Consider the following 109,106-nt stretch of genomic DNA (forward strand, 5'->3'; position numbering starts at 1 on the left):
AAGGAGAAATCTGACAAGCTAAAAAGTAATATCAGTTAAATGTGCCTTTGTTCATTTCCTTTGGAGACAATTGTGCTTGAAATCTACTCAAGGTCTTTCAATGTTGCTTTCTTTTTGCAGTGCAATATCATATACAAACGAAAATTTGGTGATCAGTTTGACCGGTGCATTTTGAAACAGTTCAGGTAAAAATATTTTTCTAACAGTGGTTTACTGATTTTGCTTTACATCTGGTCTTAAATTGGTATTTTCTAATGTTGATAGTGTCATGTGTGGAAATCACCCATGAAAACCAGCAGAATCGTCTCATATTATTGGTTGACATTTGGTTTTATGACACAGGCCTATTCCACCTCCATCTCGAGTGGATGGAACTCAAGTAGATCTGGATCTTTTGTTTACTCGGACAACTCCCACTGCAAATCTCCCACTGAATAGCGTTGTTGCTCAAACCTTAGTAGAAGCTGTGAATAATTCTACCAATAACTTCAGTGTGAGCATAAATCCCAACACAGTCCAAATACTAGGTAAGTAAACACAACAGAATGTTTCACTCTTATCAGTATGTAAAACATCTGAAATAACATGTGCTACTCATGCTCTGTTTTGAAATAATTATGTTGCTACACAAGAAATGGAAGTATAGACAAGATTCATAAAGACAACATTAATAGTGTTCAATGTTGTACATTTCAGTCCAAATGTTCAACAGTGTGGCAGGATGAGCCATACCTTGTATTCAGTCAGAATTCTAGTTACATAAATAATTTGTTATTAACTGTAAGATTTTTGACATTAGCAACTTCAGAACTAGACAAGATGCTAAAAAGTCTCCAAATCCAATTCTTTCTATACCTTTTATGATAGCCATTAAAAGTCAGCGAAACTGGCACCAAATTCAGTTTTTTCTTCAAACAAGGATAAAGGAATCCTTTTGGCTTGGGCACAAAAACTTATTTATTCTTTTCAAACATTTTTTTACAGCAGGTCCAGTTCCAGATGCATCTACAACTGCTGCACCTACAACTGCTGCACCTGCAACTGCTGCACCTGCAACTGCTGCACCTACAACTGCTGCACCTACAACTGCCGCACCTACAACTGTAGCATTCATAACAACAAGGGTGACTTTCAGATCTCTTCAAAGCACTTTTATAAGTGACTTGCTGAATCCATCATCTGCAGCTTTTAGAAATCGAGCTTCAGTGATAAAGACACAGGTAAGTCTCACCCTAAGAATAACATCTGCTGGTACATCTACTGAATTATTTTATCAGAGAGCTCAAGCCCCTACTTAAAGAACTGAAATGTTATGGTGACACTTACAGTATACAGCCAATACTCTATTTATTATTTACTTCTGTGTTTTTATAGGCTTCGCAAAATATTAGTGTTAACACCATTTTTCCCAAACTTTTGTTTTCCAGTAATTAACCAGTATTCACAAAAATACTATAATATATTTTCTTTTTCTCCAAAGAGCGCAATTGTTAATGTTGTTCCCCATAGTCTTGTTTACAGTTAGTACTTTATTGGTACTTGATTCATTCAACAAAATTACACTGTAAATTGTGTACAGGCTGTATTATAAAGTGTTTCCAATGTTACAATTTGTTTCTGCACTATACAAAGTACAGAAAACACAAGAAAAATAAAAACAGGAAATTAGGAAACACTGATCTTCACGCTTGCTAGACAGTCTACATACTATATATAAAAAGTTCACTTATTCAGATTTACAGAAGGAATTGATGCCAGAGACATCAAGGGGAAAATATCAAGACAAATAAAACTACACCTCCAGCTTGCTGTACAACTTATATCATATACACACAGTTCAGTGTTCTAAGGCAAACACAGAAGTAAAAAGTGTTTAAATACAATTTGTTTTCTTTTTCTGCAGCTTGAACCTATTTTCCAAAGGGCATTCCCTTCCTCATTCAAGTCCTTGGACGTGGTGTCATTCAGGTAATTTCTTAAGACTTATCGTATTACAATTTAAGAGTAGTGGCTTAAATGAGATATCTCAAACAATATCTTTTGTTTCTCCTTCTGCAGAAAAGGATCAGTCATCAACGAAATGAACCTTCGCTTTGCAAGCACAAACGTTCCTAATATCACACCTATTTTGATCAGTGCAGCTTCAAACGTCACTGGCTTCGACATTGACAGCAGCTCCATCAACGTGAATGGCTTATGTAAGCAATATTGTGTGCTACTTCATCAAAAGTTTCAAAAAGTTGAACAACTGTTTATTAAACTAATGTTTTGTTTCCTTTTCTCCTTATTTACAGCTTCAAGTGGAGTAAGCCACAAGATCAGTCTCCTCACTGCATCCTGCCTGGTACTGTTGTCATGGCTACTGTCAAGCCAACAATAGCATCAAGTGCTGATTTCCATTTGAATTGCTATCAGAACATGACTGCCATCACTGGTATGAAAAAGGACTTGAACTGAACACATTTCTGTTTGGGAACGTCCAGGATCCTGGGCCGGGCAGCATGACACAGCCAACTTTAAGCACCTGGTCCATTTAATCATCACTAGAATAATAAGCCAAACAATATAACAGCACTTTGTATTAAGCCCTGGGATGTCAGAAAATAATTGCACTATTTCACTATTAATGTAAAATGTATAAATGCATCTTGCTTCTCTGAGCACTGTGCTACAGCAATATTTAACTGTGTCAATTTCTAATGCTGTCTTCTTTAGTCTTGTTCACCAAACAAGACTCTTACTATTGTCTGAATGCAGTTTATATTTAAACATGCAGATTGAGAAATCTGAATGCTAGATTTCAAACTGGACTGTTTGTAAAGTTAGTCTTCATCAAGATGGGTCAAGATAGGCATAAGCAAATATTATTTACTTTCCAAATGCATGTAAAATTTCACTTGCTATATTGCACTTGGTTTCACTTGCTAACATAGCAGCTTCACAGCTCCACAGAGAGCATATTAGAAAGGGAACAAGTGTTAAATTAAATGAAGGAACACATGCAGCTCATAGTGGGCTGCGCACCTCAACCTTGAACCAATGCAAAATTTTATCAAAGGTCATGGTATACATTATATATATGTCAAAACAATGCACTGTCCATTTTCTTATTTATACAAAGTGTATTTATGTAATTATGCATAGCTGTATTCTGTGAGACTTCTTGTAGTTTGTACAATGTCTGTCAGAAACTTTACAATGATCAGAATACAAAATCTTTTTATATTTAATCTTTAAAATGTCTCTCGTGTGATGTTGTGTATATTTAATGTCAGAAGCTTCTCTGATCATCTCTGATGATGTTTACAGACAATAAAACCCTGCCTATAATTCAATTTCGCAATAGCCTTTGTTGTGTCAGTAAATCAGGTTTGTTCAGAACGAGAGAACTGGCAGTGGTGCATAGTTCACATTGGCTATGAGATTGGTATTTATTCAGATACTGCCAGACAGTCTGAGAGATGTGTTGTTCTTAAATCACCTCAAACTCAGAGTAACCTCAAAACCAGCATCAACCACTGTCAGAGTTCATTTACATATGTTGTGTTTATATATTAGGACATCATCATTGTATTTATTTTAGGACATTTTTTCATTTGTTGTCAGTAAGTTATAATTAGAGAAAGATAATAAAATAACAATAACAATTTCTGGAGTGTTATTTACCTTAAAACTTGACACAAAATGTGATAAACAATTTAATTAAACAATTTAACGTCCATCTTACGGCTTCAGGCTGCTCATCAGAAATGCTGCTGGCCACTTGAGAATGCTGATGCACAAACAGTATGTCAGTGTTTTTTACATTTGGAAGACTGTGCCTCTAATACCTGCTTCCTTTTTTCAAATTTTTTAAACCCTCCTTTACTTTTTGACATTTTCTTGTCCATCCTTCTTGTTGGCCATCTCACTGCTGAGCGCTACTTTTGCAGAATGTGCACCAGAGACTTCCGCCGGCCGAGCCAGCTAACTTCCATGGTCATCATCATATATGTCAGAGATGATGTGTTCTTTCTGTGACCTTTGGTGTCTATAGCTCATGCTGTTTTGGATCTGAGGGTTTTCAAGCAGTGCCTGAATTTGAGGTGCAATTGGTATGTAAGCTTGCACTGTTAAAGGAAGATATTTCAATTGGAGCACTACAGATTTCACACTGTGCAATGTTTTTGTCTTTATGTCTTCTCACGTGCCAATGTATATTTCACAGGGTTGCAGTTGAAGTGGAACTCCATTATGTCCGAGTTGTTTTTAAAGACCTCGTTGAACAAATATTTTGATCTGGGTAACACCTCTTTGCCAAAAGAGAATATTTATGAGCTTTAACAGATTAAACAGACTGACATTAGTACTGAATCCATGTATGAAGACATGTCTGTCTGAATGGATCATCTTCTGAAGATCTTCAATTTCTGAATCAACTCCAGAAATACTGCCTTCAGATGAGGAATCACAATCAAAGTGTTGGGTGATGTCACTTGGGTGCAGCTCAGATGTAAGGAGAAAGTGACCAGATGAAGACATGAGCTGCAAAACAACAAAGAACACACATTCATGAGTGCATGTGTCTACATACAATGACAGTGAACCCAGAAATGTATGACTAACCAGTGTCACACAACTGGCTGTGCGCTGCCCTCACCTCAACATTTGCGCAGCTTGAACCTGGTCTGACTTTACGTCATTTTCTCTGCAGTTGTCAGTAAGAGGCAGTACCTGAAGGCATGGAGAAGCATTTAGAAAACAATTTCAACAAATGCAACAAACTGCATTAAAAAATGAAGGCTCAGAAAAGCAGGACAAGTTGTGAATAAATTGTGAACCAGGATTAAGCTGTTTCATAAAGCTAATTTAGAACTAATACGATCAGGTTAATTCAAGCTTGATTTTAAAAAGGTACCCTGTGAATTTTTTTTACCTCTAGTAACACTATGGGACAATTTTTTTATGAGTGGGTTTTGTTTGTACATGCAGAATGCAATACACAGCCTGTGTATGTGTAATGTCCTCTTTTCAGTCTTGCACGGGTAATTTAACTGTTAGTAATTTGTACTTGCATTTTGACATTCTAAAATTTAAAAAAATGGACATCATTAACAGATTCATGAATAACAGGATGGTGAATATAAACAATAATTGGGTTAAAAGCTGAGCCTCATACAACCACTGACTGTACAAAGTTAACCAGCCATTTACCAACTTGATGACTTGGATTATAGCACTAATACAAAGTGTGTCATACACTCAGTTGCCAGTTTATTAGGTACACTAATGCAGCCTAATACAACAGTCCTGCAATAACCTCTCCCTTCATGAAGGTTATAATACCCAGTTATTGTTGAAACTGCTTTAGAGAGGTGTTGATTCAACTTTATTATCATTTTGAAGGCTGCAGTTTGTGGTGCTGTTCAACTGTATTGTGTTATACAGGAGGTTTTCTGTTATTTAGCCTAAACTGATATACAGTACTAAGAAATAGTAAGTGAACCCCTTAGATTTCCCTGCATTTTTGCTTAATTTATTCATAAAATGTGGTCTGATATTCTTCAGTCACAATAATGGACAATGATAAATATTATTTGAATGGACAACTTCCTTATAAAAGGTTGCAGCTTGTCTGGATCTTGCTCCCAAAGAGTAACACAGGATGACCAAGTTATCGACTTTGGTCGATTAAAGCATTGTCAAATTATCATGAAAAAATGTTGCTTTATGAGGAAAAAGATATGATTGCCATCGTTTTTCAGTGCAATACATAGTTCGATAACACATACAGAAGAATAAAAGCATTTACTTTGATAGATGAGCCATGTGTTAGCCTACTTTGCAAAACCTTGTTGATAAAATAACAATACTAAAACGATAAATTAAACAATAATGTTATATTTTTCATTTACTCAGGCGAAATCGAAGTGTAGTATTGAAGGTCCACCTTCACCAAAGGCATGCGCGCTCCCGCGGCCAGGGCACACTTCCTATCGTGGGTAATTACCTGGCGTGACACCTGTCAACGAGCGATTCTGCTCCTCTGCTCTTTTAAAATCACACAGAGCTGCTTTTTTATAATAACCTCTTGAATTTATAACTTAAAGCTTTGTATGTGTTTCTGCGGGGAGGCCCTTCTTCTGCAACGATGAAGTTAAAAGGATCGCCTTATTCCAAATATGTGGAATAAGTAAGTCAATTAAAAAACACAATCACAAACAGCAGTGATACTGTTTCTAATAAATATAGTGGATGGGCAGATCTTGATATTTCATCGGGGAGGGGGCGGTCACTCCAGGAGAACAGGAGGGAGTGAGGCAGAGAAATCAATCAATCCATGATCATTTATATCATATATATATATATATATATATATATATATATATATATATATCAATTCATATAATTTATAATAGGTTATCAGTGGGTTTTCTCATAGATTCGCTTGCTGCACTGGGAAAAAATAGACCAGTCCACTCCCTCACCCCACCCTCCAAGAGGAAGCCAAGACAAAGAAAATGTACATTTCCAATGTGGCTTATCAACTAACAACTTGATTAATTAATATAAACTATAAAATAAGTGCAACCGGCTTTAATAAAAGCTTAGGGAGATTACTGAAAACTCAGACTCCCAAATAGCATTGCGGTAAGAAACATCCAATCACAGGCTAATGTTATGTCACGTGCACCGCTGATGCCCCGAAGGTAAAGATTATAGGCTACACTATGAGAAAATACATTCAGCTGTAAATAACATTTTCCCACTCAAACAAAATTTACACAGCAAGCAGACATAATACATATTCAGAGGCAGGATGAAATATAGACGTCTGGGGGGATATCACAGCCAAGAAATAAGGCAAATACAACATTGTGTGTGTTTGTGTGTGTATACATAAAAAAAGTGACCGGGAGCTTTTAATTAGGCTACCTCTGCAGATATGTGATGCTTGTTTTCTGATCTACTCCTGTTTGCCCTGTTAAAATTTTATTAGGCTACTGCATGGGTCCAGTGTGTATGATTTAAGGTGATCTATTGGCATACTATGGCAGAAATGGACTAGTATTCATAAATATGTTTTCATTAGTGTATAATCACCTGAAAATAAGAATTGTGCTTTAGTTACCTTAGAATGAGTCTTTTATATCTACAGAGGGAACGAGTCCGCCATGTTGCACCGCCATGTTTTATACAGTAGCCCAGAATGGACAAACCAAACACTGGCTTTAGAGAGGCCCTTTCGCGTTTGGCATTTTTCGCAAGTTTCGCAGCCACCATAGACTCTCCTACACGCTTGGAAGAAAGGCTTTCAAACGTTGTGATAGAGTCTATTTTTACAGTCAGTGATTTTAACCCAAACCATGGTCTTATTCTAAACCTAACCAAGTAGGGGTTTTATTGCCTAAACCTAATCAACTGAAAATAATAATAATTAAAGGAAAAATAACTAAAAATAATAAATCAACATTGACTTTTGGTTTCACACTGGACATAAATCCCATTCTCCTAGGTGAAAGTCCTGAGTTGGACCCATTCATCCACCACAACCTACTCCCAATATGGACTTTGTTGCTCTTTATACTATATACTATATATATACATACTAAGTATATACATACTAAGTATATACATATATATACCCACCGTATATACAGTGTGTGTGTGTGAAAAATAGAAAGATTAAAGTGAAAAATAAAACAAAACACACAGAAGGCTCCAATATCGATAAAACATGTAATCTAGAAACTATTTGTGTACTGCAAAGCCTTATCACATTTCTGACCATACACATGCCCATATCAGACTCCACTCACGGTATTAATCCATCCAATAACCATACATTGCTTTCACATTGCTTTGTTTGTTTGTTTTTCTTTGTATGTGAGTTTTGTATTACACTAATCCCTAATTATGCTTTTATCAATGTTTCCAGACCAGTCAGAAAAAAGCAGCAGAAGAAGCAAAAAACAACAACCTCTTAGCCCTACTACATGAGAGAAAAATAAGGAAGACACAGTCTCCACTCTGCCCAACAGAGCAGCAGTTGAGGCTGAAAATAAGCTGAACATAAAGTTGCAGCAAAATCTGCTGCAGACATTGAACTCCATATCGTTAAGTGCAGTGGTGAGGACAGATTTTTCCCTCATTCTCCCTGACCTCTGATAATGCCATTTAAACAAAAATGGAATTTGTCATGGTTAATTTCTGACAGACTGATAATCGCAAATTTCTTAAGCACATACAATTCTGCTTCTTTCTGCCACCACTTCCTTTATTTTTGTAATTTAGTCACACATTCTCTATGTTCTAATGCTTAGTCCTTGCCCTCTAATGTCTAATTGTCCTCTAGTTTCACAGCTAATGATCAATGATCTATTTTGTACAAACTTTACCCCATAACATGATTTCATAGGCTTGACTACTTTCCTATACCGCGCAGTGCACTGAAATGTACAGATGGGTGAAGAATTAAAGGAAAAAGCAACACGAAGTGGCTTAGTATGGACTCAGGCTACCACGAGCCACCAGAACAGCTTCAGTGCTCCTTGCCAAGTCTGTGGAACTCTGCTGGAGGGATGATGATATTCTCTCATTTATAAACAACCTTTATTTAATCAGGTAATCTCATTGAGATCAAGAGAGACCTGAGTACAGCAGATAGAAAGAAAAACAAACATAAGGACATATAGCATCAGAGACAGTCACATACTGAAGTAAAGCTATCCATCCATTGAGAAATTCTGTAAATCAGACTTGAGGCAGAGCAGCCAGAGGACATCGGAGGAAAAAACAGAAAATAATTTAATCCTAAAATGATTTGATGTTGCAAATGCAGCTGCTGTGATGCAAGAAACATTTCAGACTCGATCTGATAAAGCATCATCCAGTTTCACCAAAATCAGTGAATAGTTATAACGTATTTTTGTACAGTGATCCTTCTTGCCACAAACGGACTACACACATGAGCAAAGCAGCAGATGTTCAAGCAAGTGACATCCTGACTGAAGACCTGCCTTGATGAGAGCACTGACAGATTACATTTACATGTCACCACGCACTTTTGGGGCCAACATGAAAATGTAAAGACTGATCATTGCATATTGCCCACTATACAGCCGTTTACAACTTTGAAAATTTAAAAATCTTTTTCATTAGTTGTAGAACACCCATACAAGTATAGGAAAATTAAAATTGGATTATTGCATTTTCACTCAAACAAGTGTAAAATGATATTGTGGAATTACATTTTCAAGTTTACATCATTTGAATATAGTCCCATACAGTCCAGCCCTGTATGTGAATATATTTTATGTAGACCTACTGTAAGGTCATATTTCAAATTTGCTGCATCTCTTCTGTGGTTATATTTGAGTCACATGATTGCTTTATGTCTTGATTTTGAAAACCTGCAATACAATGACCTTCAAGTGAGGGAGGAGCAAACCCACATTATATAAAAATCTTTTGAGCTGCATCATTGCATCTTCAGCTTTTTTTCCCCCCGTCCAGCAGAATTGATATATAGTTTTAAAAGTACAAGACAAAACTAATCTGCTATGATTTAATTCGCAAGTCAAAAGGATCAACAATGGTTGACAGGTGATCTCTAGGAGGTGCAATGCAAGGTCGTAATGTACGACATTTCGAACCCACAGATGCAGAACACACTAGAAGTCTTTTGGCAACCAATTCACTATTTGAATGTAAGCAGGATTAGTGGGAAGGGGTGTAGTTCTTCGGAGAAAAGCCTTTGGCATCGCACTCGTTAACTCAGGGAAAGTAGCGATGGTTCCGGAGTCGAGACTGAAGCAGCGGTCACCCATCTGACTCGGGTTAGATGCCGAGTGGATCTGAACAGGCAGACTGGTCCGTGAGGTGAGGAGCAGGTGGTGCAGTGTAGACCTGGGCTGGCCGCGAGGTGGAGGTGGCAGTGAGGTGTTGAGACTGACCGTCAGTGGAACCAAGAGCATGGAGCAGGTCAGATCCAAAGTGTCTGGCTTCGTGGTGGAGTTGTTGGAGACAGGCAAGGTGGAGGCTGGAGAGGCAGGTAGACAGGCTGACAGGAATCCAGACAGAGACAGAAAACTGATCACCGGCACAGGATAATCCTGAGGCAGAGCAAAACAGGATCAACAAACGAGGTAGCAAAACACACTAGCGAATAGTACTTAACTTGTGACTTTTAGGAGCTTTGGCATAGTGGTCATGTACAAGGACAATCTGGCATTGATGTTGTGGGAGAGCCTGGTATTTGAGCTGTGGAGACTGATGGTAGATTGGAGACAGGTGTGCCGGTGATCAGCAATAGGCGGGAACCTATGGAGCCAGACCAGAAGGCATACATACACACACACACACACATCAAGAGACTAGTCGGGGACATACAAGACACACCACGGAAGGACAGTACAACACAGAACACAGGGCTGGGGAGGATAGGGTGGCTGACTACCACACACAGGGATAGACCATGTAGGCAAAGACGTAACTGAAACTAAAAGCTATGCATCCTGACAATAAAAACTTAAAAATAGAACAACAGGATTGTCACTGCATATTTATTATGCTGCTAGCTACAGTAGCTAGGAAGCTCACTGACTCATAATGGGTAAGTGTCAAATGACTTTAATAGACTTGAATAAATTCATAATTTTTATTCAGCTTATCCAGGTCCATGTTGCAATTATTTAATAATAATAATAATAAACTTAATAATTGATTTCATTATATCATTAAGAATTATTCTTATATACTGCTGGGAAGTACTAAAAAATGTGATAAAAAAAAAAAACCTTTAAAAATTCTGTATTTTCCACTGACATTGAGGTTGGAAACAAAATACAGGTAGACATTCACCATTTATTAAATATACTGATTTCAAACTGAATCATATTGATGTCATGGATTTGCACTTACTCAGAGGAATATGAGGACATTAAACTGATATGCTTTTCTTTTGCTGTACCCATATAAAGAGCATTGTAGTGTACTTTTTTCTAATGTAGAATATTCTTACAATATGTTTGAATATGCAATTCTGTAATCACATTTTGTTTTCGTTTTCTTGCATTTCTTCCTGCTCTATTACCACCTCACTAGAACTCTCTATTGTCCTAACCTGTCAACTTGTGGAACTTGTTTCAACTATTCCGATAGGTGGAATGCACCAGCAACATGTCTCACAGGACAAAAGAAGGGAGTATGCCATAGTACTGAGCCAAGACAATGACAGATCAGAAATCCTGTGTTTAGTGATTTGGTTTTGTTCATCACTAAGGTGTCACAGCATTTCTGAAAAATGTATCACATACACGTCACATCATTAGCCTTTGTTCTGTTCCGATATATAAAGGCCTTAATAGATGTAGACTGTCACATAAGTTGAAAGATTTACAATATCACATATGAGAACTGGACAAAATTAAAAGACATTGAAATAGTTTTAAACAAACGTCTAAAGCAGATAGAAGGGGGGAATTTATAATATACATCCTTTCATTTTGGGTAAGTACATTTTTAGTCTATATGTATGCTTTTGTACATTATACGTGTGTGTATACTTGTGTATCTGTTTAATAGTTGTGTGTTTAGTTATTTATTGTACCAATAAATTCTATTAATAACCTCTGTCCTAATTTTAGGAAACATTCATGCATTTCTATTTCATTATGAATTGTGTCATTATCACATATTTAAAGTGATAAGTGATTGTCACATAAAGTTAGTAACATTTAGTTAGTAACAGTTTCTTTTGCTGAAGAATTTAAAACACAGTTTAATTTTGTCCCCATCTTTTTCAACCTCTCTTTTCGCAGCATGTTGAAAATGCACTGTTTTCAATGCAAACAGACTAGCATCCTATTATTAAATTCAGATAAATAAATAAAAAAAGTATAACATTTTAGAAAAAATAAGCATGTGATAAAGTATTGGTTCTTATAAGATTCTCTATGAAAATCAGTTAACAAGCGGTTTCCTCACTCAGTACACCTGCCTGTTCAAGTACTCTGCTTGTTGAGGTAGTGCATGTAGACATGTATATTCCATCAGCTCTGACCTGGATAAGAGCTAATGGACAAATGGAGTGTAAAGAAAATAGAAACTTAATACATGAATATGGGAAGCAAACATATTTCTCAGTGAGATGTGAAGACACAGGTGGAATTTGTCAGGCAGGGATTTACTTTTAGCAATAAATTCTGACACCTGACATATTTGTTTTTTTGGTTTGCATTTGCTTTAGGAGACTGAAATTAGGTCTTAAGAGGGAAAGTGGCCTTTTCCCACAAAAAAAATACTCTTTTACTCTCCCCAAGTCATTGGGGAGAGTAAAAGAAATCTAATAATCTTCCAAAAGTTGTAAGGATTCTTTTGAAATAGAGTTGTTGCATGTAGGTTTTATAAGTCCATAGGACATACAATTTTTCTTAATTATCATCAACTTCAGTGTTTTTATTACAATTACTGTATTTTGCCAGAACACCACATTAAATAAGGTGTTGTAAATTATAATAACATAGATTAGTTTCAAAGGAGTGAAAGTTGCATTTTATCACAGTCATTTCACAGAATAAAATATACAGTATATGGTTCAGGATACAGATTATTATGGAGGGGGAAAAATACTGTTTTATAAGCGTTATTTGCATCACACCCTTTGCCTCTGGATGTTTTTTTGTACATTGAGTTATAAAGGCTACTAGTACTCCTGTAATGAATTGAATCTTTTGCAGATTGAATACTGTATACTCATAGGAATTAAGTTCAGGTAAAATTTTGATTGTTGTACATATTGTTTCATCTATTAAAGATTTTTTAATACATTATATTCTCTCAAGGATTTCAACATTAACAACATTGAGAAAGTAATGACTATAGTAGCCAGTAACTGTAGTGAGAAATGTTTACACATGCTGCTTCTGTGAGTAAGTCTCTGTATTGTTTGATTTTATAAATTCAAAGGCAAACAAGATGGGTGTTGGACGAAACATATCAATTTTCCTGATTCTGATAGGTAAGCTAAGTGATGTTAAACCGGATGAGTGACTTGAGTGACTTGATACAACCTGATATCGTACTGTTAAGCAAATGTAATGTACCCTTAGCACTACTGTAGAACAGTAATAAAAAGTTTTAAAACTCATTTAAAGTATAACATTGTGTATTGTAGCAGATGTATAATATTACAAAAGGGTATTCTTACTAGGCCATCAAATAGGAAGTGAAAAATCATTTAAAAAAATTAGATTTAAATGTTCCACTTCTTGTTCGATGACAATAGTTGCTATGGATTCGGCAACGAGACAAGCAGCTGCAAACGCAACTCCCATGTCCGGACTGATGACGACAACTACTAAGGCAACAACAACAACTGCGGCAACAACAACGAAAGCAGTAACAACTACGCCTGCTAAAACAACGACAACTGCTCCGGCAGGGACAACAACTACACGTGCTCCAACAACAACGACTGTAGCAACAACTACACCTGCTACAACAACAACAACTGGGGACACAACTACAACTGCGGCAACAATGACAACTGCTCCAACAACAACAACTACGGCAACAACTACTCTTGCTCAAACAACGACAACAGCAGTAACAACATCATCTGCTCCAACAACAACTACACCTGCTACAACAACAACGACTGGAGCAACAACTACCCCTTCTCCAACAACAACAACTGCTCAAACAACAACAAATGCGGCAAGAACTACAACTGCTCCAACAACAACGACTGCCGCAACTACAACGACAGCTCCAACAACAAAGACTGCAGCAACCACTACACCTGCTACGACAACAAAAACTACAGAAACAAGTACACCTGCTCCAACAACAACAAGTCTGGCAACAACAACGACAGCAGCAACAGCTACGTCTGCTCTGACAAAGACAACGATAGGAACAACAATTACACCTGCTACAACAACAGCAACGGCATCAACAACTACACCTGCTCCGACAACAACGAAAGCAGCAACAACTACACCTGCTCCAACAACAACAGCAGCAACAACAACTACTTCTGCTCTGACAACGACAGCAACAAAAACACCTGCTCCAACAACCACGACTGCGGCAACAACAACACCTGCTCCAACAACAACAGCAGCAACAACAACTACACCTGCTCCAACAACAACAAGTGCAGCAACAACTACACCTGCTCCGACAACAACGACAGCAGCAACTGCAGCAACAACAACAACTGCTCAAACAACAACAACAACAGCAGCAACAACAACTACTTCTGCTCTAACAACAACAACTACAGTAGCAACAACTGCACCTACTCCATCAACGACATCAACAACACCTGCTGGAACAACGACAACTGCAGCAACGACAACTATAGCCACAACGAAACCTGCTCCAACAACAACTACAGCAGCAACCACTACAACTGCTCCAACAACAACAAATACAGCAACAACTACTTCTGCTCTGACAACGACAACGACATCAACAACAACTACACCTGCTCCAACAACAATAACTGCATCAACAACGATACCTGGTCCGACAACAACAGCAGCAAACAACACCCTGCTCCGCAACAACAACAACTACACCTGCTCTCAACAACAACAACAGCAACAACAACACACCTGCTCTGCTAACAACTGAAGCAACAACTACACCTTCTCCAACAACAACAACAACAACAGCAACAACAACTACACCTGCTCCAACAACAACAACAACTGCAACAACAACACACACCTGCTCCAACAACAAGTATGTCAACAACGACAACTACAGCAACAACTACACCTCCTCCAACAACAACAACAACTACACCTGCTCCTACAACGACAGCAGCAACAACTACACCTGCTCTGACAACAACAACTACACCTGCTCCAACAACAACAACAGCAGCAACACCTGCTCCAACAACAACAACTGCTGCAACAACGACACCTGCTCCAACAACAACAACAACTGCAGCAACAACAACACACTGCTCCAACAACAACAACTGCATCAACAACAACAACACCTGCTCCAACAACAACTACAGCAACAACAACACACTGCTCCAACAACAACTGCACTGCGCTCAACAACAACAACAACAGCAGCAACAACTACACCTACTCCGACAACAACAGCAGCAACAACTACACCTGCTCCGACAACAACAACAGCAACAACAACAACAACACCTGCTCCAACAACAACAACACAACAACAACAACAACAACAGCAACAACAAACAACTACACCTGCTCCAACAACGACAGCAGCAACAACTACACCTGCTCCGACAACGACAACTGCGGCAGCAACAACTACACCTGCTCCGACAACGACGTCAACAACAACACCTGCACCAACAACAACGAGAGCAACAACAACAACACCTGCTCCAACAACGACAACAGCAACAACAACACACCTGCTCCAACAACAACACCTACTCAACAACAACACCTGCTCCAACAACAACACCTGCTCAACAACAACTGCTCCTGCTCCAACAACAACAGCAACTACAGCAACAACAACACCTGCTCCAACAACAACACAGCAACAACAACACCTGCTCCAACAACAACACAGCAGCAACAACAACACCTGCTCCGACAACGACAACTGGATCAACGACAACACCTGCTCCAATAACAACAACAACCAACTGCTCAACAACGACACAACAACGCTCTGCTCACAACGACAACTGCAGCAACAACAACACCACCTGCTCCAACAACGACAACTGCTGCAACAACAACACCTGCCTGCTCAACAACAACGACTGCTGCAGCAACAACTACACCTGCTCCAACAACGACAACAACAGCAGCAACAACAACACCTGCTCCAACAACAACAGCAGCAACAACAACAACACCTGCTCCAACAACAACAACAGCAACAACAACTACACCTGCTCCAACAACGACAACTGCATCAACAACAACACCTGCTCAACAACAACAACAGCAGCAACAACTACACCTGCTGCACACACAACAACAGACAACACACCTGCTCCGACAACAACAACAACACAACAACACCAACAACTCCAACAACAACTACACCTGCTCCAACAACAACAGCAACAACAACTACACCTGCGCCGACAACAACAGCAGAAACAACAACTACACCTGCTCCAACATCAACGACAGCAGCAACAACTACACCTGCTCCGACAACAACAACAACAGCAGCAACAACTACACCTGCTCCGACAACGACAACTGCATCAACAACAACACCTGCTCCGACAACAACAGCAGCAACAACAACACCTGCTCCAAACGACAACTGCTCAACAACTACACTGCTCCGACACCTGCTCCACAACAACACCTGCAAACAACAACAACAACACCTACTCCAACAACAACAGCTAGTGCAACTACACCTGCTCCAACAACAACAGCAACAACAACACTACACCTGCTCCAACAACAACAACAAACAACAACTACCAACAACAACAACAACAACAACACCTGCTCCAACAACAACAACTGCAACAACAACAACACCTGCTCCAACAACACACAGCAACAACAACAACAACACCACTGCTCCAACAACAACAATTACAGCAACAACAACACCTGCTCCAACAACAACAACAGCAAACAACAACTACACCTGCTCCAACAACAACAACACAACAACAACAACAACAACTGCTCCAACAACAACAACAACAACAACAACAACAACAACAACAACAACAAACTCAACAACAACTACACCTGCTCCAACAACAACAGCAACAACAACTACACCTGCTCCAACAACGACAACCGCTGCAACAACAACACCTAATCCAACAACGACTGCGCAACAACTACACCTGCTCCAACAACTACACCTGCTGGCAACAACAACACCTGCTCCAACAACAACAACAACAGCAACAACAACTACACCTGCTCCAACAACTAACAACTGCAACAACAACAACAACAACAACACCTGCTCCAACAACAACAACAGCAACAACAACAACTACACCTGCTCCAACAACAACAAACACGCATCAACAACAACACCTGCTCCAACAACAACACCTGCTCCAATAACAACAACTACACCTTCTCCGACATCAACAGCATCAACAACTACACCTGCTCCGACAACAACAACAACAGCAACAACTACACCTGCTCCAACAACAACAAATGCAAAACGACAACTACCCGACAACACAACAACACCTGCACCAACTCTCGACAACAACAACAACAACAACAACACCTGCTGCAACAACAACAACACCAGCTCCAAACAACAACACCTGCTCCAACAACAACAACAACAGCAACAACAACACCTGCTCCAACAACGACAGCAACAACAACAACACCTGCTCCAACAACAACGACAACTGCAACAACTAACACCTGCTCCTGCTCCAACAACAACAACTGCAGCAACAACAACACCTGCTCAACAACAACGACTGCTGCAACAACAACTACACCTTCTTCGACAACAACAACAGCAGAAACAACAGCACCTGCTCCAACATCAACGAGAGCATCAACAACTACACCTGCTCCGACAACAACAGCAGCAACAACACCACCTGCTCCAACATCAACGAGAGCAACAACAACTACACCTGCTCCGACAACAACATCAGCAGCAACAACTACACCTACTCAACAACAACAACAGCAGCAACAACAACAACACCACCTGCTCCAACATCAACGAGAGCAACAACAACTACACCTGCTCCGTCAACGACAACTGGATCAACAACAACACCTGCTCCAATAACAACAACTACACCTACTCCGTGGCAACAACTACACCTGCTCCAACAACAACAACGCGTCAACAACAACAACTGCACCTGCTCCAAACAACAACAGCAGCAACAACAACACCTGCTCCAACAACAACGAGAGCAACAACAACTACACCTGCTCCAACAACGACAACAGCAGCAACAACAACTACCTGCTCCAACAACAACAACAACAGCAACAACAACTACACCTGCTCCAACAACAACAGCAACAACAACAACACCAACAGCAATCAACAACACCTGCCTGACCAACAACAACAACAACAACACACCTGCTCAACAACGACACCTGCTCAACAACAACACCTGCAACAACAACAGCAACAACAACAACACCTGCTCAACAACAACAGCAGCAACAAACAACAACACCTGCTCCAACAACAACAACACTGCAGCAACAACAACACCTGCTCCAACAACAACAACAGCAACAACAACTACACCTGCTCCAAACAACAACAGCAACAACAACACCTGCTCACACAACAACAGCAACAACAACAACACCTGCTCTCAACAACAACAACACACAACAACTCACCTGCTCAACAAATCAACAACAGCAGCAACAACAACTACACCTGCTCCAACATCAACGAGAGCAACAACAACTACACCTGCTCCAACAACAACAGAACAGCAACAACAACACAACTACACCTGCAACAACAACAACAACAACAACTGCTCCAACAACAACAACAACTCCAACAACTAACAACTAAACAGCAACAACAACAACACCTGCTCCAACAACAACAACAGCAACAACAACACCAACAACAACAACAACAACAACAACAACAACTACACCTGCTCCAACAACAACAACAGCAGCAACAACTACACACCTGCTCCAACAACAACAACTGCAGCAACAACTACACCTGCTCCAACAACAACGACAACAGCAACAACAACTACACCTGCTCCAACAACAACACAACAACAACAACAAACAACAACACCTGCTCCGAACAACAACACAACAACAACAACAACAACTACACCTGCTCCGACAACAACAGCAGCAACAACAACTACACCTGCTCCAACAACAACAACAACAACAACTACACCTGCTCCGACAACGACAACTGCCTCAACAACAACACCTGCTCCAACAACAACAACTACACCTGCTCCGACAAAGACAACTGCATCAACAACAACACCTGCTCCAACATCAACGAGAGCAACAACAACTACACCTGCTCCGACAACGACAACACAGCAACAACAACTACACCTGCTCCAAACAACACACAACAACAACAACAACACCTGCAACAACAACAACACCTGCTCCAACAACAACACCAGCAACAACAACAACACCTGCTCCAACAACAACAACTGCAACAACAACTACACCTGCTCCTGCAACAACAACAACAGCAGCAACAACAACACCTGCTCCAACAACAACAACTAACACCTGCTCAACAACAACACTACACCTGCTCCAACAACAACAACAGCAACAACAACTACACTGCTGCTCCAACAACACAACAACAACAACAACAACACCTGCTCAACAACAACAACACCAGCTCAACAACTACACCTGCAACAACAACAACAACAACAGCAACAACAAACACAACTGCACCTGCAACAACAACAACAACAACAACAACAACTGCTCCTGCACCGACAACAACAACAGCAACAACAACAACACCTGCTCCAACAACAACAACTGCTCCAGCAACAACAACAACACAACTACACCTGCTCCAACAACAACAACAGCAACAACAACTACACCTGCTCCAACAACAACAACAACAACACTGCCTGCTCAACAACAACAACAGCAACAACAACACCTGCTCCAACAACAACAACTGCAGCAACAACAACAACTACACCTGCTCCAACAACAACAACTGCCTAACAACTACACCTGCTCCGACAACAACAACAGCAGCAACAACTACACCTTCTTCGACAACAACAACAGCAGCAACAACACCACCTGCTCCAACAACAACGAGAGCAGCAACAACAACAACACCTGCCTCCAACACACAACAGCAACAACAACTACACCTGCTCAACAACAACGACAGCAGCAACAACAACAACAACACCTGCTCCAACAACAACAACAGCAACAACAACACCTGCTCTCACAACAACAACTGCAACAAACAACAACCAACAACACAACTGCAGCAACAACAACAACTGCTCCAACAACAACAACAACAACAACAACAACAACTACACCTGCTCCAACAACGACAACTGCAGCAACAACAACAACACCTGCTCCAAACAAAAACAACAACAACACAGCAACAACAACACCTGCTCCGACAACAACGTCAACAACAACACCTGCACCAACAACAACGAGAGCAACAACAACAACACCTGCTCCAACAACGACAACCGAGTCAACGACAACACTTGCTCCAACAACAACAAAATCAGCAACAACTACTCCTGCTCCGACAACGACAGCAGCAACAACAACACCTGCTCCAACAACGAGAGCAACAACAACTACACACCTGCTCCAACAACAACAACAACAACAACAACAACACCTGCTCCAACAACAACAACAACTGCAGCAACAACAACACCTGCTCCAAACAACAACAGCAGCAACAACACCACCTGCTCCAACATCAACGAGAGCAACAACAACAGCACCTGCTCCAACAACAACAGCAGCACCAACAACAACACCAACTGCAACAACACACCAACAACAACAACTAAACAACAACACCTGCTCCAACAACAACAGCAACAGCAACAACAACACCTGCTCCGACAACAACAACAACAACCACAACAACAACACACCTGCTCAACAACAACAACAGCTGCAACAACAACTACACTGCTCCAACAACACAACAACAGCAACAACAACTACACCTGCTCCGACAACAACAGCAGCAACAACAACTACACCTGCTCCAACATCAACGAGAGCAACAACAACTACACCTGCTCCAACAACAACAACAGCTGCAGCAACAACAACACCTGCTCCTCCGACAACAACAGACAGCAACAACAACTACACCTGCTCACACAACACAAGCAGCAACAACAACACACCTGCTCCAACAACAACTACACCTGCTCAACAACAACTACACCTGCTCCAACAACAACAACACAACAACAACAACACCTGCTCCAACAACAACAGCACAACAACAACACCTGCTCCGACAACAACAGCAGCAACAACTACACCTGCTCCGACAACAACAACAGCAGCAACAACAACTACACCTGCTCCGACAACAACAACAACAGCAACAACAACACAACTGCTCCAACAACAACAACACAGCAGCAACAACTACACACTGCTCCAACAACAACAACAGCAGCAACAACAACACCTGCTCCAACAACAACAACAGCAACAACAACAACAACACACCTGCTCCAACAACAACAGCATCAACAACAACAACACCTGCTCCAACAACAACAACAACAACTAACAAACAACAACTGCAGCAACAACAACAACACCTGCTCCACAACAACAACAAACAACAACACCTGCTCCGACAACAACAACAACAACAACAACACTGCTGCTCCAACAACAACAACAACAACAACAACTACACCTGCAACAACAACAACAGCAACAACAACAACACCTGCTCCAACACACAACAACTGCAGCAACAACAACAACAACACTGCACCAACAACAACAACTGCAGCAACAACAACACCTGCTCCAACAACAACAACACAGCAACAACAACTACACCTGCTCCAACAACAACAACAGCAGCAACAACTACACCTGCTCCAACAACAACAACAACACCTGCTCCAACAACAACAACAGCAACAACAACTACACCTGCTCCGACAACGACAGCAGCAACAACTACACCTGCTCCGACAACGACAACTGCATCAACAACAACACCTGCTCCAACAACAACAACTACACCTGCTCCGACAACAACAGCAGCAACAACAACACCTGCTCCGACAACAACAGCAACAACACCTGCTCCAACAACAACAACTGACAGCAACAACAACTACACCTGCTCCAACAACAACACACAAACACAACCTGCTCCAACAACAACTCACCTGCACCAACAACACACGACAACAACAACAACTAACACCTGCTCCAACAACAACAACAGCAACAACAACAACACCTGCTCCAACAACAACGACAGCAGCAACAACTACCTGCTCCGACAACAACAACTGCACAACAACACACACCTGCACCTGCAACAACAACAGCACAACAACAACAACTACACCTGCTCTGACAACGACAACTGCGTCAACAACTACACCTGCTCCAACAACATCAGCAAAAACTACACCTGCTCCGTCAACGACAACTGCGTCAACAACAACACCTGCTCCAACAACAACAACAACAACACCTCAACAACACAACGACAACTGCTCAACAACAACACCTGCAAACAACTACACCTGCTCAGACAACAACAGCAGCAACAACTACACCTGCTCCGACAACAACAGCAGCAACAACAACACCTGCTCCAACAACAACAGCAACAACAACAACTACACCTGCTCCAACAACAACAACAGCAACAACAACAACACCTGCTCAACAACAACAACAACAGCAACAACAACAACTACACCTGCTCCAACAACAACAACAGCAACAACAACAACACCTGCTCCAACAACAACTACAACAACAACACACCTGCTCCAACAACAACCTGCTCCGACAACAACAACAGCAGCAACAACAACACCTGCACCTGCTCCAACAACAACGAGAGCAACAACAACTACACCTGCTCCAACAACGACAACTGCCTCAACAACAACACCTGCTCCAACAACAACAACAACAACAACACCTGCAAACAACTACACCTGCTCCAACAACTACAACTACAACTGCACACAACAACAACAACAACTGCTCCAACAACTACACCTGCTCCAACAACTACACCTGCTCACAACAACAGCAAACAACTACACCTGCTCCAACAACAACAACAACAACACACCTGCTCAAACAACGACAACAGCAACAACAACCTGCTCCGACAACGAACACTGCAACAACTACACCTGCTCCAACAACAACAACAACAACAACACCTGCTCGACAACACACAGCAGCAACAACAACACACCTGCTCCAACAACGACAACAGCAGCAACAACAACACCTGCTCCAACAACAACAAACTGCAACAAACAACAACTACCTGCTCCAACAACAACGACATCAGCAACAACTACACCTGCTCCAACAACAACAGCAGCAACAACAACTACACAACTGCTCCAACAACAACACACAGCAGCAACAACAACACCTGCTCCAACAACAACACACCTGCTCCAACAACAACAATCAAACAACAACACCTGCTCCAACAACAACATGACCTGCAACAACAACAGCAACCAACTACACAACTGCTCAGCAACAACAACAACAACTCCAACAACAACTAGTGCTCCTGCAACAACAACAGCAGCAACAACTACACCTGCTCCGACAACAACAGCAGCAACAACAACTACACCTGCTCCAACATCAACGAGAGCAACAACAACTACACCTGCTCCGACAACGACAACTGCGTCAACAACAACAACACCTGCAACAACAACAACAACAACAACAACAACAACAACTACACCTGCTCCAACAACAACAACCTGCTCAACAACAACAACACCTGCTCCAACAACACAACAACACCAACTCCAACAACACACCTGCAACAGCAACAACAACACTACACCTGACAACAACAACAGCAGCAACAACTACACCTGCTCCAACAACAACGACAGCAGCAACAACAACACCTGCTCCAAAAACAACACAACTGCAACAACAACTGCTCCAACAACACACTGCTGCAACAACAACACCTGCTCTGCTCAAACAACAACTGCAACAACAACAACTACACCTGCTCAACAACAACAACAGCAGCAACAACTACACCTGCTCCGACAACAACAGCAGCAACAACAACACCTGCTCCGACAACGACAACTGCCTCAACAACAACACCTGCTCCAACAACGACAACAACAACAACTACACCTGCTCCGACAACGACAACTGCATCAACAACAACACCTGCTCCAACAACAACAACTTCAGCAACAACTACACCTGCTCCGACAACGACAACTGCATCAACAACAACACCTGCTCCAACAACAGCAACTACACCTGCTCCAACAACAACAGCATCAACAACTACACAACAACAACAACAACGACAACAGCAACAACAACACACCTGCTCCAACAACAACAACAGCAGCAACACCTGCTCCAACAACAACAACTGCACCTCAAACAACTACACCTGCTCAGACAACAACACAACAGCACAACAACAACACAAACAACAACACCTGCTCCAACAACAACAACTGCTGCAACAACAACAACACCTGCTCCAACAACAACAGCAAACAACAACACCTGCTGCTCCAACAACAACAACAACTACAACAACAACAACAACAACAGCAACAACAACACCTGCACCTGCTCCAACATCAACGAGAGCAACAACAACTACACCTGCTCCGACAACGACAACTGCGTCAACAACAACACCTGCTCCGACAACAACAACAGCAGCAACAACTACACCTGCTCCGACAACGACAACAGCAGCAACAACAACACCTGCTCCGACAACAACAACTGCAACAACAACTACACCTGCTCCGACAACGACAACTGCCTCAACAACAACACCTGCTACAACAACTACACCTGATCCGACAACGACAGCAGCAACAACTACACCTGCTCCGACAACAACAACTGCAGCAACAACTACACCTGCTCCGACAACAACAACAGCAACAACAACTACACCTGCTCCAACAACAACAACAGCAAACAACACACCTGCTCTGACAACACAGCAGCAACAACAACAACACCTGCTCCAATAACAACAGCTCAACAAACAACTACACCTACTCCGACAACAACAGCAGCAACAACAACACCACCTGCTCCAACATCAACGAGAGCAACAACAACTACACCTGCTCCGACAACAACAACAGCAGCAACAACAACACCTGCTCCAACAACAACGAGAGCAACAACAACTACACCTGCTCCAACAACAACAACAGCAACAACAACAACTCCAACAACACCTGCTCCAACAACAACTGCAACTACACCTGACAGCAACAACAACTACACCTGCTCCAACAACAACAACATCAGCAACAACTACACCTGCTCCGACAACGACAACAGCAACAACAACAACACCTGCTCCAACAACAACAACAGCAGCAACAACTACACCTGCTCCACAACAAACAAACAACAACACCTGCTCCAACAACAACTACACCTGCTCCGACAACGACAACTGCCTCAACAACAACAACACCACTTTCACTGACAAACTACTGTGCTAAATGTTTACAGAATGTTGAAAATTTCAGAAATCATGAAAACACTCAGCAAATGTGCTTCAATATTGGAACATATTTCTTAAATTACTAAGGTCCTATTCATTGCAAATCTTATTGAGGAACATGCTTATACATTTTTATGAATATGTTCTACAGTCATATGATAACACGTATTTCTAAAATCGTTCTGATTTGAATTTCATGAATGTCTGTACTTCAATTGGTAGTAATGACTTGTCAATCATGACCAATCATACATGTTCATATACTTGTAGATTATGTGACATTCGATTCTAGACAGTTCGGTATATATTCAACAATGATTGTTTGATGCAATCTTCATAAATACTTATGATAGTAGTGATCACCATGTACAAGTTCTTCACTAAGTTAACAGTTTTTGCTTGTGCACTATATATCTAGAATCTAACAGTAATATCTAGTCCAATCAGATCTAACAACTGAATGTTTCATCAATGTAGACTTGAAATACTTGCAATCAACTGTCTGTTATTAATAACTATGACTTGCTAAGCTAAGCAAAGAAGTTAACTTAGTATTCATCAAAAATTAAAGATGTTTGTCTGTACATTTATAATTATGTTGCACATGTGAAAGTCATACATCAGTTTCAGTGTTCAGTTCAGCATAATGTTACATGAGTAATTGTACGTCAGAACTTAACAATTGACTAAGTGACTACAATCTCACTCAATTCTAATTTTATACCAAATGTCAGCATCTCACCAAAGCTTAGTTTTAATCACAAGTAATTTAAGAAGAACTTTGCTTGATTATTACTTTTTTTTCAAGAATCCATTTCCAATGTTACAAGCTGCCTACAACTATGCACCTAACTATGCTGCTGCTACACTCTGCACTAACTGTCACCTACAAGTGACCACTCAAAACTGTAATAGATACTATGGTGACAATCTCAGTTCAAACAGTCATGTTAAAGTACTGCTTGAATCACTCTCTACTAGTTTTAGATCACATTCAGTGTAGAACATAACAAGTTCATAAATAACTGTGTACATCAAATACTTAATATTTATTTTTCAGGCTAAAGTGCCAACTTTTACAATATTTTTAATTACATGCAATACATTTCTATTATTATTTCATTCCTGTGTTTAAGCTTCGCAATGAATTGTTCAACAATTTTAACTTTGTATTTAGTAAATTCAACATCATATAAAAAATATAAATATTCTATCAAAAGTCAATTTATACTCATTGTTCAATCTTGTTAAAGGTGTTAAGACTACTTCAAATTTACTGTAAATGATAATGTATTACAAGTAATTTTCAAACACTTAAAAGTTTCATAGATATTCAATCTAAGTAAGTCACATAAAGGACAACATAGAACTGCACTCACAATGTACGAAAAGTTAACTTTAAAGCTAATAGTTCATGCACTACTACGTTCTGATAATGTGTACAACTTTAAAAATCAAAGATATGAATAAGTGTTTATCGCTTGTACGTAATTGCCTGAAACTAATCAAAAAGTCATACATTAAAAAACTGCGACTTATGTAAACTAATCAAGTAACATCTACTTAACCTATGTACCTTATTCAACTTTCTTGTAATTGTCGACACAAATGTTAATACAAAATAACAGCTAACTATCCAAACATTCTCCTTACTGCAAACAGCTATTCATGTTCTAATACAAGTAATTACCTAAGATTCAAGTGAAATTATCTCAAATTCATGCAGGGACACTATGAATATCAAACAATCATTCACTATTCAACTATTTGATCATGTCCGTCAGTCAACGCTAATCAAGCATTGCTTTCATTAGCTAGACTGTAGCTTACGTATTTCAAATATCTACTTTCAAAGTCATGGCTTGAAAATTCAGTTAAATAATGTTTCTTTTCTTTCCATTAGGCTCTAAGTGGATAAGCACAAAATCAGTCCCTTTGCATCCTCTGTATATCACCTCATAGATCAAGTGCTAGCAAGCATAAGTTGCACTATTCATGACTGATGAACGTGACTTAGTCTTGCTGCTCTTACACAACATTCAAGGCTTGAATAGCTGAATAGCAAACATTACAGCTTCATCACTATGTAAATATAAGGCATTAATCAGCCAACATATCTTACTCATTGCTACATTGCAATTAACTGGCATTAAATCATCATCTATCGTTGAAATACTCAGCTATGATCAACAGCTGATATAAATGATTGATGCACTTACATCATGCAAGTCAAATACTAGAAGATCATCTGTCCATTGTAGTCTGTCACAGAGCCACAAATAAACTTTATTGTCTAATGTCATTATTAATGCATCATTTTCTATGAGTCTAAACTATGCATTAGTTAATTTACATGCATATTGCAGAATGCTTAATTAATGAATTCAACTGTCTATTTGAACTAAACTCTTCTATTCAATGGTAAATATGCTTAGTAGCATTAATATTGATGTCAACAAACGACATTTTTAAAGCATGTTAATCAATATGATTACTTCATTAATAGATCAGTAGCTAGCAAATATGATTTGATCAAATTGATTAAATGTATGTCAAATCCTATTGTAAATACTAGTTCTTTTACTTGTAATATGAATTAATCAAGAGTCAATTTATTAGCAATAGGGATTTCAGTGTCATAAATCAGTTGGACATGACTTCATGCTGCAATAGTACTAATGATTTATCAAATCGATATGGACATCAATGATATGTCAAACAACCTTTTTCTATCTTTACAAATTCATTATGTAAATTCATATGTATTCTGAATGTTTTTTATTTGACATGTTTGAAACTTTAATATGTACAATTTTATGTTTAGTTAATTATTAAATCTTTGTGTTGATGTTTAATGTCAGAATTAAATCTCTGATATTAATTAATAATAGACCTGTATTTAATTCAATTCAATAGCCTTTGTGGCAAATAGATGTAGAACAGGACTTGAATGCTGTCAAATGTATTTGTACTGCTACAACAACAACGACTGCTGCAACAACTACACCTGCTCCAACAACGAGAACTGCAGCAACAACAACACCTGCTCCAACAACCACGACTGCGCGCAACAACAACACCTGGTCCAACAACAACAGCAGCAGCAACAACATCTACACCTGCTCCAACAACAACAACTGCAGCAACAACTACACCTTCTCCGACAACAACGACAGCAGCTACAACTACACCTGCTTCAACAACAACAACTTCATCAACAACAACACCTGCTCCGACAACAACGACAGCAACACAGCAACAACAACTACACCTGCTCCAACAACGACAACTACAGCAATAACAACACCTGCTCCAACAACAACGACTGCTGCAACAACAACACCTGCTCCAACAACGACAACTACAGCAACAACACCTGCTCCAACAACCACGACCGTGGCAACAACAACACCTGCTACAACAACAACGACTGCTGCAACAACTACACCTGCTCCAACAACGAGAACTGCAGTAACAACAACACCTGCTCCAACAACAACGACTGCTGCAACAACGACACCTGCTCAGACAACGACAACGACAGCAACAACATCTACACCTGCTCCAACAACCACGACTGCGGCAACAACAACACCTGGTCCAACAACAACAGCAGCAACAACATCTACACCTGCTCCAACAACAACAACAACAGCAACAACTACACCTTTCTCCGACAACTCCGACAACAACGACAGCAGCAACAACTACACCTGCTCCAACAACAACAACTTCATCAACAACAACACCTGCTCCGACAACAACGACAGCAGCAACAACTACACCTGCTCCAACAACGACATCTGCCTCAACAACAACACCTGCTCCAACAACAGCAACTACACCTGCTCCAACAACAACGACAACTACAGCAACAACAACACCTGTTCCAAAGACCACGACCGTGGCAACAACAACACCTGCTACAACAACAACAACTGCTGCAACAACTACACCTGCTCCAACAACGAGAACTGCAGTAACAACAACACCTGCTCCAACAACAACGACTGCTGCAACAACGACACCTGCTCAGACAACGACAACGACAGCAACAACAACACCTGCTCCAACAACCACGACTGCGGCAACAACAACACCTGGTCCAACAACAACAGCAGCAACAACATCTACACCTGCTCCAACAACAACAACTGCAGCAACAACTACACCTTCTCCGACAACAACGACAGCAGCTACAACTACACCTGCTTCAGCAACAACAACTTCATCAACAACAACACCTGCTCCGACAACAACGACAGCAGCAACAACTACACCTGCTCCAACAACAACGACTGCTGCATCAACGACACCTGCTCCAACAACGACAACTACAGCAACAACAACACCTGTTCCAAAGACCACGACCGTGGCAACAACAACACCTGCTACAACAACAACGACTGCTGCAACAACTACACCTGCTCCAACAACGAGAACTGCAGTAACAACAACACCTGCTCCAACAACAACGACTGCTGCAACAACGACACCTGCTCAGACAACGACAACGACAGCAACAACAACACCTGCTCCAACAACCACGACTGCGGCAACAACAACACCTGGTCCAACAACAACAGCAGCAACAACATCTACACCTGGTCCAACAACAACAACTGCATCAACAACTACACCTTCTCCGACAACATCGACAGCAGCTACAACTACACCTGCTTCAACAACAACAACTTCATCAACAACAACACCTGCTCCGACAACAACGACAGCAGCAACAACTACACCTGCTCCAACAACCACAACTACAGCAACAACAACACCTGCTCCAACAACAACGACTGCTCCAACAACAACGACAGCTGCAACAACGACAGCAGCAACAACTACTTCTGCTCTGACAACGACAACGACAGCAACAACTACACCTGCTCCAACAACAACGACAACTGCTGCAACAACAACACCTGCTCCAACAACAACGACTGCTGCAACAACGACACCTGCTCCAACATCGACAACTACAGCAACAACAACACCTGCTCCAACAACAACGACTGCTGCATCAACGACACCTGCTCCAACAACGACAACTACAGCAACAACAACACCTGTTCCAACAACCAAGACCGTGGCAACAACAACACCTGCTACAACAACAACGACTGCTGCAACAACTACACCTGCTCCAACAACGAGAACTGCAGTAACAACAACACCTGCTCCAACAACAACGACTGCTGCAACAACGACACCTGCTCAGACAACGACAACGACAGCAACAACAACACCTGCTCCAACAACCACGACTGCGGCAACAACAACACCTGGTCCAACAACAACAGCAGCAACAACATCTACACCTGGTCCAACAACAACAACTGCATCAACAACTACACCTTCTCCGACAACATCGACAGCAGCTACAACTACACCGGCTTCAACAACAACAACTTCATCAACAACAACACCTGCTCCGACAACAACGACAGCAGCAACAACTACACCTGCTCCAACAACGACAACTACAGCAACAACAACACCTGCTCCAACAACAACGACTGCTCCAACAACAACGACAGCTGCAACAACGACAGCAGCAACAACTACTTCTGCTCTGACAACGACAACGACAGCAACAACTACACCTGCTCCAACAACAACGACGCTGCTGCTGCAACAACAACACCTGCTCCAACAACAACGACTGCTGCAACAACGACACCTGCTCCAACATCGACAACTACAGCAACAACAACACCTGCTCCAACAACAACAAGTGTGTCAACAACAACTACACCTGCTCCAACAACGACAACTACAGCAACAACAACACTTGCTCCAACAACCACTAGTGCGCCGACAACAACAACAGCAACAACTAGCAACAACTACTTCTGCTCTGACAACGACAACGACAGCAACAACAACACTACACCTGCTCCAACAACGACAACTGCTGCAACAACAACACCTGCTCCAACAACAACGACTGCTGCAGCAACGACACCTGCTCCAACAACGAGAACTACAGCAACAACAACACCTGCTCCAACAACAACAAGTGTGGCAACAACAACTACACCTACTCCAACAACAACAACTACAGCAACAACAACACCTGCTCCAACAACAACTAGTGCGCCGACAACAACAACAAGTGCAACAACAACTTCTGCTCTGACAACGACAACGACAGCAACAACAACTACACCTGCTCCAACAACGACAACTGCAGCAACAACAACACCTGCTCCAACAACAACGACTGCTGCAACAACGACACCTGCTCCAACAACGAGAACTACAGCAACAACAACACCTGCTCCAACAACCACAACTGCGGCAACAACAACACCTGCTCCAACAACAACAGCAGCAACAACAACACCTAACTACACCTGCTCCAACAACAACAACTACAGCAACAACTACACCTGCTCCAACAACGAAAAATGCAGCAACGACAACTATAGCTACAACAACACCTGCTCCAACAACAACGACTACAGCAACCACTACACCTGCTCCGACAACAACAACAGCAGCAACAACTACTTCTGCTCTGACAACGACAACGACAGCAACAACAACAACTACACCTGCTCCAACAACGACAACTGCTGCAACAACAACACCTGCTCCCTGCTCCAACAACAACGACTGCTGCATCAACTGCACCTGCTCCAACAACGACAACTACAGCAACAACAACACCTGTTCCAACAACCAAGACCGTGGCAACAACAACACCTGCTACAACAACAACGACTGCTGCAACAACTACACCTGCTCCAACAACGAGAACTGCAGCAACAACATCTACACCTGGTCCAACAACAACAACTGCATCAACAACTACACCTTCTCCGACAACATCGACAGCAGCTACAACTACACCGGCTTCAACAACAACAACTTCATCAACAACAACACCTGCTCCGACAACAACGACAGCAGCAACAACTACACCTGCTCCAACAACGACAACTACAGCAACAACAACACCTGCTCCAACAACAACGACTGCTCCAACAACAACGACAGCTGCAACAACGACAGCAGCAACAACTACTTCTGCTCTGACAACGACAACGACAGCAACAACTACACCTGCTCCAACAACAACGACAACTGCTGCAACAACAACACCTGCTCCAACAACAACGACTGCTGCAACAACGACACCTGCTCCAACATCGACAACTACAGCAACAACAACACCTGCTCCAACAACAACAAGTGTGTCAACAACAACTACACCTGCTCCAACAACGACAACTACAGCAACAACAACACTTGCTCCAACAACCACTAGTGCGCCGACAACAACAACAGCAGCAACAACTACTTCTGCTCTGACAACGACAACGACAGCAACAACAACTACACCTGCTCCAACAACGACAACTGCTGCAACAACAACACCTGCTCCAACAACAACGACTGCTGCAACAACGACACCTGCTCCAACAACGAGAACTACAGCAACAACAACACCTGCTCCAACAACAACAAGTGTGGCAACAACAACTACACCTACTCCAACAACAACAACTACAGCAACAACAACACCTGCTCCAACAACAACTAGTGCGCCGACAACAAGTGCAGCAACAACTACTTCTGCTCTGACAACGACAACGACAGCAACAACAACTACACCTGCTCCAACAACGACAACTGCTGCAACAACAACACCTGCTCCAACAACAACGACTGCTGCAACAACGACACCTGCTCCAACAACGAGAACTACAGCAACAACAACACCTGCTCCAACAACCACAACTGCGGCAACAACAACACCTGCTCCAACAACAACAGCAGCAACAACAACTACACCTGCTCCAACAACAACAACTACAGCAACAACTACACCTGCTCCAACAACGAAAAATGCAGCAACGACAACTATAGCTACAATGACACCTGCTCCAACAACAACGACTACAGCAACCACTACACCTGCTCCGACAACAACAACAGCAGCAACAACTACTTCTGCTCTGACAACGACAACGACAGCAACAACAACTACACCTGCTCCAACAACGACAACTGCTGCAACAACAACACCTGCTCCAACAACAACGACTGCTGCATCAACGACACCTGCTCCAACAACGACAACTACAGCAACAACAACACCTGTTCCAACAACCAAGACCGTGGCAACAACAACACCTGCTACAACAACAACGACTGCTGCAACAACTACACCTGCTCCAACAACGAGAACTGCAGTAACAACAACACCTGCTCCAACAACAACGACTGCTGCAACAACGACACCTGCTCAGACAACGACAGCAACAACAACATCTGCTCCAACAAGCACGACTGCGGCAACAACAACACCTGGTCCAACAACAACAGCAGCAACAACATCCTCACCTGCTCCAACAACAACAACTGCAGCAACAACTACACCTTCTCCGACAACAACGACAGCAGCTACAACTACACCTGCTTCAACAACAACAACTTCATCAACAACAACACCTGCTCCGACAACAACGACAGCAGCAACAACTACACCTGCTCCAACAACGACAACTACAGCAACAACAACACCTGCTCCAACAACAACGACTGCTGCATCAACGACACCTGCTCCAACAACGACAACTACAGCAACAACAACACCTGTTCCAACAACCAAGACCGTGGCAACAACAACACCTGCTACAACAACAACGACTGCTGCAACAACTACACCTGCTCCAACAACGAGAACTGCAGTAACAACAACACCTGCTCCAACAACAACGACTGCTGCAACAACGACACCTGCTCCGACAACGAGAACTACAGCAACAACAACACCTGCTCCAACAACCACGACTGCGGCAACAACAACACCTGGTCCAACAACAACAGCAGCAACAACATCTACACCTGGTCCAACAACAACAACTGCAGCAACAACTACACCTTCTCCGACAACAACGACAGCAGCTACAACTACACCTGCTTCAACAACAACAACTTCATCAACAACAACACCTGCTCCGACAACAACGACAGCAGCAACAACTACACCTGCTCCAACAACGACAACTACAGCAACAACACCTGCTCCAACAACAACGACTGCTGCATCAACGACACCTGCTCCAACAACGACAACTACAGCAACAAAAACACCTGTTCCAAAGACCACGACCGTGGCAACAACAACACCTGCTACAACAACAACGACTGCTGCAACAACTACACCTGCTCCAACAACGAGAACTGCAGTAACAACAACACCTGCTCCAACAACAACGACTGCTGCAACAACGACACCTGCTCAGACAACGACAACGACAGCAACAACAACACCTGCTCCAACAACCACGACTGCGGCAACAACAACACCTGGTCCAATAACAACAGCAGCAACAACATCTACACCTGCTCCAACAACAACAACTGCAGCAACAACTACACCTTCTCCGACAACAACGACAGCAGCTACAACTACACCTGCTTCAACAACAACAACTTCATCAACAACAACACCTGCTCCGACAACAACGACAGCAGCAACAACTACACCTGCTCCAACAACGACAACTACAGCAACAACAACACCTGCTCCAACAACAACGACTGCTGCATCAACGACACCTGCTCCAACAACGACAACTACAGCAACAACAACACCTGTTCCAAAGACCACGACCGTGGCAACAACAACACCTGCTACAACAACAACGACTGCTGCAACAACTACACCTGCTCCAACAACGAGAACTGCAGTAACAACAACACCTGCTCCAACAACAACGACTGCTGCAACAACGACACCTGCTCAGACAACGACAACGACAGCAACAACAACACCTGCTCCAACAACCACGACACTGCAACAACAACACACCTGGTCCAACAACAACAGCAGCAACAACATCTACACCTGGTCCAACAACAACAACTGCAGCAACAACTACACCTTCTCCGACAACATCGACAGCAGCTACAACTACACCTGCTTCAACAACAACAACTTCATCAACAACAACACCTGCTCCGACAACAACGACAGCAGCAACAACTACACCTGCTCCAACAACGACAACTACAGCAACAACAACACCTGCTCCAACAACAACGACTGCTGCAACAACGACAGCAGCAACAACAACTTTTCTGCTATCTGCTCTGACAACGACAACGACAGCAACAACTACACCTGCTCCAACAACGACAACTGCTGCAACAACAACACCTGCTCCAACAACAACGACTGCTGCAACAACGACACCTGCTCCAACAACGAACTACAGCAACAACAACAACACCTGCTCCAACAACAACAAGTGTGTCAACAACAACTACACCTGCTCCAACAACGACAACTACAGCAACAACAACACCTGCTCCAACAACCACTAGTGCGCAGACAACAACAAAATCAGCAACAACTACTCCTGCTCCGACAACGACAGCAGCAACAACAACACCTGCTCCTACAACGAGAGCAACAACAACTACACCTGCTCCAACAACAACGACTGCTGCAACAACGACACCTGCTCCAACAACGAGAACTACAGCAACAACAACACCTGCTCCAACAACAACAAGTGTGGCAACAACAACTACACCTACTCCAACAACAACAACTACAGGAACAACACCTGCTCCAACAACAACTAGTGCGCCGACAACAACAAGTGCAGCAACAACTACTTCTGCTCTGACAACGACAACGACAGCAACAACAACTACACCTGCTCCAACAACGACAACTGCTGCAACAACAACACCTGCTCCAACAACAACGACTGCTGCAACAACGACACCTGCTCCAACAACGAGAACTACAGCAACAACAACACCTGCTCCAACAACAACAGCAGCAACAACAACTACACCTGCTCCAACAACAACAACTACAGCAACAACTACACCTGTTCCAACAACGACAAATGCAGCAACGACAACTATAGCCACAATGACACCTGCTCCAACAACAACGACTACAGCAACCACTACACCTGCTCCGACAACAACAACAGCAGCAACAACTACTTCTGCTCTGACAAGGACAACGACAGCAACAACAACTACACCTGCTCCAACAACGACAACTGCTGCAACAACAACACCTGCTCCAACAACAACGACTGCTGCATCAACGACACCTGCTCCAACAACGACAACTACAGCAACAACAACACCTGTTCCAACAACCAAGACCGTGGCAACAACAACACCTGCTACAACAACAACGACTGCTGCAACAACTACACCTGCTCCAACAGCGAGAACTGCAGTAACAACAACACCTGCTCCAACAACAACGACTGCTGCAACAACGACACCTGCTCAGACAACGACAACGACAGCAACAACAACACCTGCTCCAACAACCACGACTGCGGCAACAACACCTGGTCCAACAACAACAGCAGCAACAACATCTACACCTGCTCCAACAACAACAACTGCAGCAACAACTACACCTTCTCCGACAACATCGACAGCAGCTACAACTACACCTGCTTCAACAACAACAACTTCATCAACAACAACACCTGCTCCGACAACAACGACAGCAGCAACAACTACACCTGCTCCAACAACGACAACTACAGCAACAACAACACCTGCTCCAACAACAACGACTGCTGCAACAACGACAGCAGCAACAACTACTTCTGCTCTGACAACGACAACGACAGCAACAACTACACCTGCTCCAACAACGACAACTGCTGCAACAACAACACCTGCTCCAACAACAACGACTGCTGCAACAACGACACCTGCTCCAACAACGAGAACTACAGCAACAACAACACCTGCTCCAACAACAACAAGTGTGTCAACAACAACTACACCTGCTCCAACAACGACAACTACAGCAACAACAACACCTGCTCCAACAACAACGACTGCAGCAACAACGACACCTGCTCCAACAACGAGAACTACAGCAACAACAACACCTGCTCCAACAACAACAAGTGTGGCAACAACAACTACACCTACTCCAACAACAACAACTACAGCAACAACACCTGCTCCAACAACAACTAGTGCGCCGACAACAACAAGTGCAGCAACAACTACTTCTGCTCTGACAACGACAACGACAGCAACAACAACTACACCTGCTCCAACAACGACAACTGCTGCAACAACAACACCTGCTCCAACAACAACGACTGCTGCAACAACGACACCTGCTCCAACAACGAGAACTACAGCAACAACAACACCTGCTCCAACAACCACGACTGCTGCAACAACAACACCTGCTCCAACAACAACGACTGCTGCAACAACGACACCTGCTCCAACAACGAGAACTACAGCAACAACAACACCTGCTCCAACAACAACAAGTGTGGCAACAACAACTACACCTACTCCAACAACAACAACTACAGCAACAACACCTGCTCCAACAACAACTAGTGCGCAACAACTAACACCTGACAACAACAAGTGCAGCAACAACTACTTCTGCTCTGACAACGACAACGACAGCAACAACAACTACACCTGCTCCAACAACGACAACTGCTGCAACAACAACACCTGCTCCGACAACAACGACTGCTGCGACAACGACACCTGCTCCAACAACGAGAACTACAGCAACAACAACACCTGCTCCAACAACCACGACTGCGGCAACAACAACACCTGCTCCAACAACAACAGCAGCAACAACAACTACACCTGCTCCAACAACTACAACTACAGCAACAACTACACCTGTTCCAACAACGACAAATGCAGCAACGACAACTATAGCCACAATGACACCTGCTCCAACAACAACGACTACAGCAACCACTACACCTGCTCCGACAACAACAACAGCAGCAACAACTACTTCTGCTCTGACAAGGACAACGACAGCAACAACAACTACACCTGCTCCAACAACGACAACTGCTGCAACAACAACACCTGCTACAACAACAACGACTGCTGCAACAACTACACCTGCTCCAACAGCGAGAACTGCAGTAACAACAACACCTGCTCCAACAACAACGACTGCTGCAACAACGACACCTGCTCAGACAACGACAACGACAGCAACAACAACACCTGCTCCAACAACCACGACTGCGGCAACAACAACACCTGGTCCAACAACAACAGCAGCAACAACATCTACACCTGCTCCAACAACAACAACTGCAGCAACAACTACACCTTCTCCGACAACAACGACAGCAGCTACAACTACACCTGCTTCAACAACAACAACTTCATCAACAACAACACCTGCTCCGACAACAACGACAGCAGCAACAACTACACCTGCTCCAACAACGACAACTACAGCAACAACACCTGCTCCAACAACAACGACTGCTGCATCAACAACACCTGCTCAAACAACGACAACTGCAACAACAGCGACAACTATAGCAACAACGACACCTGTTCCAACAACTACAACTACAGCAACAACAACACCTGCTCCAAGAACTACACCTGCTCAGACAACGACAACGACAGCAACAACAACACCTGCTCCAACAACCACGACTGCGGCAACAACAACACCTGGTCCAACAACAACAGCAGCAACAACATCTACACCTGCTCCAACAACAACAACTGCAGCAACAACTACACCTTCTCCGACAACAACGACAGCAGCTACAACTACACCTGCTTCAACAACAACAACTTCATCAACAACAACACCTGCTCTGACAACAACAACAGCAGCAACAACAACTGAAGCAACAACTACACCTTCTCCGACAACAACAACAGCAGCAACAACAACTACTTCTGCTCCAACAACAACAACTACAGCAACAACTACACCTACTCCAACAACAAGTATGTCAACAACGACAACTACAGCAACAAGTACACCTGCTCCAACAACAACAAGTGCAGCAACAACTACTTCTGCACTGACAACAACAACTGTGGCAACAATATCACCTGCTCCAACAACTACAACTACAGCAACAACAACACCTGTTCCAATAACCACGACTGTGGCAACAACAACACCTGGTCCAACAACAACAGTAGCAACAACAACTACACCTGCTCCAACAACAACAACAACTACAGCAACAACTACACCTACTCCAACAACAACGACAGCAGCAACTACACCTGCTCCAACAACAACAACTACAGCAACAACAACACCTGCTCCGACAACAACGACAGCAACAACAACTACACCTGCTCCAACAACTACAACTACAGCAACAACAACACCTGCTCCAAGAACTACACCTGCTCCGACAACGACAGCAGCAACAACTACACCTGCTCAAACAACGACAACAACACCTGCTCAAACAACAACAACTGCAACAACAACGACAACTATAGCAACAACGACACCTGCTCCAACAACAACTACAGCAGCAACCACTACACCTGCTCCAACAACAGCATCAACAACTACACCTGTTCCAACAACAACAACTACAGCAACAACTACACTTGCACCGACAACAACGACAGCAGCAACAACTACACCTGCTCCGACAACGACAGCAGCAAAAACTACACCTGCTCAAACAACGACAACTGCGGCAACAACGACACCTGCTCCAACAACAACGACAGCAGCAACAACTACTTCTGCTCTGACAACGACAACTGCAGTTGCTCCTGCACCTTTGTATGCTATCTCAATAAACTTGCAAGCAGAACCTTTTTCAGCTGACCTTCTTGACACCACCAACATTCGATTCAAAAATCTTAAAAAACGAGTTGAAGACACGGTGAGTAATTCTTTAAACTGAACCCATATTTCATTGACCATGTCGGTTTTGTGCATGAATGATTGGACAGAAAATTTTAGCTGAAGGAGAAATCTGACAAGCTAAAAAGTAATATCAGTTAAATGTGCCTTTGTTCATTTCCTTTGGAGACAATTGTGCTTGAAATCTACTCAAGGTCTTTCAATGTTGCTTTCTTTTTGCAGTGCAATATCATATACAAACGAAAATTTGGTGATCAGTTTGACCGGTGCATTTTGAAACAGTTCAGGTAAAAATATTTTTCTAACAGTGGTTTACTGATTTTGCTTTACATGGAGGATTCTGGTCTTAAATTGGTATTTTCTAATGTTGATAGTGTCATGTGTGGAAATCACCCATGAAAACCAGCAGAATCGTCTCATATTATTGGTTGACATTTGGTTTTATGACACAGGCCTATTCCACCTCCATCTCGAGTGGATGGAACTCAAGTAGATCTGGATCTTTTGTTTACTCGGACAACTCCCACTGCAAATCTCCCACTGAATAGCGTTGTTGCTCAAACCTTAGTAGAAGCTGTGAATAATTCTACCAATAACTTCAGTGTGAGCATAAATCCCAACACAGTCCAAATACTAGGTAAGTAAACACAACAGAATGTTTCACTCTTATCAGTATGTAAAACATCTGAAATAACATGTGCTACTCATGCTCTGTTTTGAAATAATTATGTTGCTACACAAGAAATGGAAGTATAGACAAGATTCATAAAGACAACATTAACAGTGTTCAATGTTGTACATTTCAGTCCAAATGTTCAACAGTGTGGCAGGATGAGCCATACCTTGTATTCAGTCAGAATTCTAGTTACATAAATAATTTGTTATTAACTGTAAGATTTTTGACATTAGCAACTTCAGAACTAGACAAGATGCTAAAAAGTCTCCAAATCCAATTCTTTCTATACCTTTTATGATAGCCATTAAAAGTCAGCGAAACTGGCACCAAATTCAGTTTTTCTTCAAACAAGGATAAAGGAATCCTTTTGGCTTGGGCACAAAAACTTATTTATTCTTTTCAAACATTTTTTTACAGCAGGTCCAGTTCCAGATGCATCTACAACTGCTGCACCTACAACTGCTGCACCTGCAACTGCTGCACCTGCAACTGCTGCACCTACAACTGCTGCACCTACAACTGCCGCACCTACAACTGTAGCATTCATAACAACAAGGGTGACTTTCAGATCTCTTCAAAGCACTTTTATAAGTGACTTGCTGAATCCATCATCTGCAGCTTTTAGAAATCGAGCTTCAGTGATAAAGACACAGGTAAGTCTCACCCTAAGAATAACATCTGCTGGTACATCTACTGAATTATTTTATCAGAGAGCTCAAGCCCCTACTTAAAGAACTGAAATGTTATGGTGACACTTACAGTATACAGCCAATACTCTATTTATTATTTACTTCTGTGTTTTATAGGCTTCGCAAAATATTAGTGTTAACACCATTTTTCCCAAACTTTTGTTTTCCAGTAATTAACCAGTATTCACAAAAATACTATAATATATTTTCTTTTTCTCCAAAGAGCGCAATTGTTAATGTTGTTCCCCATAGTCTTGTTTACAGTAAGTACTTTATTGGTACTTGATTCATTCAACAAAATTACACTGTAAATTGTGTACAGGCTGTATTATAAAGTGTTTCCAATGTTATCATTAATAACAAGTTTCATAAAGTATAATAAAAATATACAACAACAATTTAAATGTACTTACAAGGGCTGCTGCTCATCTTGTTACAATGAGGTGTTAAGGCATGCTAAACTTCAATACTTATACTGTATATGATAAAACATGTAGTATCAAGAATTCAAACACATCGTGCAAAGGTTTGGTGTGATGGATGGTCCTGGCAAATTCCCTAAGTAGAGATTTCCCCACCAGGAAAAGGAACAAATACCATTTGAAAAACTGTGTACACTGCCCAGAAACTTAATGTTACTGTAAAAAGTGAATAACTCATCTTCTTTTAAACCCTGTACTGGTGCCCATCATTATTTTTTCCTCCTGTCTGTCTGTCTCCTGGCCACAATTTGTTTCTGCACTACACAAAGTACAGAAAACACAAGAAAAATAAAAACAGGAAATTAGGAAACACTGATCTTCACGCTTGCTAGACAGTCTACATACTATATATAAAAAGTTCACTTATTCAGATTTACAGAAGGAATTGATGCCAGAGACATCAAGGGGAAAATATCAAGACAAATAAAACTACACCTCCAGCTTGCTGTACAACTTATATCATATACACACAGTTCAGTGTTCTAAGGCAAACACAGAAGTAAAAAGTGTTTAAATACAATTTGTTTTCTTTTTCTGCAGCTTGAACCTATTTTCCAAAGGGCATTCCCTTCCTCATTCAAGTCCTTGGACGTGGTGTCATTCAGGTAATTTCTTAAGACTTATCGTATTTCAATTTAAGAGTAGTGGCCTAAATGAGATATCTCAAACAATATCTTTTGTTTCTCCTTCTGCAGAAAAGGATCAGTCATCAACGAAATGAACCTTCGCTTTGCAAGCACAAACGTTCCTAATATCACACCTATTTTGATCAGTGCAGCTTCAAACGTCACTGGCTTCGACATTGACAGCAGCTCCATCAACGTGAATGGCTTATGTAAGCAATATTGTGTGCTACTTCATCAAAAGTTTCAAAAAGTTGAACAACTGTTTATTAAACTAATGTTTTCTTTTCTTTTCTCCTCATTTACAGCTTCAAGTGGAGTAAGCCACAAAATCAGTCTCCTCACTGCATCCTGCCTGGTACTGTTGTCATGGCTACTGTCAAGCCAACAATAGCATCAAGTGCTGATTTCCATTTGAATTGCTATCAGAACATGACTGCCATCACTGGTATGAAAAAGGACTTGGGATCCCGGCCGGGCAGCATGACACAGCCAACTTTAAGCACCTGGTCCATTTAATCATCACTAGAATAATAAGCCAAACAATATAACAGCACTTTGTATTAAGCCCTGGGATGTCAGAAAATAATTGCACTATTTTACTATTAATGTAAAATGTATAAATGCATCTTGCTTCTCTGAGCACTGTGCTACAGCAATATTTAACTTAGTGTCAATTTCTAATGCTGTCTTCTTTAGTCTTGTTCACCAAACAAGACTCTTACTATTGTCTGAATGCAGTTTATATTTAAACATGCAGATTGAGAAATCTGAATGCTAGATTTCAAACTGGACTGTTTGTAAAGTTAGTCTTCATCAAGATGGGTCAAGATAGGCCTAAGCAAATATTATTTACTTATTTAAACATTTCTGTAGTTTCCAAATGCATGTAAAATTCATGTTTAGGTTTCACTTGCTAACATAGCAGCTTCACAGCTCCACAGAGAGCATATTAGAAAGGGAACAAGTGTTAAATTAAATGAAGGAACACATGCAGCTCATAGTGGGCTGCGCACCTCAACCTTGAACCAATGCAAAATTTTATCAAAGGTCATGGTATACATTATATATATGTCAAAACAATGCACTGTCCATTTTCTTATTTATACAAAGTGTATTTATGTAATTATGCATAGCTGTATTCTGTGAGACTTCTTGTAGTTTGTACAATGTCTGTCAGAAACTTTACAATGATCAGAATACAAAATCTTTTTATATTTAATCTTTAAACTGTCTCTTGTGTGATGTTGTGTATGTTTAATGTCAGAATTAAATCTCTGATGATGTTTACAGACAATAAAACCCTGCCTATAATTCAATTTCGCAATAGCCTTTGTTGTGTCAGTAAATCAGGTTTGTTCAGAACGAGAGAACTGGCAGTGGTGCATAGTTCACATTGGCTATGAGATTGGTATTTATTCAGATACTGCCAGACAATCTGAGAGATGTGTTGTTCTTAAATCACCTCAAACTCAGAGTAACCTCAAAACCAGCATCAACCACTGTCAGAGTTCATTTACATATGTTGTGTTTATATATTAGGACATCATCATTGTATTTATTTTAGGACATTTTTTCATTTGTTGTCAGTAAGTTATAATTAGAGAAAGATAATAAAATAACAATAACACTTTCTGGAGTGTTATTTACCTTAAAACATGACACAAAATGTGATAAACAATTTAATTAAACAATTTAACGTCCATCTTACGGCTTCAGGCTGCTCATCAGAAATGCTGCTGGCCACTTGAGAATGCTGATGCACAAACAGTATGTCAGTGTTTTTTACATTTGGAAGACTGTGCCTCTAATACCTGCTTCCTTTTTTCTAATTTTTTAAACCCTCCTTCACTTTTTGACATTTTCTTGTCCATCCTACTTGTTGGCCATTTCAGTGCTTCAGATTTCCACCGGCCTAGCCAGTTAATTTCCATGGTCACAACCCCCTCGAAATTACTTTTTCAAGGCTGTGAAGGGAAGCTAATGTTAGCTAGCTGGTTAGGTTTTATATGAACAAGATGTAGATAGCTGCAAATTAATGTAACGTTACTGCTAACGTTATTTTTCATAGTCTGCCTTGTATTTTTGGTTCTTCTGTAAGGATTGCGTTAGAAGTTTGAGTAGGCTTAGTAAACCCATACTTCAGTAACCCTGACATATCCAGCTAGCTAGCCAGCGACGAGTACTGCTTGCTGGTTACTGCTGAGGTAAAATTTTAACTCAACACAGAAAGAATAATAGAATGTTGAACTAAAAGGCTCAAAAGAATCGTGATGTTTGTGAAACTGTAACGTTACTTTGGAGAAGGCTCGTAGAAGGTCTATAGGGATAAAACTTAGTGGCCACAGGGGGCCACCTACATCGAGTATTTGGTGGCCACAGAGTAACTTTTTCTGGCCACGGGCCATCGGGAAATGGTTAGTGTCGAACCCTGGTGGATGGGATGTACTGGGAGACCTTGGCTACTGCCCTGCTCCTTTAGTGTATTGAACTGAACATGGTTATGTTTTATTGCTTATGAATTAAATGTTTTATTTGTGAGATGAAGAATGTGACTTTTTTTTTTTTCAAAACTTACATAGTCTTGCTTTCTGCAGTCCAGGCAAGGTCATGAGAACAACGGCCTGGTTGTCCTCTGTTGCCCTAAATTCAGTGTAAGTTACATGTTTGACCAAGGTCTGGGATGAATAATGAAATAATAGTTTATTGTTGTTCGATTAGATGATCCACCGAAAATTACTTGGCAACAATTCTGATTGCCCTTAGCCTAGGTAATTTTTCACGGAATGTTTTGGGTTTAGAACTGTTGTTGGGACAAAACAAGCATTTTGAAAAAGTCCCCACGGCTGTGGGATCTTGTGATGAGCATAATTAGCCTACTTTTTCCATTTTAGTCCATATACCAAACAATTAATCGATAATGAAAACGATCGCTTAACTTTAAAAATGTGTTTGAACACTTTGTCAAGATTTTATTTTGATATTGGTGCTGTGTTGTTCATCTTGCTCCCCAAACCCCCTTGAGTTTCACGGCTCTCTCAGTACCGTCGATGGAATAAAGAGTCCTGGCTGAGAAAAGGTTATTTTTATATCTGCATATCAGCGGAACCGGAAGTGGAAAATGCATGGATTAGTGTGTTTACAACTCATAATCCTGAGTGCACCCGGCATCACCCTGCTGCTTTACAGACCCGTGTAATTTGAATTTGCAGACTGGTGCTACCTAGGACATAACGAATCTTATAATACAGGCCTGTTTTACTTTCTTAGTGAGGACTACGGATTGTTATTGCGGACTAGCTGTGTGATATCTGCCGCAGCCATGAACACACCATCTGTGGAAGTGGGACAAGGGAACAGATGGCGCATCCAAGCCGGCCTGCAGGGCTGCTGACGCTTACTGTTAAAACAGCACTGAAGAGGAGTATCAATCATTAAAATAAAAGGCTGTCACTGGCTGTTGCACAGTAGGGCTATATTTTGCAGACTAACGATGCCAGAGTTGGATAAGAGTGTTTGACAGGAAGCAACGTAGATTGACCAAATTGATGCGCGACGACTGGATCACTGGCATCAACTTAATCCCTTTTGACGTGTCTTGCTCGGTGAACAATGGTTGACAACCGCTACGCTACAGCTCTGGTCATCGCCTGTGTGTTGAGCATACTGGCCACCGTGTATCTATCGGTGGCCATAGGGACGCAGCACTGGTACCAGTACAGCAGCCCCACCGTGCGCGGGGAGGCCAACGTGTCAGAGCTGCGCTCCCTGTATGAGGAGTTCATGGACGGGGAGTTTGATGAGAAAACCTACAGCGACACCCTGTTCCGCCTTAACGGGACTGTGGGCCTCTGGTGGCGGTGTGTGCTCGTTCCTGCCAACGCTCACTGGTACAAAGAGCCAGGTATGTGTATATAACTGACCTAACCTGCCCAGTGACACTGTACAATGTCACGCCCACATACAGGTGAGTCATTAGTTTTTGTCTCAGAAGTTTCAAACTATAGAGCTGCTGAACAATGAACTATGATGCCACTAGGTGTGGCCCATTCCCCAACAGGTAGGAGCTTTAAGGCGCGAAATTTTCACCCTTGGATTATGGATGGTATTCTCCCCACTTTGTGCTTGTCATGTATTATCATTACATTGTGGTCACAGAGCTAAGCTTAGTTTTCTGAAAAATAAACATATATCTATCTTTGAAAAACCCATAAGATTTTTTTTTCTGTGTGTCAAGTAATTAACACACAGAAAACCTTGGGCAAGGTAGTATTATTCCATCATAGGAGTACTGTAAGGCTGCAACCAACAGTTACTGTCATTATTATTATTAGGTCTGACAATTATTTTCTTTAATGGGCAATTTATGTGTATAAAATGTCAGAAAATAGTGAAAATGCCCATCGTAACATATTCAAATTGCTTTTTTTTGTCTGATCAACAATCAAAAACCCCAAAATGTTGAGTTTACTGTCATAGAAAACTGGAAAACTAGCAAATGTTCACATTTGAGAAACTGGTACCAATAAATTTTTGGCATTTTTGCTTCACAGTTGCCAATTAATTTTCTCTCAGTCGAATAATCAATTGATCAATTAATAATTTCATCTCTTGAGAACTGGTTGGTTTCTGGGTTCCTGGAAATAATGAACCTGCCATGTAGTTGGGATCAATAGGGGTCCAACATCAAATTTTTGCCTTGGGGCCCCCTAAAAGAGTTTATTCCAGCCATGCTCATGATCTATATAGTTAGTAGATGATGCCCAAACAATACACTAAATATTTTTTCTACTATACTTATTGCTGTGTGAAATAAGGCATCTGTCTTCATTTTTAGGATGTTAAAATTTTAAACTATCAGCACAAATAACAAAAACTGCCACTTGGAGGGACTGTGTTCCCTCTACGCATGGGGCTATTGCAGTGAAATAAAAATCAATAATGATGTTAGCCCAAAAAAAGCAACAACAACATGGAAATGATCTGTTATCAGATACTGGTAAATATAATCCAATATCAATATATTAATTGGTCATTCCTCATCTTGTTCTCTGAAAAATAGTGAATACAGGGGAGTTTCTTCTTAGCCACACAAAGTATTCATTAAATCATTTACATTTTCATTGTAAAACCATTTGTGTATTTTGAAAAATATATCCAAACATATTAGGTCAGTATTGTATTAGGAAAGTTGACTTTATTTATCTGTTGCAGTACGTCCACGAAAAGCTAGAAAATACACACGAGAATCTAAAGAAAAGTTTATTCATTATGTATACGTGATTGGCAGTAAATTGTCTAATACATGTTCAGACACTGGTTCTTTAAGTAAATAACCTCTTTCAGATGCCAAGATGGTGCTGGAGTGTCGAAGCTTCACTCTACCTCAGCAGTTCACTCCCAAGTATAAAGAACCAGGAAACCACAACAGTGGAGAGGACATACTGCGCACCTGTAAGTCCAGTTACAACAAGTTTACCCTTATTTAAATGTTATAAGTTGTACGAAGGTGTAAGAAAATTTGCGCCAGATTCAGCCTCTTCTCTGCATAGTGCATTAATTATGACCAATATGTGATGTTGAATAATACATTGCCCCCAATCAGGGCTGCGTCTTCTGTCATGCATAAGAAGGTGAGTAAAAGAAGACCACAGTAACTGTGATGCGCATGGACTCATACCTTTCTGTGTCTGTGTGCATGTATGTGTAGACCTGTGGAAGTGCCAGTTTCTGCTGCCACTGGTGTCTCTGGGATTGGTGGTGTTGGCAGGCCTGACTGGGTTCTGTGCCTGCCTCTGCCGAAGCCTCACCCCAACTCTTGGCATAGGAGTACTTCACCTGCTGGCTGGTAAGACCTGTTCAGCTGCACAGAACCACTTACTGATAACTGGCAGGTTTCACCCAAAGAGTCACAAAAGTGGTTAAAAAGGAGAGTGAATATTGGGACTTACATCTATGAGGTGGCCAGAAATACAACTCCAAATTAATGCCAATGTTGTTTGCTGGATGTGTAAATAAGCAACTGTTTGCTAACATCGCCATATGAACTTTATAAGATGATAATATGTGTGTTTACAGATTGTTGCGCTGCCCCACACTATGATGAGTGTTTTATATGTTTGACATATCAATAAGTGTATGAATATAAAATTTCAAGCACAGAAATTTGTACCCCAACACACCTGAAAACTCTCAAGATGTTTCCTTACACCCCCTCTTCTGTGCCCTACAGGTCTCTGCACCTTAGCTACAGTGTGCTGTTACCTGGCGGGGATGGACCTGCTCCACAGGGTATCGATGCTGCCTGATAAGGTGGATGGCTCTCTGGGCTGGTCCCTCTACTTGGCCCTCATTTCCTCGCCACTCCACATGATGGCCGCGGCGCTGCTGGTGTGGGCGGCACGTAGCCACAGTCAGAACTACTACCGCATGACCGCCTACCGGGTGGCATAGACTGAGATTCAGCTCTGGATCTCTGCCCTGTTTCAAGTCATACCCCACTCTGACACCAAGATGCATTTTATAATGATCTCAGAAGAATGGGATGTGGGTTAATCTGTGCGTTTTGCCCTCTGATGGATTAAAGTGCATGTACTCTAAAGTAATGACCCTATCTGCTGCATTAAAAGATTTGTTTTTTATCTCTCTAGGGGTTATGGAATTGGTTTGAAAAAGGTCAACCAGAAAGATGTGTATAGCACAACATATGTTTGGTTCAAAGTAACTTAACACCAAGCTAAAAAGCTGTGTCCCAGTTTCATATTACACATGAATTATTTCCAGGTTATGAATATGTAGTGAGACGACATTGGAATAGAACAATTGTGGTACTCTCCAAGTTAATTGCTGACATTTAGGAATGCAGCAAGATCGCTTCAAGGAGAGTTTGATAGGGCAAGAAACATTAGCAGTCAACATGATCAGACAGGATTTAAACAAGTCCCCAGGTTACTCAAACTTACTTGGAAGAGAAAATTGGGTCAACCGATTAAATTATTACTCAAACAGGTTCAACAGAAGCATAACTATACACACATCACATTTTTAAACATTTTGATCTGACTGGAACTGTAATAAACAGAAAATGTTAAAGTATACTAAAAAATGTTAGAATGTGTGCTAAATTTGCTTGATTCCTGAGTATGTTGTTGATTATTGTTAACTGGCTGAAAACAAAAAGGCAGTGTGTTTGAAATTCGCAAATTGATTGATGTCCACCGGCATGCATCTTGCATAATTTCCTGCATACTATTGAGATTATTATATACAGTAGTACATAATATATATTATATTAAGTATGTGGTATGGAATTGGGACACCCCTTTTGTTTCAGTGACGTCTTCTAGTTTACATTTTCAAGTCTATCGCACCTGAGATCACACCCAGAATTACTTTGGTCTGTTGACATTTCCCCTTTGTTGCACTCATAAAAACACCTGACAATACAGTTCAGGTGAACTGAACACACCCTGAGTATGTTTCCATGGCACTGCAGCAAGACAAAAACCTTGTATGCAACCATAATATTTATTTTGACAGAGGATTGCTATTGTGTAATCAGTCTTTTACTTCTGCTGCTTCAAAACATAGTCTGTGAATGTGGGCGGCAAGTACAGTGAGCGAGACAACAACTTATTACTTTATTTATGTTTCTGTTTGATTTCTGTCCCTTTTTTTTAAACTAAAGTGACATTTATTTATTCATGGCCATTATTAAGGTCAGTCTGTGTTTGTTTATAATTTCTTTACCCAATGCATTGTTTTCTTTGCTATTTTCAAGCATATTTTTAACGTTTTGAAAAGATCATTTTTTTCAACATAGTAGTGGTTTTTTTCACCATTTCTTGTTTGGTTTCGTTGCCCTTACATGCTCATATAAATTGGTTTCCACATGCTTTTGTGAATTCAGTTGTGTTTGTTTATATGTATTTAATTTATATGTGTTCCTTTATATGTGTTTTTATTGATTTATCACCATTTCAATTCAACAGGATTTAAGGGAAATAGTGTTTCCCTGTTAGGCATTATGAATGTAATTTAAAGGCCATATTGTGATAAAGTACAGTATTCCTTTGCACTTAAATTATTGTTGAACATATTCTGAATATTGCTGTAGTGGTCAGTAGTGAATTTCTATTTTTTGATCATGTAAACGTCCCAAAAAATATACTTTTAGAAAAAAACGTACCCTAAAAGCCATGCAATGTTTCCAGAAATATATAAATTACCACCAGTCAGACAGTTTCATAAAACAAAAGAATGTCTGAATTGAAGCACTGTGTGTTGTCTGATAGGTCTCATGATAAATCAGTTGTATTTTGCATATTCAGCCATTTAATTCAAGAAACTGTTCTATCCCTGCATCCAGTGTAGCATAAATATAACAGCAAATGTCACTGTATGACTGTGCTTTTGTGAATCTACAGTGAATGTGTTGTTCATTCTCCAGTTGTGCGCTAAAACAGTTAATAATTGTAGCCCACACTTAAATATTGTCAGTGTATGAGAGCGTGCAAGTGCGTGTTCCAAGCAACTGCTGTCATTTCAATAAAAGTAACATTTTAGTAAAGTTTATTTCATCGTCACATCAGTCTCATCATGTCAGGTGTTTTAAAAGGCCATCCTCACTCTTCTTCTGATGCAAATCCCTGTTCGTTAGCTTGTTGCTCCTGCTCTGTCTGTACCCGGATTGCAGGAATCACCACACGCCTTTTTCTTGCCAGGGAGAGAGCGATGCCCTTCTCGTAATAAGCACACTCATTGATGAAGAAAGGATAAAGAGGTTCATTGCCTTCATACCTCAGTGTTTCACCTGAGAAAGTCTGGAACAGTGGGTCTTCAGGGTGGAGCAGGCAGAAGTCTCGGTCCTGTGGGGAAGGACAGCGGATTAGGTTGATTGCTAATGAGCAACACCTGTGAGATTTAGGCAATCTTCACTTATGTGAGGTTAAAGCAGCTGGGCAGCAAAGAGTAGGTTGAAAGAGGCTGTATACTGTAGTTGTTGAAAAAAGCAACAACTGCTAAATGATTAAAAGAATAATTTTAAAAGTTGGACATTTTAGTAAACTAGAGGCCAGCAGATGCAGGGCTGTAGCCAGGACTTAAAAAATACTGAGGTCATGAGCCTAAGCATTCCCCATCCCAAGAAAATTAGATGACAAAAGGTAAAAATCTGTTGTGGTTTTACTGTGAATTACGGGCTACTGTGTTTCATGACTACAAGTTTTACTCTTCTTTTTTGGAAATAATGGTCTATAAATATGTTGAACTGAATTTGTACCATTCACTTTTGAGTAGAAGAACCACAATTTTGGTAATTTCATTTATTTAGTAGTTCAACTTTGTGATTTAAAAAAAATCACCACTTGTGTGGCAGTTTCAACGGAATCTACTAATTTACAATTCCTGCTATTCATGCCAGTCACGAACATAGTCACAGACAAAGTATTATCAGGCACTATTATCAAATACTTTAAACTCAACTCACCTGTTTCTATTCCTGTTTAGTAATGATTTTATCACTATGCTCTAGAAATCAAAGTATGAAGACAGGTGCATATATGTTACTTTATTACAAATGTTACAAAATACAAGAATAGAAATTTACAGTATGAAATGAAAACAATGTAATTATGTGATGTGGTGATCACACTGCAGGTAATAAATGTAACCAGTACCCTGCACTTTCAATAATACATTGCACCATCATTTGGACAGTTGAACTTTAGATAATAGAAAAAATGGGTAAGACTTAACTTTATGGGTCAGTAATTTCCACATAATTCCTACAAAGAATTGTCATTTGGCTCCAAGCATTGGGAAAGATTTTAGGGATAAATTTTGATCTGCACTCAAAACTAATCTATCTGATTTTATTCATAATGAACATTAACAGGGTGCCCCAGCGATTTAGTATTGCACTTCCATAAAGCCTGAAAAAAATGTTTTGAAAATATGATCAGGGTTTCCTGTTTGATGTACAAGTAACCGGCCATTTTAAATCCATGTTAGTAATGCCTGGATGTCCCTCATGGTTGTGTGTACTGATTAAAGATCATGACCGCAGGGAAATTGTTGTGATACTTCAAATCTCACTGACTCACATGATTGCTGCAACAAACCTACAACCCTAAAAATGACTGCAGATCTCAATCACCACTTGTGTGGATGAAACTACATTGTGAAATTCACAATGCCTGCTATTCATGTCAGTCACGAACATAGTCACGGACAAAGTATTATCAGGCACTATTATCAAATACTCAACCCACCTGTTTCTATTCCTGTTTTCTACTGATTTTATCACTGTTACAAATTCCTAGCAACAACAAGACTAGTTATGTTAGCAATTAATTGAAATGAATATATTGGAAGTGTAGCAGTTGAACACTATTTTATCTGTAATTAATACCAAATTACATATTTCTCTCTATAACCCTTCCAAGGAAATTATTCAGAAAATATAGACATATCAAATAAAGTGTTACTATAAAAAAAAAGATTTGATGAGTCATCCAGTGGAGTTCCCGGTTAAAGAAGATTTACTGGACGCCTTCATCTAACAATGTGAATTATCAGCTGTTAATTATAGTTTTAATGGTATGAAAACCATGTTGTGGACAGTTGGTTTCATGATTGCTCTTTGCCATTTTACAGAAAGAGGCCCCACCCTGTGCTGTGAACACAAAGCTGTAAAAGGAAATGCAGAAGAGCAGAACGCAGATGGAAGAAATCAGGTCTCCAGGTCCACTTTGTGGCTATGAAAGAGTTATTACTCCTTTATAATAGGATGGTGAAAGATGCAAGAACATGTCATTTCTCTGCACTTATTTCTGCCCATCAGCACAAGCCCAGATTTCTGTTTAAGACTGTGGATCAGTTAGTTAACCCTGACTGATGCTGATTGTGAAAAGTTTCTTTTGCACTTTGCTGGAAAGGTGGAGTTAATATCATCTGATATCACCCCCAATCCTGCCTTTTTAGATGTGGATCACCCGCTCAGGGATTCTTTGAGCAATTCTTCTGCTGTTACTCTGCCTGAACTCGCAGACATCATGTCCCAACTAGGTTTTTATTGGAAGTTACGGATGGTATTGCGCCCCTTTTGCTAATTATTTTTAACAACTTGCTGTATATATGATTCTTGAAAAACTTGTATCTAAGCAGCTTCTTGCTGCTGTGGAAAACAATAATACCTTTGAAAAGTCAGCACCACAGCACTGAGACAGCCCTTCTCAAAGTCACTAATGACCTTTTTTTAATGAATGCAGATGCAGGCATGTGTTCAATTCTTGTGCTGCTGGACTTAAGTGCTGCCTTTGACAATATTGATCATGGCATTCTTTTAGATAGACTGAGGCACTGGGTGGGCATATCTGGCACTGCACTAGACTGGTTCTCATCTTATCTGTCCAACAGGAAATTCTGTGTCAGCATTAAAAACTTAATGTCATCCTTTTCCCATATCAAGTACAGTGTGCCTCAAGGTTCATACATGCTTCCCTTGGGTAATGTCATCTGCAGACATGGTATTTCTTTTCATTGTTATGCAGATGACACACAGTTGTACCTCCCTGTTAAGCCCACTGATCATAGTATGCTGAGTTCTCTGCAGGACTGCCTGTTTGACATAAAAAACTGGTTGTCGATACATTTTCTTCAGCTCAACTCAAATAAAACTGAAATCCTTGTTATTGGCCCTCAGTACATCACTAAACAAATACTGCCATCTACTGGTAACCTGTCACAACATATCAAGCCTGTTGCAAGAAATCTGCATGTCCTGTTTGATAGCAATATATGTTTTGAGCAACATATCACTAAGCTTGTCCAATTATGTTTTTATCACCTCAGAAACATTGCAAAAATCCAATCTATTTTAAATCTTAGTGATGCAGAAACTGTTGTACATGCTCTTATCTCCTCACGCCTCGATTATTGTAACAGCCTGTTCACTTGTCTTAATCAAAAAACTTTGACACGACTGCAGACTCTACAAAACTCAGCTGCTAGGCTGCTAACCAGGACCAAGAGGTACGATCACATCACACCTGTTTTAGCCTCTTTACATTGGCTCCCTGTTTGTTTTAGGATTGATTTTAAGATCTTGTTGATTACTTTTAAGGCTCTTCATGGCCTGGCCCCAGACTATATTTTAGAAGTTGTAATCCTTTATGAACCTTCACATAGTTTGAGATCTTCGGGCAAGGGTCTTCTGTCTGTTCCTGAGTCCAGGAACAGACTAAGGTGGACAGAGCTTTTGCCATCAGGGCCCCGAGGCTCTGGAACAACTTGCCCGAAGAAATTAGGTTGTCTGAGTCAGTGTCTTTGTTTAAGTCTCTTCTCAAAACACGTTTTTATCGGAAAGCATATCCTGATTTTACCTGAACTGGCTGTTTATTTTATTGCTTTTGTGTATTTTATTTCTATATTTCATCATTCATTGTGTATTTTATTTCTCTTGTTGTGAAGCACTTTGTACTTTGTTTTGATAAGTGCTCTATAAATAGTAAATATAAATATATAATATAAAGTATAATAAAAAGTTGTATTATTATTATTATTATTATTATTATTATTATTATTATTATTATGTGGTATTCTGCAATGAAAATGGGCAACTTCTTTCATTAAAGCTTGGAGCCACAAATATGTTTCAGACTGTACCTGGAGTTGAGGATGAATGGCTGCTGTGATGTTGCGAGTCTTGCTGTCTCTCGGGTAGTCGATGTGTTTAATCATGGTGAACACATCCACAAATCCTCCTTCAAAAATAGTGCCTGAAAATAAAAGCAGAACAAGCAAAACAGAGCTTAAAACAAGACCAAAAAGGGGCATACAAGATGCACAAAGTCTGCAAGACTTGACATTTTGGATTTGTGTAGCAAATCAAAAATTAATTGCACCTGAGTTGAAGAAACGGACCCAATCGAGCATGTGCTGCACTCCAACTTTCATTGCTGTATAGATGTTTGACCTCACCACACCGTGAGGTTGGGGGCCAATCTCTATGGCTGCAGAAAATTGATTTTAAATGACAAATATTAAATATTATCCAGCATTCAAATGCTTTTGATAAACTGGTGTTATAGTAAAAATTAAAAACTTACCAAAGCCATGTTTTCCCACTGAATCAAGGGAATATGATTCCTTATTGGAGACATCAAAATGGATGTACCTCATTGGTGTATCTGGCATCTGACTCTGAAAATGACATGTCAGACTTAACTTTCTATTTATAGCATTACCAATCTCAATTTTTTGTTCCATTTAAGTGTACCCGATTCTGGAAAGTTTCTCAAAACATGTAGAGTGAATTGATTTTACTTGAGTGTGTAGGAACTGTTTATGCTTGCCTGCAGGTGTCTGAATATGTGCAGGCAGATCCAATCGCAGTCTGAGTACGCGATGAGGCACAGGCCCATGTTGGCGGTGGTGTTGTGGAGGTCGCATACAAGATCCACCGCCTCAGGACTTCCTTTGGGACCCAGCACGGCATTCAGTTCTCGGGATCTAATCATCTCGTAGGGGGCCTTGTCTGATATGGGACCACTGGGAGACAGAGAAACAATGTGATCACAAACTCATCGTCATCAGAACTGCTACCATGAACATCATCACCTCTCAACGCCGCCTTACTTGAGGGTGGCATGGGTGAAGCAGCGGTTCAGGTCGGTGTCGACATATCTGCGGCACTGCTGCATGGCCCGTGGGTTCGACAGCACCATTTGCACTGACACAGGCTCTTCTTCCTTCTCCTCCTTCTCCACCACTTTCTTCTCCACCTTCAGCAGCTCTTTCACCAAGTACACCCCAGATAACTCGTTGCCATGTGTACCACCACACACAGCGACCCGGGACAACCTTGGCAAACGCACCACCTCATCTACCTCCATCTGACAGAGCAGGAAGAGATACAGTGGAAAAAGTGTAACAATTTGAAGGTGTATGTAACAAAAATGTTACTGTATATCATGCATCCAGTTTTGAGCAGCACATGCACAAATTAGGTTGCATTTTCTCGGTTCATACACTATTCGTATGTCTTTGTATTCAGTATGCATCAATGTCAAATTACACATGTATTTTTGATTTCCCTCTTATTTCACCCAGTGGGAGATAGCAGTTACTCCAGTGGTGATGTCACTGAGTACACTGTAGACAACACGGCAACACTAAGCACAGATATTGATTTGTGAAACCTTACCTCGCTTTTCTGGCTTGCGGAAAACTGTAAAGGGGCAGTTCCGGCTTTAAACCCTAGAAATGTACCGCACTCTAAAGCAGCACTGAGATTACAAGTCTGTTTAAAGTCTCTTAACTGAGGAGGAAAGCTTGAGGTAAAACAGACTGAACTGTCAGCTCCACATTCACAAACAAGAGATGAAATGAATGACGAGGTATCATACTGTACATCTTAACCACTCTACCCTGGCCGTTACCTTTCTCTTCCCTCTCCCTCTGCCGTTTACCCTCTTCCACCCTCTCCCAGGCTTTCATGCAATTTCACTGATTCAGCATTCCCATCCCTCCCTCTGTACAGGCTGTAGCCGCCTGTTATGCAAACTCTCACCGTCTCTCTACCACCTCTTGTCCACTGCACTGCACTGTACTACACTGTATCGTAGGCAGGGTGTGTCCTGAGTGTGATGTGGTGCATCGATTGCTTCCTTTGCTCCCACCAGCTGTGAGATCCGCCGAACCCTAAGCCCCTCCCCAACTTTCCCCAACTCCCTGTTTCTCTCTGCCCCATGTATAGGATGGTAGGTTCCAGTCTGCCTTTCAAAAAATTGGCTCAAAATAAATCTGCTGGCATGACACAGCAGGAGAGGCGCCTGTGGTGTGTACAGTGAAAGAAACAGCTCTACTTCCAGGGAAAATAACAAGAGAATCAGCTGGTGATTTAAAGAGAAGATAAATTTAAACCTAAACTGTAATACAAGTAGATTGACTGCTCAAGAAAAAGTTAGCAGGTTACATCGTGTGTTAATACCCATTTTTCAGAATGGCAACTATGTTCTCTTTCTTTGAAATACCTAATTTCTGTATTTAGTATGTTTTATTTATATTTATTGAAAGTCCACATCTTTTTAAATTTTTATACTCTGTTGTAGAATTGTTTGCTGCTGTGTACTATAGCCTGACCACTACTGGATTTTAAAGACCAATACCAACATCAATATGTATGTAAGCCGATATTCTTTTTTTTTTACTCTCTGAAATATACAAATATTTTTGATAAAGATGCCCTAAATTTGGTTTTTAAGGACTTGTGACCAAGATATGTACTTAAGACATTTGACAGTTTAACCAAAGTCTACAGCCATGCTAGCAGCTCTGTGTTGCTATACTTAGGCACAGCTGCGCTTTGAGCTAAAATGCTATAATGTTTACCATGTTCACCATCATAGTTTAGTGTGTTAGCATGCTAACATTGGGATCACAAAAGTTACTACAATTCATCCTGAGGAGGACATGAATGTCTGCACCAAATTTCATGACAGTCCATACAGTAGTTGAGATATTGCAGTCTGGACCAAAGTCGTGGACAGATATTGCCATCCATAGAGCCACATAGCTAGTGTGGCTAATAAAAATAAACTCCAGTGTTCTAATGGACAAAGTGTAACGTATCAACTATGATACTAAATGCATAACACTTTCAAGGTAAATTTAGAAATTTAACAAAAATCACATGGGATTTGTATGTATGTAATTTGCATTAAAATCACATTTTGTTCATATCAGTATATAGTGTAAGTGCATTTTCACAGACTGAGTTAAGATTAACTATTGTACATATAAATAACAAAATCAACAGGAACACAGTCAGGGTGCATGTTTTCATTGGTTTTTATAATTTTATTGACAACATACTGTGTCGTCCCATCCATAGCTCCTACTGAACATGAGAACAGAAATTGATTTGGCAAATCTTTAATAGTATTACCTAATTAATAAGTAATAGAAATGTTGGAACAAATGAAATTAAAGAACAGTATCAAAAGTTATTTGTTTGACATCACAGCATTTGTTTATTACAGATTATTTTTCTTTGTTAATACAAAATTCTGAACAATGTCATGTCTCCCCTCTCAGTTAGTACGGAAACTCCCTTTTTTTTCTGAAAATGAAGAAAGTCCTCTTAGAAAGTCGTACAATAATATGAGAGGAACCAAAAATACAAGAAAACTACCTTACAGTTATCAATACTATATGAATTTCTATACATTTATAAAATCATAGTTATTTTCAATGCTTCTTGGTTTCTTTATTCTTCATTTTTAAGTACACTTACAAACAAAATTATGAAATTCACACACACACCCACACACACACACACACACTCTATATCCCATGTTTTTGGTGTCTAAATGTACTTGCATATGTAAACACCTCAGCAGATACATGAGGGTGTGACGTATATTTTCACCACTGCATTTACTTTTTATTGTTTTCTTTGCTTATTTGTCTGTGTTCCTTTCAACACAAAAATCACACTAAGTATCCCACACTTTTTTAAAACCATTTCTACTGCTATGTAACTTAGTTACCATTCACTTTTATCTGCAAAATTGCTAAACGTTAGTCCAATCCTGTGAAAAGGGGTTATTAATCATTAATAGTTATTGAATAAAACTGCTCTAATCGAGATTTTCTGAAATGTCCACATCATATCCACTCAGGTGTGATCTAAATACAAGTGAGAGCAGGTTGCTCATTTCTAAGGTGAAGAGAAAGGGTGTTTAGGACTTGTAGCCACATCAAAATGAATTTCCTTCAGGCCTGTAAAGGACTTCTTCTAACTATAAAACATAACAGTATAGTTCTTCTAACTATAAAACATAACCAGTATTTCTGACAATCATTTTCTTTTTTAAACACAGTATACTGCACAGTGGCAGTGTTGTAATGTGATGGAAGAGCAGATATACATTCATACACACAAGCACGCTAGAACCTTCACTTCATTACATTAAGACACTAAATCAGAGACAAACAAGAAATCCTCGCTAACATCTTGAAGGCCACCAGTCAACATTTTAATGAAATTATTTTAATCACATTTACATATAAATGTATATATTAACCATGTCTTACCCCCTTTTTTTAGTTATTACCAAAGCACACAATGCTGTGGATGACAATAGCAACACTACATTATCTCACAGGGTGTTACCAGCACAAAACCTCTTCTGCTCCTGATCTGAGAGACTGAACAGACTTGAGCAGAGAGACACAAAGAATGATCTACTGTAGATTTGGAAGCACTGCCCATTCCATTTCCTCACCCTTATGCTCAGCCTGACCCTGAGTCAAAGCAGCATCAAATTTTCATTTCAGGAGGAGGAAAAACCCTGCTCCCCCTCTGGATCAGACAGCAGTGACCGTCCTGGAAATCTCTTAGAACAGAGAGCCACTGGAGGGAGGCAGCCGTCCAAGAGGGGGGACAAGCTGGCCTTTGCGGTAGCTGTCCACCAGGCGGCTTCGATGGATCAGTCTCTTCAGGGAACTTTGCAGTCAATGCCAAGGTCAAAATATGTCCGGACAGCCCTCCCAGCTGCCACGATCCTTTGCTTCCCAGTAGCCTCCCTTATAGATATGGACTTGCTCACCTGTGATCCGGTCCTCACAGCGCTCAAACCAAAGGGCCTGGTAGTTCTCATGAGGTGCGTCTGAAAGAGAGACAATTGTGTCATCAAAAAAGATAAGAGAAAACAATCTAGATGGAAGATTGGAACATAAATTAAAGCATGAGGCAGTAAAAGAGACAAAAAGAGGAGTACTTGCTTTTTAAGGAGGGATCAGTAAGAGAGTCCTCATCGACAGCTTTTGGAAGAGAAAACGGGGATCATGGATATTTTTTACCCCTTAATTAATTCCAAGATTTTCCCCATGCAAGCCAGAGAGGAATACAGGAGAAGTAAAGCATTAACACACACTAGACTCTCACCTTCTTCTGACTGGCTGGAGGTGCGTTGACTGGCAGCTTCCCTCTCTCTCTCCCGCCGGACGCTGCGCTGCTTCTCCTCCAGCCGCTGCTTCTCTGTGTTGGCCTCGTCCCAGCGACCGTCCTCCATCAAGCGCTGGTCCGGCCGACGCCGGCTGTCGGTGGGTGCCACGCCCTCCTCGGGCTCGTTTAGGGTCAGCGCCAGGGCAGTGAAGTAGTACATGGTGTCTGCTCCCTCACTGTGGTAGAGCAAAGATGAATAAAAGCAGCACTGAGTGAAAACTTGGCAGGTTTACAACGCACAAAACTGCGTTACAAAACATGTAATATGCTCTGTATTTGGTGATGCAAATGTTTGCATTTCCTGCTTCAAAAAATAAGAATTGTGTATCAGAGGCCTGAATAGACCTAACATGCATTTATGTCATTAGTGATGGGAAACCAGAACTCTACAGAAGATAACTTATCTTTTTAATCTTGCTTTTAAGTAGCTTGTTGTTGCCTCTGGCATATTTTATAGAATATTCTGTTTTATTGTATTTTAAATTGTTTGTTTGCAACCTTTTAATTTTAAAGTTGTTTTTTTTTTATAAAGCACTATGTGCGGAATCTTATGTATGAAAGGTTGCTTTTCAAGAACCACTGTGAAAAGACAAACGCAAAAGCCTGAGTCATTACTGAAGTATACGTGGCAGGCATGGGTGGCCACAGAGGTAAAAAATGCTTGTAGGCATTTGCTGCACTCTGCTGTAGGGTTGAGTTCAGCTTTTATCAGTTTTCAACAGTGTTTTATTGTGGAGGTGGGTCACCCAGCCTGAATAAAGACCACATCAGCTAACATTATAAAATGTTGCTAGTTTCATGAAATAGAATATTAACATTCACAGCAAATGCCATATAGTGATGAGTGTGAATATTGTTCAGGCCATCTTTTACTAACTACAGTCTTTCATTTCTGGCTCTTAATGAATCTTGGCATATTGCTTGAGTAAGAAACCAAAATATTATATGTTTAAAGCAAAAAACACTTTCTTTTTCGGCTGAGTTTTGCCGCCTTAAACTATTTTTTTTGTCAAAAATGGCAATGCATTTTGTGATTCTTTTTTGTTAAAAGGTAAAGATAAATAAAAATCTAAGTATTTTGTACATTAACTGACTGCATTTTGCTGGATCACTGCTGTCTTTTCAGCACTTTTCAGTCATATTATATAGACCAAAATGTGGGCTGATGCATGCTTAGCCTGCAATGTAGATAGAAGTGCAACCAGTCCAAACTGATAAGTAGAATCAGAAAGCGTGTTTTTTTTAAACAATGAACAATTCTAATTGAGAACTGGTTCTGGTCAACCAGGAAATGTAGTCACAAAAATATGCCGCACACAGAGTAAACCAAAGTTAAAATGTTTGGCTCCTGCCAAGGACTGACTAGGTGGTTGTTATTTATAGAATGTACATGACTAAGGTCATGTAATAGTACTTACGGTAAAGGGTTCCTTCTCCACACCTCTCTGGCTTTGAGGGTTTGATAGACCGTCTTCTGTTTACCCTCTGTGCCATTCTCTCCCCCTCGGCTGCTCTGCATCACCCGGGAAAACTCCATCTTCTCATCCCATGTGCCCGACAGCACGTAGTGGGCCTTGCCATCCTTGTCCATCACCACACCTGTCACCTAAGGAAGGAGAGAGAGGGTTAACAGAGGGGCAAACACAGGAGTAAAGCATCATGACCCATGAAGTATAAGAGACAGGGGGTCACAGGGTGGAGGGCAGAAAAGCGCAACTGTAAAACTGTAGTTTGGTTCAAACTTATATATATATATATATATATGGAATACTATAAAAAAAATCATGTGATAAAAGCAATGAAAAAGAGCAACAGTAGGAATAGGGATAAAATAAAGTGCTAAGCTGTGCAAGAAACCAGGAGGCAGTTTATGGTGTGTTTACTGCACATGGGATAAATTTAACCTGTTGCATCTAATTTTAGGAAACGTGTACAGAGAAAAAGAAGAACTGAATTTTTCTCACCTTCCTGGCCACATCTCTGGAGAAGTAGCTGTAAGGAGCAAACTTCAAGTGGCAGCGGTCTCCGGTGGTGTGGTTCACTACATCTATCTCTCCTGACTGGAGAAAGAGAAAGAAAAATAACATTTTAAGAAAATGACTGTGGAGACATTTTCATTTTTAACCGAATAAAAGTTTAAACTTGAATTTCGGGATGGCAATATGACAATAAATACACTGTGACATGTAAGTGGGGCACTGTTTTGAAAGGATTTTATTCGTACCACCTGCGAAAGCTGCGCTAACAGACTAGTGTGCAAAGACTAATAATAAGAGGAACAAGAGTAAAAATAAGAATTAGAAAAAGTAAATATAAAAGAATAAAAATTCAAAGATAATAATAAATATATGAATATTAAAATGCTTAAGCTGGCCCAATGTGTACGTGGGCTGTGCAATTTTTCAGTGTATAAAAATGTAAAATACATTTTTACAGTACAGTACATATTTTTACATAATTGTACGCAAACTATACAATAAAATTTTGTACACACTCAAGTGCAAATATACAAATATCTAGGGCAATACTGTACATACCATATTGATATATGGTATATACAGTATAGTGTTTACTGCTGTACTGTTGTCTTTTGTCTGATCCAAAATACATGAAAATACACTACCAATCAGATCATTGCTACCAGCTAACTTAGGGGGGCCCTGCTGTTTATTCAAAGCCTTGTTTAAATGTGTCATCTCTGTCAGTCTCACCTGATCGATCCATAGTTTTCCTACAATGATGTTGTGCACTGTGGTGGTAACTTTCTTCCATGTGTAGTGATTGTTGCCCTTTTCAAAGATTGCATGTATTGTGCCTGAAAGGAAAGAGGAAATGCAGACAGGGACAAATCAACATCATCTATCAAAACAAACCATTGTTTGTCATCAAATACTCTCTATTGTTTATAAAGCCAAGGTGTAACTGATAACATTCCTTGAGCTCTACTCACTAATACTTCATAAGAACACTGTAATCTTTGATTTGTGTGCTCCATTTATGTTCTCCATTAGGAAGTAATCATAGTGTTCTAATCACACCCCCAACCTGCGTCATCTTCAGACCGCAAGGCATGCTTACCAAATATGTTCGGAACCAGACCATCTCTTACCTAAAGGCATAATGGAGAGGTATTTGCCCCTGAACTTGCTGGCAACAGTGATTTCCTGCCTCAGGGTCCAGCCACGATCAGAGATCACATGATGCGCTGCTGCAGGGGGGTGGTGACTCACCTGGGAACGAGGTGAAGACCACGTGAAGCGTACAATTTGATTTTTAAAAAAAGAACAGAACTTGGGGCTTCAAAATGTGGTCCATTAGTGCTATTGCTTTGTAGAATTGGATCCTCCCTAATAGTTATGACTCTCACTTAGTTTTATACAGACAGACACATTGACAGACATGTCAACTATAAAAAAAAACCCTGTTGTTACACTGCAGTGAATGAAAATCCCCACTATAAATCTCAAATCCAATTATATTACTCATCTAAAATAGGATTTAATGGTTACTCCCACTTGCCCAATCCAATTTGGCCAGCCTTTGTGACTGAATAGCACCTATAAAAAATACAGCCTTCTCCGCAGCTGCCTGATCACCAGATTTGCTGCCTGAAAGCAGCAAAATTTATTGGATTACTTATTAGACTGGATATATTTTCTTGTTTAGGAATAGAAACCTTTCTGCAATTCTAATTTCCCAACATTAAGCCTCCATTTTGTTGTCCTGCAATCGCCTCCACAAATCCCTTCCTGTCTCTGCGTCAAACATCCTTTCTAAATGCCACAATGGTTAAAATGACACAATTTTCACATTGCTTGTAATAAAAAGCATTAAAATTGTTACCATGTGAGGACTCCACATGCATGAATAGAAACAGTAAACAATTAGATAATCACGTGTGTTTAACCATCACTCTGCTGATCCTCAATTAAGATAAAACTACCCATCTATTCCTGATTTGATTAGTTTACACTCATGAATGCTAGTTCCCTGTGACATGTGCAGCCCCAAATACATAAAAAAAAGAAGCAAAATGCTGAGTCAATGGGATTTTTTAAGACATCCTTCCTGACATTCATTCTTTGTTCAGTTTCACTTCCTTCTTAGAAACTCTCCATCTTTCTGTGTTTCTTTTTCTGTCACCTGCTCACAGAGGGAGCGGTAGCCGCTCTCTCTCCGGCGGTCCAGCTCATACGTCTCTCCCAGCAGAGGGTTGAAGGGCTTGCCCGTGCGGTGGACGGTGGTCGAGTAGGAGGACACGGAGAAGGCGGCCACGTAGCACATTTGCTCCAGCGAACTCTGGCACTTGCCGGCCTTATCCAGCAGCTCATGGTACTCGAGGTCCTCCGACAACCGCTGCAGCATGGAAATGGGCTCGTTGAAGTTCACCTTCAGAGAGCAGAATCATTCCAACGTGAATTAATGTTTGCACTAAGTGTCACTTCAAGCGCTCCTTAACATTTAGTGTGAAAAAAGTAGGTCGACTCCAAGGAGGTATTAAAAAGTGTTGGAACATGTAAAGAGTTGACTATGCAATTTCTTGTTTTTCCTAAGCAACAACAGGCATTTATATGTAGGGCGTTTTAAATAATTGAAGTGGTTAAATGTTGCTAACAAGGTTTAGTGTTGCCTAAAAGGCCAGGCACCAGACTATTTACAGTATAATACTAGGCAAAGTGAAAATTCTGTAAAAATTTAGAGATATGGCTCTTTTTCTTTAATGTGTGGGGGCCAAAATTTGGAACCACTTACCGGATGACGTGAGAAACTCGGAATCTATTACAGTTTTTTGAAAAAGGTGTAAAAACATTTTATTAGAAGAAAAATGGAAAGAGGAGGGTAAATGTGTTTATATCATATTATAGCTTGACCAACACATTACACAGTGGCTGTGTTTGAAATCGTTAACGTGCTGCCTATTACATACTCAATCAGTATGTACTCCATACGACCTACTAAATGAACGATGAAGTACGCCATTAACAGCAGACTGTTCACACTGAAGTATACTCAAGCCAAGACAGTCATGTGACTGCATCACATGATCACCATTGGGCAGTCTGAAGAGATGCAGTGCATTTTGGGGCGGTTGAGTATGTCCAGTAAGCTCATGGCGCAGACTCAGAAATTCTTGTTAATCTAGTATACATCCAGGGATTTCTCACATAAACACAATCCACATACTATGCAGTTAGAACGCACTACATACTCAATTTGACATCATACTTAGTATGAATAGTACGTTAGTATGCAATTCCGAACACAGCCAGTGTCTTGCAACGTGTCAGTGCTCTCTGGTGGAAAAACTAATGGTCACACTGTTTCTAAATTACCAGCATTTCATAATGTTTGTAATGTAGCAGAGACACAACAGTCCTTGTTATCATGATTTGGGGCAGGCCAGGACCATTATGATAATAAGTTATATTAACTTTTAGTGTTTTTATCCAGCATCATGCTTCAATTTCATGCATAACCTGTTTGTATTATGTGCTATTTATTTGTTTTATTTCATATTAGATTTTTATCGAATTTAATCTGTGTATTTTGTTTTGGTTTTCATCTTTTATTGTGTGTCATGTGTAGGTTGTTTACTACAGAATAAAGTCAAACCAAACACGACGTCAGGACTGTGCCGCAAATATGAATTGTTATTATCAATTATTTTAATTGTGCTGTGCCGATTGAAAGGTGCTGTTGCAGGAACACACGCATACTAGAGCAGACTGTTGTGGAAATGAAAAACAATCGCTGCCAAATAAAGAAACCTAAATAAAGATCACTGATGTGGATCTACAGTATGACTAAGGTTTTTCAAATAAACAAACAACTTGATGACCGTTCCCTTAGTAAATATGTCAATAGAGCTATTTTAACCACAGATGGCTCTCACAGAATGTTGCTGACCCAGTATAGCAGACATGAAGAGGATCAGCGTTTAAACCAACATGACAGGAGGATGCTAGCGTCAGAGGTTTATGATGCGCTGACGTGACTTTAACATACTGTGGTTAGCTTGTTGGAACCACACAAAGACATGAAAAGAGCGAGAAGCTACAGAAGAGGAGGTGAAACTGCCTGAGATCTTTACTGACCAGGCCCATGGACAAACTTCCTGTTAAGTCACAATGGATGTTGAGTAACCTCTGCAGAAAAACACTCACAGGCATCGGGATCTTGGACAGCTCTTTACCAATACAGTTCTTCATGATACTCCACAGGTTGAGGGAGTAGTTGGGTTTATCTGAAATGCGTGTTCGCCTCTTCTTCAACGGCACTAACTCCAGAGAGGGAGAGTCCTGGTTCATCGCTAGTGGCTCCTCATTAAGCTGAATGGGAGAAAATTCTGTCAATAAACAGCAGAAAAGCTTTTGGAAATAATAAAGCTAACATGTTTCTGATCTGATTTACCATGATTGTAGCACAATCACACCTTTAGTATTAAGAAATCTACCACCTTGCTACAGGTTTACAATAAAACTGCTTTTAACTATAATAAATGACGGTAAACACCATTTGAATGGGGTTTTAGCTGAAAAACAGTGAACCAGTCTTTGAACAGTCATCCCAGAGGCCAGAATGAGACCCACCGATTGATCATCAGGACACATTTCACTGTTGAAACCGCTGATACTACTGCTTGACCTTCTGTAAGAGATTAAAAAACAAAGAGGCTCTGTCAGTGTCTGGAAGTTTTCTGGTTACAACCAGTAACATAAAAAAAAGAAAGGAAGAGTGAAGAAATAAACCCGCATGACTTCTTCTTCTTCATCTTATGCCAGCATGTCATACAAGGAAATGGGTTAAATAAATAAACTTCTAAACAGGTCATGTACTGATGTAGGCTTGGGGGAATTCCCACTTTTATCACCTGTTTGATAACATGATCGCTAAACATGTGTATGCAGGGTGAATAAGCATGCACTGACTTGTGGAACTGGGGGTCTGCAGGTACAGTGATGAACTCAGGAGCCTCTTCCATGGCGTCAAAGAATTCGTTGTCGTCGTCCTCGTCGCTGGCCTCACCTTTTCCTGGCCCAGCAGCATCTTAACAAAAACAATCTATTAAGTTCAGTGTTTCTAATAGAGAAAGTGAAAACAAATTTACCAGTTATAATTTACCCTTTTCTAAATTAAACTTTAAACCTTTGCATGACAAGTGTTTTCTCTCAAAAGATGAATATCTTGGAAAGAAAGCTACAACTAACATTTCCTTTCATTATCTATCAATCTGAGGATTATTTTCTTAATCAATCGATTAATTGTTTGGTATATAAAATGTAAGTAAATGGTCAAAACTGCCTAGCAAAAGCACGAAGTGATGTCATCAAATCACTTGTTTTTGATAAAGAAAAACAAATCCTCACAAGTGATAAGATGGAACTAGGTCATCTTTGGTTTCAATGTGAAAACAGTGGTGTATGTTTGAGTGACATGTATTTGTAGGCATTTAGCAGATTCTCACATCTATAGAGACTTACAAAGAGTGAAAAAATGATCACCTAATGTTCATTTGCACTCCAGTACTATGTACTGAATACTACAATAACTCATCTACTGCACTGTTAACTATTTCCATAAATTGCACTACTTTATATTCATTGCACTACTGTTGTGCCCAGTCCAATTCATTATTGTATATAACCATCAGTATACTTCTGTTTATAGTAATGCCATCTGTATATAATGTCCATAGTACCACTTTATATATATATATACAAATATTTTCATAATACTGCTCTATCCTGCATTTATGCACACACTTTATATCCTGCACTTGCTTATTGCACTTCTGGTCAGACCTAAACTGCATTTCGTTGCCTTGTACTTGTACATGTGTAATGATAATAAAGTTGAATCTAATGTAATCTAAAGATCACCAACACTTTAAGCAACCAATAAGTGATAGAATGGTGTAATAGAGAAATGTCAACAAACACGGGCAGGATTTCCCAGAGTGCAAAAGAGGAATAGGAGAGTGGAATGAGTTGGGAAACAACTTGGGAAGTGGTTAATGTCAGGGTTGCGTCTTACTTTTATTGTCAGCAGTAGCATTAGCCTGTGCAGCGCCTCTGAACGCTCTCTCCAGGTGGTTGTGCTGCTTGGCCAGTTGCTCTAAAGTCTCCTCCAGCCTCACCCGCTGGTCTCGTTCTGCTTGAAGGGCCTTCTGCCATCGCTTGCTGTGAGCCTGAGCCAGTGCAAGGAAGTCTCGGCACGCCTGAGGGGCAAAAACATCAAACAGGGTCAACTAGAACCATTAAAACCTGAGATCCAATTAATATGAGCAATTTTGACCAGTTCATTTGGCCTGCACAGACTGCAGGAAGTATAGATAGGCCCACTCTCAGTGATACATTATACATCAACATTAGAAGTAGATATACTGAGAGAGAAGGTGACACTTACATTAATCATGGCATTAGAGGTGATGCGGAACAGTGTGGCCCTCTCTGTCACCTGACGAATCTTATCTCCAGCCTCTCCAGTCAGACGCAAACTGTCCAGTTCTGATAAAGACCTGAAATAAATATTAAAATGTACAACCTAGATTAACAGTTGGGGCAATATATATCCTTCAGATTCAATGGATTAATTATTATAACTTATGCTATTTTGTCTGTCAACTGCAGTATTTATCTACCTGTTTCATTTGCTTTCAATGGTGCAACACCACACCTAAACTTAGTGTATGTCAACATCAAAGCAACATTATCATCATATGATATTCTGGAAAATAAGGGCATTATTTCAAGAAGGTTTTGAAATTGGGTTATTCAAACGTTAGTCTTGGGTTCTTCATTTCTAAGTTAAGACAGAAGAGACATGAGAAATGTATTAAACTTTGGCCTGAGGGCTAAAGAGTGAAGCAAAAAAGAGAGCAATAGATTGTCAAAGCCTGACCTCTGGAGGGCAGAGCCATGCTTTGAGATTAGGTCGTTGCACGTGCTGAGATCCTCCACTTTGCTGCTTAGTGTTCTGAGAGCAGACTGGACTTCTGAATTCTGTGACCCGCCACCATGTCCAGGTGCCGCCGGTGGCGATGATGAGGAAAAGTCATCCCCTGAGTCATCTGTTGATAATCAAAGCAACAGGAAAGCAAAAAACATCAGTTTAAAAAGGGTTTCACAAAAATCATATCTGCCACTCTTATTGCCTCTGTATGATTAAAAAGATTTAAGAACAGCTAAATTTAGAAAGAAGAAAAAGTTCACAGAGAAAGAACACTGAATACTTTTTTTCCTCTGCCATGTGTTTTACCTGACTCAGTCTGCATGCGGGCCGCCTTGGCTTTGGCCAGTTCTAGGGCAGTGATCCAGCGCTGACGTTCAACCTCACAGCTGGCCTTCAGGTGGTACGTCTGCGCCCCCCCGTTGGAGATGACAAAGTTGCAGGCGTCATCCACAGTGATAGTTGCTGTGGCCAAGTTAATTGTGCCGCGACATGTGTGGCCCATCTCTGCCTGGGTCCTGATAATCAGAGGCGTTTGATTTGACATTTTGGGAAAAATGTAACTAAACAGAAAACACGTGTATTTAGATACAACAGAGGCTATTTGACTTGAAGCTTTGCTGGAGTTGTTCAGAACAGGTAAATCAACTGTTTTAAATGAGACTAACACACAGTTCACAGTAAACTACATATATGAACACATGCATCCTGGCTTGATTAATGATATCCCAATGTGCAATCAATACATTTTGGGTGGAATTTTACACCTGAATTCAGAGCTGTCCACCATTGATTAAATCACCCACACGTGTACACACGAGCACGGCGCTAACGTTAGCAGAGACTAGTAACTGCAGTAAGCACGACAGTTTTACGACAGTCTGCCCAAAATAAGGTTGTTGTGAAAATAGTCAGGAGTGTCGTTGTAGTTGTTATGTGCAGCACACAGTAAAGTTAAGTGTGTGAACTGAAGTTAGTAAATGTGTGCGTAAACAAAGCCACCAAGATAACTGGCTAACAACATAATCTAGTTTTGAGACACAGGCCTCAGGTCCTGGTGATTCTTCAAAGTAGTAGAAATGATTGGAAGATGAATGTAGTTTGTAATTTATGTTTAACATAAATTACAAGATTAGTGATGAGGGAGCTGCAGTGAGAAAACAATAGGCCTGATTACGGGGCCATCATGGAAACAAAAGAAGGTCAGTTTCAGGTGAAACTAGGCAGGGTAAACAGCAGACACTCTGGAAGACTCCTCCCTGAGGGCAGGGCTTAAGTAAGACAGAGTAGCTTAAATTTTTGAGTTCCTGGTCCATTTTTCACAATTGAGAGTGACTTCCGGATGGGAGCCGAAACGTCTTGATTCTGAAAACAGTGTCCAGATGACTACGACTGAAACCTTTTCTACGATAGAACACTCCTGGACGAATGAGGAACTACACCGTCTTGTTATCAATTATAGGAGTTTGATTGTCCCCTGCTTAACAGCTAGGTGGGTGTAATTAAACAGTAGTTACAGAAGATCAATGCTGAGGGATTTCTCTGGTGACATGATCAAGGCTATATCCTTCCTTAAGTTTATCTGTTTTACAAGAAAGCGTACCTGTAGTATGACAACAGCCCGTTGCTCAGGACAAACCACCTCCGCTGATAACCCTTGATGTAATTTGTCCACTTGAAGACCCATCCTTTGTATGTGTCGCCAGCAGGAGTGGGAGTGGGGGTCTTGGGCTCCGACATCACACCCCCAAAATCAAGAGACAGATTTGAGGAACCTTAAAAGAGAAAATGAAAGTTAGAAATGTTAGAATTTGCATGACAAGCCTTGTGCCTTCATACAGGGCTGAAATGATTAATAAAGTATAAATTATAAATCAGTAGAAAGACACAAAATTGATCAGCAACTATTTCAATAATTGGTTCATCATTTAACTTATTCTTTAGGCAAAAAGGCTACAAATTCACTCCTTCAAGCTTCTCAAATGTGCGTATTAGCTAGTTCTTCTGTGATATTAAACGGAAACGGAAAAGACTGCTGACCAGACATGGCAAGATATTTTAATGTGTCAACTTGGGGTGTGTGAAATTGCAATAAACATTTTTCATTTTTTTCTGACATTTCATGGCCCAAACCATTAACTGACAAAATAATCAGCAGATTAACTAATTATAAAAAATATTTGTTAGTCACAGCCCTACTGTAATACTAAACCATCTCAACATTTTATATGACATTAACATGATTTGTTACTGGTGGTTGATATTGTTCTTTCATGTGTGGTGTGACAGGTCAAAGGTTAACTACAGAATCAATATAGATTCACCGTTGACACATTTTACTAACTAAACTAGTGCTAAACCGGAATTGGATGTTTGTAGATTAGGGATAACTTGTGGTTAAAACATTGTCTTCTTAATTACCTATAACCTAAATATTGTTCTAATTGACACATATAACTTTACCAAGATTTTAAAATATATCATTCAAATGATCCTTACAGAGAAATGTGACAGTTGTGCAGTCATTACAACAACGAAAACCAGATGATAACATAAAATTAATAAAGCTCATAACATATTGACGAGATTGACAGCAGAAGCTAACCAACGTTAGCTCCAGTTAGGCTAGTGGGAATCATGGTAAAAATAGCTCATTGCTAGAACAGGAGCTAAAGTAAAGAAACACCAATTGACATGTTTGCTCGGAGTTTACCACCTGACATGTGCATATTTACAACAGCAAGATACGCTGCTAAACAATCGTTAGCTTACTAGCTAGCTTTCAAACTCGCCGATGGCTAAATGTTTACCTTGACGTGTCCGAAATGTGAGATCAGACAACCAGACACCCGGTGAAGTCACGGTTAACTTTGACACCCATACGCTACTATACCTAGCTAGCTGAAGAGGCTAAGTAGCTAACTGACTGCTAATGATGAAAAACACTAACGTTAAACCGAAGACGTCGACGACAACAGTCGTATGATTGTGAAATAAAGTGACACTAACGACTTTCATTGGTATCCCTCAATAATTGTGTGTATAATGTTCATTCTACAGCTGCGTACGCCGACAAGAATCTAAAGCTAGCTAGCTACTTCTAACTAGCCTAATGTTAGCTCGTTGGTTACACCCGGTGCAACGTTATTTGGTCTCGTCTGGAAACAGACAGCTAGACATTGTTTCCCTATTGGCTGCGTCAAGCTAACCAATCTCGACGCTTGGTACGGACGGAACCGGCGTTTTTGCAGTCAAACTAATAATACATTGTGTCATCAGAAATCAGAATCAGAAATATTTTATTGATCCCCGAGGGGAAACTCTTTAGTTTATAAAAATCAAGTCATATTGCCTGTCTCAGTCAAGTCCGCAAATGCACCAGTTTACGTGTTCTGTTAATAGTAGATTATCAGTAAATTAACTGATATTACGGTTACTTTTAGTGCATTCTCTCTTTTTTTGTCCCAATAATGTTTTATTTTGAAGGATACAATCGGAAACCTACTTGATGTAGCCTGCTACCTTGACACATTCAGTCAATTTTTTTTTACTACTAACTAGTTAGCCTTTGCTAACATTAGCTACACAATGCTAAATATATAATAGGCGACTAAATTAAAAATTATACTACAGTATTTAGCACGCATTCACTACAAATAAAAGCGAATGTTAATGGTAGTAATCGGTTATGTTGACGTTATGTATAACGTTACTGTTTAGCTAATGTTGAATTTTTGATTGTTCAAAATTAGCATTTTATCGCGAGTCTGTACTAAAAACGAACAGAAGTGGACTCTACTAAGTTTGTTGTACAACTAACTCTACTCTCTCATGCAATTCACAATATTCCCAAGTGGATCAAAAATGCGACTCCGGTGGGACTCGAACCCACAACCTTTGAATCACTTCGCTCTCGTCTAGAAGTCCAATGCGCTATCCATTGCGCCACGGAGCCACCTGTTGCATATAAGTCACACCAGAGTATTTAAAGCTTTCTTTAACGATTCTTGTATTCTATGAGTGTTGTAACGACATTTCTGTGTGTTACCGTTGTTTTACCTCCTGCGAACACCGTCATTCACCTCACGGACTTCACAGCACAACTTTGCTGGGAATAAATAATGAACCTGCCTTATGCCATATTTAACACTAGGTGGCGCTGAAGAGCCTTGCACAACACGTTCAGTCTACCCCTATTCAAGTAACAAAAGGTGGCTAAATAAGACTAATGAAAATATTTAGATAATGAAAAATATATGTATTGAAATTAAGGGAATCTTTATTAACATAAGTGATGTGATTGAAATTAATATTTTATTACAATTTGTTGTTCTGATTAAGTTACAATTTTCCCTAATTCGTTCTTACTTTTTTATCTAGGTCTATCTTTTGTGGATAAAATGTTTTGACTGAGTACATTTCTAGGAAGTATCTTGAAAACACTGAAACGCGTCAAGTGTGGGTGTATATACCTTCGCCATAACCTCAACCATGGCGTAAAGCACACAAGCTCCTTAGGTTTAAGTTACGCTATCCTTTATCTTTGAAAGTCAGTTGAAACTTTAGTCAGACATGTTTTTTTCTGCTCAATCCTCTTTGTCAACTAATGAAAGTTTACAAAAGTCGACACGGGTTAAAAAAAACTGGTATATACAAATTGAAAATAATGTACTTCTGTTTCACGCATGCGCGGTAAGGTGAAACCTAACACTTAAACATGTATGTCTTTAATTAGTTAGTTTGTACATTAAACTGGCTAATAATTCATCCTCCAGTTTAAGGCCGTTTTCGCAGTTGCGACGTACACATCCGGTCTGGGAGACATGAATCTGGATGTAAACGGATGATATCCCTCTTGGCTCCTACGTGTCTTTGATATGTCCTGCCATGAGCGGAAGTGTCTGGGATTCTGCTCAATCCATCGCTTCAAATCAGTCGTTTGTGAAGGGAGACGGGGCGAAAACGGTCTGCATCTCTTCCCACATCACCACCATCAGCCGCGCTCCATTCAGCGTCGCCGTGCATCATTTAACGCAGCCATATATCAGCACGGGACATGCTCTATCAGGTTAGGCTTTTACTACATCAGACATGCGTAGTTACTGACAAACCAACACAGGAATAGCGGAATATGTGGTCATAACTCGAATGGGTCTTTATTTCTAATGGACGTATTTTGTTATAGGTCTGCGCAATCGACGTGAACGCCTGCCTGGACACAGGAGAGGATTAAATTACTGTTACTGGCGGCGGATTATTTTATTGGCCTCCTCTTGTCACGCCCGAGTCTTTGGTGATCCTTTTTCCAATTAGGAGAGGGCGTTCAAAAGCCAGGTATGCTATTGTACTCGAAAATAATAACCTTGCCATTTTCCTTGAAATGTCTCATTCTGGGTTTAACTACGCATTTAATACACGTTCTTTGTTGCGCACGCCTGTAGTTACTCTTTGCAAAAGCCATATTTTGCTCGTGTTGTGTGCAGACAACAATAGAAACCCTCACCTAAATGGTGGACAAATACTGTGTGAATGTTTTGTAACAATATTGCAGGAAATTAAAAGCACCATTATACAATAGGAGAACACAGTTACAGTCTTGGGCTCTACTATACAAAATTGCATGGGTGTGGAGCAGTTTTATCCTCACAAGCTACTGGAAAGAATGTAGACTACAGCTTGCATACCTGCTAAAATACAATTTGACAACTGTGAAGCATTGGATAGATGGCATATAGAGTTACTGGCTCAGACTGCCCAACCCCCCCCCCTCACTGCCACAACATGTTTTGGTTTCAGGCGGATCATGCCCTTTTGTCCACTGAAGCCTGACTGTACTTTCCAGGACAGACTCCCACCATGAAAGAATTTCATGTTTTGACAAACCGTTTTCTCTCTCGCTGACAATCTAAAGATGTTAGGGATTCACTAAATAAACTGAAAAATAATTGAATGTACAGTGATTTTTAATTAGCTGTACACAGATGCAGAAAGCCATAACAAAGTTCATTTGTTCAACTTTTTTAGGAATGGAAATGACTAAAAATGACACATTTAGCATGTGTATATAGTTAGTTAGTTTTTACTTCCTGTCAAGCATTCAGCCCATCCCACATGGGATTACAAAACACAACCATTTATCCAACATTAAAAGTATAACAAGAGATCTTACAGTTACACATATACAAAACTTAAAGAAAAACAAACAATTTAAAATAAATAGCAGAAGAAAGAAAATAAAGGCTTCAAGCCAAACGTTTATCCTGATAAAGGGCTTTTTTCTTCATCTCTCAGGCTTTCTGATGTGTCTTATGTGAATAACCAATTCAGTCTTTGTGCATCATCCATGTTTCTATCTTAAAAAAACAAATTAATATGTGGTTGCCAGTGAAACATATTTATAAAATAAAATGAAAATATCATTATATCATTGTGGTCACACATTGAAGAAGCATGCAATAGTGCCTGTTATTTAATGTGAATTTAATGGCCTTAAAATGTTGAACTATCGAACAAATGTATTACAAAGTCATCTGCACCTCGTATGTTTTACTTTGGCACAGGTAGTTCAGTCAACGGCTGCAACTAATGATTATTTATTATCAAAAAATGTCACAATTTCCCAGAGCCCAAGGTGACATCGCTCAGCCAACAGTTTATAGATGTAATCCATAGATTAGACCAAGAAAACGAGCATTTTTTCACATTTGAGAAGCTGTAACCACAGACTGCTTCTCAAGCATTTTTTTTCTTGAACTTAGACAATTAATCACATACCAACATTGTTGGCGATTAATTTTCTGTTGATCACCTGATCATTTCAACTTAATTCAGTTGCACTCATTCGATCACATTTACATAAAGTTATGATAGAAAGTATTAAGTACCACTTTGCTTTCTTGTTTCCTCTCTTCACTGTTTCCAGCTGAATTTGCCATATAATTCACTTGTCATGTTTTGGGTTTTTTGTTCTCCACAGATATGTCTTTCAGGCGAGGTGTGGTCAGGCAGAGCAAGTTCCGACACGTCTTTGCGCAGGCGTGGAAAGCAGAGCACTGCATCGACGACGTCAGAGTGTCCCGCGTGACGGGGGACAGTCCGCTCTGTGCGGTCAACCCCAAATTCATTGCCATTATCATCGAAGCTGGTGGAGGAGGGGCCTTCCTCGTTGTTCCGATCAGCAAGGTCTCCCCCCCCCCCACACACACACATACCATATATTACATTTAGCATCACATAAACAGTGGATCAATAATTTTTAAAAGCCTCTATCTTGTTTCCTATATTGCACTCTGCTACTAAGAGCAATATGTCAGCAACTCTTTGACGCCCCGCTCCATGTCTGACTAATGCATGTGCAGCACTTTTACAAGACAAGTAGTTGGCAAAGGTTATACTCCTGTAGTGTTTCTCTACCAGCTGTCACAGTGTCATGATTTGGACTTTTTGTTTTCTCCCACAGAGCGGCAGAATCGATCAGTCCTGTCCCACAGTGTGCGGCCATGCGGCACCGGTGCTGGACATCCAGTGGTCTCCTCATGACGACAGCATCATTGCAAGTGCCTCAGAGGACTGCACAGTAAAGGTAGGTTCACAGTTTCAAGGCTTGTCAAGCTTGTGTGCTGGTGGTTTGTGGCCTTTTATCAGTTATCTGTGTCACCTGCTGTTATGTCTGACACAGGCTACCCTGACCACAGTTGTGTAAACTAGGTCTCTAACAATTTCTCTCTTCTTCGGTTAAAGGACGTAATCTATTGTTGTTGCTATTAAAGAGCTCTTAGTGTTTTAGTGTCCCATCATGTAAATGCTGTTTAAAAGCCATTTTTTCATTCTGACAATAATACAATTCTGAAAAGACTGCAGAGGTTAAAGTGCTCAATCTGTTTCACATGCAGTCAATCCAGAGAACCTTAAAGAAATACTTTTAAGGTTATGACATTTGGGGAAATACGCTTATTCCAAGAGTTATATGAGACGAATGATACCACTCTCATGTCTGTGCAGGATATATGAAGCTACAGCTACGAGACGAGTAGCTTAGCTTTGAACAAACACTGGAAGCAGGGGGAAACAGCTAGCCTGGCTCTGTCCTACCTCGGGCAGCAAATTCCACCTACCAGCAGCTCTTAAAGGGACAGTTCACCCAAAATCTAAAATTAATTTTCTTCCTCTTACCTGTATTGCTATTTATCCATCTAGATTGTTATGGTCTGAGTTGCAGAGTTTTGGAGATATCAACTGTAGAAGATATCTGCATTTTTTTAATATAATGGGATTAAATGGCACTCGGCTTGTGGTGCTCAAAGCGCCAAAAAAAAAATACATTTGAAAAACTCTTTCCAGAAATCATAACCCGGTTACTCAAGATAATCCACAGACCTCGCTGTAAGCAGTTTCGTGTAGGAAGTATTTTCTGTTTACCGAACTACACCGACCAATCGTCAATCATAAGCCGAGTGCCATCTATTTCCATTATATTCAAAAAAGGCAGACATCTCTACGGGACGATATCTCCAAAACTTGATGTTTAAATGGCACTACAGGTAAGAGGAAAAATATGTATTTTTGAAGAGTGAAAAACTGAAGAGTAAAAATGACAATTTGTGGTTTTTACGAGGGGTTACAGTACTGTATGTGCTGGAGTAGTCAGGCTAACTGTTCCCCCCTGCTTCCAGTCTTTATGCTAAGTTAAGCTAACCTCCTGACTGTAGCTTTATATTGAACAGACAGACCTGAGAGTGGTATCAATCTTCTCCTCTAACTCTTGGCACAAGAAAGCAAATAAAAGTACTTCCCAAAACCATTCGTTTAAGAAGCTCAACTCTTCAGAGTGCCTGAACCAAGAATAAAATTGTGGGAATAAACACTGTAGACTTAATTTATGGCAGGAAAATGTAAGCTATTATATATTAATGCATCATATATAACATCAGCAGCTCTCATGCACCTGAATGGATCCATCATGATATACATTACTGTGTCTTGTTGATTAAAGGTGTGGCAGATCCCAGATGGGGGCCTGACGAGTCCAATGACTGAGCCCATTGTGACCCTCGAGGGACACAGTAAAAGAGTGGGAATCCTGGCTTGGCACCCAACTGCCTTCAACATCCTCTTGACTGCAGGTAAACATCATTTATCACATCCTGGTGCCCCATAATTAGATGATTTGATTAGACACTGTTCTTCTTACCTGTGCATTGTAGAGAGCATGGTTCATAAATTAAACTGTGCAGCTGTGCAACAAGACCAGTGTGGTTTATAAGTTGTTTTACATACATTTACATAAAAACAAAAAGAAGGGTGTGTGCTGGCAGACCATGTAAAAGGAGTTTTATATATCAAATATAAGTCAGTTTTGCCACGTAAAAAATATACCAATGTGTTTGTAAATAGTGAGAGTTGAAGAACAGCTCTTATCTTACTGTGTTGGTGTTCAGTGACAGACAGTTCAGATATTGCTGCATTATACAATTGGATTTCCCCCTTCAGCAATTCATAGCATGCAATGCAAGTTTAAGGGAGAATATGACTTATATAATTACACTATATATACGATTTAGTTTCATTTCAAATAAATCATATGTTAGCACGTGTATCCCAAACACACACACAAATGCATTAACAAGCAGAGAATGTAGACTTTGATGTACAAGATGTTTACCTCACACAACAATGTGAGCTGCTGTCTTCTGTTACTACAATTTCTGTTTATAAGCTGTAAGTGCATTACTTCTCTTGGCTGAGGCTTGACATGAAATGAACACATCTAATCTATATCTCAAGTAGCCACAGAGATAGATTGTTGAGCTACAATGATGTTAATTTACAATTTGGCAAATAATGGAGTTAGAAGTGGCATCAGGGTGAGCAAATCCAATATAAGAAACAAAGCAGAAGGTGGTAAAACATGATGAAATCAAAGACCAACTAAAATAAATAAGATTAAAGCCCCTATAAACTTGGTTTCAAAACTCAAGTATTTCTTTGTAACATTAGATATTAATGACAAAATAAGGAAAAAACATCCTATAGGTATTATTTATCAAGAGTTTAACACTCAGCCAGTCTGCTTCATCCTACACACTGGACCTTTAAGTCAATTAGACCACATTGCTCTGATCCTCAGAAACCACCACTGGCTTCCTGTTGTTTTCAGAACTGTACTAATGTACATCTTGCATTGCAATTTCAGATCCTCCTCTTGGTATACATAGATCTTAAGTATTTCAGTTGTGCCCTATCATTGCTGTTCTTATGTATGTATGTATATCTATGTGTTCTTATTTGCCTTCCTGTTTGTATTTTCTTGTAAAGTGGTAAATGGACTGTACTTTTTATAGCACCTTTCTAGTCTTTCTGACTACTCAAAGCGCTTCACAGCGCTTCATACACTGATGGCAGGTGTCAACTGCTCATCAGTACAAAGAAACTAACTGATCAGTCACACACACTAACACTCAGGTTCAGTGTCTTACCCAAGGACACTTCGACATGTGGGCTGGGGGAAGCCGGGATTGAACCGCTGACCTTCCGATTGGTGGATGACCTGCTCTACCACCAAACCTGAACTTTCATGCTGGAAATGTTTCCTCTCCTATGGACTAACACCACTACGCTGGATGTTGTGTCTTCTTCTCTCTAGGCTGTGATAATGTGATTTGTGTGTGGAATGTGGGAACGGGGGAGCTCGTGTACCAGCTGAGTGATGCCCACCCAGACCTGATCTACAGTGTCAGCTGGAACAAGGACGGCAGTGCTGTCTGTACTGTCTGCAAGGACAAGGCCCTGCGTGTTATCGACCCACGAAGGGGCACCATCCTCAAGGTTATTTCACATTTTTTGCAATGCATGCAGATGCATACAAAATAAGTTATACGACACATACGACAGTGAAGTAATCCTACAGTGCTCCCTAGCTGGTTATTTACTCAGTACCATGTTATGTTGCTTCCACATTAGTCCTTTATCACTCTCTTAATTGTTCTCCTAGGTGAAAGAGAAGGTCCACGATGGCACCAGGCCAATGAGAGCTGTGTTCCTCTCAGACGGGAAGATCCTGACCACAGGCTTCAGCCGTATGAGTGAGAGACAGCTGGCATTGTGGGATACAGTAAGTCTGACCTGCCTCTTGTTTACCTAATGGACCAGCCCAGTATCGCTAAGAATTACATTCATATTTTACGATTCTGCAGTGCACAATTGATGTTCAATGCCAATGTTCAGTGTCAATGTAGGAAGTAGTGTATTTACACTTTATTTAGCAGGGGCGGAAAGTAAGGGTGTGCTGGTCAAGGTGGTGGATGGGCATGTAGCGAGTACAATTTTTATGCAGGAGTCTGCATCCCGTCACAGACCAGCTATTAATGTTTATTTTTACGTAACCTCAATCTTTCCCTAAGGCAAATATGGCAAATAAACTATGGTTATGGTATTTTTATGGTTAGACAAGTAAAACACTTGATTAAAGGACAGGTTCTCAATTTTTCAAGTCTGTCTTAAAGCAATAGTCAGGCTCCCGAATGAACATTGAAACAGGTTATGCTTGTTGTAATCATTCCTCCTGTTCATACTGGCCAATAAAAGATCCCTTCTTAATGCGCATTCATTGTAAGTGATGGGGGGCAAAATTTACAGTCCTTTCTGTGTACATATACATTCTAAAGTTTACCTTAGCTTATTTAAGTTGACATGAGGCTTCTGCAGTCTGACTTAGTCAAATCAAGTGGCTATCTTCCAAAGTTACAGTCTCTTAGTACAAAGACTCTTTGTGTTTCCCTGGACAATGTTTCTGTGTTGAGCTGAAGTGTAGAGACAGTAACACAAAGAGGGAATGAAACATGAAAAAAATTAAATGAAAAATTTGGAAGATTTCCACTTTGCTGACTAACTCAGACTGTTGGAGATTCATGTTAGCTTCAGAGAAACTTTGGAGTACATTTTTGCATTGAACAAGGACTGTAAATTTTGTCCCCCATTACTTAAATTGGAAGCTCATTAAGAAAGGATCTTTTTAATAATCAATATGGCCAGGACAAATGATTGCAGCAAGCACAACCTGTTTCAAGGTTCATATGGGCACCTGACTATTGTTTTACGACTGACTTGAAAAATTGAGAACCTGTGTTTTACTTGTTTAACCTTAAACATACCATAACCATAGTTTATCTGCCATATTTACCATAAATACTATATTTCCACAACCTAAAACATACCGTAGTTGTCATGCACAGAAGTTGTGGAAATACAATTTTAAAATGTTGGCATCCAGTATCAGCATTTTGTGTGGCGGGTTGAATGCACATTTTGTATGCAAGCAATTACAAGTAGTATTAAATCAATGTTTTTCTGCTTTTCTATATTTTTTTTAATTTTTTTTTTATTTTTTTTACAGAAAGATCTCTCTGAGCCAATGGCAGTACAGGAGATGGATACCAGTAACGGGGTTCTTCTACCCTTTTATGACCCTGACACAAACATGGTCTACCTGTGTGGAAAAGTACGACCTCGGGATTGTATAGAGAACACACATTTACACAACTGGTAAAATTAAAGTAAAATAATTTTTGGTACAGTCATCTTAATTAGATAATCTTCTGGCTTTCAGGGGGACTGCACCATTCGGTATTTTGAAGTGACAGATGAATCCCCGTACGTTCACTTCCTCAGCTTATACAGTAGCAAGGAGCCTCAGAGAGGTGCGGGCTTTCTTAGTAAAAGAGGTGTGGACGTCAACAAGTGTGAAATTGCCAGGTAAATATGTTTGGTCGTGTTTTCCTTCATATTCTTTTAATTACTTTAAAAGATTTTCAAAAGGCTGGTGATATTCTATATTTTTCTTATTGTCAACAAAGTCCATGGAAAGACGAACAACAATGATAAGTTGATCCTACTAAGTATTGCCTGTGTAGCCAAAGCCTCATATAGTTTATTCTTCTGTGCCATGGAGCTCCATTGTTGTCTAAAAACTATTAAAAACGCATAAATAAGCTACACCATTGCACTGGGTGACATGTTTTGTATTTTGAGTCAGTCCCACATACACAATTCTGCTGCCGTAAATACGTACTATTGCATCAAATGGGTATTAATCCGCAGCTGAAAATAGTCCCCAACACTATTTACTCCTGTTTGAGTAATGTTTGCTAAAAACTACAGTGCCCAACTTCTTCAGGAAGTTACTGAGCCTTTGTTTAAAAGCTATACATTCGATTTTATTTGCATCTTCTGTAGGAAGGATTGGGCTTGAGGCTTAGTTCCACAGTTAGCATCAATAAGTAATAAAGCATTTAGAGATGTTTTTGGCGTTGTTCTTTTCATGGGGTTTGTTTAAATGAAGAAAAATGCAGAATAAAGCCAGACTTATCCTTTTAATAAGATTACTTATTCCCTGGTCTTCTGTAGGTTCTACAAACTCCATGAAAGAAAAGTGGAACCAATTTCTATGACTGTACCACGAAAGGTAAGCCATGCACAACCTTTTAAAAAAAGTACAACCAATTTTAAAATAACCAATTTATGTTACTTATTATTTAAAAATGGAATTACCAGGCCTTCTGCATGCCCAGGAAGTCTATCCATAGCTGTGTAATAAAAACACATTTCTGTCTGCCACCACAGTCAGATCTGTTTCAGGGAGACCTTTACCCGGACACAGCTGGCTTGGAGCCGGCTCTCCTGGCTGAAGAATGGATTGCTGGGCAGGATGCACCGCCCCTGTTGGTCTCTCTGAGCGGCGGGTACACAGCTCATCCATCCAAGCACAGAGACACCCTCAGAAGCAAACCCCAGCTGGTCTCGCAAGACTCTGGGACAGCGGCCGCCCCGCCTTCAGCAGGCAGTGTAGCAGCTCCCATATCTGCATCTGCCACCAAGGAGACCGAGGAAGAGGTGCCACAGCCGCGAGTAGCCACAAGGGAGACGGATGGAAATACTGAGAGGCCGAAGAGAGAGGTGAGTCGACAGAATGAGACATATTGACCTTACTAACGTTCTTCATGCTCAAAGTCATTTTCTGACTCGTGTCTTCTCTCCTCCCTTCTCTCAGGACGATGTGTTGAACGAGTTGCTAGCAGAAATGAAGGCCTTGCGTGCTGTCGTAGTCGCTCAGAGCCAGAGAATCGAGTTGCTGGAGAGACAGCTGGCTCGGATTGAGGACGGGGATGTATGAGCAAGCCAGAGAACCACTACATTCGGAGGGCGTTCTTACTAAATCCATAGACCATAGCCTTACTAGAAACAACAGTACCTTAAGCTGTGTGAGTGGGAGAATGTAGTGTAGGGTAGCAATGACCTGTGAATCACAGTGGCTTACAATCAGGCCAACTGTTGTGATGAAAACGAGACCACGGTTTGTTTCTGTGATTGTTCCAGACTGTGGCTGAGAACGGGGGATGTCATCTGCGTAGAGTGATTTCTGACAATGAGATAATGTTTTGTTTTTTATATGAAGGAATATTGTAGCAGCTATTTGATGATGCATATAGTGCAGCTTTGAGCTTTGCAGAATCTTTGCGTTAATTTTGAAGGGCTTTGAAGAAGATGCAATGGCACCATTGCCTCAAATTAATGCACATGGTAGTAATAAAAAGCATTATATTAAAGCTAATGAAGGTCTACATACTATAGCAAAGCGATGAAGTACCTCCAATATGATTTTTTTTTTCTCTGAAGCACTCCCAAATTTAACCATTAGGGCTGTTTAATCAGGTAGTTAAAGCTGTGATGTCATATCAGACCCCCAATTTTTAACTCATTGTTTGACATTGTGTGCTTTGTTTTACTACTTCATTATAGGACGCTGTGTGTAAGGTTAATGGTAGGAAAATCTGATGGTGCACAAATCACGACATTGACAGTGAGAATTATGTGAATAATAGCTGATGAGAGTGTAGTTGAATATTTATGTGTATCGTAATTCTGTGTAGTATTTGCAGTCAATGAAAAGGTAACACTTGTGATTTTGTACCTCATGTTATCAGGAGAGAACAGCTGCTCTGTGAAGTTTTCTATAACACCACGAGGCGAGATATTTGTCCGTGTTATTATTTAGATATAAATACGCAGAAATTCTTGCCTCTTTCCATCTTTTGACATGTGTGGAAGAGCTGCAGTATCTGTGCCCCCTAAAGAACCAGGATCTCAGATGGGCATTTTGCAGCGCAGCAAACTTTAGACTTTGTAGTCGTCACTTCTGCTAAGAATCTAAAATGAGTTGTGCTATATGCAGTACATACAAATACTGTATAACCTAACACTAACTAGATTTATTCAGAACAATTCAGTTGCAGCCACAAGAAAAGAAGTTACAATGAAATGTGAAACATTTTCTACAGTCTGCAAATTAATTTGTATTTGTTCTAAAAGATGGAAAGTTCTGTTTTTATTTAGTTTTGTATTTGTTGCCATTAGGCCTACATTTAGAGGCATTTATCTGGTACCTCTGCATTAGTTCAGTTATTGAGTAACAATGGTACATTCCACATCAAGCTTATCCCTTTATTACTTAAGTAATTTATATTTCTTTATGCACTTACCTCTTAACACTAACTGTAAAACCAGTAGCAGGTTAAATGAGACGACATTGTGAAAAACTCAATAAACATTAATTCTTCCTTTGTATTAATGGGATGGCTTCTCTGAATGTTCTGATCATGATCATATATTTGTGGTATTTGTGATCAAGTTATGTTTGAATAGTGTACACATTGAGGGGCGAATTCACATAAGGATTGCGCGGCTTTTGCGGCCGCTAAAGCTCCATAAATACGACAAAAAGAAACCGTGTAATTCTCAAAGCAGACGCAAAGGGTGAACTGCACCTGCCAAGTAAACAGCATCTCGGTGCTCCGGTACGATTTGTAGGTATGTAAATTAGGTAATATGCATACATTTGGCGCAAATGAGCCTCATTGCAAAACAAGGTCAAACACCAGCGCTAATCCCCACACGCAGTTAGATTGAAATTATTAGCGTCTTCAGAGAGTTGGTGGTAACTGAAGCGCATTTATAAGGGGCGTCACACCCGGACTTTCGAGTGATCATGGCAGCAGTGACTGTAGCCAGGCGAAGCAACAGCGCATCACGGTACATCATATGCGCACATGTGGCACAGAGACAGTACAATACCTGATATTCACCATGAGGGAATGAAACTGGAAAACAACATAAAACCTGCTTCTGTGAGAAACGGAGACGATGGTTACGCACTGTAACAGTAGGAGAGAAAAGAGCTCTCCATGCACCCAGAGGCACGAGGGAGAGCGCACAGTTAGAGCACCCCAAATAACAATCACTCCATACAGAGTGAGACATAGAAAGAGACATCTCACAGATAGAAACAAATGAAAGAGCAGGGCGGAGTTATTAGATCATTAGAATAGTTAGTATTAGATTTAAGTTAAGTAATAAGTTTTCTTTCAAATCAAACATCTCTTTCCACATGAGTGGAAAGTATTGTTTTTGCAACTGCATTTGTAACATTTTTTGACTCAAACGTTGCTTAACCATGTCATGTGATCTGCTACTTCAGTACACCTTAAGAACAAATATTACTGGGACCACTACAGAAAATTGCAGATGAACATTTAACAGACGCAAAACAATGGCAAATTGCACTCAGCTGCACTCACCCAACTTTAAGGGTGTGTTTGCACTGAAATATCATTAGCGCCATATTTTTTTGTGAATTGGACCTTGAGACGGCTCAGATGATGCGCAATTCATTCTTTGTGAATTCGCCCCTGAGTGTGTTGCCTGTGTGCCAAGCAACTGCTGCCTACTCCAGTTAAATAGACATATGCACACATACACACACATTGCATCCATAAAGGATGCAACACCCTGAAGATTTCTCACATTTTATATTGGCTTTTGTAGCCATTTGTTGTCTGGATTTCACATACTTTATCAATATTCTTAAGAAATTAGTGACCAGTTAAATCCCACAGAGAATAGAGAGACATACAACAGTTTCTAAAGTTTTGGAGTTTCACATTAGCACTGCAGTCTCCATTATTAGTTTGAACTTCTTGAGTACTCTCGTCTTTAGTAGGTCATCTAAACAAACTGAGCAACCAACCAAGACGGACAGATAAAGGGCACTATATGACATAACAACAGAGCTAAATCTGGCCTGTGTGAAAGACTGGCAGCGGGGTACAACTTCAGGTGAGAAACAACGTGCAGCAGCAGCAGCAGCTGGGAGTTTGCAAAAAGGCTTGCAACAAACTAATGGCATGACAAAATAAACTGTGGTCTTATAAAAAGAAAACTAAACTCAGCAGACTCTGCAAAGCACTACATCTAGGCGCACGAGCAACCATCATGCATAAAAGCAGCTGATGTCATGACTGATGGTGGTGCTGTGTTGTAGTTGTGTTTGTATGAACCTGTAGTATCATCCTTAAGCAACATGGACCCAGATGAGGATGGTAATACAACAGGACAATCACTCTATCCAGCAATCGACACTGAAACAGCGTCGGAGAAATCCCAGAACTCAGTCCAGCTAAAAACCGGTCAGTGTGACCTGAAGATAGGTGTTCCAGCTGCTTTCCATCCAAGCTGACCAAGCTGGAGCAAATCTCTACTGAAGAGTTGCAGAGTTACCAAGGTTCTTTTGTACTTAACTGACTGTATGAACATCATTAAACATTTTGTGAACATATGAATTAGAATCAGAAGTACAGAAATGAAAAAATGAATAAATAAATGCCCAAAGACACAAAACAAGTACTCTAGATAAGGTGAAAAGAAAATAAGAAAGGAAATTACCCTCTTAAAGGAAAAAAAAAATTAAAAAAAATCTTTTCTTTTAAGACTGTAGAGATTCACACAAAATAGAAATGATTTCTGGCATCCTAATTGGGCTTAAAATAGTGAAATATTTGATAGCAATTTCACACTGCGGTTCTTCTCCATCTGTAAATTAAAGTTTTCCATGATTACACAGACAGAGGTCACGTTTGTGTCCTCGACTGGTTAATAAAGTGTAAAACTACTGTACAGATTTGGTACGGCTGTCTTTGTTAAGTGTAGGGGCTGTGGCTGCCCGGCCACTGGAGTGAAAACAGGATGTGGCTGACTTGTTTCACATTCAGAAGTCGAGTGCAGCTTTTGAACTCGATCTGCTCTTTGGCTCAAATGTTACAACTGTGGTATATAATAATAACCTTAATATTTTTGTTATATCATGGTTTAGTTCTCGGGTTGTCTTGGGTTCATGTAACACTTTTGGACTCCTTTTTTCAGTGTAATGTCAAAAACACCTAAGTTCAACTTTAAGTTCAATTTTGACATTTTTTACAAACTCTGCGATCACGTTCACCTCAGCTACCCCTTTGTGGTGTTATTGACAACCTGACAGATATGACTGTACAAGTTTGAAATGTGTCACAGGAAATGTGTGCTGTATCATGTACATTTCCAGCAGATGAATTCTAGTAAAGAGTATGTATGTTCTTAAAATATACTGTTTAATGTAACCTGCACCTGTGCTGCAAACTCAAGGTGATGTAAGTCAACTCTGCAGAGGGAAAAATTCAAATGTGTATGTCTTCCTCTTTCCATAAATAAACTGCACATTGTGCTTTACACCACACCCTGCTTGAGTTTGTCTTTAATCTGTTCTCGCCCCCTTCAGCCTCCACCTACCTTAGCCTTCTTCACCACATTTCATGCATCAACCCCTCTCTCGTTTTCACATGCTGTCACACTGTTCAACAACACGAGTCAGGGCATCGTCTGGTACCACAAGCTTTATCTTCTGCTCACAACTTGGGTAAGTGTATTACTGTTTAATTCCTTCCTTTTTTTCGTGTTTTGAATAGCTTCTTAACTCGTTTTTGCTGCACACCCTTTTGTCTTCTCAATAAATCATAATGTATATGCCTCATGTTTTGTCTGCTCTTCTGTATTTAATTACAGCTCCATGTACACATACTGAAAGATGTCAATATTTCTGAGTTTAGAGACTTGAATCTTTTACTTGATGGACTTACATGTGAAATAGTTGTATAATTACAGTATTGCAGGCATTAATTCACCGCCTATAGGTGAGTTATCCTCCTGCATTTCAGCTTTAATTGCACCTTAAGTGCACTTACTTCAGCTCTGTATTTTAATTTTTTTTATAAAATATTATGTTGCAATACTTAATTTCAGATCAAGAATTTCAGTCTGATTAACCACGACTAAAAAAGTTTCCTCCCAAGACAGGCTGACTGATGCCGCTCAATTATCATTTTGACAGGAAACCAGCAACGCTGCAAGCGGTCTGCTAGCTTCCTGTCACTCCAGACAAGCAGGCATTTTACAGTCAAACAAGATAAAGGCAATACAGACTTCCTGTTACATCTCCAGCATATGTATGTATATTACAATTATGAGCCTGTGATGTTCTTATTTTAATTGTGTCAGGATTAGATGTCAGTTGGCTATAGAAAACTCTGTTAATTGAGCAGCTTCCTAAATATTATTATAACACATTGGAGTGTATTTTTAAACCGGAAATGCCACTGCAAAATCTAACTTTTCTTTTGCTTTTCTTTTGTCCAGATGATAGGGTATTATAAAGACACTGTTGTCATTTAAATCAATGTTAAGCCATCTAAAGGTTTAGCTGGAAGCACCATGCACTGACATTTAGTTTTCTAATTTTCTTTTTTCTAGATCCTTAATATAAATGTGTCAATGGATCTCCTTCTGATGAAAACTTCACAACTGCTTTAAAAGTACAGAGTTTGACTGCAAAATTCTGCCTGTAACTGTGACACCAAGCCAGTGGGATTTTTCTACTCAACAAGGACTTTTCTAAGGAGGTAAAGTACATTTCTTAATCTAATCTGACTCAGTATTGTGGGATTTACAGCTTGATAACATTGAGAAGATTTCAGGAATAACAGTGGATTGATATTTGCTGGCATCATCTAATATTCCTTGCATACAAGGCATTGTTTTATATGACAAACCACACCCATGTGGCATCCAAGTATGGGCTAAAACAAATCATAAAAAACAATTTCCAAATCCAAAGGGCTACTTTGTTAAAACGGTTGTTTGAACATTTGGGAAATACACTTATTCGCTTTCTTGGCAAGAGTTAGACAGGAAGATTGATACCACTCTCGTTACTGTACGGTAAATATGAAGCTACAGCCAGCAGCCACCTAGCTTAACTTAGTTTAGCGTAAAAACAGGTAGCTTAGCTCTGTCAAAGGTAACAAAATCCACCTACCAGAACCTCTAAAGCTCACAAATTAACACATTGTATCTTGTTTGTTTAGTCTGTACAAAAATGTAAGTGTAAAAATGACAATTTGCTGTTTTACAAGGCTATGTGCTGGAATTCTTCTTGGAGCCTGAAGCCTTTGGACAGAGCTAGGCTAGCTGTTTCTCCCTGTCTCCAGTCTTTATGTTAAGCTAAGCTAACCAGCTGCTTCAGCTTTTACCGTACAGACATAAGAGTGGCATGAGCGACAAGTGAATACGCATATTTCCCAAAATATCATAAAACATTCATAGAAATTAATAAATCCCAATATGTAACCATGCTAACTCAGTGACCCTTTTCTCTTTATTCACCTCAGGCATGGCTGACTATGAGAACGCCAAATCCAAATCCACTACGACTGTGCTGATCCTTTTTTTCTGCCTTATAGTCTTAATTGCATTGCTCATCCTCTTGTACAAGAAGCTGAACAAGGAGGCCGATGGAGAATATACCATCCGGCGCATGGTGTATAAGGAAGGCGGGGTCAGGGACCAGGTGAGAGGTGCAGCATTAGCTCTGGGGACATGTCTCGGAGTCCAGCTGTGGCCTCGCAGTGATACTGATGAGGATGGAGAGGAAATGGAGGAACTCCAAGATGAGGAGGGACAGGTGGAGGAGGGTGGTAGCCAGGTGAGTGACAGCGAGGGAGATGACCAGGAGGAGGAGAAGGAGGAGGAGGATAGTATGGAGCAGTGTGGTAAGACAAAGGGAAAAGGAGGTGACTCTTCAGACGATGACTCCAGTTTAGAGGGTTCAGAGGCAGGGGAGCAAGCCAGACTAATGGATCAGCCAGAGGCAAAGGGAGAGACAGGAGAGGAGAAAGTGGGAGATGGGGAAGGTAAAGGTGAAGCAAGTGGAGGGGCTGGATTGTTGATAGATCTAAAGGAGTTCTCTGGAAGTGCCATCTGGTCTGGGGAAAAGGGGGGTGAGGTCAAGGACAGTGATGTGACTGCACTATGAGAACAGAATAAAAAAACAAAACATGAAATACAAGGGAGAATAAGGAAATAGTCTTGATCAGGGCAATATCCAGGACTTTATGTGGTCATGAGCCCCCAGTTGGCTGTTAAAATATATTTTCTGTATTTTCTGTAATAATTTTATTTTTATTTTCCAACATGAAGGTCTAAATGCTGTTCCACATTGCCAGAAAAAAAACCTTTTTGTGTGAGCCTAAAAGTAGTCAAGTAGTCTGAAAATACTGGAATCAGCCTATAAAACACCCACCATGTGTTTTTAATTTACATGTAAACTCCCAGGAAGACATGAAGACATGACCCCATTGTTCTCAATGGTAGCTACGGTTCTCATCTTAATTTCACTTCTTGTTGAGGCATCAGGAAGCTGAGTGCACTGGATTGGATTTTGAATGTTTGTGTAAGAGTTTACCTTTTATAATGTAAAACTGGCTTGGCCAGTTAAGAAATCATTGTATTATTGCATCAGCCTATTGCATGCTGTATATTGTGGACTGTGGCATGTTTTTTATTGTTTTAAATGTTTCTTTTTAATTTTCATGAAAAGTAAAACAGATGTTACTGTGTTTGTATTGTTCTCAATGCCATATTTAGAGCTGATTAATTTAATCTGGACAAAACAAGTAATTTGTTTGTTCCCAGACTCTGGGACTCTGGGAACTTGGAATAGACATTTTCTTTACATATTAACTAAACAATATGAGAATATCAACAATGAAAATGGTCGTTAGTTGCAGCCCTCCTTATATTATTGTAGCTGGGAGTCAAACTTTCCATCAAGTGACATTTCATACAGTATGTTAGTTACATTGTGGCCTAATGTGTTGTTAAAGTGGGTTGTTGCCTTTAGTAGTAATCATTATGTTGAATGTAGCCTGCAAAACTGTAACATTAAGCTATACACTGTATATATTTGGTGTTTAAGGATTTACTGATGGTACCATGAAATAAAACTACAGCAAGGTCACTATAAACTCAAAGCCTTTTACATACATGTAAATATTTGTGTATAGTATGACCAAGCTGACTTACTTTCCTGTTAATAAATGTATAATAAATAATAAATGTATTAAAAGGCAGTTTATGAGTAGTTTTGTTGGCAAAATGAACCAACGTTATACTTTTCATTTTGAGACGTTGTATACTGTGACGAAATAAATAAAAAGTAACTTTTTCAGATTAGGAGGCCTACTGCCTCTTTTGTTACGCCGCAGCTACAGTGAACACTGACGATATGTGAAAAGTAACAACATATTAAAATGATGTTACACGTGTTTTAACCAATGGGGATGTAGCTCAGTGGTAGAGCGCATGCTTCGCATGTATGAGGTCCCGGGTTCAATCCCCGGCATCTCCAAGTCTTTTGTATTCGTTCCTCTACCGTCTCATTAAAATACTGTTAACACAAGAAGAAGTGAATATGTAAAGCATGTTGTATTAACATGAAACAAATACGAGCTCGATCATTCTGTTACACTACGCATACAGTCAGCAATGAGCGTGTGAGATGAAAGACGTTCGTGATTGGCCAGATGGAGCACTTGCTCAAATCTGATTGGAGGTTGGAGGCCTTCGAGGCGTGGGAGTGATCACGCACGCGAAACATGTATTTGTCGCCGGCCAAATTATTATCAGTGGTGGGTGAGAGTCACTCGATGGAGAAATTATGGATGAACCGATAAGTAAGCCTCAATCAAAGTAGGTTAAACATAATTGCAGTGACACATTATCAAATAAATTATGCAACCAGAAATCCGGGATTTTACCTGAAGACTGAAGACTGAAGACACTACCACAGTGACAGATAGATCTTTACTAAAGCACCCAAACTGTTCTACAAAACAGTGATTTGACTGGAGACACTGGAACCTTTCTAACCCGGTAAATATTGAAGTTATTTGCTTTCATGAATCTGATCCTCCATTACAGGCAGCACAGATTTGGTAAAAAAAAAAATAATGCAGCTTTGCATTGCACGATCAAAGCCAGTCTGTCACAGTAACCTACTTCGCGAGTGCCGCACCACAGTGAGCATCCAAGTTGCATTTTCTCCTCTCACCCTAACTTGATTGTGCCGGAGAAATGATTTCAGTAGACGTCACTCATCTGCATAGGGAGTAAAATGCAACCATCCTGCAAGGCTTTTTGCGCCCTGAAAACGCTCTGTATCCTCGCCGTGTGATAAAAGGACCAAGTAATTGCTGCATAACCGAAACTACAAACATGGAAGGTACAGTTTGCATGTAGTGTCATTCCAGTATATATATATATATATATACATATATATATATATATATATATATATATATATATATATATATATATATATATATATATATATATATATATATATTCATATCCACAGATAGGAGACACATCTGGGTTGCAAACTGTCCAAGATGGATGCAGCGCCGCTGTGCGCAGGGATGCACGGCGGAGCGGCAGCAGGGTGTCTTTAAATGCCCACCATCCCCGCGGTTTCGCTTTCATTTGTGCCTGCGTGTTGTCCTTTTTTTCCATCTTTGCAGGAGTAGGATGTTACTAGCATCCGCCGTAGTGGTATGGGAATGGCTGAACGAGCACGGACGCTGGCGGCCCTACAGCCCGGCTGTCTGTCATCACATCGAGGCAGTCATCCGGAGCGACCCGCGGTGTGGTAGTGTTGTCCTCGGCCAGGTGGACTCTCGTCTCTCGCCCTACATCATCGATTTGCATTCCATGCACCAGTTCCGACAAGACACAGGTGAGAAGCAGAGAGGAGATGAAGAGGCACACGGCGGAGGGTGTAACGGTGGGCCTGAGGTGGAGGCCTTTTTATTGCTCATGTGTGTCTACTTTAGCCTTTATGTTGATTCTGCTCCAGAAGTTGATGCCTTGGTGGGAGTTGGTTTTTTTTTTGGTTTTTTTTGTTTTTTTGCTGCAAACTGGCTTCTTATTTCTGCATCAATTACATAAATGCCATTATTTTTTATTTAAAATCCCCAAATCTAGTCTCCCATAGGTTAAACGTTCCTGCATTAGGTTACATTTCATTTGGAAGATTAAAGGACAGGGAGAGCATGCTGTGTGTCTATGATTTTGAAAGGTGTCAGTGGTGATGTGAGTCATTCTGGTAGGACCTGTATGTGTTTGCATGTGGCACCTAGGCCACAGTAGCAGCTGAAGTGTCCAGTCATAGCCACTGACACAGAAAACATTTTTACTGCAAACAGTATCATCAATCCTGCCATCCTTTATAGCAGAATAAGGACATAAGAAGTCATCTTTCACAAGTCAAAGCTTCATAAAAAAGCGGCGAGCAGAGCAGTGTAAGACAAAGCAGGGAATTGTCTCTTGTCAGATGTCTAACTTTGGCAGAGACCCCAACGTTTCCCTTCTCTCTCAGCATTGGCTGACAAAAGCGTTTGTGCAGTTTGTTTTCCAAACCCAGCAGAAGCTGAAATGGGGGAGGCAGACAGGGTGCCTCAGTCTAAATAGGAGGCAGGGAGGAGGAGGAGGAGGAGGGTGGGGAGGAATTTCAGGAGTCTGAGGTCATTGATAAAATGGGGTCGATGGGAGCAGATTTTATGAATGAACTGTTGTCCTGTTAAATGTCTTGGCATACTGTGCCACACATACTGTATGACACAAATTCCAATGAAGTTTTATTTATAATTGTTTCTATATAAGTTGTGTCATATATGAAACTATTTTTTGCATCTTTACAGTATGATAACTCTGTAGAGTTTCTCTGGACACCCTGGGAAAGCAAACACAGCCAGCTTTGGGTCGGATCAAGGCTGCCAGCCAATCAGAATTCAGAACACTGTGTGCTGTTACCAGGGGCAACCTGTTTGCCCAAATTCTTAGCAAGCAAACACAGACATGTTGAATTTGTTAGGGTTGCAATCTACTTGTCCACAACAAATAGTACCACAGTCAGTCACTTAACTCCTATTGCGACTACATATCATCACCAAGCGTCATGATAGTAGTTCAAGAGGAGAGAGAAAGATGCACAAACGTTACAGTAGAAGTCTTGCGCTTATCTAGAAATCTCCGATGACAGTAGCAGTGAATCTGTCCAAAGTGCAATTCACAGAAATAGTCCAAATGCAATATGACTGTATTACCAACAGTCGTTGCACCTTGTCAAAATCATGTGCACGAATCTTTTGCATTGCTGTGACCCCCTATTCCGTGCTTCAGGTACCCTTCGACCGGTACGACGTAGCTTCTACGACCCCACCTCAGCACCAGGCCAGGGCTGGTTGTGGGAGTGGGAGAACGACGCTGGCAGTTGGACAGCATACGACACGGAGGTGGGCATTGCCATCCAGGCAGCACGTGATCGTCAGCAGCCCTGGCTGGACCTGGCGCCGCTGGGTTTCTGCTACCTCATTGACTTCGAAAGCATGACCCAAATCAATGGGCAGACGCAGCGCTGCCGACGCATCCAGCGCCGCTCCGACCTGGCCTACCCGCTGGTGTCCGGGCCCCTGCCCAAATCCCACCACGCCTGGGGGCCCACTTCCATGCCCGGCCATGGAGGACTGCTTGGTGTGGATGTATCTGGAGTGGGCATGAGGATCAGGATGAGCAGCAGTGGGACTGGAAACGGCAGTGCATACCCCAGTGGGGCGCTCCCTGCCTCAGCCATCACCTCCTTGGGACAGCCCTGCGCCTGTCAGCAGTGTATGCTGGTGCTGAGTGTCAAAGCCGGCGCCATGTCGACTGCTCACACTCTGGGTCGGAGACCGCCACAGACCAAGCCACCTAGTCCCAAAATCAGCAGTTACCCTGTCCCAGGAGGGTCGTACTCACTAACCCTCCCTCGGCCTCCTTCCCTGTCACGGTCACTTTCCCCCCACAGGACGTCCATAGTTGGGGCAACAGGTGGCTTCAGTGTAGGTGGTATGGGTGGTGCAGGAGGTGTAGGTATTGTCGGTGGTAGTGGTATAGGCAGTACCAGCCTTGGTTTTGGAGGAGGCTTCCCCCACACTCTTTCCCTCCTTGGTTCAGCTACCGCCGCCCTCTCCATCTCCTCCACCCGTCCCCCTCCACCACCTCTCCCCCCTCCTCCACCGCCTCCTCCTCCACCCTCCACCACACTCTCATCTGCCACCATCTCTCCCCCTCACCCCCCCACCTCGTCCTCCCTGTCTGCTTCCTGTTCCGCCCCTACAGTGCCCGCTCCAGGCCCTCCTCTCATCTCCACAGCTGCCTCCACCTGCACGCCCTCGCCTTCTGCCCGCGTCCTGGGTCCAGTGTCTTCATCTGGTGCTGCTGCCTGCGCAGCTCCTCTGCCACCCCGGTCCAGCCTAGCAGGGCTGAGCCGACCTGCACTGCAGCGTATCGCCATGGCTCAGTCACGTGCCCTTATTGCCTCTGGGTGAGTAGACAACAGTGGTTATAGTATATATTTATATATATATATATATATAAAAGCTTCTATCATCCAAGAAAAGATAAGGAAACCTGTGGAAATAAAGAGTATGGATTTCTAATAGAGCCTATTTAAGCAATATTTACATTCCTACAAAAAACACCCATTAAAAGAAATCAAAATCTCTTGTATTCAATTTTCCCCACATTTTTTCAGTGCAAAAGCTCTAAATATCCACTGAACACTACCTGCTCAGCACGAAACAGCCAACAGACAAAGTTAGTGACTAGCTGGTGAATATAGTGGAGCATTTGTGGCTAAAAAGACAAATATTTTTCTCAGGTGTTGGGAAACTGTTGAAACATGTTCAATATAGGAATGCAAGCTCATTTATAAACATACAAAACAAATTAAAGAAAAACAATAGTAAAGAAATATATAAATATTATAGAAAGTATATAAGCAGTGGGAGACTACTAAATTAAAGAGAAATTACGGGAATAATGTTAAGGACATTTTAATGGACACTTATTGTTTAATGTTTGATGTGACATTCAAATGACATCTCCACAGAGACTACATCCATTATTAATATACTGTATTTGCAACAAAATGAGACCAACTAAACAGGATATGTAAGAAAATCAATTCAGACAGGAATTCCTCATTTGTTTGAAGCCCTCATTACACAGTGTCGGAGATCAGCGCTCATTAGCATTCATGAGCCTTTAATCTTTGTGACAAAGTCCATCAGACTCGTTCATTTCCATGGAAAAACAATGAAGAGCATTCACACCGCAGAAGCTGGGCTCTCACACAAGTGTTTCACGTTCCAGACGTTTGTCATGCAACCACTTAATGATGGATTTACTTTACAAACACACACACATACCCATAGTTTGCATGTAGTTTTCATGCAAACAATTGGGCGCTCAGGGCCTCAAGAAATCAGAAAAACCTGGAAATACTTTGTGGTTATGTATGTGTAAGCACTTGTGCTAGTAACCGTAGCAACCAGTATGGATGAGGGGCTTTGTTTCACAAAGCAGGCTAACTGAGGTTTCCGGATAACTTTGCTGATTAAAACCTCAATAACCCTCAAATCTAAAACATGGGCTGATATTGAAAAGACACGGTCACGGGTTTTACTCAGCAAACCACATCTGGAAGGGGTCTGTAACATCTGGGATGTCCCCATTGTTATGGAATGTATGATATTTTCATCAGTGGTCTTGTTATACTGGAGACATCAAAACAGACAAAAAGTACAGTCAAAATGTTGATGCTATTCACTGGGAATTAGGCCGAATGTTTGGAGACGGTTTGTGTGTTCTCACCTTAAATCTCAGATGTGTTCGTATGAGCAGGACTTTGTGACATCACAACAAGTCGTCCAATATGCAGCTTACGCAAGGGTGAAAACTTGAAGCCTCCAGTGCACATACACTGAGAATAGACTTTACTATGAAGTAGGAGACATCTTGTTTCTTGTAAATTAAACTTTCAAAATGAAAAATATTTGTTTGATTTTGGATTTTTTTTTTTATTGAGGGTGAAGAAGTAAATGTAATTTTGAGAATTTTTATCTAGGTTTTTTAACTTTTTTTTGTTGAAAAACCAGACACAAAATCAGACACAAATTAATATCTCAAGCAGAGCCTTTTCACATGTCCTACAGACATGTTGTCTGGAGGGGATCTTTAACACTCTGTCACTGATGAGCTGATACAGTTGGAGGTTCTCACCTTGCAGATAGACAGTTTAAAAAAGCTTGAAATGGATTTTTGTGAGTTATTCAACACCCAAAGACTCACTATGTGACCATGTGGTCTTTAGGTGTTAAATGTTGTCAGCATCAGTGCATGTTAATGAATTAAGGACGTCACTGTATCCAGGTGTCATAGCCAGAGGGCGCTGGTTAGCAAGATATCTTTGGTCACTGTTATGAAGCGGTTCACTGAGGTCTTATAGAAGTCTTTTGGAACAAGAGTGCTGCTGTTTCTTCGTTATTTTATCATTCCTTTCAGTTCTGCAGCTGGTGTTCTGCTTGTGGTGCCTTGTTGTGAGCACAATACAAATCTAGATTTCATCAGATTCCAATTATAGCCTTTCTTTTTATAACATTTTCCTCACAATCATTAAGTCTCACTGAAAGACATGTTTGTGGGGTGCTCTAGATTTCACTTGTTATGCAGTTGCCTCAGATATAACAAGCACAACATTCCTAAATTCATTCATACATCCTACAGTCACTTTATCTGTGTTTGATATCAGGTCTGTGATTTACTACTGCGATTAAACACTGAAAAATGACCACATGCTGAGGATAATTTCCATGTGAGCTAACCCAACATTGCCCCAGCAGAGCACCCCAGCTTTCTGAATCCTAGCATTAGCATTCCAGCTAAGCCTCAGATTAATACCAATTGCCACAGGTTTAATATCCTTGCTTCAGTAATCTATCTATTTTGTTTCTGATCTGTGTGACTGACCCATTATTTTAACATATCAGGTGAGAGCACCTGCTGCTGCGGTAAAACTGCCAACGTCACAGATCAAGAGTGTCTCTGATCCCGTCTGCCTGGGATTCCCTCTGATGCTCGCCCTTCTTCTCTCCTTCTACTTGTTCTCAGCTCAGTCTCCAGTTAGTGCTCCTGCTGTCATCATCTTATTGCTTTATCCCCAAATTCATAACTGGCACCACATGAGTACTGGTGCAGTGGAGGGAAACACCTCCTTAAGCTGATCATTTAAATCCATAAATACATGTATGTAATTAGGCTCACATTTATATATTGAGTAATTTAAAGAAGAAAACAATAGAAAAAAGTGGATTATTGACCTTTTGAAACACTGCCTTCATCAGTTGACATAATGTTTTATGTTATGTTCTGCTGGTTCTGCACTTCTCACTTGGTGTGACTGATATTTAATTTACATTTTGCCAAGGGCAACAGTTATTACTACAAAAACAACAAACATCATCATATTCCTCAAAATCAATAGCTCCTAGCATTTTTTAAGGCCTTAAAATGCAGCCATCACTTGGCTCAGCTGTCCTGAGTTTAGCTGCTAAATGGTCTACTTTGTTCACCCGCTAGATAGCTAGCTAACTGTGTGTGTCTGCTGTTTGGTGCTGAGCAGGTAGTGTACAGAGGGGTTTTAGAGTTTTGTTTTTTTTTTGCTGAAAACAGCTGCCTGCTGTGACTGGAAACAATGCTAATGAGAGCATTGAGAGTAAACCAAATCATTAAGATTGCGGGCACGAAAATCAGAACAGTGAGCTGACATTTAAATGGTCCGTAGAGCTGAGGGGAGCTGATTTCAGGTGATAATTCTTTGTAGGTTAATCACAATGAGCAGACCCTTTCACATTACACATAGTCATTTCATCCGTTCTTGATAATATAATATTTATCAGTGCAGCTTTAAGGCAACATCTGTGTGGTTTATCTGGCATATAGGAGAATTTCTAATATTTTTTCTAAGGTATCATAACCTTTGGTGAATACATCTCTTGGTTGAAAATTGTTATCTAAACCTCTCAGTTCACAATGGAATAGCTTAATTAGCATTAAATTAGCTTACAAAAATCTATAAATATAAAATGCAACTTTTTAAATGTGATGTTGCACTAAAACATTAAAATGTATGTAACAAAAGTAAATCAGGATGATTGTTTTGTAACTAATTCTAATGCTTGTTTCACATTTTGAAGAGAACTTGACCCAGGGTTTTTAAAATATAATAATTTATTAGTTAATATAAGATGAACTTTATTGATCCCACACAGATAAACTGAAGTGTCACAGCAGCAAAAGGAAGTACAAGATGCAGAGTATAGATAAGTAATTTTAAAACGCAAGATATATATATTATGAGCATCCTAATATTGAATAACTAGAAATTGTCTTGAGACACAAATCATCACAAATAAGTGACAAAATGAGGAATGGAGATAAATAGATATTGGCAATAATATTAATAGATAATAATTTATATTGATATTGATTTTGTATGTAGTTATAGCTGACAGTCATTGTGCTGTTAGCATTCTGAAAAGACAATCACCACAATCATACCATATTATTATTTTTAGTGTAGTTGATAATGAAATAAGAAAAATAAAAAAATAAAAATTTTCCCAGTTGGATTGGTGGGTTCATTGTTAACATTTGTTATTGTTCTGTTGTTGAGATAGTTTTGCCTGCAGTGAAAAGGAGCAGATGGTTTCCAGTGTTAAACTCTGACGGGTCTCCAACGTCACAGATTATCACAGTGACGAGAGTTGCCTTTGGTCCACACACCTGTTGTGGTCCTTTCTCCTCTCACTGCAGTGGGTTTGATTTCTGCAAGTGTGTCACCGTCACAAATCCTCCACTTCACCGGAGCAGAGTTTTTTCTCCTGCTTCAAGGCTCTATCTTATTATTGGACTTGCTGTAAGGTGTGAGCTTGTATCTGCTAAGTGTGTAGAAATCTGTGTGTGTGTGTGTTGCCATATGGTGCAGCTTGTGTGTTTCCATCATCAAGCGGTCCAGATAAAGGCTGCTCTAATGCCACTAGATTAGCCAGGATCAAAGAAACGTGACTAGCTGACACTCTTCTTGTTTCCTACCCTTTCTCTGCTTCCTCCTTTAATCTGTTTTATCATATCGCTCACGTTTTCCTGCCTGACACACAAATGTTAATCAACTTATACATACCCAGGTTTGACACAATCTGCCAGCATGTTTTGTGACTTTGTGAATCACGTAAAGGCACAACAGAGTACAGTGTAAGCAGATTGTCAGGTACAGGAGCTGTACAGTTCAGTAACTCTTGACTGTTTTTCTGTGTCATTGTTGCATCATTTATAAGGATGCAGAGAATCTTACAACTAGTGAAAACACAGTGCAGTTACTGTCTTACTGTTTATACCAGAACAAAAGCTTCAACCTTTAAGCCTACACATAGACCTACAAGCCTTATTTTTACCCCACAAACAAGGTTGGCAAGATAAAATTTTCTGTATATAATTACTGATCAACTGCAGATAATATGCCACAGTGTGAATTTTAATCATTTCCATAGACTTTGCAGATAATTGAACAATTCTATTTTATTATTTCAAGATTAACAGTTTTTTGTTGTTTTTTTTAGCAGAAATGTTTCAATGAATTGATTCACCACTAACAGTTATGCACCAAATCCTTCCTTTGGGTTGTAAAAGACAAGCTGCTAGTCATCATATCAATTTAAAGTTTTAGTTAAAGACATGATATATGGTACCATATAGAAATGTGCTTTATAATACATGAGAAATACTCAGAAAAAGACAGATGCATAAAGTAGAAAGCAGAAAAAAGTTAAAAAAAACAATTAATGAATGACAATTAAAACTAAAAGAACAGTAATCAACGTAATAAAATAAAAGTAAAGTCATTTTTAACATATTTTTTCTTTTTAGTTTTCCCATTTCACCAATCAAGAGGAAAGGCTAAACAGCAAGAATAAAGTAATGTAAGACAAAAAACAAAAAAAACACAAACATAAAAGACAAAGAATGTCAAAAAATAGAATATTCATTGAATAGATTAAACATAAATAGATCGATGCAAATCCCTCCACCAGGTAGTCGAGAAAACGCCCCCAAACACCCAAAACACAAAAGTGTAGCTGTTCCATTTGAATGATAAAAAGAATTTCATTAAATATTTTAACATGGAGACAAAAAAGTATAATTGTTTTAGCTGTGATCACGCCCCCCATTAATGCTTGTTGCTGGCTAAAAACTCCGCCGTGTGTTTTAATTGCATATTCTTAAATCTATAGGGACTGTAGGTTGTAATGCAAACAGATACAGTTACAGTCAAAGTGATCACAGTTCAGAGGACAGTATTAATGGGTAGCTTTGATTGATGTAACACAACAACGTGTTAAAATAATCCTGTCCAAATCTAAGGTACAGATTTTATGATAGCAGGTGTAACTTCTGTGCAGTATACAGTCTTATGTGCTCGAGTCTGTCAACCATTTGGCGGCCTGGCAGTGTGACATGATAACTGACAGGTAATCCTTCCTGTGACGAATCTCTGGCCTACAGCTAGAGTTTAGTCAACAGATGGAACAGGTGGATTAGCCCTATAAAAGGAGGAAGGAGACCTGGTACCTGCACACAAGCAGAGGAAGAGAGAGACAGGGACAGAGACACTGACAGACTACTGTTCAAGTGCAAATTATTGCTGGAATATCTTGAGTTGTCTCTGTGGTCTTTGGTGCTTTCAAGCAGGAAAAATGACTGTTATCAAAACGTGCAGACCGTAAGTACACACCTCCGACTTGACTGTAATAGTGACTGTTATCATGTGTTTTATACATGTATACATGTATTTCACCTGTTAATGAGTAGAGATACAGTACAGCAGTAGTTAAGGATGTTTTTGACATTTATTAAAATAAGGGCATGTGTATTGCTGTCATGTCAGAAATATTTTTGGGCTCATTCGGCAGATTTAAGGAGTTAAAAATAAAAATGATTGGTTGCCAATTTCTTAAAATCTTATCAAATCAAAGCTGCTGTAATTAATTTGATTTTCCCATTTTAAGTTGAAAGTATCTCAATTTTTCTTGAAAAAGAGCATTTTTGCATTCTGCTAGAATCTGTGCAGTCATTAATGATATTGTTCCTCCTGGCTTCGTTATAAGTATTATAGTAGTTATAATTATTTTTAAAGATAGCAAATAACAAAATAACTAATTTGTCAAGTGTGGAGTGTCTAGTGCTGCCGTACACATCCTAATCTTAAGCCTTACATACGTAGCAGGATGTCCTACATGGCAATTATAGCACAGTATGTCAAATCGTGATGAGCAACGTGTTTTTTCGCATGACTCTGCAAAAGCTCCTTAACCCGCTGACATGGGGTGAACTAGAAGCTAGCATATGCTGCGTGTCATTCCACCTTCACACGTGACTCATCAGATTGTGACACCTTGAATCTGGACTGAGGTGACCAGGCCAGCTGCACGTCTGCTTTAAGTGTGTCAGCGACCTGTAGATAAATATAAGTTTGTTTTTTGTGTTTCAGAGTGCCAACAGTTCCAGTGAAGAACCTGAATGGATCAAGCCCTGTGCACCCTGCGCTGGCAGGTAAATATATTCACACACAAAAAGATTTCTCATTATATTTAAATTGATCAAATGTAAAATAGGTCTAAAATTCAGCTTTTAAGGGGCATCTAAGTTTGTTGTACTTTCCAGCTCTTTAAATATACCTATACTTGACACTGATTTACTGCCCTATAGACAACACAGCTAATGACATTTAGCCCCATATTAACTGGTATGTCAGTAAATCCACTGGCCAGCCATCACGAGTATGGCTGATAAATAATTCCCCAGATAAAGAGCTTATCACGCAATGAGTAAACCCCAAATACAGTGTCTAACATCCCCCCTCTGCTGGCTGTATCCAGGCATTACAGGCATCCTGATGAGCGCAGCAGGACTTCCTGTCTGCCTGACCCGCCCTCCCAAGCTGGTGCTTCATCCTCCACCTGTCAGCAAGAGTGACATTAAGCCTGTGCCCGGTCTGGGCCACTGCTGTCGCAAGACCACAAAGAAACAGGCTCGTAAAGGTGGGTTCATGATGATAAAGTCTGCTTGCTTTTTCACCTGTATGCAATTATAGCTATCATATCCATATGCAGAAACAGATTATCATACTTTGTGTTTCCATCTCGTAGGCAAGACCTCTGAGGAGGTGGTGAAGAGGTACCTTCAGAAAGTCCGCAATCCCCCAGAGGAGGTGAGTTCTCCTTTTTGATGATTTTCAGCTGCCAGTTCAGTCACATAAAATGTGGTGGTTAAAAAACCCTTGACAACCAGTGACCCAAATACAGGCTGGGGCTGTTGCCTCATTGCCTTATTTGGGTTGGCATCATGTTGAATCCTGTTTAAAAGCCTCACAGTTCCATCTGTGTAAACCATTTTAACATCCAAATATCACTACGATAACGGTTGCTTATTTTAAAATAGGATCGCATATAAAACAGAACAGTAACATTAAAAACAATTTAAGAATATGCGAGAAAACAACTTCCATTTTTACCATGTTTGTGCCTCTGTAAATTTTGCTTGATATCACGGAAACTAATTCTGACTTTTTGGTAGTAAACTCAGAAGAGTTACCTTTCAGAAGGGGCCGGGATTATGTCTGCTAAACCAATAAAGGGAATTAGTTTTACAAGCAATTAATGTGTCATGAGTTTGTTTTCAGGTCAGGTTGTAAAAGTTTGTTGTCCTCATTGAAACGGCAAAACAACAGTTGAGCTTGAAAATAGCAGTTTGACAATAAAAAATTCCTATCACAAGTCAACTTACTTATTTTTTCCAGGGCTTTTAGCCACATCTCATGGCCTTCATCAGCATATGGAGTTTGCTCAGATGTCATTGAGATGGTATAGTTATTATGTGACCTATTATTGAATGTGATAGCAGGAGGTTGTACAGTACATGTTGGGGGGAACTTGTCCAATCTGTCCGTATCAGATTAGACAAGTCATAAATCGTACTTGTCTTCCCATCTCAGGACTGCACCATCTGCATGGAGGCCCTGGCCGGACCATCGGGCTACAAAGGCCCCGGGGTGGGTGGCATCTCCCGGGCCGAGTCGGTGGGCCGCCTGGCGCAGTGTGGTCACCAGTACCACCTCCAATGCCTCGTTGCTATGTACAACAACGGCAACAAGGATGGCAGCCTGCAGTGTCCCACCTGCAAGACCATCTATGGAGTCAAGACCGGCAACCAGCCCCCGGGCAAGATGGAATACCACGTCATCCCCCACTCGTTACCTGGCCACCCAGACTGCAAAACCATCCGGATCATTTATAACATCCCTCCTGGCATCCAGGTAAAGTCAGGTTGCCAATGTCGACATTACACTTTCTTCTAAATTATGAATACAGGAAGTGTTTTTGGCTCAGATGATGTGATGAACTTTGCTCTTGTTATTTAGGGCCCAGAGCACCCAAATCCAGGAAAACCCTTCACTGCTCGCGGCTTCCCCAGACACTGCTACCTCCCTGACAGTGAGAAGGGACGCAAGGTAAATGAGAACTCTTCTCTACTGTCTAACGTCCTTTATGGTTTCAAGCTTACTGGATTTTGTGATAAAGTGTCATCTTTTGTTTCTTAATCTCTTCGTCCAGGTTCTGAGGCTTCTCCTGGTAGCGTGGGACCGCCGGCTCATTTTCTCTGTGGGTACGTCCAGCACCACCGGCGAGTCAGATACAGTCATCTGGAACGAGGTGCACCACAAGACGGAGTTTGGCTCCAACCTGACGGGCCACGGCTACCCCGACCCCGGCCACTTGGACAATGTCCTCGAGGAGCTCAAGGCTCAGGGCATCACCGAGGAGGAATGTCTACCGAGAGACTGAACAGAGACATTCAAAACACAGAAGACACTAGAAAACAGGCTAGAGTCTGTGAACTCACGATCCTGGGAAGGGATCCACAGCTGGAAAGACGATTATTTTCAAAATCCGATCAAATGAACAGAGAGAACTTTTACCACCAGAGATGGAAGAAACTTCAAAAAACAAAATTCTTTACAGGAACGTTCTAGAAATTGCTTCAGAAGAATTTGCTGAGAATAGATACATGGGAAATAATTTTTTCTCCTGATGCAGTAACAGTGTCGAGATGTTATTCAGTGAGACATCTGAGACCACTGTGCACATACAAGTCAGTGTTAGATTAAAAAAAACATTTATACTGTGAGTCTTCAAATCAAGAATGTAACTAAGTGGATTTTGCTGAATTGATGAAGTGTTTACCACTACTACTGCTGCTATGTGGAACTGAAAGGATGCTAGCCTGAAGATAAGAAGTGAGGTCTGTAAGTGTTTTGAAGTGTTAGTCCACAAGCAGAAGAAACTTTTCACTGCAGATAAATATTTCAAGTGTATAACTGGATATCTGAGCATGAATATTTGCTGACCTCTAGTGGTACTTTTCAGAACTACATTCCTTTTTAGGTTTGATTTTTATGAAATTGTATTGTTGTATATTATGAATACTTGATATATTATATGATATTGTTTACATTCTGTCATGTTTTTATATTTTAATTTTACATTTTGTTTTATATAATGTGTTCCTTTGCATTGTTTTTTGGGTGTGGCGTGACAGACTGAGATGTGGAGTGAAGTGAAGATAAGCCACTGGTGTACCAGTTTGCCTGATACTTTATATGCCATATACCAGCCACTTTCTTTAAAAAATCATTTTCAGTATTTTGTATTTGATAGGTTCACAAACTGACATTCCTTAATTGTTCTGCCCTCAGAGCATGGGTGCATTTAATAGCTTTCTATGTCTTATTGTATCTGCATTAATGTTATGGACTGATAGAGTAATAGCTACTATGGATTACACCATTCCCCCCAGGAGGAGTAAATTCCCAAAAAGCTAGGATGGGACCTCCTGCCTGAGCTCAGATTTGCACAGAGCTTTCTACTTAGTATCAAAATGAATCGGACAGCTTGTATTTACTGTATTTTTGTGTAGGACACACACACCAGCCTCAAACTCTCTAATCACATTACAAAACGTGGTCATAAGTTGTTTTTGTCATATTTAGTTGTTGCCATGAGCAGGTGCAAAAGACTATCTCTTGTTGTGGATCCAGCTTTGGCCAAAGTGGTCCAACCAGTTTGCATTCGGCCCATTGTGGACCAGTTTATTATGAGGTACGTTAGACAAGATGTACAACAGTGCTGACATACTAATGTAGGCCAACATTAAAAGCATTTATACTTTATGTATGCACTGTACTGTATGTATGTGTTTTATGTGCACAAATTTGCATTAAACATTTTTCTAAGGTTCAAAGAGATAACAGAGCTTTACTTCGGTTTACTCCTTCATTTTATGTTATGTTGATTATGTAAAGTCCATAAATGTACTTTAAAGTGAGACTATGTAACTTTTGATAAACAGCAGACACTGTGGCCACAAGTGTCAAATACAAGATAATGGTAAATGCTAAAACATTGTGTAACAGTAGCACAAGTAGAGAAGAGTTGTAAAGTCAACAAACTGAATGCACTGCAATTTAAAAGGGTTGTAGAGTGTTTTTTTAAAAAAAAAAAAAAAGCTGGTTCAGACACATCATCCCCTTTTCAGTCAATGTCCAGTTATTGCACTGTTGAGTTTGCTGTGAAACCACTTTTTCATTTGATTTAAGCCTTTGTGTAAATATTCACGGAAAGATTAAGTTAAGTTGATGACAAGGACTGCAGAAACTAGTTAGAGTATACAGTATAGTATGTATGAAGTACAAGCATATAAAGTGCAGTGGGACTATTAAATTGAAAAATCAGAGATGACAACTACCAGTTTTCTTTGTGTTTATTTGTGTACTATGTTACACTAGGTTTATGTGAACTCACCATCCTGCAGTAACACACCGAGAGAATTCCACTGACTGTATTGGAGATAACCTACTGTATATTTACAGAAAGATAAAAATGACATTTTCTATCAAATCATGGCAACACAGTGCCATTTTCCATAAAGAATGACTGTTTTGACAAATGTATCAATACTAAATATTCTTGGATATTGGAGTATTTCAATACTAAAATGTCTGGTGCTTGCAGAAAGTTTTAAGACTCATTCTCTTGTTGCACACTAGATTTGATTTAAAATGGATAAAAATAAATCTACACACAATAAGCTATAATGACAAAACAAAAACACACTTTATTCTTTATTTTAACTGAGAGTGGAGTTTTATGTTTAAGTAGCAACATATAGGTAGTCCTGGTATTTTAAATGGTTTACTTCACTCTGCAAGTGCTTACTAAATAAGATGATAATACACCTTGATCCTACATATATTGGTTAGATAATTAGAAATCTATTGTGTAAATACAATTTTTGACATTTTCTTTTCTTATTAGCGAGATGAAATTAGAAAGCTATAAAATGTTCCTGGAAAAGATCCTGTTTAGTCTTATATTAGTCATATAGTTAGATTTTACAGTGTAGTTAGACAAGATCACCCATATTACTGACTTCTACTTCTAGACTTGAGTGGCGCATGACCAGTTTATCTGTAGATTAGTCTGGCTCCTGGATTAGTAGTCTGGATTACCTCCACCTTAATGAATGAGAAAATGTACGGAGATTAATTAAACACAATTATAGTGGACCCCAGCAAGAGGATTCAGTCATGATATTGAACTTCAATGGGTTAGTGGGCAGCTGTGATAGTGAAATAACTGAAATAATAAGCGTATATTTAAACATAAGGATTTAAGACTTACTTTATAAGTTATTTAAAACAACAGGTTGGGGGTTTTTTGTGTTAAATTCTGTGCAAAAACTGTCAAGGCAACAATCACAACCCTGCAAAAATAATAATATTTTACTTTCACGGAGTCTGATTTTCCAAAAAAAAAACAACAACTCGATGGATGATGGAGGATATGTTGCCGCATTGTAGAAATAAGGTGTGTATATAGTTAAAAAAAAAAAAGAAGAAGAAATAAGATGCCAAAATTTGAGTTCAGGTGTTTGATACCATGTCTTAATGCAATACAGGATCACATATGGTCTCAGTACTAGTAAAACAATAAATATGAACCCATACCCAAAAGACCATTTTGTCACCTTTTGAGACATAGGCCTTTTAACTGCACACTGGAGGCAAATTAAAAAACAAACACACAAAAAAACCTTTCAAACTTTCATTTGTTCCTCCATTTCTGCAACGGCGGAGTTTAACCTTTGTCTTAAGTGACAGATGTGATGGATTGGGCAAAGCTGCCAATTTGCGGTATGAAAATGCTGCCTGTCAGGTTACTGAGGAGCAGATGGGTCTAATCAGGCCAGAACTGAGTTAAGCCGGACTGACAGCATCTAGTGGCACTAATAAAGATGAAGTGAGGATGGACGACTTGTTTTAGTGCATTACTATTTCTGTGCTTTTCAGGCAGCATAAGTAAATATGGAGAGACAGAGCAGCAGACAAAATGCTGCAGAGAAAGAGTAGTTTGGGGTTTTACTGTGTATGGATTTGTGTAAAAGACAGTGTGGCTTTGGTGCATAAATATTCTAGAAAGAAAGATGGGAACAGAGAATGTGGGGTAGAGAGAAAG

At 40.4% G+C, this 109,106-nt stretch overlaps 9 protein-coding genes, 2 non-coding genes and 1 pseudogene across 16 annotated transcripts; 9 read left to right on the forward strand and 3 right to left on the reverse strand.

Annotated features, from left to right (window-relative positions):
- Positions 1 to 13,400: 13,400 nt before the first annotated feature.
- LOC122870676 (probable cyclin-dependent serine/threonine-protein kinase DDB_G0292550) lies at positions 13,401 to 16,907 on the forward strand (the record flags this gene model as incomplete). The annotated part of the gene is given in 7 exon segments (XM_044185039.1): positions 13,401 to 13,595; positions 13,959 to 14,543; positions 14,879 to 14,949; positions 15,036 to 15,389; positions 15,668 to 15,924; positions 16,013 to 16,192; positions 16,324 to 16,907. Coding segments are annotated over 7 exon segments (2,226 nt in total), but the record flags the coding sequence as incomplete, so codon positions are not given.
- A 2,511-nt stretch (positions 16,908 to 19,418) lies between these two features.
- Positions 19,419 to 23,500, forward strand: LOC122870677 (annotated as a pseudogene).
- Positions 23,501 to 27,021: 3,521 nt separating this feature from the next.
- LOC122870678 (mucin-2-like) lies at positions 27,022 to 31,064 on the forward strand. Its single transcript, XM_044185041.1, has 3 exons — positions 27,022 to 27,027; positions 29,144 to 30,051; positions 31,034 to 31,064. The coding sequence occupies exons 1-3, from the start codon at positions 27,022 to 27,024 to the stop codon at positions 31,062 to 31,064; spliced, it is 945 nt and encodes a 314-aa protein (XP_044040976.1).
- A 4,018-nt stretch (positions 31,065 to 35,082) lies between these two features.
- On the forward strand, positions 35,083 to 43,702 carry LOC122870679 (mucin-5AC-like; the record flags this gene model as incomplete). Its single annotated transcript, XM_044185042.1, has 12 exons — positions 35,083 to 35,331; positions 35,603 to 36,288; positions 36,372 to 36,828; positions 38,180 to 38,310; positions 38,587 to 38,723; positions 39,568 to 39,932; positions 40,136 to 40,200; positions 40,366 to 40,550; positions 41,007 to 41,242; positions 42,301 to 42,365; positions 42,456 to 42,595; positions 42,692 to 43,702. Coding segments are annotated over 12 exons (2,802 nt in total), but the record flags the coding sequence as incomplete, so codon positions are not given.
- A 1,790-nt stretch (positions 43,703 to 45,492) lies between these two features.
- Positions 45,493 to 50,957, forward strand: LOC122870551 (claudin domain-containing protein 1-like). Its single transcript, XM_044184817.1, has 4 exons — positions 45,493 to 46,287; positions 47,730 to 47,837; positions 48,094 to 48,231; positions 48,616 to 50,957. Exons 1-4 carry the CDS (start codon positions 45,996 to 45,998, stop codon positions 48,834 to 48,836), a joined length of 759 nt encoding a protein of 252 aa, XP_044040752.1. The 5' UTR covers positions 45,493 to 45,995; the 3' UTR covers positions 48,837 to 50,957.
- LOC122870550 (N-acyl-aromatic-L-amino acid amidohydrolase (carboxylate-forming) B-like) lies at positions 50,938 to 57,046 on the reverse strand. Of its 2 annotated transcripts, none has more exons than XM_044184816.1 (7): positions 56,956 to 57,046; positions 56,022 to 56,278; positions 55,739 to 55,934; positions 55,493 to 55,586; positions 55,289 to 55,396; positions 55,050 to 55,162; positions 50,938 to 51,250 (listed from the first exon to the last, which is right to left on the reverse strand). In XM_044184816.1, exons 2-7 carry the CDS (start codon positions 56,276 to 56,278, stop codon positions 51,008 to 51,010), a joined length of 1,011 nt encoding a protein of 336 aa, XP_044040751.1. In that variant the 5' UTR covers positions 56,956 to 57,046; the 3' UTR covers positions 50,938 to 51,007. The 2 variants fall into 2 exon arrangements, with proteins under 2 accessions (XP_044040751.1, XP_044040749.1); XM_044184814.1 differs by lacking the exon at positions 56,956 to 57,046 and adding an exon at positions 56,590 to 56,935.
- A 1,171-nt stretch (positions 57,047 to 58,217) lies between these two features.
- On the reverse strand, positions 58,218 to 72,516 carry LOC122870427 (oxysterol-binding protein 1-like). 2 transcript variants are annotated; one of them, XM_044184602.1, is made up of 17 exons: positions 72,156 to 72,516; positions 70,949 to 71,120; positions 69,655 to 69,863; positions 69,298 to 69,466; positions 68,803 to 68,914; positions 68,431 to 68,614; positions 67,326 to 67,443; positions 66,987 to 67,044; positions 66,561 to 66,725; positions 64,540 to 64,785; positions 63,506 to 63,626; positions 63,108 to 63,211; positions 62,361 to 62,456; positions 61,815 to 62,002; positions 60,337 to 60,572; positions 60,174 to 60,212; positions 58,218 to 60,058 (listed from the first exon to the last, which is right to left on the reverse strand). In XM_044184602.1, the coding sequence occupies exons 2-17, from the start codon at positions 71,083 to 71,085 to the stop codon at positions 59,916 to 59,918; spliced, it is 2,325 nt and encodes a 774-aa protein (XP_044040537.1). In that variant the 5' UTR covers positions 71,086 to 71,120; positions 72,156 to 72,516; the 3' UTR covers positions 58,218 to 59,915. The 2 variants fall into 2 exon arrangements, with proteins under 2 accessions (XP_044040537.1, XP_044040538.1); XM_044184603.1 differs by lacking the exon at positions 60,174 to 60,212 and having other exon boundaries at positions 72,156 to 72,515.
- A 696-nt stretch (positions 72,517 to 73,212) lies between these two features.
- On the reverse strand, positions 73,213 to 73,300 carry trnar-ucu. Its single transcript is given in 2 exon segments — positions 73,213 to 73,248; positions 73,264 to 73,300. It is a non-coding gene; the product is annotated as a tRNA-Arg (tRNA).
- A 902-nt stretch (positions 73,301 to 74,202) lies between these two features.
- Positions 74,203 to 84,963, forward strand: coro1b (coronin, actin binding protein, 1B). Its single transcript, XM_044183325.1, has 12 exons — positions 74,203 to 74,413; positions 74,531 to 74,679; positions 76,322 to 76,527; positions 76,805 to 76,927; positions 78,338 to 78,467; positions 79,988 to 80,169; positions 80,336 to 80,455; positions 81,737 to 81,841; positions 81,950 to 82,095; positions 82,747 to 82,804; positions 82,963 to 83,295; positions 83,390 to 84,963. The coding sequence occupies exons 3-12, from the start codon at positions 76,324 to 76,326 to the stop codon at positions 83,510 to 83,512; spliced, it is 1,524 nt and encodes a 507-aa protein (XP_044039260.1). The 5' UTR covers positions 74,203 to 74,413; positions 74,531 to 74,679; positions 76,322 to 76,323; the 3' UTR covers positions 83,513 to 84,963.
- A 3,003-nt stretch (positions 84,964 to 87,966) lies between these two features.
- On the forward strand, positions 87,967 to 91,670 carry si:ch211-119e14.1 (retrotransposon-like protein 1). Of its 2 annotated transcripts, XM_044183327.1 has the most exons (4): positions 87,967 to 88,123; positions 88,595 to 88,709; positions 89,014 to 89,162; positions 89,931 to 91,670. In XM_044183327.1, exon 4 carries the CDS (start codon positions 89,933 to 89,935, stop codon positions 90,572 to 90,574), a length of 642 nt encoding a protein of 213 aa, XP_044039262.1. In that variant the 5' UTR covers positions 87,967 to 88,123; positions 88,595 to 88,709; positions 89,014 to 89,162; positions 89,931 to 89,932; the 3' UTR covers positions 90,575 to 91,670. The 2 variants fall into 2 exon arrangements, with proteins under 2 accessions (XP_044039262.1, XP_044039263.1); XM_044183328.1 differs by lacking the exon at positions 88,595 to 88,709 and having other exon boundaries at positions 87,974 to 88,123.
- A 206-nt stretch (positions 91,671 to 91,876) lies between these two features.
- On the forward strand, positions 91,877 to 91,948 carry trnaa-cgc. Its single transcript has one exon. It is a non-coding gene; the product is annotated as a tRNA-Ala (tRNA).
- Positions 91,949 to 92,206: 258 nt separating this feature from the next.
- Positions 92,207 to 107,333, forward strand: dtx4a (deltex 4, E3 ubiquitin ligase a). 3 transcript variants are annotated; one of them, XM_044183330.1, is made up of 9 exons: positions 92,207 to 92,472; positions 93,120 to 93,334; positions 94,780 to 95,962; positions 103,025 to 103,086; positions 103,413 to 103,574; positions 103,683 to 103,744; positions 104,528 to 104,848; positions 104,954 to 105,043; positions 105,147 to 107,333. In XM_044183330.1, the coding sequence occupies exons 2-9, from the start codon at positions 93,127 to 93,129 to the stop codon at positions 105,375 to 105,377; spliced, it is 2,319 nt and encodes a 772-aa protein (XP_044039265.1). In that variant the 5' UTR covers positions 92,207 to 92,472; positions 93,120 to 93,126; the 3' UTR covers positions 105,378 to 107,333. The 3 variants fall into 3 exon arrangements, with proteins under 3 accessions (XP_044039265.1, XP_044039266.1, XP_044039264.1); XM_044183331.1 differs by lacking the exon at positions 92,207 to 92,472 and adding an exon at positions 92,507 to 92,821; XM_044183329.1 differs by lacking the exon at positions 92,207 to 92,472 and having other exon boundaries at positions 92,977 to 93,334.
- Positions 107,334 to 109,106: the final 1,773 nt, after the last annotated feature.

The sequence above is a fragment of the Siniperca chuatsi genome, linkage group LG22 (assembly GCF_020085105.1).
Source record: "Siniperca chuatsi isolate FFG_IHB_CAS linkage group LG22, ASM2008510v1, whole genome shotgun sequence".
Taxonomy (NCBI): Eukaryota; Metazoa; Chordata; class Actinopteri; order Centrarchiformes; family Sinipercidae; genus Siniperca; species Siniperca chuatsi.

What these genes read in the sequence shown, in the direction of transcription:
- LOC122870678 (XM_044185041.1), top strand. An exon ending in CCTGCTCCAACAACAACGAC is followed by an intron (nt 30,052 to 31,033) that starts TGCTCCAACAAC and finishes CGACAACTACAG; the next exon opens with CAACAACAACACTTGCTCCA.
- LOC122870551 (XM_044184817.1), top strand. Translation starts at nt 45,996, where the DNA reads ATGGTTGACAACCGCTACGCTACAGCTCTGGTCATCGCCTGTGTGTTG. An exon ending in AGAGGACATACTGCGCACCT is followed by an intron (nt 47,838 to 48,093) that starts GTAAGTCCAGTT and finishes ATGTATGTGTAG; the next exon opens with ACCTGTGGAAGTGCCAGTTT. An exon ending in AGTACTTCACCTGCTGGCTG is followed by an intron (nt 48,232 to 48,615) that starts GTAAGACCTGTT and finishes TGTGCCCTACAG; the next exon opens with GTCTCTGCACCTTAGCTACA.
- LOC122870550 (XM_044184816.1), bottom strand. Translation starts at nt 56,278, where the DNA reads ATGGAGGTAGATGAGGTGGTGCGTTTGCCAAGGTTGTCCCGGGTCGCT. An exon ending in AGTGGGAAAACATGGCTTTG is followed by an intron (nt 55,397 to 55,492) that starts GTAAGTTTTTAA and finishes AATTTTCTGCAG; the next exon opens with CCATAGAGATTGGCCCCCAA. An exon ending in CCATTCATCCTCAACTCCAG is followed by an intron (nt 51,251 to 55,049) that starts GTACAGTCTGAA and finishes CCTTCCCCACAG; the next exon opens with GACCGAGACTTCTGCCTGCT.
- LOC122870427 (XM_044184602.1), bottom strand. Translation starts at nt 71,085, where the DNA reads ATGTCGGAGCCCAAGACCCCCACTCCCACTCCTGCTGGCGACACATAC. An exon ending in CATGGCTCTGCCCTCCAGAG is followed by an intron (nt 68,915 to 69,297) that starts GTCAGGCTTTGA and finishes TATTTATTTCAG; the next exon opens with GTCTTTATCAGAACTGGACA. An exon ending in TGGAGAAGGAACCCTTTACC is followed by an intron (nt 60,573 to 61,814) that starts GTAAGTACTATT and finishes GCTCTACCACAG; the next exon opens with TGAGGGAGCAGACACCATGT.
- coro1b (XM_044183325.1), top strand. Translation starts at nt 76,324, where the DNA reads ATGTCTTTCAGGCGAGGTGTGGTCAGGCAGAGCAAGTTCCGACACGTC. An exon ending in GAAGGGGCACCATCCTCAAG is followed by an intron (nt 80,170 to 80,335) that starts GTTATTTCACAT and finishes TTGTTCTCCTAG; the next exon opens with GTGAAAGAGAAGGTCCACGA. An exon ending in AGCTGGCATTGTGGGATACA is followed by an intron (nt 80,456 to 81,736) that starts GTAAGTCTGACC and finishes TTTTTTTTACAG; the next exon opens with AAAGATCTCTCTGAGCCAAT.
- si:ch211-119e14.1 (XM_044183327.1), top strand. Translation starts at nt 89,933, where the DNA reads ATGGCTGACTATGAGAACGCCAAATCCAAATCCACTACGACTGTGCTG.
- dtx4a (XM_044183329.1), top strand. Translation starts at nt 92,995, where the DNA reads ATGCAGCGCCGCTGTGCGCAGGGATGCACGGCGGAGCGGCAGCAGGGT. An exon ending in CCAGTTCCGACAAGACACAG is followed by an intron (nt 93,335 to 94,779) that starts GTGAGAAGCAGA and finishes TCCGTGCTTCAG; the next exon opens with GTACCCTTCGACCGGTACGA. An exon ending in TGTGCACCCTGCGCTGGCAG is followed by an intron (nt 103,087 to 103,412) that starts GTAAATATATTC and finishes GGCTGTATCCAG; the next exon opens with GCATTACAGGCATCCTGATG.